Here is a 144179-nt window from a genome sequence, read left to right as displayed (position 1 = left end):
CTTCTGGTTTCCTCAGTGTGTATGCCCAGCAGTGGGATTGCTGGATCATAAGGCAGTTCTATTTCCAGTTTTTTAAGGAATCTCCACACTGTTCTCCATAGTGGCTGTACTAGTTTGCATTCCCACCAACAGTGTAAGAGGGTTCCCTTTTCTCCACACCCTCTCCAGCATTTATTATTTGTAGACTTTTGGGTGCAGCCATTCTGACTGGTGTGAAATGATATCTCATAGTGGTTTTGATTTGCATTTCTCTGATAATGAGTGATGTTGAGCATCTTTTCATGTGTTTGTTTTTATAACAGTATTTATAAATTATAAAAGTGTATATGAAATAAAGAAAAAAAAATGGGCAGAAGATCTAAATAGACACTTCTCCAAAGAAGACATACAGATGGGCAAGAGGCACAGGAAAAGATGTCCAACATGACTCTTTATTAGAGAAATGCAGATCAAGAAAAGATTTAAAATCAAGCATATGCGGGGAGTTGATTTAGAATGACAGCAAGGTATGGCACTACAGAATGGGAGTGAAAATGAAACAAATTAGTAAATAGAAGAAGAGGTGCACTTTGTGCAGACCAATTGGGATCTTTGTAAAACTAAAATTAAATTTAAAAAGAGAAGAAAATGATGATTGTTGACCTAGAAATGATATATTCTTGACACTGCTATAAGGGAAAATATATTGTGCAAAATGTAATTTGCATACTATTTCAGAACAAGCACAGTTGTAAAGTGAGACATACTCCTCATATTAAAAGTATTGTCTTCTTTTGTGCTGCAGAGAATATGCAATTATTAGTGACAGAAGAGACAACATTTTTCTTCCATATCTTGTGTTGTTTAGACTTGTACTTTAGTGTTAATTTCAACAAATGTATTAAATTTCTCATTTCGAAAAAAAAAAAAAAAGAAAATCCCATGGGCAGAGGAGCCTGGTGGGCTGCAGTCCATGGGGTTGCTAAGAGTTGGACATGACTGAGTGACTTCACTTTCACTTTTCACTTTCTTGCATTGGAGAAGGAAATGGCAACCCGCTCCAGTGTTCTTGCCTGGAGAATCCCAGGGACGGGGAGCCTGGTGGGCTGCCGTCTATGAGGTTGCACAGAGCGCACATGACTGTAGCGACTTAGCAGCAGCAGCAATACTTTATTTACTTATTGTTCCAGGATAGTTTTTTTTTTTTAATTTATGCTTATTTTGAATTTAAAAATTTTAATACAATTTTAAAGGTTACTTTCCATTTACCGTTGCTACAAATATTTGTAATATTTTCAGTCCTGTACCAGTCATCCTGGAGCCTATCTTATACCCAAGAGTTTGTACCTCTCATTCCCCATCCTCCACACTGCCTCTCTCTCCCCTTTCCACAGCTAACCACTAGCTTGTTCTCTGTGTCTGTGATTCGGCTTCCTTTTTGTTTCACACACTGGATTGTTGCACTTTTTAAGATTCTGCTTATAAGTGATATCATACAGTCTTTGTCTTTCTCTATCTGACATTCTCTTAGCATACTGCCCAAGAAATTACTGGGAACCAATCCCCTATGTATCACTTCCCAGATTCAGAAGTAGGACATTGCCAGCTTGTCTGAAATTCCTTTTGTGTTACTAGGTTCATCATCACTCTTCCCTCCTTCTTGAAGGAAAATGATTCCTGTTATCTTTCTAACACTTGATTTTAGTCTTGCCTCTTTTTGAACTTTATATAAATGCCCTCATGCACTGCTACTGCTAAGTCACTTCAGTCATGTCCGACTCTGTGCAACCCCATAGATGGCAGCCCACCAGGCTCCCCTGTCCCTGGGATTCTCCAGGCAAGAACACTGGAGTGGGCTGCCATTTCCTTCTCCAATGCATGAAAGTGAAAAGTGAAAGGGAAGTCACTCAGTCTGTCCGACCCTCAGCGACCCCATGGACTGCAGCCCACCAGGCTCCTCCACCTCATGCACTATGTATTCTCTTTTCTGGCTCTTTTGTTCAGTTGTTTCTCTGTGAGATCATCTAGGCAGCTCTAGGTGGTGGGTGTTTGTTCACTTCCATTGCAGGGAGTTGCTACATTGTATGATACCACACATTCAGTTCAGTTCAGTTCAGTTCAGTCGCTCAGTCGGGTCCGACTCTTTGTGACCCCATGAATCGCAGCACGCCAGGCCTCCCTGTCCATCACCATCTCCCGGAGTTCACTCAAACTAACGTCCATCAAGTCGGTGATGCCATCCAGCCATCACATCCTCTGTTGTCCCCTTCTCCTCCGGCCACCAATCCCTCCCAGCATCAGAGTTTTTTCCAATGAATCAACTCTTCACATGAGGTGGCCAAAGTACTGGAGTTTCAGCTTTAGCATCATTCCTTCCAAAGAAATCCCAGGACTGATCTCCTTCAGAATGGATTGCTTGGATCTCCTTGCAGTCCAAGGGACTCTCAAGAGTCTTCTCCAGCACCACAGTTCAAAAGCATCAATTCTTCTGTGCTCAGCTTTCTTCACAGTCCAACTCTCACATCCATACATGACCACAGGAAAAACTATAGTCTTGACTAGACGGACCTTTGTTGGCAAAGTAATGTCTCTTCTTTTCAATATGCTATCTAGGTTGGTCATAACTTCTTCCACGGTGTAACCGTCTTTTAATTTCATGGCTGCAGTCACCATCTGCAGTGATTTTGGAGCCCTAAAAGATAAAGTCTGACACTGTTTCCACTGTTTCTCCATCTATTTCCCATGAAGTGATGGGACCAGATGTCATGATCTTCATTTTCTGAATGTTGAGCTTTAAGCCAACTTTTTCACTCTCCACTTTCACTTTCATCAAGAGGCTTTTTAGTTCGTCTTCACTTTCTGCCATAATGGTGGTGTCATCTGCATATCTGAGGTTATTGATATGTCTCCCAGCAATCTTGATTCCAGCTTGTGCTTCTTCCAGTCCAGTGTTTCTCATGATGTATTCTGCATATAGGTTAAGTACATTAGTCATGCAAAATATTTTTGAAAGAATAGTTTTCTTTGGTTATTTGGAACAGTACTGTTTTCATCATTCCTGTATATGTTTCTTCGTATACACATGCATTTCTTTCTCTTTCATACATACCCAGGAGAGGAATTTCATGGTTTTAGGAAATCTCCATTTCAATTTTACTATGAAATATAAAATTCTCTTCTGAATAGATTGTACCAATTTACACTTCCATCAGCAATAAGCGAGGTTGTGGTGGCAGCTCATTCTTGTTAACACTTGGTGGTGTTGGTTTTTTTTCATTGTAGTCACTTGGTGTGTGTGTGTGTGTGTGTGTGTGTGTGTGTGTGTGTTGGGGGGTATCTCCCAGTGGCTTGACTTTATATTTTGGTAATTAATAATGAGTTGGGTACCTGAAATATTTATTAGTGTTTGTATTGCTTAATTTTGAAACTGTTTATCTAAATTTTTGTTCATTTTTCTTTTTAGTTATCTTTTAAAATTCTAATTTATTTATTCAGTTCAGTCAGTTCAGTTGCTCAGTCGTGTCCGACTCTTTGCTACCCCATGAATCGCAGCATGCCAGGCCTCCCTGTCCATCACCAACTCCCAGAGTTCACTCAGACTCAAGGTCCATCGAATCAGTGATGCCATCCAGCCATCTCATCCTCTGTTGTCCCCTTCTCCTCCTGCCCCCAATCCCTCCCAGCATCAGTCTTTTCCAATGAGGCAACTCTTCACATGAAATGGCCAAATTACTGGAGTTTCAGCTTCAGCATCTGTCCTTCCAATGAACACCCAAGACTGATCTCCTTTAGGATGGACTGGTTGGATCTCCTTGCAGTCCAAGGGACTCTCAAGAGTCTTCTCCAACACCACAGTTCAAAAGCATCAATTCTTTGGAGCTAGCTTTCTTCACAGTCCAACTCTCACATCCATACATGACCACTGGAAAAACCATAGCCTTTACTGGACGGACCTTTGTTGGCCAAGTAATGTCTCTGCTCTTTAATATGCTGTCTAGGTTGGTCATAACTTTCCTTCCAAGGAGTAAGCGTGTTTTAACTTCATGGCTGCAATCACCATCTGCAGTGATTTTGGATCCCCCTCAAAATAAAGTCTGACACTGTTCCCACTGTTTCTCCATCTATTTCCCATGAAGTGATGGGACCGGATGCCATGATCTTCGTTTTCTGAATGTTGAGCTTTAAGCCAACTTTTTCACTCTCCTCTTTCACTTCCATCAAGAGGCTTTTTAGTTCGTCTTCACTTTCTGCCATAAATGTGGTGTCATCTGCATATCTGAGGTTATTGATATTTCTCCCGGCAGTCTTGATTCCAGCTTATTCTTCTTCCAGCCCAGCATTTCTCATGATGTACTCTGCATATAAATTAAATAAGCAGAGTGACAACATACAGCCTTGACGTACTCCTCTTCCTATTTGGAACCAGTCTGTTGTCCCATGTCCAGTTCTAACTGTTCCTTCCTGACCTGCATATAGGTTTTTCAAGAGGCAGGTCAGGTGGTCTGGTATTTCCATCTCTTTCTGAATTTTCCACAGTTTATTGTGATCCACACAGTCTAGAACTATTTAAATATTCTAGATACCATTCCTTTGTGCATTATATGTATTACAAATATTTTCTCTGTCTTTGTGGTTTGTCTTTTCACTCTTGTTACAGTCTGTTTGCCAAGTAAATATTTTAAATTTTAATGTATGGAATTCATCAGTTTTTTCCTTTTTTCTTAATGCTTTAGTAGTATCTGGTTTGTGCTTTCCATTGTTCCCTTAGTTCAGGAAAGTATATTTCAGCATTTTCTTCTAAAATCCTTAGAATTGCTCTTTTCGTGCCTAGCGCAGCCATGGCTCGGGGTCCCAAGAAGCACCTGAAATGTGTAGCAGCTCCAAAACATTGGATGCTGGATAAACTGACTGGTGTGTTTGCCCCTCGTCCATCTAGCAGCCCCCACAAGCTAAGGGAATATCTCCCCCTAATCATTTTCCTAAGGAATAGACTTAAGTATGCCCTAACTGGAGATGAAGTAAAGAAGATTTGCATGCAGCGTTTCATTAACATCGATGGCAAAGTCAGCACAGATATAACCTACCCTGCTGGTTTTATGGATGTCATCAGCATTGATAAGACTGGAGAGAATTTTCGTTTGATCTATGACACCAAGGGTCGCTTTGCTGTTCATAGTATTACACCTGAGGAGGCCAAGTATAAATTGTGCAAAGTAAAAAAGATATTTGTGGGGACAAAAGGAATCCCTCATCTGGTAACCCATGATGCTCATACCATCCGTTACCCTGATCCCCTCATCAAGGTGAATGATACCATTCAGATTGACTTGGAGACTGGCAGGATTACTGATTTCATCAAATTCGACACTGGTAACCTGTGCATGGTGACTGGAGGTGCTAACCTGGGAAGAATTGGTGTGATTACAAACCAGGAGAGACATTCAGGTTCTTCTGATGTGGTTCATGTGAAAGATGTGAAGGGCAACAGCTTTGCCACACAGCTCTCAAACATTTTCATTATTGGCAAAGGCAACAAACCGTGGATCTCTCTTCCCCGTGGAAAGGGTATTCGCCTTACCATTGCTGAGGAGAGAGATAAGAGATTGGCAGCCAAACAGAACAGGGGATAAAATGATCTCTATGTGATGTGATTGGAAAAGTCTTTGTAATTAAAGATAATACCAAGTGATAAAATAAATAAATAAAATCCTTAGAATTTTGCTTTTAACAGTTACTGCTTTAGTCACTCTGAAATAGACTTTTGTGTATTTTGTGAACTGAGTACTAAAGTGTCTATGTTTTACTTGTTTTTGCTTCAAGACACCTAATTAATAATTTGAATGTTAGACTCCTTTGAATTTCAATATTATCAAACCTATCAGGTGTAAATAAAATTCAATTTTGTTTCTTTCATTAGAAAATATATATCTTTTCTTTGTTTTTCTTATTCCATTGCACTGGATGTTTCAAATACAATATGGGATAGTTGTAGTGAGAGTTGGTATTTTGTCCTGCTTCTCATGTGGACAGGAAGGATTTAATGTATGATTATGACACACTGTATGCTATATGTTTGAAAAAGAACTCTTTTCATATTAAGAACATTTGCTTCTATGTCCATTTGCTAACCTGCCTTTTTAATAAGTGTATGTTGGATTATATCCAAATTTTTCTTGCATCTCAAAAGTATTGCTTTCTTGAATCATATGATTTTTGTCCTTTGTTTTGTAAAATAGTGACTTACTTTGGTTGACTTTGGAATGTTAAACCAACTTTGCATTCTGGGAAAACTCAATTTGGTAATGATAACATATTTTCTTCAGCTTATTGTACTTCTGTTTTTTGCAATATTCTCATTAGCTTTAGGTATCAAAGTTGTGCTAATGTCTAAAAGGGAATAGGTGAATGTTCCTTTATTTTTATTCTCTGAAAGAGTTTTGCAAAGTAGAATTCTTGAAGTGTTTATAAAATTTTTGCACCCACCTGGGCTTGAAATTTTCTTTGAGGAAGTTTTTGGCTACTGATTCAATTTCCTCAATTGTTATAGGTCTATTGAGATTGTATATTTCTTACTAGATTTTTTTGATGAGTTGTTTATGATATTTTTCTTTAACATCAGCAGTATAATTGTGTGTTCAGTTCAGTTCAGTTGCTAAGTTATGTCCGACTCTCTATGACCCCATGGACCGCAGCACTCCAGGCCTCCTTGTCCATCACCAACTTCCACAGTTTACTCAAACTCAAACTCATTGTGTGTTATTCCCACGTTAACAATGTGATTTCATCCTAAACTAATGTATGTTTATACAAAAAATACTGTATTACACAAGAAAGTGAAAAAAGTTGAATATTTGCATGAATTCTGCAGAAGGTAGGATTTCAAATTTAACTGTAGTAATGGGAGTTACAAAGAATATTTCTTGATTTCATAATAAAATAAAAGCTTCCTTACATTTAAAGGAATCACCAAGTTAACGGACTTCCCTGGTGGTCCAGTGTTTAAGACTACGTGCTTCCAATGCAGGTGGCACAGGATTTATCCCTAGTCACAAGACTAAGATCCCACATGCTATGCAGAATGGCCAAAAAAAAAAAAAAAAAAAAATCACATAGTTAAGAGATAAAGAATGAACTAGGAACAAGGTGACGAAGACAGGGATGTAATATCTTTAATATAAAAAGGCCCATACAAGTCAATAAAAAAATCCCAGAAGGTAATAGGTAGATGACATGAATAAACAATTAATAAGAGAATTTTAAAAATTGGTTAATGGATGCTGGGAAATAGTCCCCTTATTAATAAACAAAGAAATTAAAACCAGGGCAAGAAGATACCATTTCACTACCATATTTGTTACATTTAGGGGAAAATTTGAACATCAACATATGGAGTGGACAGAGACAAAAGAACATTCTTATTTGACATTTTGGCAGCATGGATAAAAGAGCCCCCAAAATGTTAACCTTTGATGTTCTACTTTTGAAAATATTAAAATTACAGACTATGAACATAAGAATCATGTCTTTTCAGAGACTTTCATTGCACTGTTATTTGTAATAGTGAACACATAGAAATCTCCTAATCATCCAGAAATGGGGAAACATTATGCTTTCTTCTGTCATCTCAGAGAGCCAAATGTTCAGGAGGCATTAATGTGGAGACAACTTATGTTATGAAGTTAGGCAAAAAAGCTACATAATTGTATGTCCAGTACTTTCTCAAAACAGTAAAAAACAAAAAGCTATTTTAGGAGACAGGAGGGAAATGATGTGAAATATCATCAGTGGTTGTCTTTAAATGTATGAATAGTGAGTATTTCTTTTTCTTCTTTTTCCTATTTGTATGTTTTACAAATTTCCTCTGAGTGTTTTTTTTTTTTTTTACAGAAAAATGAATTAAGCCACAGCTTAAAAAGTAAAAAAGTCATGAATGTACTCCAATAATTCATAATCACTCATGGTCACAGGCCTAGTTCTAATCCCAGGTGTATGATTTTGGACCAGCCCCCACCTACCAGTGCCAGGTTTCTTCTAGAATTAATTTCGCTTGCTTATTCCCAGCAAATAGTATGTCTTTTGGTTCAGCTTTCTGCCTGTGTAGCTGAATCCCTATGAGTTGTTTCCAAAGATGGGTTTGGAAACGATCCCTGAAACTCAGACACTTGACCCTTCTAGATATTGTCAACATTTCTTGTAGTTGAACGGACAGGTTAGCTTCCTCTGAGAACCTGTATTCTGTCTGATGTCATCTTTTGATAATTTGAATCTGTGGTTTGAATCTGCTTGGTCACCTATATCCAGGAATCAAGTCACCTTGCAGGGATTGCTGGTTACTTCTCTTGCAGGCTTTAGCTCTCTCCTTGGTTAGTTGATGGTATTCCAGTCCCACCAAGTCAGGCATTCTCCATCTTTAAAATCTGCTTGTGATGCTGAGCACCATCCTGCCTTGAATCTGATTTTGTCAAACTTTTGCAAATGAAGACTCCAGGAATAAAACACATCACAGAGCCTGAGCTTCTAATCTGGGACAGGGCTTTTTACTGAGTAGAATATTTTCCCCAGCTGAAGAATCTCCACAAAGATGCCTTCATGTGTCTGTTCCTCAGGCTGTAGATAAAGGGGTTCAGCATGGGGGTGACCATCGTGTACACCACAGATGCTGCCATCCCAGTGTCTGCTGAGTAGGAGGCTGAGGGCTGGAAATACACCAGAAAGAGTGTCCCATAGAAGAGAGTGACCACTGTTAGATGAGAGCCACAGGTAGAGAAGACTTTGTGTTTCCCCCTAGGAGATGGGATCCTGAGGACAGTGTAAACGATGTGGCCATATGACACTAAGACACAGGTGAGATGAATCAGACCCGAAAGAACAGCTTCAGTTAACATGGTGACCTGAAAGATGTGAGTGTCTGAGCAGGCAAGTTTGAGGAGTGGGGGTACATCACAGAAGTGTGGAATGGCATGGGAGGCGCAGAAGGAGAACTGAGACATGAGGAGACAGAGGGAGAAGGCCAGGAGGTGGGAGCTGAGCCAGGATGCAGCGAGCAGCAGCAGGCAGCGCTGGGGCCCCATGATGGTGGTGTAGTGGAGAGGAAGGCAGATGGCCACGTAGCGGTCATAGGCCATCACAGCCAGCAGGAAGTCATCCAGCAGAGTCAATTCCATGAAGAAGAACATCTGCACGAGGCACCCAGTGTAGGAGATGGTGTAGTGCTGTGTGTGGATATTGAGCAGCACCTTGGGGACGATGGTGCAGGAGAAGCAGGTGTCGGTGAAGGACAGGTTGGCCAGGAAGAAGTACATGGGGGTGTGGAGGCGGGGGTCAGAGCTGATGGCCAGGATGATGAGCAGGTTCCCCAGCACGGTGACCAGGTACATGGCTAGGAAGAGCCCGAACAGGAGAGGCTGCTGCTCTGGGTGCTGAGAGAAGCCGAGGAGCAGGAAGTCAGAGATGCTGGTTTGGTTTGCAACTCCCATTTAATGTAGAAAAATGCAAGGAAACTATTGCTTAAATATTTGTAGACTCCAAAATCTTAGATCATTCAAAACCTTTTGTCTGTTTTCTGCTTTTTTTTTTCAAAGGTCACAGAGGTGTATAGGTGTCTCTTGCTGGTGGGCATGTAAACATGTACAGAGGTGAGAACTAAGACAGTGATTGGGAGACTTGTTAGGGGTGAACTCTGCATTTTAGCTATCTTCTAGAAAGTCAGAGGTGGTGATTTGGTTTCTAATTTCCTTCAAAAGCTGAGAAATTTTAGCAGACTCTTATTTAAATAAAGATAGGCTTTCGCTATTTCTTTTACTCAGTGTGACTTTACATAATCAACTCTAGTTAATTATGTAACACTGGATCTCCATTTCCTGTTTTGCACCATGTGTCAGTACCTCATAAGTTCATTGCATTGATTACTGAGATAACATGTGCAGAGCAGGCTGCTCCTAAGGGCGGTGATGTTACTGTCATCATTAGTAGCAGGTGATGAAATGTGAACTTGAGACACAGGATGTGGTTAAGAAGCACTAGGGAACATGCTCCACCTCTCTGTTCCTCACATGCCTTTAATTTTTGGGAAATTTTTATTACCATTGAGCTTTGCTGTTTTTATATATGTTATTGATAACAACCCTACGGATAGGATTGTTGAAGAAGCCAAATGATGGGATTAATTGCAGTTTCTTCAGGATTCAAGATGTGCAATCAAGATGTGAAATTCGTATGAGTTGTGCTGGCATGGAGGAAGCATGCCACGGTCAAGTGGCAGCAGGTGCTCTGTGACCCTAAATAAAACGTGGTGCTTATTTAGGGTCATGAATAAAAACATACCTCTGAGTCTGACAGAATTTTCCCTGTCTTTACTCTTGATGGGACTTGAGAAAGTCACAAACTTTTTCAGCTTCAGTTTCTTCACTGGCTTAAACAGAATAATGATAGGAGATAGTTATATATATTTAGATCAAGGCTGACACACGATAAATGCTCAATAAATATGATCTGTTACTGTTTTTGCTGTTTTTAATCAAATGAGGGTGCATGGTCATTGTTGAGTTCTGGTTGCTGCCTGCATCTTGGGCTTGTTGGTTGTGAGATGTCAATGTAAGAAGTCATCGTCATTATCACCAATATCATTAGCGTAGCAGCATCTTCCTGACTCTTCTCAGAACTGTCAATGCATCTGGAAAACAAGTGGAAACTGGTTTCCTTTTCTTTTGGCATCTGGAAACCAAGTAAAAACTGGGTCAAATAATCATAAGATTATGATCTAATTATTAATTATTCTAATTATTAATTTCATAATGAGAATAAACAGTTCTATCCTATTTAGTTTGCTCACCTTTAATAAAAGAAGCCTGAGACCGAGTTGGACATAGAGAGTGAGTTATTGGTACTGACTTGAGCAGTGGCTGAGAGTGACTCTGGGAACCAGGCTGTTCCACTGGACCAGGGTGAATTATGCTCTGTTCTTGCACAGGTGCTGTGTGCCTCTCACTGATGGGGGTGGGGGAAGGATGTTCTGAGACCCATTCTCCACAGTGCCTTTAGTCTGCACCTTCAGGGATGTGATGAACCCCAGAACTGGGTGCCCCTCATGGTCATCAAAGATGCAGAAAATGATTGGCAGATAGGGATGTAATAAAGAAAAAAAGGCAAAAATGAAAAGGGAGAGGCTCTCAGGGTCATGTGTGTGTGTGTATGTGTGCATGTACATGCCCTTTAGGTAGACTCTCTCTTCCCATCTCTAAGCCATAGTTCTCAGCTGCAGTGCTGACCAGCCTCTTCTGTGATGCTTCCATGAAGGAGGTTGTGTTCACTTCCCTGTTGTCTCCCCAAATGACAAGGCTGGAGGCACAGAGCCCTTCCCTGTGCACTGATTGAAAATTCAGGTCATTAGTGATTCTCTGGCACAGGAGCCAGGAGGAGCTGTTGCCTTTTCACGGGCAGTGTCTCCTGGGACTTGTTCCCAGACCTCCTAGTTAGAGACACGATGGGGCAACTGTCCAGCCAGCCAGCAGTCCCCTCTGGATGGTGGCCCCTGTGTTCCATCAGCCTCGTTATTAACTCCATTCAAATGGATGGGCTCCATGGCAGCACCTCTAGTTTCTCCCTGGGGTGAGATGCTGTGGATCCCTCCTCCCCACTTAACCCTGAAATGGTCCATCTCTGTTTTGGAGTCAGCGTTTTTCAGTTAGAGCCCTGTCCACATGGATGAAATACAGTATGTCCCAGAAAATTAGTAAAAAATAAAGATAGAATAGCCCAGAGGTCACAATATTTGCATTTAGAAGTCATGTAGAAGAGGACACATTCTTATTTAAAGATCTCAGAGAACAGAGATATGATTAATATCTAGATTCTCTATTGGGCACAGTGTGCCTAATAATTATTTCTAAACATAAATAAATTAACTTATAGATATGTTTACTTTTTGTTTAAATGTATCTTCCACATTAAAGAATATATGAAGCATGTATATTCTGTTAGGAATTTTAATCAAATCAATGCCTGTTCTCCCGTCACTCAGCTTAAATAAAATATGGATCAATCCTTTATTTCTTCAAGTTAGAGTTTTTAAAATATATTTTTAATTAAAAATTTTAATAAAATTTTCAAGTTTACATTCCATGTACAGTTTTTGCAATGTATTGGCTATATTCTCAGTGTCATACAAAGCAGGCTTCAGCCTCTCTTACACCCAATAACTTGTACCTCTCATTCTCCCTCCTCTATATGCTCCTCTCTCACTTCCCCAGTGGTACCTGCTAGTTTGTTCTATATGTGGTTCTGCTGCTTTTTTGGTTTTATCCACTAGTTCGTTGTATTTTTTAGATTCTGCCTATAAGTGATATCATACAGTATTGTCTCTCTCTGTCTGACTTATTTCTCTTAGCATTTTGTTGTTGTTGTTCAGTCGCTAAGTCATGTCTGACTCTTTGTGACCCATGGACTGCAGCACGCCAGGCCTCCCTGTCCATCTATCTCCCTGAGTTCGCCCAAGTCTGTGTCCATTTAGTTGGTAATGTTATCCAACCATCTCGTCTGCCATGGGGTCACAAAGAATTGGACACAACTGAGCGACTAAGCTGGAGAAGGCAATGGAACCCCACTCCAGTACTCTTGCCTGGAAAATCCCATGGACAGAGGAGCCTGGAAGGCTGCAGTCCATGATTTCGCTAAGAGGCGGACATGACTGAGCGACTTCACTTTCACTTTTCACTTTCCTGCATTGGAGAAGGAAATGGCAACCCACTCCAGTGTTCTTGCCTGGAGAATCCCAGGGATGGGGCAGCCTGGTGGGCTGCCGTCTGTGGGGTCGCACAGAGTCGGACACGGCTGAAGCGACTTAGCAGCAGCAGCAGAGCGACTAAGCACACACACATGCTTTGCCACCCTCTTCTCCTTTTTGCCTTCCGTCTTTCCCAGCATCCTCCCTGGTGGCTCAGATGGTAAAGCGTCTGCCTGCAATGCAGGAGACCCAGGTTTGATCCCTGGGTCAGGAAGATTCCCTGAAGAAGGAAATAGCAACCCCACTCCAGTATTCTTGCTTGGAAAATCCCATGGATGGAGAAGCCTGGTAGGCTATAGTCCATGGGGTCACAAAGAGTCAGACATGACTGAGTGACTTCATTTTTCCCAGTGTCAGGATCTTTTCCAATAAGTTGGCTATTTGTATCAGGTGACCAAAGTATTGGACAATCAGCTTCAGCATCAGTCCTTCCAATCAGTCCTTCTTTTAGCATCAGTTCAGTTCAGTTGCTCAGTCGTGTCCAACTCTTTGCGACCCCATGAATCGCAGCACGCCAGGCCTCCCTGTCCATCACCATCTCCCGGAGTTCACTCAGACTCACGTCCATCGAGTCAGTGATGCCATCCAGCCATCTCATCCTCTGTCATCCCCTTCTCCTCCTGCCCCCAATGCCTCCCAGCATCAGAGTCTTTTCCAATGAGTCAACTCTTCATATGAGGTGGTCAAAGTACTGGAGTTTCAGCTTTAGCATCATTTCTTCCAAAGAAATCCCAGGGCTGATCTCCTTCAGAATGGACTGGTTGGATCTCCTTGTAGTCCAAGGGACTCTCAAGAGTCTTCTCCAACACCACAGTTCAAAAGCATCAATTCTTCGGCATTCAGCCTTCTTCACAGTCCAACTCTCACATCCATACATGACCACAGGAAAAACCATAGCCTTGACTTGACTAGCATACTGCCCCCTAAATTATTAGAAACCAATTACCCACATATCACTTCCCAAATTAAGAAGTAGAATGTTGCCAGCATGTTGAAACTCCTTTTGTGTATCCTGTTCACCATTTCTCTTCCCTCCTTCTTGAAGTAAAATGATCCCTAGCAACTTTCCAACGTTTTATTCTAGTTTTGCCTGCTTTTGAACTTTATATAAATGTCCTCATGCATTATGTATTCTCTTTTCTGGCTCTTTTGTTCAGTTTGTGAGATCACCTAGACAGCCCTAGGTAATGATTCTTTGTTCATTTCCTTTGCTGTGAGTTGCTGCATTGTATGATTATACCACACACTCATTATGCAAGCTATTCATAAAGAATAATTGTTTTTTTGATTATTTTGAGTAATATTGAGGTGATCATTCCTGTATATGTTTCTTGGTATACACATGAATTTCTTGCTCTTTCATATACACCTACAAGTGGAATTTCTTGGTTTTAGGATATCTACATCTACTAGTATGCAATATCAAATTGATTTCCAAAGATGTATCATGTTGTACATTGACCAGCAATAGGTGAGGGTGTGACGGCAGCTCATTCTTGATAGCACTAGGTGGATGTCGTGCGTGCATGCTAAGTTGCTTCATGGACTGTAGCCCACCAGGCTCCTCTGTCCATGGGATTCTCCTGGCAAGAATACTGGCATGGGTAGCCATGCTCTCCTTGGGGGTCTTCCACATCCAGGGGTCGAACCCGAGTGTCCTGTGTCTCCTGCATTGGCAGGTGGGTTCTTTACTACTAGTGCTACATAGGAAGGATGTCAGCCTTTTTTTGTTATGTGTGTGTTGGGGGATATCTCCTGATGGTCTTTTATATTTTATACTTCAGTGATTAATAATAAGATTGATCACCTTTAAAATACTAGGATTTTTTATTTCCTAATTTTCAAATAGCTTGTCTAATTTTTGTTCATTTTTCCTTGTAGTTGTCTGTTTTATTCTAATTCATTTGCAGAACTATTTAAATATTCTACATAGTAGTTCTTTGTGCATTGTATATGTATTACAGATATTTTTTCTGTCTTTACAGTTCGTCTTTTCACTCTTATTTTTTTAAACATTATTTGTTTATTTGGTTTTGGCTGTGCACAGTCTTCTTGCTGTGCATGGGCTTTCTCTAGTTGCGGCAAGCAGGGTGGAGTGGGTGCTACTCTTCATTGCAGTGCGCAGGCTTCTCACTGCAGTGGCTTCTCCTGTTGCTGAGCATGGGCTCTAGGTGAGCAGCTTCAGTAGTTGCAGCACTTGAACTTTGTAGTTGTGAGGCACAGGCTTAGTTGCTCTAAGACATGTGGAATCTACCCAGACCAGAAATTGAACCCGTGTCCCCTACATTAACAGGTGGTTTTAACCACTGTACCACCAGGGAAGTCCTCATTACAGTCTTGTTTGCCAAGTAAATATTTCAAATTTTAATTGATTGAATTCATCAGTGTTTTCCTTTCTTCTTAATGGTTTATGTGTGTCTGGTTTATGAACTTCATTCCTCCCTTAGTTCAGGAAGGTGTGTTTCAGCCTAAAAAAACTTTATAATTTTTACACATTTTCTAAAAATTATTTAATTTTGCTTTTCACTGTTCTTTAGATGATCTGGAATTGATTTTTGTGTATGTTGTGATGTGAGAGCTGAGGGGTCTATTTTCCACTTGTTTTTGCATCAACACTTGGTTAACAATTTGAATGGTTGCTGTATAGACTCCCTTGAATTGCACTAGTGTGAAAGTGTCAGCTGTGAATAAAATGCAGTTTTGTTTCTTCCCTTAGAAAATTTATATCTTTTCTTCATTTTCTTATCCTACTGCACTGGGTGTGACCTCAAGTACATTGTGGGATAGTTGTGGTAAGAGCTGGTATTTTGTCTTGTTCGACATTTGGACAGGAAGGAATTAAATGTATAATCATTACATATTATGTATGAAGACCTACAAGACCTTTTAGAACTAACACCCCAAAAGGATGTCCTTTTCATTATAGGGGACTGGAATGCAAAAGTAGGAAGCCAAGAAACACCTGGAGTAACAGGCAAATTTGGCCTTGGAATACACAATGAAGCAGGGCAAAGACTAATAGAGTTTTGCCAAGAAAACACACTGGTCATAATAAACACCCTCTTCCAACAACACAAGAGAAGACTCTATACATGGACATCACCAGATGGTCAACACTGAAGTCAGATTGATTCTATTCTTTGCAGCCAAAGATGGAGAAGCTCTATACAGTCAGCAAAAACAAGACCAGGAGCTGACTGTGGCTCAGACCATGAACTCCTTATTGCCAAATTCAGACTGAAATTGAAGAAAGCAGGGAAAACCACTAGATCATTCAGGTATGACCTAAATCAAATCCCTTATGATTATACAGTGGAAGTGAGAAATAGATTTAAGGGCCTAGATCTGATAGACAGAGTGCCTGATGAACTATGGAATGAGGTTCGTGACATTGTACAGGAGACAGGGATCAAGACCATCCCCATGGAAAAGAAATGCAAAAAAGCAAAATGGCTGTCTGGGGAGGCCTTACAAATAGCTGTGAAAAGAAGAGAAGTGAAAAGCAAAGGAGAAAAGGAAAGATATAAGCATCTGAATGCAGAGTTCCAAAGAATAGCAAGAAGAGATAAGAAAGCCTTCTTCAGCAATCAATGCAAAGAAATAGAGGAAAACAACAGGTGGGAAAGACTAAAGATCTCTTCAAGAAAATCAGAGATACCAAAGGAACATTTCATGCAAAGATGGGCTCGATAAAGGACAGAAATGGTATGGACCTAACAGAAGCAGAAGATATCAAGAAGAGGTGGCAAGAATACACAGAAGAACTGTACAAAAAAGATCTTAACGACCCAGATAATCACGATGGTGTGATCACTCACCTAGAGCCAGACATCCTGGAATGTGAAGTCAGGTGGGCCTTAGAAAGCATCACTATGAACAAAGCTAGTGGAGGTGATGGAATTCCAGTTGAGCTATTTCAAATCCTCATTGTTTGAAAGATGATGCTGTGAAAGTGCTGCACTCAATATGCCAGCAAATTTGGACAACTCAGCAGTGGCCACAGGACTGGAAAAGGTCAGTTTCATCCCAATCCCAAAGAAAGGCAATGCCAAAGAATGCTCAAACTACTGCACAATTGCACTCATCTCACATGCTAGTAAAATAATGCTTAAAATTCTCCAAGCCAGGCTTCAGCAATATGTGAACAGTGAACTTCCTGATGTTCAGGCTGGTTTTAGAAAAGGCAGAGGAACCAGAGATCAAATTGCCAACGTACACTGAATCATGGGAAAAGCAAGAGAGTTTCAGAAAAACATCTGTTTCTGCTTTATTGGCTATGCCAAAGCCTTTGACTGTATGGATCACAATAAACTGTGGAAAATTCTGAAAGAGATGGGAATGCCAGACCACCTGATCTGCCTCTTGAGAAATTTGTATGCAGGTCAGGAAGCAACAGTTCGAACTGGACATGGAACAACAGACTGGTTCCAAATAGGAAAAGGAGTATGTCAAGGCTGTATATTGTCACCCTGTTTATTTAACTTATATGCAGAGTACATCATGAGAAACACTGGACTGGAAGAAACACAAGCTGGAATCAAGATTGCCAGGAGAAATATCGATGACCTCAGATATGCAGATGACACCACCCTTATGGCAGAAAGTGAAGAGGAACTAAAAAGCCTCTTGATGAAGGTGAAAGTGGAGAGTGAAAAAGTTGGCTTAAAGCTCAACATTCAGAAAACGAAGATCATGGCATCCGGTCCCATCACTTCATGGGAAATAGATGGGGAAACAGGGGAAACAGTGTCAGACTTTATTTTGGGGGGCTCCAAAATCACTGCAGATGGTGACTGCAGCCATGAAGTTAAAACACGCTTACTCCTTGGATTAAAGTTATGACCAACCTAGATAGTATATTCAAAAGCAGAGAGATATTACTTTGCCAACAAAGGTCCAGTCCATCTAGTCAAGGCTATGGTTTTTCCTGTGGTCATGTATGGATGTGAGAGTTGGACTGTGAAGAAGGCTGAGCGCCGAAGAATCGATGCTTTTGAACTGTGGTGTTGGAGAAGACTCTTGAGAGTCCATTGGACTACAAGGAGATCCAACCAGTCCATTCTGAAGGAGATCAGCCCTGGGATTTCTTTGGAAGGAATGATGCTAAAGCTGAAACTCCAGTACTTTGGCCACCTCATGTGAAGAGTTAACTCATTGGAAAAGACTCTGATGCTGGGAGGGTTTAGGGGCAAGAGGAGAAGAGGACGACAGAGGATGAGATGGCTGGATGGCATCACTGACTTGATGGACGTGAGTCTGAGTGAACTCCGGGAGTCGGTGATGGACAGGGAGGCCTGGCGTGCTGCGAGGCCTGGGGTTGCAAAGAGTCGGACACGACTGAGCGACTGATCTGATCTGATCTGATGATGGTACCACACATTCATCCTGCAAGCTATTATTTTTTTTTTTAACTAAATTTATTTATTTTAATTAGAGGCTAATTACTTCACAATATTGTATTGGTTTTGTCATACATCAACATGAATCCGCCAGGGGTGTACACGTGTTCCGCATCCTGAACCCCTCTCCCACCTCTTTCCCCGTACCATCCTTCTGGGTCATCCCAGTGCATCAGCCCCGAGCATCCTGTATCCTGCATTGAACTTGGACTGGCGATTCATTGAAACATGTATAATATCATATAAGAAATGAATTGCAAGCTATTCTTGAAAGGAAAGTTGTTTCCTGTTATTTGGAAAAATACTGCGATGACCATTCCTGTATATGTTTCTTGCTGCATGCATGCATTTCTTTCTCTTTCATACATACCCAGGAGTGGCATTTCATGATTTTAGGATATCTACATCTTCAATTTTAATATACACTAGCAAGCTGACTTCCAAAGAGATTGTACAGAGTTGCACTTCCATCAGGCAATAGGTGAGATTGTGGTGGCACCTCATTCTTGGTAACACTTGTTGGTGTTAGCCTTTTCCACTTTAGTCTTTTGGTGTTTATGTACTGTGGGACATCTCCCGACGGTTTGATTTTATATTTCAGTGATTAATAATGAGGTTAGGGGGCTTCCCTGGTAGCTCAGGGGTAAAGAATCCTCTTGCCAATGCCAGGGACATAGGTTTGATCCCTGGTCAAGGAGGATCCCACATGCTGTGGAGCAACTAAGCCCGTGTGCCACAACCACTGAGCCTGTGCTCTAGAGCCTGGGAACCACAACTGTTGAGCCCATTGCTGCACCTACTGAAGCCTGAGAACCTTAGAGCCTGTGCTCCACAAGAAGAGAAGCCCCCACGATGAGAAGCCTGTGTACCGCAGCTAGAGAATATCCCTGCTCGCCACAACTAAAGAAAAGCCCATGAAGCAACAAAGAACCAGCACAGGCATAAATTTAAAAAAATAATGAGGTTGGGTACCTTTAAAATACTTATTAGCATTTTTATTTCTAATTTTGAAAGTGCTTGCGTACACTTTTGTTCATTTTCCCACTTATTTGTCTGTTTTATTCTAATTTGTTTATAGAACTATTTAAATATTCTAGATACCAGTCCCTTGTGCATTACATGTGTACGAATATGTCCTCTGTTTTTATGGTGTGTCCTTTCCCTCTTCTTACAATCTTGTGTGCTAAGTAAATATTTTAAATTTTAATGAATTCATAAATACATTCCTTTCATCTTAACACTTCACTTGTATCTGGTGTATGAAGTCCATTCCCTTTGCTCAGGAAGGTATACTTCAGCATTTTCTTCTAAAACCTTTATAATTTTGCTTTTCACAATTAGTGCTTTAGGTACTGTATAATTGATTTTTGTGTATGTTGTGAAGTGAGAGTGGAGGTTCTATTTTTAGTTTGTTTTTGCTTCAAAACACCTAACTAATAATTTGAATGGTTCTTATATAGACACATTTGAATTGTAATAATATGAAACTGTCACATGTGAGTAAAATGCACTTTTGTTTCTTTCCTTAGAGAATTTATACCTTTTATTTACTTTTTATCCTACTGCACTGGATGGGGCATCATGTGCAACATGAGATAGTTGTGGTGAGAGCTGCTCTTTTGTCTTGTTGCTCATTTATGAGAAGGAATTAAATGTATAATTATTATTACATATTACATATTTTATAGTTATATAGTTTATAGAAATGTAACATATTACATATGTTGTCATTTGAAAAATAACTCATTTTTCAGATTAGGAAATTTTGTTTCTATGTCTATTTTAACAACACATTTTAATCAACATATGTTGAGTCATACAAAATTATTTTCCTTGCATCTATTGAGATGATATTCTTGCCTCATATGATTTTTGTTCTTTGTTTTATAAAAGAGTGACTTTGATTGATTTTTGAATGTTAAATCAACTATGTATTCCTGGGAAAACTCCTTGATAATGATAATCTCACAGTTTCTCTGCACTGTTTAATTATTTGCTTACTAATAATTTGCTTTGAATTGGTATATTTACTTCATGAATGAGATTAGCTTGTTATTGTACTTTTTTGCAGTGTTCTCATTAACTTTAGGTATCAGGGTATCTCCAAAAGGGAATTATTCCCTTATTTTCTGTTATCTGAAAGAATTTAGCAAATCAGGCATTATTTTTTCCTTGAATTGTTTATAAAACTATTACAAGTATCTGGGCCTGAATTTTTCTTTCAGGAAGTTTTTGGCTATTGATTCTATTTCCCTAATGCCTGCTGCTAAGTCGCTTCAGTTATGTCCGACTCTGTGAGACCCCATAGACGGCAGCCCGCCAGGCTCCGCCATCCCTGGGATTCTCTAGGCAAGAACACTGGAGTGGGTTGCCATTTCCTTCTCTAGTGCATGAAAGTGAAAAGTGAAAGTGAAGTCGCTCAGTCATGTCCGATTCTTAGAGACCCCATGGACTGCAGCCACCCAGGCTCCTCCATCCATGGGATTTTCCAAGCAAGAGTACTGGAGTGGGGTGCCATTGCCTTCTCCTCCCTAATGCCTATAGGTCTAAAATAATGCTATAGGTGTAACCTGTATTCAGGTTTTCTATTTCTTACTCGATTTGTTTCGATGAGTTATATATTTTACAGAAATTTGTCTATTTAATCTAAACTTAAAATGTGTTCTATAACACTGTTCATAATATCTTCTTTATTTTAACATCAGAGGTAATGCATTCTGTGTAACAGAGAACCACTTTAACAATATGATTTCATTCTAAACTACTACATGTCTGATATTAAAAATACTTTATTCTACAAGAAAATGAAAAAGTTGAACATTTGCATGTATTCTGTAGAGGAAAATATTTTAAATTAAAACTCTAGTAAAAGGAATTACAATTAAGATGTCTTGACGAGATTAAAAAAACTTGCTTGTAGTAAATAAGTCTCATAGTCAAGAGATAAAGAATTAACTAGGAACATTACCAAGACAAAGAAGTCAAAGATATAATATCTTTAATACAGACAGGTCCAGAAAAGCCAATAAAAAATTCTAAGAAAGTAATAGATTACACAAATAAATGATAAGAGAATTTTAAAAATTGGTTAAGGGACTCAAGAAAAAATAGTTCCCTCATCAATAATCAAATAAATTGAAACAAAATCAATGATAAACCACTTTGGCTATCATATTAGTTACATTTATGAGAAAATATGAACAATAAAATATGGAGAGGATAGAGACAAATGATGTATATTGTCACCTTGCTTATTTAACCTATATGCAGAGTATATCATGCGAAATGCTGGGCTGGATGAAGCAAAAGCTGGAATCAAGATTGCAGGGAGAAATATCAATAACCTCAGATATGCAGATGACACCACCCTTATGGCAGAAAGTGAAGAAGAACTAAAGAGCCTCTTTTTTTTTTTTTTAACTTTACAATATTGTATTGGTTTTGCCATACATCAACATGCATCCACCATGGGTGTACACGTGTTCCCCATCCTGAACCCTCCCTCCTACCTCACTCCCCATACCATCACTCTGGGTCATCCCAGTGCACCAGCCCCAAGCTTCCTGTATCCTGCATCAAACCTGGACTGGCGATTCGTTTCTTATATGATATTATACATATTTTAATGCCATTCTCCCAAATCATCCCCCCCTCCCTCTTCCACAGAGTCCAAAAGACTGTTCAATACATCTGTGTCTCTTTTGCTGTCTCACATACAGGGTTGTCATTACCATCTTTCTAAATTCCATATATATGCGTTAGTATACTATATTGGTGTTTTTCCTTCTGGCTTACTTCACTCTGTATAATAGGCTCCAGTTTCATCCACCTCATTAGAATTGATTCAAATGTATTCTTTTTAATGGCTGAGTAATACTCCATTGTGTATATGTACCACAGCTTTCTTATCCATTCATCTGCTGATGGACATCTAGGTTGCTTCCATGTCCTGGCTATTATAAACAGTGCTGCGATGAACATTGGGGTACACGTGTCTCTTTCAATTCTGGTTTCCTCAGAAGGGCCTCTCGATGAAAGTGAAAGAGGAGAGTGAAAAAGTTGGCTTAAAACTCAACATTCAGAAAACAAAGATCATGGCATCTGGTTCCATCACTTCATGGTGAATAGATGGGGAAACAATGGAAACAGTGAGAGACTTTGTTTTCTTGGTCTCCAAAATCACTGCAGATGGTGACTGCAACCATGAAATTAAAAGATGCTTGCTCCTTGGAAGAAAAGCTATGACCAACCTGGACAGCATATTAAAAGCAGAGACAATACTTTATCAACAAAGGTCCGTCCAGTCAAAGCTATGGTTTTTCCAGTAGTCATGTATGGATGTGAGAGTTGGACTATAAAGAAAGCTGAGCACTGAAGAATTGATGCTTTTGAACTGTGGTGTTGAAGACTCTTGAAAGTCACTTGGACTACAAGGAGATCCAACCAGTCCATCCTAAAGGAAATCAGCCCTGAATATTCACTGGAAGAATTGATGTTGAAGCTGAAACTCCAATACTTTGGCTACCTGATGTGAAAAAACTGACTCATTAGAAAAGACCCTAATGCTGGGAAAGATTGAAGGCAGGAAAAGAAGGGGACAACAGAGGATGAGATGGTTGGATGGCATCACTGACTCAATGAACATGAGTTTCAGCAAACTCAGAGAGATAAGTGATGGACAGAGAAGCCTGGTGTGCTGCAGTCCATGCGGTCACAAAGAGTAGGACATGACTTAGTGACTGAACAACAGCAACAATAATGTGGAAACAACTTGTGTTGTAAAGTTAAGCAAAAAGTTATATAATTGTATGTCCAATATTTTCTCATCAAAGTAAAAGACAAAAGGATAGTGAATGTTTCTTCTTTTTTCTATTTGTGTATCTTACAAATTTACTATAATATTTTTTTCTGAAGTACAGAAAAGCAAAATAAATCAGAATTTCAGAGGTAAATCATGAATCTGTCCAATAACTCATAGTCACTCTCTGTCACAGACTTAGTTCCAAACCCAAGTATATGATTTTGGACCAGCCACCATCTACATGTTCCAGGTTTCCTCTCCTAGAATTAGTCTTCCTCACTTATTCCCAGCAAAGAGTATGTCTTCTGGTTCAGTTTTGTCCCTGAATGGTTGAATCCCTTTGTTTCCAAATATGGGCTTGGTAGTGGTCTCTGAAGCTCAGGCACTTGGCCCTTCCAGATATTGTCAGCATTTCTTGTAGCTGAAAGCACAGGTTAGCTATAGACTGAATTGGTACTTGGGCTTCCTCCAAGAACCTGTATTTTATCTGATATCATCTTTTGATGATTCCCACTTTTTGGCTTGAATCTTCTTGGTCACATATATCCAATAATCAAGTCACCTTGCAGGGATTTCCGGTCACTCCTCTTCCAGGCTTTATCTCTGTCCTTGGCCAGTTGATCATATTCCAGTCCTGCAAGTCAGGCATTCTCCATATTTAAAATCTACTTGTGATGGTGATTGTCAGCCTAATTGAATCTGAGTTTTTCAAAATGACAACAAAGATATCCACAAAGAAGTCACGTCACAGAACCTGAGCTCCTAATCTGGTTCAGGACATTTTACAGAGTAGAACATTTTCCCCAGCTGAAGAATCTACACAAAGCTCCTTTTATGTCTCTGTTCCTCAGGCTGTAGATAAAGGAGTTCAGCATAGGGGTGACCATTGTGTACACCACAGATGCTGCCATCCCAGTGTCTGCTGAGTAGAATGATGTGGGCTGGAAATACACCAGAAAGAGTGTCCCATAGAAGAGAGTGACCACTGTCAGGTGAGAGCCACAGGTAGAGAAGACTTTGTGCTTCCCCCCAGCAGAGGGGATCCTGAGGATGGTGTGGATGATGTGGGCATAAGAGACCAGGACACAGGTGAGAGGGACCAGCCCCGAGAGGGCTGCTTCTGCAAACATCATGAGCTGAAAGATGTGAGTGTCTGAGCAGGCAAGTTTGAGGAGTGGGAGAAGGTCACAGAAGAAGTGTGGGATGGCATGGGAGGCGCAGAAGGAGAACTGAGACATGAGGAGACAGACGGAGAAGGCCAGGAGGTGGGAGCTGAGCCAGGATGCAGCGAGCAGCAGCAGGCAGCGCTGGGGCCCCATGATGGTGGTGTAGTGGAGAGGAAGGCAGATGGCCACGTAGCGGTCATAGGCCATCACAACCAGCAGGAAGTCATCCAGCAGAGTCAATTCCATGAAGAAGAACATCTGCACGAGGCACCCAGTGTGGGAGATGGTGTAGTGCTGTGTGTGGATGTTGAGCAGCACCTTGGGGACGATGGTGCAGGAGAAGCAGGTGTCGGTGAAGGACAGGTTGGCCAGGAAGAAGTACATGGGGATATGGAGGTGGGGGTCAGAGCTGATGGCCAGGATGATGAGCAGGTTCCCCAGCACGGTGACCAGGTACACAGCTAGGAAGAGCCCGAACAGGAGAGGCTGCTGCTCTGGGTGCTGAGAGAAGCCGAGGAGCAGGAAGTCAGAGGTGCTGGTTTAATTTGTAATGCTTATTTAAAGGAGAAAAATGCAAGGAAAATATTGCTTCAAAAACTTATATCATTCAAAGCCTTTGTCTGTTTTCTGTGTTTTTTCAAAGGTCACATAGATATATAGGTGTCTCTTGCTGGTGGGCATGTAAACATGTACAGATGTGAGAACTAAGCACAGTGACTGGGAGACTTCTTGGGAGATTCTGCATTTTAGTTGTATTCTAGGTTGTCCTGTAGACTTTCTGGTTGAGGGTTGAACTGGAGATTAGCTGGGAAGAAAATTCCCAAGTCTTAGTCCATGGCTGTTTTTTCAAATAGGAAAGCTATCCGTTTCACAGGCTTGTGAAATTTGAGTAAGATATCATGAAAGTGAAAGTGAAGTCGCTCAGTCGTGTCCGACTCTTTGCGACCCCATGGACTGTGGCCTACCAGGCTCCTCTGTCCATGGGATTCTCCAGGCAAGAATACTGGAGTGGGTTGCCATTTCCTTCTCTAAGGGATCTTCCCGACCCGGGAATTAAACCCAGGTCTCCGGCATTGTAGGCAGACGCTTTAACCTCTGAGCCACTAAAAAATTCTTAAGAATAGTCCTCTCTCTTTCTCTTTCTCTCTTTCTCTCTTTCTCTCTGTCTCTTGGATGTGTGTTTTGTTGAGGAGTAGAGAAGGGATACTAATTATATAGAAAGATCATAACTGTCACTTAGATATTCTTCATATGATGGGAATATCCTCTTTTCTTTTTGAAGATCCATCGAATAAGTGAATGTGGATGAAATTACTTTATAAGCTCAAAGGTATTTGACAAACAAGAGTTATCATCATCAACATTGTCAACATCTTCAGTCCTTAGGAATGTTGGCTTTGATGTCCTATAGTCTGGATGGACTTCTTTTCTAGCTGTGTAATCCTTTGAAAACTCCACATCCTGTTTTCTTTTTGCTTCAGTTTCCTCATCTGTAAATTGTGTGCATACTTTGTATACTTACTGTAGCTCATCAATGAGATGACATATTCAAAGCAGTAGCACAGAATAGGTGTTTAATAAACTATGATAATAGTTACTAATATTGCTAGAATCAGATAAAATGGAGCCTGGTGTCCTGATACACCAGAAAATATTAGAGGACATGCCTCCCCACTGTAAACCCTCACTGAATCTTATATTTTTGGGAATGATTTACTATCTGTCAGTCTCATTTTCTTCATCTATAAGATATGGACATAAACCGACCGTACAGGACTGTTGAGAATATCAAAACTCTAGGATCACTTAAAGGTTTTCTCAGGACCTGTGATATAAAATACACGATGAGAGTTTCTGCATTTGGATGGTGTGGGAAGATGAGCACACAAACAGGCAGTGGCAGCCAGGCCAATGTCATGCTCTTTGATGTGGTTATCCCTTCTGGGTCTGACACACCTTTATTTTCCACCAGCCCCCTTGTGAACTGTAATCTTGAACAAGTTTTCTCAGTCTTTCTGGCCTCAATTTCTGTATCTGCGCAAGGAGGATAATTAACAATACTGTGGTCGGGACTGAATTAGATAAGGATTGCACTGAGCTAGAACAATGGTTCATATCAAATGATCCTCAAATACAGCTTCCTCTGATATTGTTTTCTCTTGATGGAGTTGACAAAAGGAGGATGCTTTCTGGGGCAACCAACTAGTCCTCTATGTTTGTCCAGGACTTCCCTGCTTTCAAAATGAAACATCCCACTTCCAGGAAACTCCTTCAGTCCTGGGCAAGTTGAACTTGGTCATGGTCTGTGAGAAGTTGGGCTTTGAAACCTGTAAGGTTTCATATATGGAATTGTACATGCTACTGCCAACAGTGTCATCATCACCTCGGGTGGCAATGGTCTGACCTAGGAGTCATAACAAAGCATCCACTGTGACATGTGCAGACCCAGGTTTGAGTCCCAGCTGTACCATCTTGGTGGAAAACATGTAACTTATAAGAACCCCAGGTGTGAAATGAGCCTAAATAAGCCTACTTCACGTCATTCCAGGACTGAAGTTAAGAAGATGGACTAAGGCTTCCTGAACTATCAGTGGGTGTGGGGATTGTTACTGTCTTTGGGTGGTGGCAAAGAATGATTCTGAAAGTCACTCAGGGTAGAGTGAGCTGTGAGTGAATTGTCCAGCATCATGTAGGGATCCTGAGCACTGTTATTACAGCTACAATGTCTTAGCCTCTGCCAGGGGCTTGGGGACCACTAATCTACAGTGACTTCAGGCTAGACTCTGTAGAGGGTCATGAATATTGAATCAAGACCCTCCTCATGATGGATAAGAGAGCCAGATTGTATTTGAGTGAAAGTTGCTCTGACTCTATGCAACCCTATGGACTGTATCCTGCCAGCTCCTCTGTCCATGGAATTCTCCAGGCCAGAATACTGGAGTGGGTAGCTGTTCCCTTGTCCAGGGGATCTTCCCAACCCAGGGATCAAACCCAGGTCTCCCGCATTGCAGGCAGATTTTTTTATCGTCTGAATCACCAGGGAAGTATTTGGCTGAGAGTAAGGAAGGGGCTGGAGAAGGCAATTGCACCCCACTCCAGTACTCTTGCCTGGAAAATCCCATGGATGGAGGAGCCTGGTAGGCTACAGTCCATGGGGACACTAAGAATTGGACACGACTGAGTGACTTCACTTTCACTTTTCACTTTCATATATTGGAGAAGGAAATGGAAACCCACTCCAGTGTTTTTGCCTGGAGAATCCCAGGGATGGGGGAGCCTGGTGGGCTGCCGTCTATGGGGTCGCACAGAGTCGGACATGACTGAAGCGACTTAGCAGCAGCAGCAGCAGCAGCAGCAAGGAAGGGGCAATAAGGAATAGGGGAGGAGATGTGTGTGTGTGTGTGTGTGTGTGTGTGTGTGTGTGTTGACCAATGTCTCCCACCTCTACCACTCAGGTCTTACCTGGAAATTCTGACCATCCTCAGATCTCATCACCTTCACCAGGTGTTGGGTCTGCCTCACTTGTTTGGTTTGCCTACCTGTCTTCTCCTAAAGAGGACTGGCTAGAACCTCAGTTTTCTTCCTTCCCTGTAACAGCAGCACAGACTAAAGACCCAGGGCTGGAGCAGTCTGTCCTCAGGCACAGGGGCTAGGCGGAGCTGTGGGCTTTTCATATGGAGTATCTCCTGGGACTCACTCCCTGATCTCTTAGTTAGAGACAAGATGGGGCAAAAGTCCAGCCTCTCAGCTGTCCCCTTGGGGCCCTGGAGACCTGAGTCTTGGCAGTGTCAGACTGACCAGGCCTGGGAATCTGGATAGCACTCTACCTGATGCCCTTCCCCTGGCACAGGAGGGAGAGGACTGCATCACCCCGAACCCTAACCTACCGTGGAGTTCACATGCTGTAACCCAAATCCTTATAAAGAACACCTATCGTGTCCCAGAAAATAAACAATAACAAATGAAACTGAAGAGATTTGATGAAGTGTGGGCCACACAATCATAGTCTTCAAATTTCTACCATTCAATACATAGAACAGTTGTTCCCTGTGACTCAAAGGGTAGAGATGAAGCTCATTTGTAAAAATCTGCTAAATAATAGAGACACTTCTGTATACAGGATTTTCTTTATATTTTTTAAATTGTGAAATACATCATATATGAAAAAGAGTTTATAAACTATATAGGAATAGTTTTCTTATAGTTTTGCTATGCTACAGTAGAAAATGGCAACCTGCTCCAGTGTCCTTGACTGGAAAATTCCAGGGACAGAGGAGCTTGGTGGGCTACAGTCCATGGGATGGCAAAAAGTCAGACGGTACTGAGCGTACACACACAAACACACACACACACAGCTGCAACTCTGCACATATGCATGAATTGTGTATTGTTTCCCTATTTTTGTCTTTCGCATGACTGGAATCATTTTGCTTCTTTCACTTCTTTCTTTCTGAACTGTTTATATTAGTACTTTCTCATTTATATTAGTGCTTGTAGCAATAGGTCATTTTTTTTTAAATTGAAGTACAGGTGATTTATAATGTTGTGTTAAATTCTGCTGTACAGCAAAGTGATTCAGTTGAATTTTAGGACTGCAGCTAAGGGAATGTGGACTCTAATTATATTGTGTGATTGTACTGTATTATCCATTCTGATCTTTTTTCTTTTTCGGCCGCGCCACAAGACATGTGGAATCTTAGTTACCAGACCAGGGATCAAACATGTGCCTCCTGCAGTGGGAGAATGGAGTCTTAACCAGCGGACACCAGGGAATCCCTTCATTCTAATCTTAATGGACATTTGAGTTTGTTGCCAGGTTTTTGGCATTTCCCCCCAAAAGATTCTTCATCTCAAGTAGAACTCTTTTTCTCATTAAACAATGAGAAAACAATGTCATTTTCCATTGTTCACTTTTTCTTAAAAACATTTCTTCAGGGAAATTGGAGAAACTTTCAGACCACCATCCTCTAAAGAGAACAACTCCACAATAACAATCATCTATCATTCCTTTGTTCTACTACTGATATTTTAGTGACAGCCTAACCTTTATTATTTTAGCAGAAAAGACTAGAGAACTGGAATTTTCCTCCTTATTTCTTTTGTATTACGTTGTTAGATTGTTTCATAGGTGAGATAGGAAAAGCACAATAAATGAGGTCAGAACATCAATTTATTCCATTTGGAATGTCTGCACTCATGAATTCTTGTACAATCTCCTGGTGTGCCTGTTCAACTTTCCATACTAACAAGTAGAATTGTTTGCAAGGTATTGGTTAATGCCTTAGTTTGGGTCTTCTGAGAAGCAGATGCCAAGGTGCGATATGGTGTGTGAGATATTTGTTGAGGAGGTGGCAAGAGATATCAGAGAGAGCTTTCAAGCCTTGAGACCTGTGGAAGAAAAGAGAGAAGGAAAAAGGATGGGATAGAAAGAGTCTCAGACTGCAGCAAAGCGCCAAGAAAGTTTTGACTAGGCCAATGCAGGGTTGAGTGGTGGGGAAGGTGCCCCAGAATCAAAATTATACACCGGAAGAGTCCTGTAATTCTCTTCTGAAGGAGATAAACCTGCCGTGGTACCCCGGCATGCTGAATCATTGGCTAGGAGAAGCCTGTATAAACATGGCTTGTGCTGTTTACTGAAAAAAGGAAGAAGCACAACCCAAAAGTTGAGAATTATGTTTAATTGGGCAGAAATGTGTATGTGTGCATTCAGTTGCTCAGTTGTGTCTTATTCTTTGCGACCCTGCAGACTGTAACCCACCAGGCTCCTCTGTCTGTGGAATTATCCGGACAAAATCCTGGAGTGGGTTGCCATTTCCTTCTCCAGGAGATTTTCCTGACCTAGGGGTTGACCCACATCTCTTGCATCTCCTGTATTGGCAGGCGGATTCTTCACCACTAGCTAGGATATGGAGAACTTAAGCCTGGGAGGCATCTTCTTAGGTAGCTCTGAGGGACTGTTTCAAAGAGATAAGGGAAGATTTGTGAGTTGACCTGTGTAACTAATATTTAAAACACCTGACTCAGGAAGTTTCTCCTTGCTTTCCATCAGGACACGTATTGCCCAGTCCTGGTCATGTATGTGTCACACAAGAGCCCGAGACTGTGAAAGAAAAAGAAGGAAACTATGTGTAGTGCAGTAAGTCATCAATACTCATGTCTTACTTGTTTTTACCAAAGTATAATAACCTCGTATTGCGGGTGTCTCCTTTCCCTTACTGAGCTGTGATTAATTTTGAAGACAGGAGCTACCATTGATATATCCTCGCAATATTTTCATATTTTGCCATTTTGAAACTGAATAAAATTCCTAGCACAGAGCAGGTGTTTCATAAATTCTTTTTTAAAAAGATTTATTTATTTATATTTGGCTGCACCAGGTCTTAGTTGTGGCATGTGGGGTCTAGTTCTCTGACCAGGGATCGAACCTGGGTCCCCTGCTTTGGGAGTTCAGAGTCTTGGCCACTGGACCACCAGGGAAGTCCCTGTTTCATAAGTTCGCATTGAATGAATGAATGCTGAGGTGTACCTCTAGAAGTTATGCTAGTTGGTCTTCCTCATCAGTTTTTTCATAGCCTGTTTCATGTCTTTGTTCCTAAGGCTATAGATAAAAGGGTTCAGCATGGGGATAACTACTGTATAGATGACAGTGATCACACGGTCCTTCGTCACTGAGTAGGTGGATGAGGGGCGGATGTACACAGATATTACAGTTCCATAGAATAGTGCCACAACCGTGAGGTGGGACCCACAGGTGGAGAAGACCTTGTACCTGCCTCTCCCAGAAGGGACTCTCAGAACAGCATGGATGATATAAACATAAGAGACAGTAATGAAGATGAAGGGACTCATGATCACAAAGGAGCCCTCTGTGAAGGCCAAGAGCTCATTGAGAGAGGTGTCAGAGCAGGAGAGCGTCAGCAGAGGCTGGACATCACAGAAGAAGTGGTGGATGACGTTGGGCCCACAGAAGGAGAGGCGGGCCATAAGGATGGTGTGGGTGAAGGAGTGGAGGTGGGATACCAGCCAGGATGCTGTCACGAGCTGGAGGCAGCATCTGGGGTTCATAGTGGTGGTGTAACGTAGTGGGTGGCAGATGGCCACGTAGCGGTCCAAGGCCATGGCAGCCAGGAGGAAGCTGTCAGTGATCCCAAAGGCCACAAAAAAATACATCTGGGCCAGACACTGGGCGAAGAGGATGGCCTTTCTCTGAGTCAGCACGTTCAGTAACATTTGTGGCACGATGACAGTTGTAAAGCAGATGTCTACCAGGGACAAGTTGGAGAGGAAGAAGTACATGGCGGTGTGGAGGTGGGCATCCCCCCGGACGGCTGCAATGATGACCGAGTTGCCTCCCACATTGACCAGGTACATGGCCAGGAAGCTGGCAAAGAGCCACACCTGCTGTTTGGGGTCACTGGTCAGTCCCAGAAGGAGGAATTCAGTGATGTGGCTCTGGTTTCCCCTCATCACTGATCTCCTGCAAATAAAAAATATAAAGGACTATTAGGTGTGTGTTGTGTGGCTTGGGGTCTTCAGTCTGCTAGAGGAGATATTGCATAATTTATTCCAGCTTGTGCAACCCATGAAGGGAATTATTCATGTAGACCATCATATATTCTATGATATAACTTCATATGGTTGGTCTTCGCATACCTTGATTTCAATTCCAACTTTGTGTCGGACTCATCTTGAACAGGATGCTGCAATTCCTGTTCCTTGTCCAAAAGATAAAACTTGTAATATCCATCTCCTTTGGTTAAATGGTAAAGGTCTAAAAAAAGTGTTCAGAAAGGATAAGTTTGCTTGATTTCCCAAGCTGTATCTAAGATATCGTTTTGCTGTGTCTGGCCTCAGTTATTAATCAGTATGCTAATCTTCAGCTGCCTCCTGGCCAGATGATTCTGGTGATGGACACTCAGTTCCATCAGCGTGGGGATCTGTCAGGGTGAATGGCAAATTGGAGAAATATTTCTGGCAGAGGGAGCCTATTTAACCAACATTAAATTTGGTGATTTATGCAGGTGGATGGACATCAAAGAAGAAATAGAGGAACTAAGAGGCAAGTGCTCTTATAGGCAAGAAGCATCCATAGGGTGGTAGTGTGGGCCACGGAAATGTGAGAAGATGCAGCATTCTGGCAAAAAGCAGTGACCTTATTAGGAAGATGCTGAGCCTCAGGAATAGGTCATTTCTGTCCCCAAAGGCAAGAACAGGGGACACTGAGCCAAGGCTCCAGTCTGGCAGGAACTGATGCCCTAGTCGTCTATCTACCAAGTTGGAACTCAGTTAAAAGGGAGCAAGACCAGAACTGATTGGGACATAGAGTATGAAGCAGCCAGCAGCCATCTGGGTCGATACTGGGACCACTGAGTTACAGAACACACACTCCCTGTGTCCACCCTTTCTAGGGACAGGATTATTTTCAGAGAAAACAGCAGAAAGGAAAGCCTACAAGTGGTGGTCAAATACTCCCAGAAAAGAGAGGACAGAGTTAGAGATGCAGATTTTGAGTTAGAGGAAGTCCACATCCTGTGGGCTTCCCAGGCGGTGCTAGTGGTAAGAAACCCACCTGTCAAGGCAGGTAAAAGGCGTGGGTTTGATCCTTGGTTTGGGAAAATCCCCTGAAGTAGGGCATGGCAACCCACTCCAGTATTCTTGCCTGGAGAATCCCCATAGCCAGAGGAGCCTGACCGGCTACAGTCCATGGGGTCACAAAGAGTCGGACACGACTGAGGCGATTTAGTATGCATGCATGGCACATCCTGTATGCCTTGTGTCCTCAGAATCTTTCTGATCCTTTTGAAGGGTCAAAAGCAAACAGAAGTACTAATGATACATTTTTGACGCTTAGTGATCTTGAATAAAAGTCCCTGCCCTGCTTAGGAGAACTCAGACTTTTAGTTTCTCCTTTAGTACACTAACACGTAGGTGCATACAGTAGCATTGTTTTCTGAAGCATTTCCTTTCTCTCTGAGATACTTAGTGCTTGGTCCAAATTGAAAGGGACCACGAGGACAGGGACACCACCTGGAGAGTTTTATGATGAAAGCACTACCAAGGCAGGGTTCAAGTCTGTTGCACTCCCCATTGTTTTAAGTGACTTGCATAGGACTTGGCTAATGGTAGCTGCATAATGAATCCTGACAGGTTCAATCAGATACATCACCCCTGATCACCCCTTGCAAGATTGTGGGTTTTACACTAGCAACTTGGAGACTAGTCTCCAGGGATCAGGAGAGTCGATGGGAAAATTTGGTGATTTGGGAATTGGTTCTGGTTCAGATACTTGCTACTTCCCCTGGGAATATTTCTATGTTTCCATCTATTTTCTCACCTGAAAAATGGGAAAAATAAAATATCATTTCTATAAGTTTATTATTCAGTTCAAATAAGATGGCTTATTTGATAGTGGTGAGGTTGTACAACATTATGAATGTATTGAATACCACTAAACTGCACACTTAAAAAGGGTTAAAATGGCCATTTTATGCTACATATATCTTACCATAATAAAAAAGAATGTATTGTTACCAAAAAAAATGGCATATTTGAAAAGTGTTTGAGATCTACACTCAAGTCCCATGGGCAGAAGAGCCTGGTGAACTATAGTCCATGGGGTTGCAAAGAGTCAGACATTACTAAGTGAAATCTACAAGTTTCTATGCAAATATTATTTATACTACTATCAATATTTCTTTCTAGTATTCTGTACCAAAGTGGGTACAGCTAAAAAATAGTAGATGCAGTCTAGAGGGAGCCAGGCAGAAGGTAAGGGGGCTAGTGTGTTTAGGGGGAGGAGACTGAAGTGGTCATTGGAAGGCAGATAAGTACTAAGGAGGTGAGGAAAGAACAACAGAGTGCATACCTAGGACTAAATTGGTCTTTCCAGGGAAACAAGGTATTAATTAATTGAAAAAATAGAAATGGTAATCAAAACCATTTTCCTCTCAAAAAACCTCAGTCCCAAATGGTTTTAAGGTAAATTATACCAAAGTTTCAAGAACATTTCATGATAAGTAATCCTGCTCCTACATGGATATCCTGGAGAAATTTCCATCCAGGCAGATAAAAGCTTATGGATGAAGATATTCTTGTACACTCATTCATGGTCATGGGGAGCTTGTGGCAATCTGGGTGTCCATCACTGGGATGGCAAATGTGACAGAAGAGTACTGAGGGGTACAATGCACCTGTTTATTTATTTATTTAATTTTATTTATTGGCCAGGCCACGGGGTATGTGGGATCTTAGCTCCCCCATCAGGGATCAAACCTGTGTCCCCTGCATTGAAAGATGAAGTCTTAACCACTGTACCACTAAGGAAGTCCCCAATGCAGCTGTTTAGAAGCAACTGATGAGAAGTATTGATAGCAACACTGGTATATTTTGAAAACATAATCTGAGTGAAAAAGTAAGACAATAAATGAGATCTATAACACAAAATGGTTTATATACATTAAAAATGCAACACTGTGATACTCATTTCATAGTGTATATCAAAATATCACATGATATAGCTTAAAATATTTCAAAATGCAACAAATCAGAACGTCTGTCTATACACAGAGTTAAACATTAAGCATGTCACCATGGATGAGGGCAGGGGGAGTGGGGTGTTGGTATATAAATTCATGTGTGATTGAGGAAGCAAATAAAATAAGAAAGGGGCCCAGTGTTGGCAATATGAACTGAGGTGTGTGGTTAATTTACTCCTTTGCATCTGAACTCTATGAATACTGTATCATAGGAAAAGAATACTGTATCAAGTCTTAACTTGAACTCAGGGAACTTCTCTTCCTTCTACTTCTTGGAGCATGAACCCATCAGGAACACAGATGCCAGGTTATCCAACTGCAGCATTTCTGGTAAACAGTGCCCACCGCCTCCTAAACTGTGTCCCTTGATCCTTTGTAAACAAAACTGGATTACGTCTATGTCTTGGATTGAAATGCCAGAGCCAAAGATTCTACTAAGCCTGGCAGTACCAGCATCCTCTGTTAGCTGACTTTACTCTTTGCTAGTGATGTTAGTTATGCTTTTCCTTCATGGTTTGCTTCACCAATTCATAATTCACTCAGCACATTTTCACTGCATGCCAACCACGGAGCTCAGAAGAACCACTATGGCCATTCTGATGTTTGAAAATAGCAACATGTCCCCAGGCTTATTCTCTGGGTGAAATTTTCCCCAGTCTCTTCCAAACCTTACCCAGTAGGACTTGGCATCATTCCACTGTCTATAGTCACCTTTTTGAACTACTGGTTGGCATGGCTGAAGCTCCCTATGTGATGGCCAAGTATTTCCTTTTAGACTGTAAATTTCTGGGGGATATTTGTAAAATTTTAGGTTGCTGATGATGAAAATGATCTTAAGAAGTTATACAGTTCATAGGTTTCTGAACTGTGCTTTCATGGGGGACTCAGAGACCACACCAGGAGGGGCTGAGAAGCTGAATGTAATTCTGAATGGGAGAGACTCTAGGTCTCTTCCTCTTTCACTGGAGAAATTCTTCTATCTAGTGTTTTACACACTGCATTACTTCAAGAAATATTAGGAAGACGTATTTGAAAATAACATACTCGCTTTATGTAGGCAGAACTTGAGGCTCAGAAAGGAGTGATTCACCCAATACCTCAATCCTGGGTTCAAGCCTTGGGTCAGGAAGATCCTCTGGAGAAGGGCATGGAAACCCACTCCAGTATTCTTGCCTGGAGAATCCCATGGGCAGAGGAGCCTGGTGGGCTACAGTTCATGGGGTCACAAAGTCAGACATGACTGAAAGACTAACACTGCTCAATATCCCTTTACTAGTCTCATGGGTCAACTTATGGCCCATGCTATTCTGAAGATGCTCAGAGGCCATAGCATCTGGAGTCTTCCTCAGTAGCCCTCGTTTTGGGGACAACCAGGGGCTAGGTTGGGTCAACAGTAGCTGGGTTCTATGTGACAGCTTCAGGGCAGTTACATCTATCCCATCTTAAGTACAGAGCTTCTTTCCTTGGGGTCTTACCCACCAAGAACAAATCCTTCTTGTGTTTATATAAATGGGGAAGGAGAAACAGAGAAGTGTGGAGAACATTGGACCTGGTTTGTGGTCTCAGCCATGCTGAGCCTCATGTTATGTCCTTGTAAAAAGAGGGTGTTTTGCAAGATGATCTCTCAGTTTCTAATACATAAGAATTTGTAGGATTTAGGCATAATGATGAGGTTCAATATAATGGCTACTTACTCAGAAAAGGGATGATGATCTTGGGTGTGGCCATTAACGAGTCCAGGCATTTTCTCTTCAGTCTCATTGGCCTTGGTGATTAGGGGAGGAAGACGGAGGAATGGAGGTCAGTAGAGCTCCCATATCAAGTGAGGAAAGAAAATTTCCAGGCTTCAGGCGGGAGCTGATGGGACTCACTAGACCCTGAGAATTGTTGTGAGTGTAGTTGTCATCTCAGACACCTCTCTCTCTCCCTTTAGAGAAGTAATCTTTCAATGTAGCCCCAGGCATCTGGGACCCAAGGCTGTCTCCCCTCCTTAGCTACCACCACTGGCCTCTGAAGATTTACTCCAATGATGAGTAAGAGTGGGGACCCAAAAGGAGGTGATTGTCCTCTACATGACTTCACCCCAAGGAGACACACAGTCATTCCATCTAGCAATCTACCACCCCCAGGGAGCTCATTAAGAAGGAAGGCTTGGGAGAAGAGTAAAGACTATGGAAACTTAGGATTCTGGGGTGACAAGTTTCTTCAAATCTTTGATAATTAATGGCTTATTATTATTATGACTTTAAGGGTGTGGAGGTAGATAACTAGAGAAGGCTTGGACCTGGGGCCATCCCTGGGATGGAGGAATGATGTGTGGTACTGTGGAAAGGATCTTGAGAGTGCAGATTCCTGGGCTCTCGTCAGCCAATTAGTTGTGATTTGGGGCAAACTCTTAGCCTCTCTGAATTTTAGGTTCGTTATTTATGGGTTTTTTTAGTACTTGTGTACCAGAGAGTATTGACTGGAGAATTACATAAGCTCAAGAATGAGAATATGTTCACATAGTAATAACCACGTATTGAACAATTATGTGGCATTTTATATACAGCTCTTCAAGTGCAGTACCCTTGTTTTAACAAATGAGGGAAATGAGACTCAATCTCACCAGATAATTTGCCCAAAGTCACATAGGTTGGAAGTACTGCAGCTAAGTTCAAATTCAAGGGTGTTGCTCCTAAATTCCACACTTCCTCTACTTGGTCATGCAGAAACTACACCTGAGAATGTCTGTGATGACTCCCTCACTGTTGTGAAGTGGTATCCCATTATAGTTTTGATTTGCATTTCTCTAGTAATTAGTGACATTGAGCATCTTCATGTGTCTATATGTGTTGGCCATCTATATGTCTTCGTTGAAGAAAGGTCTATTTAGGAATTCTGCCCGTTTTTTTATTGAGTTGTTTTGTTGTTGTTGTTACTATTGTTGAGTTGTATGAAATGTTTGTATATTTTGGAAATTAAGCCCTTGTCAATCACATCATTGGCATTTTCTCCCAGTCCATAGGTTGTCTTTCATTTTGTTTATGGCAACTGGGAGAAAATACCAAAGTAACTGGGAGAAAATGCCAAAGATGTGACTGACAAGGGCTTAATTTTTGTGAGAGGGCCTCCTGGGTGGTGCTAGTGGTAAAGAATATGCCTGCCAAAGCAGGAGACATAAGAGATGCTGGTTTGATCCCTGGGTCAGGAAGATCCCCTGGAGAAGGAAATGGCAGCCCACTCCAGTATTCTTGCCTGGAGACTTCCATGGACAGAGGAGCCTGGTGGGCTACAGTCCATAGGGTCACATAGTCAGACACGACTGAAGCTGACTTAGCACACAGCATGTTCTGTGAGAAGGCTTTAAGTTTTATTAGGTCTCATTTGTTTATTCTTGCTTTTATTTCTATTGCCTTGGGAGACTGATCTAAGATGCATATTTTTTTAGCTTTGTTGAGTTATACTTGACAAATACAAACTGTATGTTTAAGTTGTACTATTTGATGTTGTGATATATGTGTAGGTTGTGAAATGATCACCACAATCAAGCTAATTAACATTCATCACCTCATATAGTTACTTTTAGTGTCTGTGTGTTTGTGTGTGGTGAGAACACTTAAGATTTACCTTCTTAGCAGATTTCAAGTATACAAGACAGTATCATTAACTTTAGTCACCATGTTCTACATTAGATGTCTGTAATTTATTTGCTGACATAACTGAAACTTGGGCTTCCCTGGTGACTCAGAGGGCAAAGCATCTGCCTGCAATGCAGGAGACCCAGGTTCGATCCCTGGGTCAGGAAGATCCCCTGGAGAAGGAAATGGCAACCCACTCCAGTATTCTTGCCTGGAGAATCCCATGGACGGAGGAGACTGGTAGGCTACAGTCCACAGGATCGCAAAGAGTCAGATACGACTGAGTGAGTTCACTTTGTTAACTGAAACTTAGTACTCTTTGGCAAACTTTGCATAATTCTTAACAATTAAGACATTACCAATTGAGGCACTTTTAATGCATATCAGATATTATTTTCTCATAATTTCATACACTATCTTTCACTACCACAAATAATATGCATTGAGTACATTCTGAGGTTTTGTGCTGATTGCTTTCTAGTCATCATTGCTTTCAGTCTCTACAATAGCACACTGAGGGATGTCCTATTATTTATTTATTTATTTTTGTGTTTAAGTCATGTATAGCCCTTTTGCAACCCCAGGAAATGTAGCCCACCAGTCTTCTCTGTCCATGGGATTTCCCAGGCAAGAATACTGCAGTGGGTTTCCATTTCCTTCTCCAGGGGATCTTCCTGACCCAAGTATCAAACCTGCATCTCCTGCATTGGCAGGCAAATTCTTTACCACAGAGCCATCAGGGAATTACACCTATTTATTTTTTATTTCTACAATAAAAGTTTACCTCTTGTTGACACAAAGTTCAATGTGAATGTGACTTCCATGCAGTCCTTCAGGGTCCCAGGATTCCTCCTTCTTGCAGCTCTACCCCATCTATTTCCTCAGGGGCATCTCTTCAGCTAGTATTTTTATTAAGAGAGAGGGTTGCAGGTGAGGAGACTTGAATGGATCAGGCTGAAAAGTGGTGTGTATCCTTTCCATCCACATTCTTTTGACTAGAGCTCAGTTACATGGCCACACTTAACTATAAGAAAAGCTGGGAAATATGGGCCATTTCTGTACTCAAGATGAAAAGGTCATGGGTTTTGAGTGTCATTTCATTAAAGCCTGAACATGGAGAGAAACAGAAGTGTAGCTATGCCCAAGAATCTGAGGGAAAGCATTTCAGACAGTGAAAATGGTCAATTCAAATGTCCTGAGGTGGGAGCAATCCATGTTTATTTAACGAATACCAGAGATCAATGTTTCTGTGCAGGAGTACATTAGAGAGCAAACAACAATATGTGAAGGCAGAAAGCTAGGGGCCAGATCATGTAGGATCTGGTGGCTATGACAAGGCTTTGGCTATTTCTCTGAGTGCAGTAGGAAGCCTTGGGTCATTGCACAGGTTTTAGCAGTGGAAGAGCATGATCTAACTTATATTTTTGCTTCCAAAGTTTTAGGTTGAAAAATTTCAAATTCACATAAAAATAGAGAGAAGATAACAACGAACTCTTATCTATCCTTCACATAGGTCCACAGATTGTTAACTTTTCCCCCACACTTGTTTTATCCCTTTCTATAAATTTCTACTATTTATTTTTTGGTGAACTAGCTGAAAGTAAGTTGAAGACAACATGCCCTTCTCCTTTAAATACTTCGGCAGGCATCTTCCACAAAACCCCAGAATAATAATTGTATAAGAGAAAATAAACACAGATCCTACATGATATCCAACCTGTGGTCCAATTTTTTCAATCTAGTCCCCAATCAAGGTAAATGTGTTGCATTTGATGGTTATATTTCTTTTGTCTCTTTTAATAATGGGAAAACATCTCCCCCCTTAATTTTCTTTTTTTGGTTTATTCATTTTTCCTGACATTGCAGAGTGCAGGTCAGTTGCTTTGCTGAATGTTTAACATTATCTATTTGTTTGCACATGATTAGATTTATATTTAATATTTGGTCAGAATATTACAAGGGAGATATTGTGTACCTCTGGTTCCATCGCATCAGTTGGGAAAGAGGGTCAGGTCCACTATTCAAGAAAGTTTGATTACTTTGTTAAGTTACTGACCAGCAGATGTTTCATTGTAAAGGCAAAGTTTCTCTTTTCTAATTAGTAAGAAGTCAATGGTGGGTATCATAGAAGGAAATGACAACCCACTCCAGTACTCTTGCCTGGAAAATCCCATGGACAGAGGAGCCTGGTAGGCTGCAGTCCATGGGGTCGCTAAGAGTAGGACATGACTGAGCGACTTCACTTTCACTTTTCACTTTTGTGCATTGGAGAAGGAAATGGCAACCCACTCCAGTGTTCTTGCCTGGAGAATCCCAGGGATCGGGGAGCCTGGTGGGCTGCCGTCTATGGGGTTGCACAGAGTTGGACACGACTGAAGCGACTAAGCAGCAGCAGCAGCAATGGTGGATATTTGAAACTGTGTGACTATCCATTTTTTTTCCCCTAACACCTTTCTACTTAATGGTTATATCTTAGTTTTAGGTGAAAGACTCTTGCCTGAATCAATCATTTCATTTGCATATTTTACCCATATTACTTGTGAAGAGACTGAAGTTCAGAGACATGAAGTGACATTCCTTAGATCAAAGTGCTGGTCAATGGTAGAGCTAAGATTCAAACATAGAGCTTTTTAGCCAGAGCTCAGGCTCTTGACTACTTTATTACTTTCTTGATGTTGTTCTAACAAATTAGTGGTTTAAAGTGATACAAATGTATTCTCTTATATACTTATGAAAGTTAGAAGTCTAAATTTAAAGTAAGAGTAAGGCTGCATTCCTTCTGGAATCTTCTGAGGAGAATTTGTTTCCTTGCCTTTTGCAGTTCCCAGAGACCACCTATATTTCTTAATTTCTGGCCCTTTCCTCTTCTCACACTAATGTCTTGCTTCTGAAGCAGAGGTTTCCCAGAAGAAGCAGTGGCTTCCCTGGTGGCTCAGAGGGTAAAGCGTCTGCCTACAATGTGGGAGACCCGGGTTTGATCCCTGGGTTGGGAAGATCCCCTGGAGAAGGAAATGGCAACCCACTCTAGTACTCTTGCCTGGAAAATCCCATGGACAGAGAAGCCTGGTAGGCTACACATGGGGTCACAAAGAGTCAGATGTGACTGAGCAACTTCACTTTTCTGAAGCAGAATCTGGTCTCTGTACTCGACACTGAACTATATCTCAGAGACAGAATTTTGAGTGAAGTTGGTAAGAATAGCTTTATTGCTTTGCCAGGCAAAAGGGGTCACAGTGGGATAAGGCCCTCAGGACTGTGTGTCAACCTGGAAGGGGTAGTGAGGAGTTTTATAGTAATGGTTCTGAGAAATAGAGTATTTCCTGTCACATCAATAAACTAGGCTGTCACAGATATCAGCACTTCCAGTCCTCCAAACTTGAATTTCTGAGCCCCATGAGCACCCAGGAAGGAGAATAATACCTGTTATCTGGGAGATATCAGGCTGCAGCCATTTCCTATGGTGAACACTGAGAAGCTTGTGGCGAGGGGAGTGTGAAAAACAGGATACTGGCCCCAGATATCTGAGAGGCATATGTAAGGAATGATTTCAGTGAGCCCAGACTCTTGCATCTTCCCATACATAGAAAGTGCTACATTCCTTAACTTGAGATATCTGGTTTTCCTGAATTAGCAATATTCTTTTGATCAGACTACCTTCCCTTTGATGCAAACTTCTATATAACCTGATTCCTCCAGTTGCCGTCTTGGAGCAGTGCTCTCAGGGTTACCTGAGATGCTGTCTTCCAGGCTTGGAGTCCTAAAAATGTCCACTGAATGAAACATAACTCTCAGCTTTTAGGTTGCAATTGTTTTTAAGCTGACAATTCAAAGAGGAGGTGATCAACTCGGAAATTCTTCTGATTGGTTGGTAGTGAGGTAAATGACAGTGTCATCAACCTTCTGGTTTCAACTGGCCTGGGGTCTAAGTGCTTGTGAGCAGCATACTGTTAACTTCTCTTACCTGGTGGAGGTTTCAGTATCTGCAAAAGAGCTCAGATATTGTTCTCAGTTCAGTTCAGTCGCTCAGTCATGTCCAACTCTTTGCGACCCCATGAATTGCAGCATGCCAGGCCTCCCTGTCCATCACCAACTCCTAGAATTCACTCAAACTCATGTCCATTGAGCCGGTGATGCCGTCCAGCCATCTCATCCTCTGTCATCCCCTTCTCCTCCTGCCCCCAATTCCTCCTAGCATCAGAGTCTTTTCCAATGAGTCAACTCTTCGCATGAGGTGGCCAAAATATTGGAGTTTCAGCTTCAGCATCAGTCCTTCCAACGAACAACCAGGACTGGTCTCCTTTAGGATGGACTGGTTATGTCTCCTTACACTCCAGGGGACTCTCAAGAGTCTTCTCCAACACCACAGTTCAAAAGCATAAATTCTTCGGCACTCAGCTTTCTTCACAGTCCAACTCTCACATCCATACATGACCACTGGAAAAACAATAGCCTTGACTAGATGGACCTTTGTTGGCAAAGTAATGTCTCTGCTTTTGAATATGCTATCTAGGTTAGTCATAACTTTCTTTCCAAGGAGTAAGTGTCTTTTAATTTCATGGCTGCAGTCACCATCTGCAGTGATTTTGGAGCCCCCCAAAATAAAGTCTGCCACCGTTTCCACTGTTTCACCATCTATTTCCCATGAACCAATGGGATCAGATGCCATGATCTTAGTTTTCTGAATGTTGAGCTTTAAGTCAACTTTTTCACTCTCCTCTTTCACTTTCATCAAGAGGCTTTTTAGTTCCTCTTCACTTTCTGCCATAATGGTGGTGTCATCTGCATATCTGAGGTTATTGATATTTCTCCCAGCAATCTTGATTCCAGCTTGTGCTTCTTCCAGCCCAGCATTTCTCATGATGTACTCTGCATAGAAGTTAAATAAGCAGGGTGACAATATACAGCATTGACGTATTCCTTTTCCTATTTGGAACCAGTCTGTTGTTCCACGTCCAGTTCTAACTGTTGCTTCCTGATCTGCATATAGGTTTCTCAAGAGGCAGGTCAGGTGGTCTGGTATTCCCACCTCTTTCAGAATTTTCCGCAGTTTATTGTGATCCACACAGTCAAAGGTTTTGGCATAGTCAATAAAACAGAAATAGATGTTTTTCTGGAACTCTCTTGCTTTTTCGATGTTCCAGCTGATGTTGGCAATTTGGTCTCTGGTTCCTCTACCTTTTCTAAAACCAGCTTGAACAGCTGAAGTTCACAGTTCATGTACTGCTGAAGCCTGGCTTGGAGAATTTTGAGCATCACTTTACTAGTGTGTGAGATGAGTGCAATTGTCCGGTAGTTTGAGCATTCTTTGGCATCACCTTTCTTCGGGATTGGAATGAAAACTGACCTTTTCCAGTCCTGTGGCCACTGGTGAGTTTTCCAAATTTGCTGGCATATTGAGTGCAGCACTTTCACAGCATCATCTTTCAGGATTTGGAATAGCTCAACTGGAATTCCGTTACCTCCACTAGCTTTGTTCATGGTGATGCTTTCTAAGGCCCACTTGACTTCACATTCCAGGATGTCTGGCTCTAGGTCAGTGATCACACCCTCGTGATTCTCTGGGTCGTGAAGATCTTTTTTGTACAGTTTTTCTGTGTATTCCTGCCACCTCTTCTTAATATCTTCTGCTTCTGTTAGGTCCACACCATTTCTGTCTTTTACTGAGCCCATCTTTGCATGAAATATTCCCTTGGTATCTCTAATTTTCTTGAAGAGATCTCTAATCTTTCCCATTCTGTTATTTTACTCTATTTCTTTGCATTGATCGCCAAGGCAGGCTTTCTTTTCTCTCCTTGCTATTCTTTGGAACTCTGCATTCAGATGCTTATATCTTTCCTTTTCTCCTTTGCTTTTCACTTCTCTTCTTTTCACAGCTATTTGTAAGGCCTCCCAAGAGAGCCATTTTGCTTTTTATGCATTTCTTTTCCATGGGGATGGTCTTGATTCCTGTCTCCTGTACAGTGTCACGAACCTCATTCCATAGTTCATCAGGCACTCTATCTATCAGATCTAGGCCCTTAAATCTATTTCTTACTTCCACTGTATAATCATAAGGGATTTGATTTAGGTCATGCCTGAATGGTCTAGTGGTTTTCCCTACTTTCTTCAATTTCAGTCTGAATTTGGCAATAATTGTTATGGATACCCCTTTATGGGAAACCAGGACTTTGCCCCAAGGCTGCACTATCATTTCTCTTGACTATTCCTCCCTTGTCTCTGCATCCCCTCCTTTCCTCTCCTTAGAAATTGGGGAAGGTCAGGGAGGCTGAATGAAGCCTATTTCATATAATCAAGAAGTGGGAGAAGCAGAAAGGCCTTGATGGTGAATCTTAGTCACTATATCACCAGGGACCAGAATCAATAGATAGGACTAGGGCTCTGGCTCTTTGTCTGCATTGAGGAAGGAATTCAGCAAAGAGATGGAAAGTAGTGAAACAAGTAAAGTGTTTATTAGGAGGAAAAAGTGGCTGTGGAGAGACACACAGATTGGATCGGAGAGTTTTGTGCCTTTGGGGTGGTTTAAATCACTTACATGGGGGCAGTTCTTCACATTTCCTCTGGCCATTCATCTTGCTTTATCTGGCTCTGAGTCCATATTTGGTCTGACTCAAGGCCCTCTTCTGTGTGCACATGCGTCTTTTAGCCAAGATGGTTCCAGCACAAGGGTTTCTGGGACATTAACAAAACGTTATTATCTGGTGTCCCCTCCCTTCTCTGACCCCTGAGGAACCTTTCTGCACATGTGTAATTTGGAAGGTCTCCTTGACCTCAAGAATGAGAAATGTGTGGTCTCTTTATTTCTTATCAAAGCAGGATTCAGCTTCTCCTTCCTCTTGAGACTCCTGAGAGTCCCTTGGACTGCAAGGAGATCCAACCAGTCGATCCTAAAGGAGATCAGTCCTGAATATTCATTGGAAGGACTGATGCTGAAGCTCCAATACTTTGGCCACCTGATGTGAGGAACTGAGTCCTTGGAAAAGACCCTGATGCTGGGAAAGATTGAAGGCAGGAGAAAGGGACGACAGAAGATGAGATGGTTGTATAGATGTCATCACTGACTTGATGGACATGAGTTTGAGTAAGCTCTGGGAGTTGGTGATGGACAAGGAAGCCTGGTGTGCTTCAGTCCATGGGGTCACAAAGAGCCGGACACAACTGAGCAACTGAATGGAACTGAACTGCTCCCGCCATTATCTTTATCTTTGAGTATTTGTCCACAAGGGATAGATTTCAGCGGCTCAGCCTGGGGTCCATATATCCCCTGCTTCACTATGAGAGTCTTCCCAGAGTGAAGCTGACATCCATGTTGGGAAACCTGGCTTTTAGAGAAATGGATGATTTCAGGACTGGAGCAGAGAAAGTGCAAGATGAGTCTGGAATATCTTGATGTGATAGAAGGCAAGAAAGTGTTCAGAGAATGGTGGAAACATCAACAGGCACAGAAGTAATAGCTTATAACTCACTGGACAAAGCCGGAAACCGTAACTCTATACCAATATAAGTAAATGAATAGATGGGAAGAAGTTTGATGAGGGATGAGATATTTATGCAATTTCAGCTATCTTCCCATTCTGTCTTCAGTGCTTATTCTGTTCTTTTCTCCTAGCCAGCTTTCTCAAGGCTTGCTTCATGTCCCTGTTCCTAAGGCTATAGATAAAAGGGTTCAGCATGGGGATTACCACAGTGTAAATGACAGTGACCACCCGGTCCTTTGTCACTGAGTAGGTGGATGAGGGGCGGATGTACACTGAGATGGCAGTCCCATAGTATAATGCCACAACTGTGAGGTGGGACCCACAGGTGGAGAAGACCTTGTACCTGCCTCTCCCAGAAGGGACTCTCAGAACAGCACGGGTGATATAGACGTAAGAGACAGTAATGAAGATGAAGGGACTCATGATCACAAAGGAGCCCTCTGTGAAAGCCAAGAGCTCATTGAGAGAGGTGTCAGAGCAGGAGAGCATCAGCAGAGGCTGGACATCACAGAAGAAGTGGTGGATGACGTTGGGTCCACAGAAGGAGAGGCGGGCCATAAGGATGGTGTGGGTGAGGGAGTGGAGGTGGGACACCAGCCAGGATACTGTCACGAGCTGGAGGCAGCGTCTGGGGTTCATGGTGGTGGTGTAACGTAGTGGGTGGCAGATGGCCACGTAGCGGTCCAAGGCCATGGCAGCCAGGAGGAAGCTGTCAGTGATTGCACAGGCCACAAAGAAATACATCTGCGTCAGGCACTGGGTGAAGGGGACCTTCTTGCTCTTGCTCTGCATGTTTGCCAGCATCCTTGGCACAATGACGTTTGTAAAGCAGATGTCCACAAAAGATAGGTTGGAGAGGAAGAAGTACATGGGGGTGTGGAGGCGGACATCCCCTTGGATGGCTGCAATGATGACTGAGTTGCCTCCCACATTGACCAGGTACATTACCAGAAAGCTGGCAAAGAGCCACACCTGCTGTTTGGGGTCACTGCTCAGTCCCAGAAGGAGGAATTCAGTGATGTGGCTCTGGTTTCCTCTTGTCATTGCTGTCCCCCAAGTGGAAAATCTAAAGGAATGCTAGGCATGAGTCCTGGCTTGGAATCTCCAGTTCTGAATTCTGATGAGTGGCTGGTATAGTTGACAGGCACATGGATTTTAGCGTCACACATGTCTGGCTTTCCATCTTGTCTCTGCCACTGACTGACACACAACACAAAGTCACCTCCTGAACTTTCATTACCTTAATCCATAAAGACAGAAAGTATGAAATTTACCTCCTCAGGCTATTCTGTTTTGGACAGGAATTCTTTTTCGTTTCCTCAAAACAAATATCAGAATACCTTAACTTCTCCATAAGAAAACATATACATCCTACAGATGGTTTTCCTAGCTCCACTCTCTTTGGAAAAAGTTTGTGAAATGCATTTGGGGGTTTGAATAACAATCACTTTATGAGTACCATGAAATTGGAAAGTCTACAACCCTCCAGGAGATGAAACTTTATGGTACAGGGACAGAACCAGTTTCTGGAGTTGTGTGGCATGAGGGAAGACCACTTTCTGGCATCAGGAGAGAGCACCTGTTTGGTTGGGTTAATTTATTTCATTCAGGTGGGTGGTAATTAGGAAGTCATCATGGAAGTAACAGGTGAGTGTATTGACAGTAGATCAGAGCTGAGTCATAAATTGTAACCTGAGCATAAGAACTATATAAATGGAGTAAGTAGGCTGGCAGATAACAGTGAGAGGACTGGATAGCAAGGTTCTGGGCTTCAGAAGCTGGATTCTAATCTGAAAACTGGCACAGAGGATCCAGAGAACAAAGCAGGACCCCTGTCGGAAAGGAATTGTCCCTCTGCTCAGCAATTATAAAGGTGGAGACTGAGCTGCAGTGGAATAAGATCAGAAATCAACTATCAGCCCTCACACCCAGGATCAGATCCTGGTTATCAGCCAGAACTACCTGAGGCTGAGTCAGTCATTCTGTGCCTGGACTTGGGTTCCTACTGTCCACCTTTCCTACAATCAGAATTATTTCCAGAAGTGAACACAGGAAGTAATCTGTAGCTGTCTCTCAGTGATTGCTGATAAAGAGTGAAAAAGATATATAAAAGATGAGTGAGAAGAAGTCTACACTCAAGGACACTGAGAACTAATTTTTTAAAAATGTTTCAAGCCCTTAAATGAAATTCTCTGCATCATTGGAAAGGATCGCCACAGTCTGCATCTTGGCACTTTCCTAAGATACAATGGCATAGGTTCCTATAGCATCTTTTTCTCCCCAATGTGCTTTGGATCAAGATGATTTCTCCTATTAGGAGACCTGATTGACATAGGAGAAGGCCAGGGTATTACTTCTCCAAGGACATCTTCCAGGGATCTTATTGGCTATTCAACACTGTATTCCCCAGTTCACCATTGTATCCTTGTGGTTAAAAAGTACTGATTAAACTTAAAAGCTTTTGCACAGCAAAGGAAACTATAAGCAAGGTGAAAAGACAATCCTCAGAATGGGAGAAAATAATAGCAAATGAAACAACTAACAAAGGACTAATTTCCAAAATATACAATCAGCTCATATAACTCAATGCCAGAAAAACAAACAACCCAATGAAAAAGTGGGAAAAACATTTCTCCAGACATTTCTCCAAAGAAGACATACAGATGGCTAACAAACACATGAAAAGATGCTCAACATAGCTCATTATTGGAGAAATGCAAATCAAAACCACAATGAGATATCACCTCACACCAGTCAGAATGGCCATCATCAAAAAGTCTACAAACAATAAATGCTGGAGAGGGTGTGGAGAAAAGGGAACACTCTTACACTGTTGGTGGGAATGTAAATTGATACAGCCATTATGGAAGATGGTATGGAGATTACTTTAAAAACTAGAAATAAAGCCACAGTATGACCCAGCAATCCCACTTCTAGGCTTATACCCTGAGGAAATCAAAATTGAAAAAAGATACATATATCCCATTGTTCATTGCAGTACTACTTACAATAGCTAGAACATGGAAGCAACCTGGATGTGCATCAACAGATGAATGGATAAAGAAGCTGTGGTACATATACACAATGGAATATTACTCAGCCATAAAAAGGAGTGCCTTTGAGTCAGTTCTCATGAGGTGGATGAACCTAGAACCTATTATACAGAGTGAAGTGAGTCAGAAAGAGAAAGATAAGTATATTCTAACACACATATATGGAACTAGAAGAATGGTACCGAAGGACTTATTTACAGGGCAGCAGTGGAGAAACAGACCTAGAGAATAGACCTATGGACATGAGGAGAGGGGAGGAGAGGATGAGATGTATGGAAAGAGTAACATGGAAACTTACATTACCATATGTAAAATAGATAGTCAATGGGAATTTGCTATATGGCTCAGGAAACTCAAACAGGGCTCTGTATCAAGCTAGAGGGGTGGGATGGGGAGGGAGATGGGAGGGAGGTTCAAAAAGGAGGGGATATATGTATACCTATGGCTGATTCATGTTGAGGTTTGACAGAAAATGACAAAATATTATAAAGCAATTATCCTTCAAAAAAAAAATAAACAGATTTTAAAAGAAAAAAAATACTGAACACAATGAAAGTAGTTACCATGTGCTAGGCACTGTATGATGATTTAATCCACCTAAGAACTCCCACACTATACAGATGAAGAAGCAATTACACAACAATTAAGAGATGTTCAATAACTTGCCCAAGATTATACACTGAGTAAGTGGTTATAATTCCAACCCAGAGCAGTTTTGTTTCAGGGTCCTGTTCTTAGCTATTAAACTATACTAATTCTCTCCCTATGAAGTACTTGCAGACTTCATTTGCAGAGTAAACTCAGAATGGGTTTCCCAGGTGGCTCAGTGATAAAGACTCTGCATGCCAATGCAGGAGACGTAAGAGACACGGGTTTGATCCCAGGGTTGGGAAGATACCACAGAGAAGGAAATGGCAACTCAATCCAGTATTCTTGCCTAGGAAATCCCATGGACATTGGAGCCTGGTGGGCTACAGTCCATGGGGTCCCAAAAGACTCCGACACAACTTAGTGACTGAGTGCACACAAAATTAGAATAAGCGACTTTGACAGCTACTTGAATGACTGGGACGTGTTGCATAGGGACCTGAATCAGATTCTTTGGATCAGGAGAATTAGTGGAAATAGTATAGGATTTGGGTTCTACCCCTGGTTTAGTTACTTACCAGTTGCTTCCCCTGAAAAGTCTTTGTGCCTAGTTTATTTTTCTCATGAAAATATGGAAGTGCAATGCCTATTTCCATCAGAATGTCGTGGGCATCAAATGGGTGAACATATCTTTGAAAAGGAGTGAAAAGTGCTTTGTTAAAGACTGTGTGCTATAAAATTTGTACTAATTATATCAATAATATATAATGATAGAAGTAATATAAGAAACAATGAAAAATCACAATTCTCAAGTTGTTCAGTCACTAAGTCATGTCCGACTGTTTTTGTGACCCCATGGACTGTAGCCCACCAGGTTCCTCTGTCCATGGGATTTTCCAGGCAAGAATATTGGAGTGGGCTTCCATTTCCTTCTCCAGGGGATCTTTCTGACTCACGGATTGAACCTGCTTCTCCTGCATTGGCAGGTGAATTCTTCACCACTGAAGCACCAGGGAAGCCCAATAATTCTTGTAAATATATAATAACTGGTTAAGCTGGCTAAGGTAAAAGAAAGTGAGGAAGAGTGTGATTGTGTGTAAAATAGTGAGATGACCACTGAAAGGGGAACAAGATCAAAGCACGGAGAGCTGCAGAATGGGGATGTATGAGAATTTCCTGGTCAGAGAAGGGGAAGGAACAGAGATTCTAGTGGGCTTCCTGCTTTGTAGGGTCTTTCCTGCGGCAGTGACAGGTAAATTAAGGGGCCTGGTACTGACAGTCAGCCCAGGATCAGATGGTCACTGAGTGTGGTTTCAGATAGCTCAGCAAAGCCAGATGACCTTTCTTCATGCAATATCTTTCGCTTATTCAAAAGCCATCTGATGTGGTATAATAGACTATCAGTTCCCCAGCTCTTCTCATTATTTCTATGCATCTGCCTTGATACCAAGGCAGGCTGTTTCTGAGCTGAGATAGTGGGAGGGATGGGAAAGAGGACAGCTTCCCTTTTCCATGTCATCTTTCTCTTGCCTCCTCTGGCCTTCCCCAGGACACAGCTTCAAATCCTCCCTCCACTTCTCATCCTGTTCTTCCTTTACCCCATTGTTGACACTCCCATGTGAACAGATAGGTCACTGGTGAGGCATAGTATGAACAGACCCAGGGGTCCGAGGATTCTTCCTCTTTAGTTAGAAAAATTCTTCCTTCATGTGTTTTACAGATTCTTTTACAAAGGATAGATAGTTTTGAAGATAAGCTTTCAGTGCTAAAGAAAAGTTTCAAAATCAAATTCTACTCTACATGATCAATTTGCAGAGAGCCAACTGAAGCCTCTGCAAATTGATGCTAGGATTGATGCTGAAGTTGAAGCTCCAATGCTTTGGCCACCTGATGTGAAGAGCCCACTCACTGGAAAAGACCCTGATGCTGGGAAAGGCTGAGGTCAGGAGGAGAAGGGGACGACAGAGGATGAGATGGTTTGATGGCATCATCGAATCAATGGATGTGAGCTTGAGCAAACTCTGGGAGATGGTGAAGGACAGGGAAGCCTGGCCTGCTATAGTCTATGGGATTGCAAAGAGTCAGACATTACTTAGTGACTGAACAAAAACAGTTGAAGCCTCAAGAACAAAGTTGGTCATTTAGTGCTGTACCATCAGTGAGCTGCAGGACTAGTGTAACAGTCCAGGAGTTGGAAAAGGTCATTGGGAGGATATGACTGCTTGGCTCTTGGAGCTGAACCTGGGCAGTCAAAGGCTCTTTCCCCAACCTTTCCTTGGCAATTACACTCTGCCTATTGTTCCCACAATAGAAGCTGTTCCAAGGAGACAGCCTTAGAGAATAAGATGTGTTGGGATCATCTGTTGATACACGGACTGAACCAGTTAAGGTCTCTGTATAAACTGTTAAGATTCTGGCAGGCAGGTGTGGAGATCTCCTCCTCTTAAGGCCATGCAAGAAAACCTTGTAAGTTCCCTGGCTTACTAAAACTGCCACCTACCCATCCCTCCTACCCATCTGCCTCTTTCTTCTCTCCCTGCCCTCTGTGTATGGGTGGGGGTGGGGGCAGGGCTGGTTTCAGATTTCATCCAGGAAGCTCTTGAGGTGGTGTCCCCGTGCTGCTCTGAGGCTGTGGTAAAGCCATTGAGGTAGACTTTTCTTTGATACAAGACTGGCTTTGGGGACATTCTGAAGGCAGGCTGGAATGATGGAAGCTGAACTTTGGCCCATCAGCTTCAGCACAGCTACTCTTTCTCTGAGTTGATCCCTTTGCTTGGAGTTTCACTCACTCATAGCCAGTCCTCCTCCTTTTTGTGAATGGAGAAGGGAGACAGAGGTGTGTGGAGGAGTTTGAGGTTCTCAGATAAAGAAATAAGGGATGCAGGTTGATGCGGAGCAGATGACCTGTCTTGTAGCCCAACTATGGCATTATCTTGCTGCATGTAATTGGGCAACTTGTTTTCCTTCTCTGTAAAAATGAGTGTATCAGATAGGAGGGCTTTAATGTTTCTGACCCTCTAAGGTAGACATATTCTAGGTTGAATATGGTTGAAGATTACAAGTTACTTACTCAGGTAAGGGATGGTGACCTCCAGGGTGGTCTTTGTGTGTGTGTGTGAGGTCTCAGTAGCTTCTCCTTAGTCCTCTTGACCATGATGTCTAGAGGTGGATTGGAGGGCTTGAGGCATAGAAGGAATGTTCATATCAGGTTAATAAAAGGAAGAAGCCCCATATTCTGGACAGAGGTGTCAAGACCGGCAATACTGAGTGCCTGTGATAGTTGCCTCAGCCTAGAGATGAAGTTATGAATTCCTGAAGTGGCTATACTTCTCCTTCCTAAGAGGTGACTCCTCTGTGTAGCCCCTGGCACTGGAATCATGAACCTTTCTCCAATCCCCAACTATCCACCACCTGACTCCTTCAGGTTCCTCAGATGTTAAGGGATAGGATGGGGACCTGGGAGTACCTGACTGTCCTGCACGTGACTTCATCCCAAGAGGCCAGGCAGCCTCCCCAGTTATCAACCCCAGGGAGCTCATTAAACACTATGTTTGGAGAGAAGTAGGACCTCTCAGTGGAAACCAAGGAAACTCAGGCTACCATGGCAGTGTTTTTCTTAGTGTTCCAGATAATTAGTTGCTTATTGTTCTAGTGATTTTTAAGGAGACAGGCAAATGCATAGAGAAAGCCTGGGGCTTCTCCCAAGATGTGGAGGAGAATGTATCAAGAGAAGAGTTCAGATCTTCATATAAAAGTTCTTTGCAGATTAGTTGGTGCTAATATAACCACACTTATCAATCCATCCATTAAAACAAACACTTAAAAAACTATATATTACTTAAAGTTTACCATTGTAACCATTTTAAAATGTATTAAGTGGCAGTAAGTACATTCACACTGTGATGCAACCATCATCACCATCATCTCCAGAGCTTTTTTATTCTGTATGGAAACTCTGTACCCATTGAGCAAGAACTCTCCATTGCTCCCTGTCTCCAGCCCCTGGAAACTATTGTTCTACCATTTGTCTATGAATTTGATGATTCTAAGTATCTCTTAGAAGTGGAATCATAGAGTATTTGCCCTTTTGCATCTGACCCTTTTGCATCTTCAAGGTTCATCCATCTTGTAGCATATTTGTTTCATCCATTTTTGAGGCTAAAGTGCAATTCTGCAGTCCAGATAGAACCTCAGTCTTAATGTTTGCAGCAAAATCTTTAATTTGATGAGTTACTGTATCAGAGAATGACAGAGCTGCGGTTCTTTTTACTGGCTTTTCATCCAGCAGGCATTCAGCCATGTCAACTGGAACAGGATTTGTTTCTCAACTGCTGTGTGTACTTACCCAGGAAGAAGCTTAGTTAGCCTGTAAGATGCCTTGATGGCTTCCTCATTTCCAATTTTAAGGACTAGAAAAAGCAATTTTTATTTTTTTATTGTAGTGAATTATACATAATACAATTTTTAACCCAGAGTGCTCCTAATATTCATGTTTAAAATATTCACTTCCTTTTTCTTTAAATGCCAAACAATTGGACTTAAAACAATGTTACAACTTAACTGACATCAAAATACTATTTGCTTTATATGGCACAATAATGTAAGTCATTCATATTTATAAAGTCAAAGAACAGATAGCTTTGTCATTTTAAAATTTCTTATTTACAGGGTTACCCAATTTCTCTGGGGTAGACTTCTCCCTTTCATGATTCAGAAAACTTCTAATATGCCAGTTTCATTTGTTTTAGTAGTTTTAAATGTAGATAGTGCAGTGTGGGTTGAGAAAGTGGATTTTCTTGTATCTCCTTTTGAGCCAATGGTCCAATTTCAGCCAACTGTTAAGTATAAGAAAATATAAGAAAAATGCAAATAGAATATTAAAATCTAACAAATATTTTTAAAAACTTAAATTATAAAATACTTAGAGATTTCAATAAGATTTTGAAACAGAGAAATTTTGAAAAATTAAAAAATACTAACATTATTATCAAACAAGGTAAAGTGTACTTCCTTCTTACTGGGTTTCCATATATGGGCAACAAAAAATACCAGATTTCGAAACAACAATTTATTAGATGATAATGAGGTTAGAGAGATTATATGGTATATAAAGAAAATTAATAAAACCATAAAAGTACTAAAACCAAACTGAGTTTATTTTAAATACAAAATCAATATGCAGAAATCAGTATCTTCTCTATACATTAACAACAAACTGTTAGAGATATTAAGAAAATAATCCTGATTTAGCAAGCGGGGGCTGGGCAGGGAGGCGCAGCGTGGGCTGCATCGCTTAGAGTAAGGATCTGGCCTGAATACCCCGAGCGCTACCTGAGTGAAATAATTTGGGCTAGCAAACCAGACTGTGGGATATCTACCACGCGAAAAGCCAGCCCTAACCTAAGACACCACCAGGCCCGTGCATGGAACAAAGGACTGGACAGAGATAGCCGGTTGCAGACCGTCCCCCTCCGGTGACAGGGAGCCAGACCTGGAAAGGGGCAATCACAGCCCCAGAGAGACATTATCTACAAAACTGTAAGCAGGCTTCTTTGCTAACTAAAACTTCTTGGGGTTCTGGACAGTCAACATCTGCCTGAGAAGGTGCGCCGGTTGTACACCCAGATAACCGAGCGGTGGGGAGGCGATGTCACAGCAACCGCGCTTGCCAAACACCTCATCATTGAAAGACAACTATATGTCTTGTGTTTCTTGTCTGAGCTGCTCGGACTTGGGAAGGGTACAAAACGCAGGCCCAACCGAGTCTGTGCCTCTGAGGACCACCTGAGTGCCTGAACCTGAGCGGCTAAGACCTGGGAGGTGCAAGCAGCCCAGGGCCGGCCGCGGATGGTTCCGGCAGAGCAATCTAGAGCTTGAGCACTGTGGGCAGGGAGGCTACACGCACTGTGAGCGGGGGCAGGCCCAGTGTGAGTGAGGCACTGCGAGCACACGCCAGTCTTATTTATTTGCAGCGTCCCCCCCTCCCCACAGCATGACTGAACAAGTGAGCCTTAAAAAAATTTTAAAAAAGGTGTCCACCACCACCCCCTTTGTATCAGGGCGGAAATCAGACACTGAAGAGATCAGCAAACAGAAGAAGCTATAACAGAGGGAACCGCCTTGGAAGCGACAGGCAATAGATTAAAACCCTGTGATGTTTTATCAATGGTGCTGCATAGAAGGAGAAGTTTTGAGACTACTGTAAAAATAAGACCAATAACTGGAAGCAGGAGGCTTAAGTCCAAACAATGACTCCAGGGAACATTAATTGACAGGAGCTCATCAAATGCCTCCATACCTACACTGAAACCAAGCACCACACAAGGGCCAACAAATTCCAGGGCAAGACATACCAAGCAAATTCTCCAGCAACACAGGGACACAGCCCTGAGCTCCAATATACAGGCTGCCCAAAGTCACCCCAAAACCATAAACATCTCATAACTCATTACTGGACACTTCATTGCACTCCAGAGAGAAGAAATCCAGCTCCACCCACCAGAACACTGACACAAGCTTCCCTAACCAAGAAACCTTGACAAGCCACCTGTACAAACCCACCCACAGCGAGGAAATGCCACAATAAAGAGAACTCCACAAACTGCCAGAATACAGAAAGGACACCCCAAACTCAGCAATTTAAACAAGATAAAGAGACAGAGGAATTCCCAGCAGGCCAAGGGACAGGATAAATGCCCACCAAACCAAACAAAAAAGGAAGAGATAGGGAATCTACCTGATAAAGAATTCCAAATAATGATAGTGAAATTGATCCAAAATCTTGAAATCAAAATGGAATCACAGATAAATAGATAAATAGCCTGGAGACAAGGATTGAGAAGATGCAAGAAAGGTTTAACAAGGACCTAGAAGAAATAAAAGAGAGTCAATTATAATGAATAATGCAATAAATGAGATCAAAAACACTCTGGAGGCAACAAATAGTAGAATAACAGAGGCAGAAGATAGGATTAGTGAATTAGAAGATAGAATGGTAGAAATAAATGAATCAGAGAGGAAAAAAGGAAAACGAATTAAAAGAAATGAGGACAATCTCAGAGACCTCCAAGACAATATTAAATGCTACAACATTCAAATCATAGGGGTCCCAGAAGAAGAAGATAAAAAGAAAGACCATGAGAAAATACTTGAGGAGATAATAGTTGAAAACTTCCCTAAAATGGGGAAAAAAATAATCACCCAAGTCCAAGAAACCCAGAGAGTCCCAAACAGGATAAACCCAAGGTGAAACACCCCAAGACACATATTAATCAAATTAACAAAGATCAAACACAAAGAACAAATATTAAAAGCAGCAAGGGAAAAACAACAAACACACAAGGGAATTCCCATAAGGATAACAGCTGATCTTTCAATAGAAACTCTTCAAGCCAGGAGGGAATGGCAAGACATACTTAAAGTGATGAAAGAAAATAACCTACAACCCAGATTATTGTACCCAGCAAGGATCTCATTCAAATATGAAGGAGAAATCAAAAGCTTTACAGACAAGCAAAAGCTGAGAGAATTCAGCACCACCAAACCAGCTCTCCAACAAATACTAAAGGATATTCTCTAGACAGGAAACACAAAAAGGGTGTATAAATACGAACCCAAAACAATAAAGTAGATGGCAACAGGATCATGCTTATCAATAATTACCTTAAACGTAAATGGGTTGAATGCCCCAACCAAAAGACAAAGACTGGCTGAATGGATACAAAAACAAGACCCCTACATATGTTGTCTGCAAGAGACCCACCTCAAAACAGGGGACACATACAGATTGAAAGTGAAGGGCTGGAAAAAGATTTTCCATGCAAATAGGGACCAAAAGAAAGCAGGAGTAGCAATACTCATATCAGGTAAAATAGACTTTAAAACAAAGGTTGTGAAAAGAGACAAAGACGGTCACTACATAATGATCAAAGGATCAATCCAAGAAGAAGATATAACAATTATAAATATATATGCACCCAAGATAGGAGCACCGCAATATGTAAGACAAATGCTAACAAGTATAAAAGGAGAAATTAACAATAACATAATAATAGTGGGAAACTTTAATACCCCACTCACACCTATGGATAGATCAGCTAAACAGAAAATTAACAAGGAAACACAAACTTTAAATGATACAATAGACCATTTAGACCTAATTGATATCTATAGGACATTTCATCCCAAAACAATGAATTTCACCTTTTTCTCAAGCGCACATGGAACCTTCTCCAGGATAGATCACATCCTGGGCCATAAATCTAGCCTTGGTAAATTCTGAAAAATTGAAATCATTCCAAGCATCTTTTCTGACCACAATGCAGTAAGATTAGATCTCAATTACAGGAGAAAAACTATTAAAAATGCCATCATATGGAGGCTGAACAACACGGTACTGAATAACCAACAAATCACAGGAGAAATCAAAAAAGAAATCACAATATTCATAGAAAGGAATGAAAATGAAAACACGACAACCCAAAACCCGTGGGACACTGTAAAAGCAGTCCTAAGGGGAAAGTTCATAGCAATACAGGCATACCTCAAGAAACAAGAAAAAAGTCAAATAAATAATCTAACTCTACACCTAAAGCAACTAGAAAAGGAAGAAATGAAGAACCTCAGAGTTAGTAGAAGGAAAGAAATCTTAAAAATTAGGGCAGAAAAAAATGCAAAAGAAACAAAAGAGACCATAGCAAAAATCAACAAAGCCAAAAGCTGGTTCTTTGAAAGGATAAATAAAATTGACAAACCATTAGCCAGACTCATCAAGAAACAAAGGAAGAAAAATCAAATCAATAAAATTAGAAATGAAAATGGAGAGATCACAACAGACAACACAGAAACACAAAGGATCATAAGAGACTACTATCAGCAATTATATGCCAATAAAATGGACAACGTGGAAGAAATGGACAAATTCGTAGAAAAGTACAACATTCCAAAACTCGACCAGGAAGAAATAGAAAATCTTAACAGACCCATCACAAGCACGGAAATTGAAACTGTAATCAGAAATCTTCTAGCAAACAAAAGCCCAGGTCCAGATGGCTTCACAGCTGAATTCTACCAAAAATTTAGAGAAGCGCTAACACCTATCCTACTCAAACTCCTCTAGAAAATTGCAGAGGAAGGTGAACTTCCAAACTCATTCTATGAGGCCACCATCATCCTAATACCAAAACCTGATAAAGATGCCACAAAAAAAGAAAACTACAGGCCAATATCACTGATGAACATAGATGCAAAAATCCTTAACAAAATTCTAGCAATCAGAATCCAACAACACATTAAAAAGATCATACGCCATGACCAAGTGGGCTTTATCCCAGGGATGCAAATTTCTTCAATATCTGCAAATCAATCAATGTAATATACCACATTAACAAATTGAAAAATAAAAACCATATGATTATCTCAATAGATGCAGAGAAAGCCTTTGACAAAATTCAACATCCATTTATGATAAAAACTCTCCAGAAAGCAGAAATAGAAGGAACATACCTCAACATAATAAAAGCTATATATGACAAACCCACAGCAAACGTTATCCTCAATGGTGAAAAATTGAAAGCATTTCCTCTAAAGTCAGGAACAAGACAAGGGTGCCCACTTTCACAACTACTGTTCAACATAGTTTTGGAAGTTTTGGCCACAGCAATCAGAGCAGAAAAAGAAATAAAAGGAATCCAAATTGGAAAAGAAGATGTAAAACTCTCACTGTTTGCAGATGACATGATCTTTTACATAGAAAACCCTAAAGACTCCACCAGAAAATTACTAGAGCTAATCAATGAATATAGTAAAGTTGCAGAATATAAAATCAACACACAGAAATCCCTTGCATTCCTATACACTAATAATGAGAAAACAGAAAGAGAAATTAAGGAAACAATTCCATTCACCATTGCAACGGAAAGAATAAAATACTTAGGAATATGTCTACCTAAAGAAACTAAAGACCTATATATAGAAAACTATAAAACTCTGATGAAAGAAATCAAAGAGTACACTAATAGATGGAGAAATATACCATGTTCATGGATTGGAAGAATCAATATAGTGAAAATGAGTATACTACCCAAAGCAATTTATAAATTCAATGCAATCCCTATCAAGCTACCAATGGTATTCTTCACAGAGCTAAAACAAATAATTTCACAATTTGTATGGAAATACAAAAAACCTCGAATAGCCAAAGCTATCTTGAGAAAGAAGAATGGAACTGAAGGAATCAACCTACCTGACTTCAGGCTCTACTACAAAGCCACAGTTATCAAGACAGTATGGTACTGGCACAAAGACAGAAATATAGATCAATGGAACAAAATAGAAAGCCCAGAGATAAATCCACGCACATATGGACACCTTATCTTTGACAAAGGAGGCAAGAATATACAATGGATTAAAGACAATCTCTTTAACAAGTGGTACTGGGAAAACTGGTCAACCACTTGTAAAAGAATGAAACTAGAGCACTTTCTAACACCATACACAAAAATAAACTCAAAATGGATTAAAGATCTGAACATAAGACCAGAAACTATAAAACTCCTAGAGGAGAACATAGGCAAAACACTCTCTGACATACATCACAGCAGGATCCTCTATGACCCACCTCCCAGAATATTGGAAATAAAGGCAAAAATAAACAAATTGGACCTAATTAAACTTAGACGCTTTTGCACAACAAAGGAAACTATAAGCAAGGTGAAAAGACAGCCTTCAGAATGGGAGAAAATAATAGCAAATGAAGCAACAGACAAAAAACTAATCTCAAAAATATACAAGCAACTCCTACAGCTCAATTCCAGAAAAATAAATGACCCAATCAAAAAATGGGCCAAAGAACTAAATAGACATTTCTCCAAAGAAGACATACAAATGGCTAACAAACACATGAAAAGATGCTCAACATCACTCATTATCAGAGAAATGCAAATCAAAACCACTATGAGGTACCATTTCACGCCAGTCAGAATGGCTGCGATCCAAAAGTCTACAAGCAATAAATGCTGGAGAGGGTGTGGAGAAAAGGGAACCCTCTTACACTGTTGGTGGGAATGCAAACTAGTACAGCCACTATGCAGAACAGTGTGGAGATTCCTTAGAAAACTGGAAATAGAACTGCCTTATGATCCAGCAATCCCACTGCTGGGCATACACACTGAGGAAACCAGAAGGGAAAGAGACACGTGTACCCCAATGTTCATCGCAGCACTGTTTATAATAGCCAGGACATGGAAGCAACCTAGATGTCCATCAGCAGATGAATGGATAAGAAAGCTGTGGTACATATACACAATGGAGTATTACTCAGCCATTAAAAAGAATACATTTGAATCAGTTCTAATGAGGTGGATGAAACTGGAGCCTATTATACAGAGTGAAGTAAGCCAGAAAGAACACCAATACAGTATACTAACGCATATATATGGAATTTAGAGGGATGGTAACAATAACCCTGTATACGAGACAGCAAAAGAGACACTGATGTATAGAACAGTCTTTTGGACACTGTGGGAGATGGAGAGGGTGGGATGATTTGGGAGCATGGCATTGAAATATGTATAATATCATATATGAAACGAGTTGCCAGTCCAGGTTCGATGCATGATACTGGATGCTTGGGGCTGGTGCACTGGGACTGCCAGGAGCAGGAGCTCTGCCTGTGGCAAAGGTCATGAGGAAGGAGGCTTGGCATACGCAAAGGCGGGATTGAGCCTCAGGAGTACCCCTGGAAATTCTCGAGCATCTACCCCCAAAACCAGAATCTGCCTACTTTCTGCTTTGTGCTCTCACCTACACCTCTGACTTTACAGGGGGCTGTCCCCCATTACCTCTCTCTGAAAAAACAGTTAACTTACAGCTCCAGTTAATGAAGTTCCTGGGTGTGATAGTGTTTCAACCTACAAACTCCTTTGGAAGTCCTCTAGCCTGCCTGAATAGGTTTTTCTGGCCACATGTGATTGCTCAGAGCCTCCCAACTGTGAGAGGCATGAGATGTTCTAAACTGTCTAAATACAGATTCCTTTGAGCAGTTAAAAGATTGATTAGAAATTGTATTGGTGAAGGGTTTTTCACTTTTTGGGCCAATGTTTGCTGCTAAGTCTCCATATTCCTCACCTGCTGTGTCCCTGGCAGTGAATTGATTAATATAATTGGTGTAAGTAGTAGCTTTAATGTTTGTAACCTGGGACCCTTGAATTAATTCTTTTTCTTGTTATAGCCCACCACACCTTTGCCCTATAGGAATGCAACTTTATCTAATGCTTTTGGAGGGTACACTTGACTAATCACCTTTAGAGAAAAATAAGTTTTCTGAAGAAAGGGTCTTAAAATGTTAACAGGCCTCCGGGCCAGAAGATGATGCAAATCTCCTAAACTTTTGCATATGATAAGTTTGCAGGAAGAAAGCTTGGCTTACTTCATGACTCTACCCCTTCCCCCAGTGTCCTCTATGCATAACTTAAGGTATAAAAACTACTTTGGATAATAAAGTGCGGGCCTTGTTCACCAAAACTTGGTCTCCCCATGTCGTTCTTTCTCTCACCTTCTGGCTGAATTATTCAGCCTCTTTTCTCCACTGAATTTCCACACCGAGCTATCCTTATTTAACCACTCTTTATATCCTTAATTAACATTTAATTAAGCAATTGTTTCCTGATTCTCACCGATGCCGTCCCTGCTTCGAACCCAGAGGGATGGTATGGGGAGGGAGGAGGGAGGAGGGTTCAGGATGGGGAACACATGTATACCTGTGGCAGATTCATTTTGATATATGGCAAAACCAATACAATATTGTAAAGTTAAAGAAAATAAAATTTAAAAAAAAAGAAAATAATCCTACTTTAATTGCATCAAAAAGAATAAAATACCTAGGAATAAATTTAACCAAGAAGATGAAAGACCTGTACTTGAAAAGCATTCATGAAAGGAATTAAAGATGACACAAACAAATGTGAAGATATATGGTACTCAGGGACTCATATTGTTAAAATTCCCATACTACCCAAAGCAATATGTAGATACCAATGGCATTTTCAACAAGACTAGAACAACTCTGTTTATTGAAGAGACTCCCCTCTTTTTATTCTATATTCTTGATGACTCTGTTGAAAATTAGTTGATGGTATATACTTCGTTGTATTTCTGGGTTCTCTCTTCTGTTCCATTGGTCTTTATGCCAATACTATACTGTTTTGATTTCTGTGGCTTTGTAATATATTTTGAAATCATGAAGCGAGGCCTCTAGCTTTGTTTTTTTTTTTTCTCAAGATTGTTTTTGACATTTTGAGTCCTTTATAAAAGTTACATATGAATTTTAGGATTTTGTTGTCTATTTCTTTAAGAGAGTAATTGGGATATTAGGATTTAATAGAAATTTCAGTGAATCTGTAGATCACTTCATATATTATGGACATTTTAACAATGTTTCTTGCCTCTACCTGCTTGAATGGTTTCCACTGTTTGAAATACTCTGTCCATTTCTTCTTTCTATTAAATTTCTTCTGTCCAAATTTATGAAGTCTGTGTAATGTCTTATAAATAGTAATAGAGTTTTGCAGTTCCTTAAGTACTGACTATTGTCAAGCTTATGAGAGAATTACTTGCCAATAACTTTCCCCCACTATAAGGGATTCCCTAGTGGCTCAGATAGTAAAGTGTCTGCCTGCAATGCAGGAGACCCAGGTTCAATCCCTGGGTCAGGAAGATCCCCTGTAGAAAGAAATGACAACTCATTCCAGTACTCTTGCCTAGAAAATTCCATGGATGGAGGAGCCTGGTGGGCTACAGTCCATGGGGTTGTAAAGAGTTGGACATGACTGAGCAACTTCACTCACTCACTCATTGTCAAGCTTAAGAGGGAATTACTTGCCAATAACTTTCCCCCACTATATGGGTAGCAGAAACTGTTTTCCTGAAATCAAAATTCTTAGCAGTACTAGCTTGGTATTGAACTATATCTGGTCAAGGTCATTTATAGAGACTGAGTGATCTGGTTTCCAGTTCAATACTCTTACTGTGATTCAACACCACTTCCTATCACCTCTTTGGGTACCAAGTGAAAAATGGGTACAAAGCAAAGATAACCTGATCATCTCTTAGGTCATCACCCAGTTATGACTTGTAATCTTTTTGTTTTTTCTATGAGTAAACTTGGTCCTTTAATTTCCTCAGACCCCTCTTCATATCTTTGTTCCTCAGGCTGTAGATGAAAGGGTTCAACATGGGTGTCACTATTGTGTACATAACTGTGGCTACCCGGTCCTTCACCACTGAGTACATGGACAGTGGCCTAAAATACACATAGATGATACTTCCATAGAAGAAGACCACCACAGTGAGGTGGGAGCCACAGGTGGAGAAGGCCTTCCACTTCCCAGCCGCAGAGGGGATTTTGAGCACCGTGATGATGATTCTCAGGTAGGAGAAGAGAATGCACAGGAAAGGGGTGGCGATGACAGCCAGGGTCTCGGTCATCACCACAATCTGGTTGGTAGTCGTGTCAGAGCAGGAGAGCTTGAGCACAGGTTGAGTATCACAAAAAAAGTGCTTGATGACATGGGAGGCACAGAAAGACAGGCGGGACATGAGTAGCACACGCAGCACGGAGTGCAGGTGAGAGATGGTGCATGAACCCAGCAACAGGAGGAGACAACGCCGTGGGCTCATGACCACATCATAATGGAAGGGGTTGCAGATGGCTACCAGCCTGTCTATGGCCATTGAGGCCAGCAGGTAGCTGTCAGTGTTTCCCAAGGCCATGAAGAAGTACATCTGGACCAGGCAGCCCACATAGGAGATGAATTTTGTCTCTGAGAGTAAGTTCACCAGCATGTTGGGCACAATGACTGTTGTGAAGCAGATATCCATGAAGGACAGGTTGCTGAGGAAAAAGTACATAGGGGTGTGGAGCCAGGAGTCAGAGTGGATGGCCAGGATGATGAGTCCATTCCCCACCAGGGTGATCAGGTACATGACAAGGAATACAGCAAAGAGGGGTTTCTGCATCTGGGCATTGGAAGAGATGCCCAGGAGGATAAAGTCCGCAGTGCTGCTGCTGTAGTTCTTTATCTCCATGTCCTTGACCTCTTTGTCAAGGTTTGGAGGCCCCGTGGGAGAGATGCGAAGGGCAATTTGATGAAGATGGCTCTTTCCTAACCTCCAGCCTATTAAAAAAAAGGAAGCCCACTGCTTTTTGTTAGGATTTTAAAGAATAGTTATTTCAAAAAACTACAGAGATCAGGGGATAAAACCCAACAAGGGGAAAGGTAAACAATTCCAGGCTACTCCCTAAATGAGAAGCTAAGATTTTCCCAGGTGTTCTTAGAAACATCTATGGAGCATAATTTTTTTGAGTTCTCTTTTGAAAGATTCTTTGGTTGTTTTACGTTTTTGCTCAACCAACATCCCTAATCAACTCTCTCACCCCTCCCTGCCTTTTTTCCTTCTTCTTGTAGGGGAAAAGTCTTCTGGGTCCCACCTTGAATCAGGATGCTTTCATTCAAGAGGTACCAATGAATGAGGTCCTCTCATTTGGATCCTCTCCTGTTCATATGTCCAGAGGTGGTGGTGGTAGTGGGGGTGGAGCAAAAGTGAGCATTGAATTTCATCCATGCTTCTCAGTATCCACAGAATTCAGATGAGAATTTTTTATGGCTTTGGAGCAAAACCTGCTTAATGTTTATTTAAGCATTTCCATTTGTCTAACATGTTCTTGATGCTCAGATTCTAGGTTTCTGGTTCAGGGATGCCACTCCAAATAGTTATATTATCAGGAATGGCCTATATTACCAAGATTAATCTTTTCAATATATTGAATTTTCTGATTAAGAAAGTATGAAGTTCTTGTTCTAAACAGTCTAATATTATAGGAAATTCAAATGCTGTATGTAAGGGCCCCATTCTCACTAGTGTCATGGAAAAGACTGGCAAGAATGATCTGTGTTACCACTATTAAGCTACACTGTTATAAAATAAATAAAGCAAAATGGAAGAAACAGAAGGCATAAACATTAGAAAAATTAAACTTGTCATTATTTTTAAGTAGTTTTATTGTGTATCTAAAGAAATCCAAGACAGTCATCTGAAAAATCCTGTGTAGATTTCAGCAAAGTTGCCAAGTACCAAATAAATATACAAATATTAATACTCTTCCTGGGATTTCCCTGGTGGTCAGTGGTTAAAAATCTGCATGCCAATACAGGGGACATAGGTTCCATCCCTGGTCGAAGACGATCCCACATACTGTGGAGCAACTAAGCCCATGCACCACAGCTACTGAGCCCGCCTGCTGCAGTTACTGAAACCTGTGCGCCTTAGCGGCCCTGCTCAGCAGTAAGAGAAGCCACCGCGATGAGAAACCTGTGCACGGCGACTGGAGAGTCGCCCCTGCTTGCCACCACTAGAGAAAGCCCGTGTACAGCAGCGAAGCCCCAAGTAGCCAAAAATAAATAAATAAACCAAATGTAGCTCTTATTATTTCTTTATTCAGCAGTAAATGGTTATTAGATAAATTTCTATTTCTATGGTAGAAATATGTAATGGAAAAAAATGTTACAACTGACAATGGTAAGAAAACCTGAAAAATGTTTAGGGTAAACCTGAGTAGGGGAAAAAGAGATGATGGAGAGCTATATGAAGAAACTATACAGAACACAAGACGAGGGGCTGAATAAATAGAATAAATTTTAGGAATATTGCTAAAAATGGAAGATTGACTATTTAAAAATGCTAATTCTTAGATTCCACATATAAGTTTTATCATACAATTATTTATCTTTCTCTGACTCTTTCATTTAGCAAAATGCCCTCAAGTTCCATTCATGCTGTGAATGGCAGGGTTTCCTTTTTTCTAACGGCTGACTCTAAAAAGCACAAGCTTCGGAGAAGGCAATGGCAACCCACTCCAGTACTCTTGCCTGGAAAATCCCATGGATGGAGGAGCCTGGTGGGCTGTGGTCCATGGGGTCACTACGAGTCGGGCATGACTGAGCGACTTCACTTTCACTTTTCACTTTTCTGCATTGGGGAAGGAAATGGCAACCCACTCCAGTGTTCTTGCCTGGAGAATCCCAGGGACGGGGAGCCTGGTGGGCTGCCGTCTATGGGGTCGCACGGAGTCGGATACGACTGAAGCGACTTAGCAGCACCAGTGTGTAATATTTACTCTTATATACTATCTTTTTAAATCACATAGTCATTGCAAAAATAAAATTATGATTTTTTTAATGCCAAAAAAAAAATAAAAAGCACAAGCTTATAGAAACAGTATTGTGGTGGTTGCCAGGTGCTGGGAGCTGAGAGAAATGGCAGATGTCAATCAACAGGTACAAACTTCCAATTACAAGATGAAATAGCTGTGGATCTAATGTACAGCCTGGTGACTAAAGTTAACACTATAGTATTATATACTTGAAAGGTGCTAATGCCCAATTCCCCAACCCTTCAGCCCCTGGTAATTACCATTCTGCTTAAGGGAGTGGATCTTAGATGTTCTGATCCCCCAAATAAAAATGGTAATTATGTGAGGTGATGGGTATGTTAACTAACCCTACTGTGTTAATCATTTTGAGACATGTAAGTGGATCAAATCACCATGTTGTACACCTTAAATGTACATTGTTATATGTGAAATCTCAATGAAGCTGAAAAAAGTAAATTTTTCTCAAGCCAAGGAAATTCAATTCACTAATAACACCCCAGGGAAATATTTAATGGAATTTGAAAAGGCCATTCGGGGGTGGGAGGGGGGTTCAGGATGGGGAACACATGTACACCCGTGGTGGATTCATTTTGCTGTATGGCAGAACCAATGCAATATTGTAAAGTAATTAGACTCCAATTAAAATAAATAAATTTAAATTTAAAAAAAAGAGGGAAAAAATAAAATTAATCTAGGGGTATAATGGACAAAGAAAAACAACTTAAAAATGGAATAATGATGGAGAACTTTTCTAACCAAAAATCATAGCATGGCATAATGAAAAATGGAAAGATAATTATACACACAGAAAAACAAATCAATAGTTCAACATAAAGAATTTTGTGTACCTGTATTTATGCATATATATACAGCTAGCTCTATGTGGAAATGAATACATAATAAAGATTTATTTCATAGCAATGGAGAAAGAAAGGACCAATTAAAAAAGTGATGCTTATCACTTTTGGCTCAATGTTTTGAAAAAATAAGGCTAGATTTCTACATTATCTCACTTATACATAAATAAAGCTCATATGAATGAACAATTTAAGAGTAAAAAGAATTAAACCATAAAATAATTAGCTAAAAATAAAGGAGAATATTTTATAGTCTCAGAATGGGGTTGCTATCCCAAGAAAGAAATAAAATATAGAGGCATGAATGACAAAATACCGTACTCAGAAATGTGAACATTACTCCAAAAGAGACCATGCTGCTCCTGCTGTTGCTAAGTCGCTTCAGTTGTGTCCGACTCTGTGCGACCCCACAGACGGCAGCCCACCAGGCTCCCCAATCCCTGGGATTCTCCAGGCAAGAACACTGGAGTGGGTTGCCATTTCCTTCTCCAATGCATGAAAGTGAAAAGTGAAAGTAAAGTCGCTCAGTAGTGTCCCACCCTCAGCAACCCCATGGACTGCAGCCTACCAGGCTCCTCCATCCATGGGATTTTCCAGGTAAGAGTACTGGAGTGGGGTGCCATTGCCTTCTCTGAAAAGAGACCATGAGGAAAGCTAAAATATAAACTATTGACTCAGAGAAAATATCAGCAACACATTTACCAAAGAAAACTTGTAAGGAGATGTCAACCTCATTGGTAATCAGAAAATAGAAATTAGACTTAATTGCAATTTATACCTGTGAGATTGTGTAGAGGTTCAGAACAGCCTTTCCCGGATCATTTTGGCCTGTAGATTAATTTGAACTCAAGTCGACTGAGACCCACTGGACTCAAGAAAAACTGCTGTTCCTTGCTTTACTATTTAGGATTGAAATGGAAGATTTATTGCCAGAGAGAAATTTTATTTAAGTGGTCCCATCTGTATGGCAGGACAAACATCCAGCCACCCAACATCTGCTCTTCATAATGTCTTGTGGATGACTCTGTTGTTCTTGAGAGCCCCAGGCTTCTATAGCAATTCTTAGCTCAGGATGGCACATAGACCTCACTGGACCTTTCTATCTTTTAACCTCCCATGTGTGTGAGGTCTCTGACCCTGTCTTGGATGTGAAGTTCTCATACAAATGAAATTAAATTTGATTTTCCCATTAATTTATCTCACGCTGATTTGATGATTAGAGCAGCTGAAGGAAACTTTGAAGAGTACAGGAAAATTCTACAATATTAAAAAGAAAAAAAAATATATATATATATAAACAAGACACATACTCTGAGAATGAGAGGGTAATCAGTATAGATCTTTTGGTAAACTCTATAAGAACTGAAAATCTTCATGTCTTTATTCAGTAAATCCACTTATACAAGTCTGTCCATTAAAGATAGTCATCTATACAAAGATACGTACACACGTTTTGATTGTAGCATTGCTTCTAATACCAAATACGACAATACAAATAAACCACAGAGGAATCAACCTAAATATTCACAATAGGTGAGTTAATGAAACAAGTGTTAGTGAATTTGCATTACTTAATATCTCACAGTCTTTAAAGAAACTAGATGGTTAATGTTGGTCAGGGCTTCCTAGGTGTTACTGTTGCTGTTTCTAGGAGACACAGTGGTAAAGAATCCTCCTGCCAATGCAGGAGATTCAGGAGATGCAGGTTGGAGCCATTTGTCAGGGAGATCCCCTGGAGAAGGAAATGGCAACCCACTCCAGTATTCTTGCCATGGTAATCCCATGAACAGAGGAGTCCAGTGAGCTACAGTCCATGGAGTCAGAGGCGACTGAGCAGACATGCAATGTTAGTCACATAGATGATTAATAGCACTCAGTGTATGCATACCATACACAGTTAGTTAAGGACATTGTGTATCTTTTGACTCTTATCGTCTCCAAATCCTAAGAGATAAGCATTATTGTTTGGATTGGCCAAAAGATTGGTTATGTAAGGTGTTACAAACACACTCGAACTTACCTTTTGGCCAACGCAATATATCCCTATTTTACAGATAAAAAAATAGACTAGCAAAGTTAAGTAACTTTTCCGATCTCATAGTAAGTAAATGGTAGAGCTGAGGTTTGAATTCAGGCAGTCTGATGGCAGAGTGGAAGCTATTCATTGGTAAGCTGTGTTATCAGTGTTACTCCACTGCCTATGATATTGTTAAGTGACGAAAGCAAGTTGCAGAACAATGGCTATAGAATAACCCCATTTTTGTAAAGAAAACTACCTCCGTTATATGTTGTGCTTGTTGGGGTGTGTGTTTACATAGTGTAGTTGCCTTCGGGAGTGAGAATGGATGGATGTAGTGGGTACTTCTTTCCATATTTAATTTTGTGTGTTTGCATTTAAAAATAAGGGGTGCATGTTTCTTTTATTAATTGTATAATTAAAAGGTGACAGTTCCCTAAAATTACACTTCCTAGAGACCTAGACTTGTGTGCGTATTTTAGTTTTTTCATTACATGGATCCATATGCATGTTATATTCAGAAATGCGGTCATACTATCCATAATGATTTTTCTCTTATCACAGTGTTACAATGGATATTTTTGTATATAAATATTTTGTACTTATGAGAGAGTTTCTACAGTGTATAATACATTCTGAGAGATGAAATGCTGAGTTCATGAACACAGAAATTTGTAATAGATACTCCCAGTCTGAGACAATTGTCCTTTCATCCCATTTTGGGGAAATGTATTCATTTCACTCTGTTCTCTTTCCCCATTTTGTTCACCGTATCTTTCAGCCTCATTCCTGGGGCACTGTTTTTCCTGGTGATGAAGGACTAATGCATCCTTGTTGGTCTTGAACCTGGAATTCTCCATATCTAGGTGACTTTCTTCTGGGCGGTAGGGAACCTCCTTCCCATCTTATTGAAACTGGTAACAGTGTATTTTCCTCACGCCTTGAGCAAGACCTTTCACCTCAGTGTACCCATCAATAAGATGGGTGTGGTTTAACTTTTTGCCTGCCTGATCCTGTCATTTGGAGACATAGGTAGATTACCACACACCATTCCCACATCAAATTGTTTGCATTAAATATGTGCAGATTTGTATATCAATTATACTTCAATAAAGCTGTAAAAAAAGCAAGCTGTATTGCAGAGCCTTGATTTCAGTGATTTTGACTGCAGCTGGTTGAGCAGTCTCATGGGTAAAAGTCAATTCCACTTACTTGCAATACCTGTTTTTTGCCCCCAGAGCACACTTAGAGGAGAGACACTTGTGTTATTTGATGCCAGATCATTACATATGTTACATATCTGGAGACTCTGATGGGAAAATGCTGTCAATGAATGAGATGTTGGAATTCAGACATGAACTGCCTATGTCCCTTCTTAGATATTTAGCCTCTTTCCCACGCTGATTATTTTGCATAACCCACATAAGGTGGAAGTAGGATGCTTCTTGGAGAAGGAAATGGCAACCCACTCCAGTATTCTTGCCTGGAGAATCCCAGGAACAGGGGAGCCTGGTGGGCTGACATCTATGGGGTCGCACAGAGTCGGATATGACTGAAGTGACTTAGCAGCAGCAGGATGCTTCTTTATCAAGGCGTTATGATGATTAAGAAGCATGGGGTTTTGATTCATAGTCAGTTTTAAAATAAAAATGGAAGCACTTTTCATTATTTTCAAAAGCACAACTATAATAAATTGATTAGGTTATGCACACTCAATTTTATTATTAATTAAATACCTTATTTCACTACTGCTGCTGCTGCTGCTAAGTCACTTCAGTCATGTCCGACTCTGTGTGACCCCATAGATGGCAGCCCACCAGGCTCCCCTGTCCCTGGGATTCTCCAGGGAAGAGCACTGGAGTGGGTTGCCATATCCCTCTCCAATGCATGAAAGTGAAAATTGAAAGTGAAGTCACTCAGTCGTGTCCGACCCTCAGCGACCCCACTACTTGCTTATTATTTAAACAAAATAATATGTGCTTACACACTTTTACATGGTATAGGACTTTGTAAATAAAAGTGACTATGGTTAGTAACAAAACATTTTATGTCACTGGCAAAATAAATATAGTTGAGTAGAAGAGTTTGGTGACTCTTTCCACAGGTGTTTAATGTTACTGCTGTGACCAGAAGCTAGAATAATGATATTTTAATGATTGGTAGGGCTTGTCATCAGGTAGTAGTTGGGAAGGACCAGGAGGGACTGGAAACTTTGCAAGCCTTTGAAATCACACTATCCACCCGTAAAAGGTATTTACTATCTTCCTTGATAGCACAAAGAGACTATTTCTATACATTTCAATTTTTCTTCCTTAGCATTTTCTACTTAGTGGACATTTGGCATTACTGGTTGATTTCTCTTCCTTGCTAAAACAGTACCCGTCTCCAAGCTATCAGCCACATGAAACCAGGGAGTCCAAAGTTGGAGCAGAGAATGCCCTTTATGAACAGAATATACATATGTTTAGTGAGTAATATTTGGGTGCCAAGCTATACCTCATCCATGCTGCTCCCCAGAAGGAGCAAGGACAGCTGAAGAGTGACTAAACTGGGGAAAATGCAGTTAGCATTTATTGGACAGGTTCTGCACCTAGCTCTTGTCTCATGTAATCCTCACAATAGAACTAGGATGTTAGTAGTATTATTTCCCCATTTTATAAAGAACTTAATTTCAGAGAACCACTCAACTGGTATAAAACAGATTCAAACTCAGGTATGCTTGATTTCAAATTGTGTGTTTCAAAGTACTTTATCAGACTTCTTCCCCAAATCATCCTTATTGGTCTTGAACCTGGAATTCTCCATATCTATGGTGGGGAGCTAAGCCAGCCTGTCCTTTGTCAGCAGCCCTCCTCTGCCTGCCAACTGCCTTCAGCCTCCTTGCTGACCTGCTCCTCCTCCTCCTCCATCCTTTGCTCCCACACATCAGGACCTTTTCATTTTCCTTCCTTCCTGCTGTTCCAGTTCCAAAGCCTTAGGCTTGTGTGTTCCTCACCTTTATGGGGAAATGGTTGTGGAGACTCTGGACCTCAGCTCTGGCAGATTCTAAGCCAACAGCAGCTCTGTTGTCTTGGAGCACCAGGACCTGATTTTAGAATCTTTCCTGAACCCACTTTTTTTTTTTTTTTTTGAATTCAGCTTCTCCTTATCTTGCACCTTCCCACTGACAGCATGAAGATCTTATGTGTATAGTCTCCTTAACAGGGAAGTCCTGATGAGGGTCTGCAGGGCCCTTTTCAGGATGATCTTTCTTTCCTCATCTTTGTGAAATCTCTCCTTTCTGCATAGTTTTCACTCTTAGTTAAAGCTTTATGTAGTCCTTCTCAGCTGTTCAATTCTAGATGTCAAGACAAGTGGACTTTTCAAATATGCCTATGGAAATCCTTTTTGTGTGTAACTGTCTTCCCTCTGTCCCAACATACTGATCCATCAGAGGTACTTAAAGTGGCTCTCTTGAAAACAAATCTCTTGTGTTTCCCTGCTGAGCTGGCCATGTCTCCCACAGATTTCTCCACCTTGAGGCCCCCAAGTCATTGCAGCCTCTTCCCATGTATATTCTCATCATGGTCATATAATAGCTAACAATTCCACAGTGCTTACATGTGCCAGACACTGCTCTGAGAACTTCACGTGCATTAAGACATTTAGTCTTTACAGCACCCCATTTTACAGGTAATGAAAGTGAGGCAGAGGGCACTGAAGTGACCTGCTAAAGGCCACACAGGTAGGTGATGGTGGAGCCAGATTCAGGGTGTATCCTCTTAACACTTGTGTTGTCCTAACTTTTTGTTCACTTGTTCCTCTGCTGACTCCTTTCCGGAAAAAGATAACTCTGTGGTTCTGGATTGTAGTATATGGGCTATGCCCCTTAAGGCAGGGGCCAGAGTAGATTCTACTCTGTGTGATACGCAATTATAAGGAGAGAGAGGAAAAAATAGAGAAGAGGAAGTGTTTCCTGGCTTTTGAGATGAAGAAGAGAAGAAAGGATTAGGAAAAGATCACATGAACATGTTAACCCATGGTCTCTGTTCCCAGAGACCCCTTAGCCTGCCTACCTGTGGGCTTGACAGGGGAGATTCAGGGTCCTGATCAGGCCTGGGATCCTGCCAGCGGGTTATGATCAGGCTCTGAATCTGAGGAAGGAGGCAGGTTTCAGTGAGATCTAACGTCAGAAGTGCACTGGATTCTTCTCTCTACCTACAGTGAGAACTGTTGATAAGAGGGAGACCCAGAGGGAGTATCCTCCCCCTCAAGCCAGACCTCTGTGGGCATTGGTGCTGCAGCTCTCCCAGGAGAGAACAGTCCTGATGCCCTCACTGAGTTCTGTGCCCAGGAGACTAGGGAGCCTGGCTGTAGAGATGTAGCCTCTACACCTGGAAGGGAAGTAGGACCATGGAGCCATAGGGGTGGGGGCGTGTTCATGCACGTGCATGTGTGTTATGTACATGTGTGTGCTAGTACACTCTATGTGCTCTCTGTACCTGCCTGTGCTCCTGTGCATGTCAGCATGTAGCTGGAAGGAGAGGTGATGGCCTCTGACATCTCTGAGTTTTTTCGTCTGCATGGATGACTGTGTCTAGGTGCAGGTGTCATGTTATAAGGAAGAGATTAAGCTACAAGCTCTGGAACCAGACTTGTACTTGTGCTTAGTTGCTCAGTCATGTCCGACTCTTTGTAACCTTATGGATTGTTAGCCCTCCAGGCTCCTCTGTCCATGGGATTCTCCAGGCAAGGAGACTGGAGTGGTTTGCCATGCCTTCCTCCAGGGGATCTTCCCAACCCAGGGATCGAACCCAGGTCTCCTGCACTGCAGGCAGGTTCTTTACCGTCTGAGCTACCAGGGAAGCTGGAACCAGACTTAATAGATTCAAATACCGGCTCTGCCTCTAACAAGTTATGTGAACTCTGCAAGAGTTAATCTCCTTTGAGTCTAATTTTGATTTTGTTCGCCTTTCTTAAACATTTTATTGCTTCATTATCTTAAGCCAGACTATCATTTTTGAATTCCAGTTCCATCAGTTATTATATGGGCACATTGGAGCAAGTTATTTAACTTCTCTAATCCACACTGTTCTCAAGTATAAGTGGCATAGCAAACACAATTTTTAGATACATTTTTTCCAATTTTCCCCTTTAAATTGACTTTATAGGTTAGGTTATAAGTTCACAGAAAAATTCATCAGAAAGTATGGAGAGTCCCCTGTATCCCCTGGCCTTATATACATATAGCCCCCATTATCACCCTTCCTCACCACAGGGTGTATTTGGTATCACTGATTAACTTACATTGACACATCTTACCCAAAGCCCATAGTTTTACATTGGGCTTTGTTCTAGGTGGTGTACCTTCTGCGGGTTTTAACAAAAATATAATGACATGTATCCTTCATTATAGTATCATAGAGAATAATTTCACTGCCTAAAATTCCTGTGCTCCATCTATTCATTCTTTCCTTCCCCAACCCCTGGCACCTACTGATCCTTTTTACTGTCTCTGTAGTTTTGCCTTTTCTGGAATACACTGTTGGAATCATCTAGAATGTAGCCTTTTCACATTGGCTTCTTTCAGTTAGTATTTGCACTGAAGGTTCTTCCATGTGTTTTCATGGGTGGGTAGCTCATTTCTTCTTGTAAAAAGTGAAAGTGTGAAGTATTAGTTGCTCAGTAGTGTCCGACTTTTTGGGACCCAATGGACTGTAGCCTGCCAGGCTCCTCTGTGCATGGAATTCAGGCAAGAATGATGGCGTGGGTAGCCATTCCTTTCTCCAGGGCATCTTCCTGACTCAGGGATCTAACCCTGGTCTCCTGCATTTAAGTTAGATTCTTTACTGTCTGAGCCACCATAGCTGAATACTATTCCACTGCCTATATTTATCATGGTTTATTTCACCTATCAATATATATCTTTTTGTAAGTAGCTAGAGATGACTTATTGTACACAGGAAATGCAAAAATTTATTTTGCTGCCTGATGTCAACTGAGACAAATGCACCACCTGAAAGTTGAGAATTATATTTTACTCAGCACACAAAACTGAAGACTTAAGTCCAGGACTCAGCCTCTCAGATCATTCAGAGAGACTGCTCCAAAACTGCAACTGAGAGCTCAGGATATATAGTAGCTTTTGTAACACAGATCAGGTTTTCAGAATATCAAAAGATTACTGTTAATTACAGAAAATAAGGCATCTTGAGTTAATGGATTTACCATTTTCTATGTATCTTGCTCGGTTGCTCAGTAGTGTCCCACTGTTTGTAACCGCTTGGACTCTGTCCATGGGATTCTCCAGGCAAGAATACTGGAGTGGGTTACCATTTCCTCCTCCAGGGGATCTTCCTGATCCAGGGATCAAACCCGCGTCTCTTGAGGCTCCTTCATTGGCAGGTGAATTCCTTACCACTGAGCCACCTGGGAATCCCATTTTCTATGTATGGGAAAATGCAAAAGTCTGGGCTCTTGGAAATCATTCCTTTGCTATGAACCTCAGCTATCTGGGACCAGTATCCTGTGCTTTCTCATCCGAGTCTGCTCAGGGTTCATCCTTGGGGGTGACTGTAGTGGCTGTCTGCTGATGGTAGCCTCTATTTTCCAATCCTAGCCTCCCTATTCTCAAGTTTAAAAAGCCCCAATAAGAGGTTTTCTCTGTCTCTCAAAGAAATTCCAATGTTTATTGCTTTTACCAGCTTGGATGATTTCCACTATTTGTTTTATTAAAGTTTAGCTGATTTATTATATTAGTTTTAGGTGTACAACATTCAGTATTTTTTATAGATTATGCTCAGTTTAAAGTTACTACAAAATAATGGCTATAGTTTCCTGTGCTGTACAATATATCCTTGTTACTTATTTATTTTATACATTGTAGTTTGTATCTTTTAATCCTCTACCCCTATCTTGCCCCTTACCCCTTGCCTTACTCCACTGGTAACCACTAGTTTGTTCTCTGTGAGTCTGTTTCTCTTTTGTTATATTCATTCATTTGTTTTATTTTTTAGATTCCACATAAAGGTGATAACTTAAAGTAGTTGTCTTTGTCTGCCTGGCTTATTTCACTAAGCATAATACCATATAGGTCCATCCACACTGTGGCAAATGGCAGCATTTCTTCTTTTTTATGGACGAGTAGTATTTCATTGTATATATATGCCATATCTTCTTTACTCATTCATTGGTTTAGGGATACTTGGTGCTTCCATATCATGGCTATTGTAAATAGTGCTCTTGTGAATACTGAGATGGATGTTTCTTTTTGAATTAGTGTTTTTATTTTTCTGATATAGTTCAAGGAATAGAAATATTGGATTATATGAGAGTTCTATTTTTAGGTTTTTGAGTAGATGCTGTACTATTTTCTAGAGTGGCTGCACCAATTTATGTTCCCAGCAACAGTGTACTAGGGATCCTTTTTTTACATCCTTGCCAACATGTGCTATTTGTAGACCTTTTGATAATTGACATTCTGAAAAGTATGAGGTGATATCTCATTGTGTTTTTGATTGGCATACCCTGATGATTAGAGCTGTTGAACATCTTTTCATGTGCATGTTGGCCATCTGTGTATCTTGTTTGGAAACATGTCTATTCAGGTTTTATGCCCATTTTAATGGTATTATTTGTTTTTTGATATTGAATTGCATGAGCCATTTATGTATTTTGGATGTTAATCAAATATTTTCACCCATTTAGTAAGTTGTCTTTTCATTTTGTAGATGGTTTCTTTGGCTGTGCAAAAGTTTTTGAGTTTACTTAGGTCTCATTTAAAAATTTTGCTTTCATTTCTTTTGCTTTAGGAGACACATCTCAAAAAATATTGCTACAATTTGTGTTAAAGAGTGGTCTGCCTATGTTTTCCTCTAGAAGTTTTACTGTTTCAGGCCTTACATTTAGGTCTTTAATTCAAATATGTTTTTTCTATGGTTTAAGAAAACTGGTTTTTAATGTTTGAAATATTCTGCCTAATTCCTCTTTTATTGAATCTTCAATTCTCAAAATTGAAACACTCCTGAAGAACAATCTTACGTCATCCCTCCAAGAAGTCTTTGATAATTTTCTATCAAATCTATGTTATTTCTTATTTAAAAATAGCAAAATTTTATAGTTTCTGGAACACTAGCCAGTGTGAAGCATATAGAAGAGTTATTTGGGGATAGTTTTATCCAATATATGAATGGAAGGAAATGTTTTCCTGCATCTAGATTCCTAGCAGTATTTGGCCTGGGATTGAACATACGTTTGTGCAAAGTGATTGATAGAGACCAAGTGATCTGGCTTCCATGTCAATGCTCTTACTGTGATTCAAGACCAGCTCTCATTACCTCTTTGAGTACCATGTGAAAAATGGTACTCATCTCTTAGTACCATCTAAGTACCTGATCATCTCTTAGGTCATCTCCCAGTTATGACATTCCCTCTTGTTATTCTCTCTATGACTAAATTCTGCTCCTTAATTTCCTCAGACCCCTCTTTATATCTTTGTTTCTTAGGCTGTAGATGAAAGGGTTCAACATGGGTGTCACTATTGTGTACATAACTGTGGCTACCCGGTCCTTCACCACTGAGTACATGGACAGTGGCCTAAAATACACATAGATGACACTCCCATAGAAGAAGACCACCACAGTGAGGTGGGAGCCACAGGTGGAGAAGGCCTTCCACTTCCCAGCTGCAGAGGGGATTTTGAGCACAGTGATGATGATTCTCAGGTAGGAGAAGAGAATGCACAGGAAAGGGGTGGCAATGACAGCTAGGCTCTCGGTCATCACCACCATCTGGTTGGTAGTCGTGTCAGAGCAGGAGAGCTTGAGCACAGGCTGCGTATCACAGAAGAAGTGCTTGATGACATGGGAGGCACAGAAAGACAGGCGGGACATAAGTAGCACATACATCATAGAGTGCAGGTGAGAGATGGTGCATGAACCCAGCAACAGGAGGAGGCAACGCTGTGGGCTCATGATCACATCATAATGGAAGGGGTTGCAGATGGCTACCAGCCGGTCTATGGCCATCGAGGCCAGCAGGTAGCTGTCAGTGTTTCCCAAGGCCATGAACAAGTACATCTGGACCAGGCAGCCCACATAGGAGATGAATTTTGTCTCTGAGAGTAAGTTCACCAGCATGTTGGGCACAATGACTGTTGTGAAGCAGATATCTGTGAAGGACAGGTTGCTGAGGAAAAAGTACATAGGGGTGTGGAGCCAGGAGTCAGAGTGGATGGCCAGGATGATGAGTCCATTCCCCACCAGGGTGACCAGGTACATAACGAGGAATACAGTAAAGAGGGGTTTCTGCATCTGGGGGTTGGAAGAGATGCCCAGGAGGATAAAGCCTGAGATGCTGCTGCTATAGTTCTTCATGTCCTTGACGTCTGGTCAGGGTTTGGAGGAGTCGTGGGAGAAGATGTGAAGGGCAATTTGACCAAGATGCCGCCTTCCTTAATCTCTAGCCTATAACAAAAAGAAGCCCATTGCCATTATTAGGATTTTAAAGAATATCTACTTCAAGAAACTACAGAGATCAGGGGATAAAATCCAAGAAGGAGAAAGGTAAACAAAGTCCAAGCCTCTCCCTACAGGAGAAACTAAACTTTTCCCTTGTGTTCTTAGGAACTTATGATTTGTCTGAGCTCTTCTCAATTCTCTGTGGGAAGATATCTCTTAAGTTCTTTCTTGATCAAATTTGTTAATTCCCCTTCTGCCTGCTTTTTTTCTTATTTTGAAAGGGAAGAGGCTGTTGGGTTCCCTCATGGATCAAGATGCTTCCATACAAGGGGTCGCTATGAATGAGGTTCTCTCATCAGGGTCCTCTCCTGCTCACTTGTCCAGAGGTGGTGGTGGTGGTGGTGGGACAAAAGTGAGCATTGGATTTCATCAGTGCTCATCAGTAGCCACAAAGTTCAGTTGAGACTTCCTAAGTCTCAGAGTAGTTTGTTCTTAAAGATTTATTTAAGCAATTCCATTTGGGCCATATGTTCTAGATGCTCAGATTCTAGGTTTTTGGTTCAGGAAAATGAAAGTGAAAGTCACTCAGTCGTGTCCGACTCTTTGCGACCCCATGGACTGTATAGTCCATGGAATTCTCCAGGTTAGAATTCTGGAGTGGGTAGCCGTTCCCTTCTCCAGGGGATCTTCCCAACCCAGGGATTGAACTGAGGTCTCCCACATTGCAGGCAGATTCTTTACCAGCTGAGCCACAAGGGAAGCCCAAAAATACTGGAGTGGGGAGCCCATCCCTTCTCCAGCAGATCTTCCCAACCCAGGAATTGAACCAGGGTCTCCTGCATTGCAGGCAGATTCTTTACCAACTGAGCTATGAATGCTTCTCCAAATAGTCACATTATCAGAAATGTTACTAAGATTTATTCTCTTGATATATTGATTTTTCTGATTAAGAAACTATGAAGATCTTTGGCTTTGCTGGTGGTGTAGTGGTTAAGAATCCACCTGCCAGTGCAGGAGACCCAGGTTTAACTTCTGGTCTGGGAAGATCCCACCTCCCAGGGAGCAAATAAGCCCATGTGCCACAACTACTGAGCCTGTTCTTTAGAGCCTGGAAATTGCAACTGCTGAAGCCCATGCACCTTAGAGCCCACGCTCTGCAACAAGAGAAGGCACCACAATGAGAAGCCCTCACACCATAGCCCTGCTAGCCACAACTAGAGGAAAGCCCATGCAGCAACGGGACCCAGCACAGACATAAATAAATAAATAAATAAAATGAAAAAGAAAGTAGTAAGTTTTTGTTCTAAATATTCAAATATTCAGTTCAGTTCAGTCACTCAGTCATGTCCAACTCTTTGCGATCCCATGAATCACAGCACATCAGGTCTCCCTGTCCATCACCAACTTCTGGAGTTCACCCAGACTCATGTGTATCGAGTCAGTGATGCCATCTAGCCATCTCATCCTCTGTTGTCCCCTTCTCCTCCTGCCCCCAATGAGTCAACTCTTCACATGAGGTGGCCAAAGTATTGGAGTTTCAGCTTCAGCATCAGTCGTGACAATGAACACCCAGGACTGGTCTCCTTTAGGATGGACTGGTTGGATTTCCTTGCAGTCCAAGGGACTCTCAAGAGTCTTCTCCAACACCACAGTTCAAAAGCATCAATTCTTTGGCACTCAGCTTTCTTCACAGTCCAACTCTCACATCCATATATGACCACTGGTAAAACCATAGCCTTGACTAGACAGACCTTTGTTGGCAAAGTAATATCTCTGCTTTTTAATATGCTGTCTAGGTTGGTCATAACTTTCCTTCCAAGGAGTAAGCGTCTTTTAATTTCAAGTATTACAGGAAATTAAAACACTGTGTGTAAGGACTCCATCTCACCAATGGCACTGGAAAGACAAGGCAAGGACGATCTCTGTTACCACTGTTAAGCTACACTGTTCAGTTGACAGTCTTACTCAGTGAAAAAGCAAAGTGAAAGAAACAAAAAGCATAAACATTAGAAAAGTTGACACTGTCATTATTAAGTGACTTAATTTAATCCTGTGAAAATTGCAGCAAAGTGGTCAAATATAAGATAAATATACAAATACCAGTCTATCCTAAAGGAAATCAGTCCTGAATATTCATTGGATAGACTGATGCTGAAGCTGAAGCTCCAATACTTTGGGCCACCTGATGTGAAGACCTGACTCACTGGAAAAGACCCTGATGCTGGGAAAGATTGAAAGTAGGAGGACAAGGGGACAATAGAGGATGAGATGGTTGGATGGCTTCACCAGTCGATGGACATGAGTTTGAGAAAGCTCCGGGAGTTAGTGATAGACAGGGAAGCCTGGCGTGTTGCAGCCCATGAGATCACAAAGAGTCGGACACGACTGAGAGACTGAACTGGAACTGACATACAAATATTGACATTCTTCCTATAGAAAAAATATGTTGGAGCAAAACATTACAACTGTCAATGGTAAGAAAGTCTGAAACATACTTAGGATATACCTGAGGAAGGAAAAAAGAAATGGTAAAGGGCTATATGAAGAAACTATAACAGACCACAAATGAGCAATCTGAATAAATAGAGTAAATTTTAGAAATATTTCTAAAAATGGAAGAGTCAATATTTTAAAATGTCGATTCTTAGATTCCACCTATAAGTTTTATCATACAGTATTTGTATTTCTCTGTCTCTTTCATTTAGCAAAATGCCCTCAAGTTCCATTCAGGTTGTAAATGGCAGAGTTTCCTTTTTTCTAATGGTTGAATCTAAAAAGGACTAACTTATGGAAACAGAGAGTTGTGGTGGTTTCCAGATGCTGGGAGGTGAGGGAAATGAGATGTTGATCAAAAGATATAAATTTCCACTATAAGATGAATAAATTCAAGGATCTAAAGTACAACTGGTGACTAATATTAACAATATAGTATTATTGTTATGACCAATCTAGATAGCATATTGAAAAGCAGAGACATTACTTTGCCAACAAAGGTCTGTCTAGTCAAGGCTATGGTTTTTCCTGTGGTCATGTATGGATGTGAGAGTTGGACTGTGAAGAAGGCTGAGCGCCAAAGAATTGATGCTTTTGAACTGTGGTGTTGGAGAAGACTCTTGAGAGTCCCTTGGACTGCAAGGAGATCCAACCAGTCCATTCTGAAGGAGATCAGCCCTGGGATTTCTTTGGAGGGAATGATGCTGAAACTGAAACTCCAGTACTTTGGCCACCTCATGCGAAGAGTTGACTCCTTGGAAAAGACTCTGATGCTGGGAGGGATTGGGGGCAGGAGGAGAAGGGGACGACAGAGGATGAGATGGCTTGATGGCATCACTGACTCAGTGGACGTGAGTCTGAGTGAACTCCGGGAGTTGGTGATGGACAGGGAGGCCTGGCGTGCTGAGATTCATGGGGTCGTGAAGAGTCGGACAAGACTGAGCGACTGAACTGACTGAACTGAACTGATACAGCTAGATCTGAATGGAACTTAATATATAGTAAAAATTTATTTCATACCAATGGAGAAAGGATGGACTCTTTAAAAAATTATATTTATGACAACTGGCTCAATGATTTGAAAAAATAAGGCTAGATTTCTATCTAATCCATCATAGAAGTAAAGCCCATATGAATGAGCAACTTAAAAGTAAAGACTCTAAACAATGAAATAATTAGGAAAAAATAAAGAAGCATATGTTTATGGTCTCGTAATGAAGATGCCATCACAAGGAAGAAGTAAAATATAGATGCATGAATGACAAAATACTATACTCAGAAATGTGAACATTACTCTGAAAGAGATCATACGGAAAGCTAAAATATAAACTATTGACTCAGAGAAAATATCTGCAACACATTTACCAAAGTAAACATATGAGAAGATGTTCAACCACACTGGCAATCAGAAAGTAGAAATTAGGCTGCATTGCAATTTATACCTGTGAGATTGTGTAAAGGTTCAGAACAGGCTTCCCTGGGATGTGTCATTATGGCCTGTAGATTAGTTTGATTTCAAAGCAATTGAGACCCATCAGGCTCAACAAAAACTGCTGCTTCTCCCTTTATGCACAGAGTTGAAATGGAAAGGTAATTATTACCAGAGAGAAATTTTATCTAAGTGGCCCCATCTGTATGGCAGGACAAACATCCCACCACCCAGCATCTGCTCTTCTCATTGTTTGTGGATAAACCTTCTGTCCTCGAGAGCCTCAGGCTCTTAGCTTAACCCTTAGCTTGAGATGGCAATAGATTTCATTGGACCTTTCTGTCTTTTAACCTCCCATGTCTGTAAGGTCTCTGGCCCTGTCATGTGTGTGGAGTTCCCAAAGAAAGTGAAATTTGATTTTCTCCCATTAATTTGTCTCATGTCAATTTGATTATTAGACTATTGGAAAGAGTCTTCAAAGAGGATAGAAAATTTCCCCATTATTGTAAATATATATTTTTTAGCAATATAGAAAAGGAAGAAGACCTATCCTTGAAAAATAGTCAAGGATATTATACAAACCTATCTATGAAAAATAGTCATCTAAGTGTGGCACAAAGATATGTACATACATTTTGATTTTAGCATTGCTTACAATACTGATTAAACTGAAAAGTTAAAGTCACTCAGTTGTGTCCGACTCTTGGCGACCCCGTGGACTATACAGTCATGGAATTCTCCAGGCCAGAATACTGGAGTAAGTAGCCTTTCCCTTCTCCAGGGGATTTTCCCAACCCAGGGATTGAACCCAGGTCTCCTGCATAGCAGGCAGATTCTTTATCAGCTGAGCCACAAGGGAAGCCCAAGTATACTGGAGTGGGGAGCCTATCTCTTCCCCAGGGTATTATCCCCACCCAGGAGTTGAAGTGCGGTCTCCTGAATTGCAGGCGGATTCTTCACTACCTGATCTAGCAGGGAAAATTTGGTATTATAAATAACATTTTGATTTTAGTAGCTTACAATACCAAATAAAACAATAGGAATAAACAACCTACAAAGGAAACAACCTAAATATCTACACACAGTCTTTAAAGAAATTCAATGACTAATATTAGTCAACATTTATTATCACTCAATATATATATATACCACACACTGATGTAAGAAGTACTTTGCCTATTGTTAGCATTTTATTGTCTCCAAATCATAAGATATAGGCCTTATTAGTTTTCATTCCAATCCCAAAGAATGGCAGTTCCAAAGAATGCTCAAACTACTGCACAGTTGCACTCATCTCACACGCTAGTAAAGTAAAGCTCAAAATTCTCCAAGCCAGGCTTCAGCAATAGGTGAACTGTGAACTTCCAGATGTTCAAGCTGGTTTTAGAAAAGGCAGAGGAACCAGAGATCAAATTGGCAACATCTGCTGGATCATCGAAAAAGCAAGAGTTCCAGAAAAACATCTATTTCTGCTTTATTGACTATGCCAAAACCTTTGACTGTGTGGATCACAATAAACTGTGGACAATTCTGAAAGAGCTGGGAATACCAGATCACCTGACCTGCCTCTTGAGATACCTATATGCAGGTCAGGAAGCAACAGTTAAAACTGGACATGGAACAACAGATTGGTTCCAAATAGGAAAAGGAGTACGTCAAGGGTGTATATTGTCACCCTGCTTACTTAACTTCTATGCAGAGTACATCACGAGAAATGCTGGACTGGAAGAAGCACAAGCTGGAATCAAGATTGCCGGGAGAAATATCAATAACCTCAGATATGCAGATAATACCACCCTTATGGCAGAAAGTGAAGAGGAACTAAAAAGCCTCTTGATGAAAGTGAAAGAGGAGAGTGAAAAAGTTGGCTTAAAGCTCAACATTCAGAAAACTAAGATCATGGCATCTGGTCCCATCACTTCATGGGCAATAGATGGGAAAACAGTGGGAACAGTGTCAGACTATTTTTCCGGGCTCCAAAATCAGTGCAGATGGTGATTGCAGCCATGAAATTAAAAGACACTTACTCCTTGGAAGGAAAGTTATGACCAACCTAGATAGCATATTGAAAAGCAGAGATATTACCTTGCCAACAAAGCTCTGTCTAGTCAAGGCTATGGTTTTTCCAGTGGTCATGTATGGTTGTGAGAGTTGGACTGTGAAGAAAGCTGAGTGCCGAAGAATTGATGCTTTTGAACTGTGGTGTTGGAGAAGACTCTTGAGAGTCCCTTGGACTGCAAAGAGATCCAACCAGTCCATCCTAAAAAGGAGATCAGTCCTAGGTGTTCACTGGAAGGACTGATGCTGAAGCTGGAACTCCAATACTTTGGCCCCCTCATGCAAGGAGTTGACTCATTGGAAAAGACCCTGATGCTGGGATGGATTGGGGGCAGGAGGAGAAGGGGACGACAGAGGATGAGATGGCTGGATGGCATCACCGACTCGATGGACATGAGTTTGAGTGAACTCTGGGAGTTGGTGATGGACAGGGAGGCCTGGCATGCTGTGACTCATGGGGTCGCAAAGAGTCGGACACGACTGAGTAACTGAACTGAACTGAACTGATATACATATTTTACAGGATAAAAAATTACAGTTTAGCAAAGTTTACCAACTTACCAGATCCCATAATTAGTAAGTGATTGAGCTGAGATGTGAATTCAGGCAGTTTGATCACAAAGCGGAAGGTATTTATTCGTCGCTAAACTGTGTTGTCACTGTTACACTACTGCCTATGATATTTTAAGTGATAAAAGCAATTTGCAGAATAGCGGATACAGAGTAATCCTGTTTTTGTAGAGATATACTTCCTTTATATGTTTTCTTTGTTGTGGCGTCTGTGTTTACCTAGTGTAGTTGCCTCCAGGAGTGAGAATGATGGTATGGAGTGTGGAGTTCCTTCCATATTTCACTTTATGTGTTTGCATTTAAATATAAGGGACACATGTCTCTTTAATTAATTTTATAATTAAAAAGTGGAAGTTCCCTAAAATTCAACTTCCCAGAGAACTAGCGATGTGTGCATATATTTAAGTTGCTTTCTCTGCATGGATCCACACACACATATTATATCCAGAAATGGGGTCATATTATTCAGAATACTTTCCCTCCTCCATAGACAGTGTTGCAGTAGATATTTTTGTATATAAATATTTTGCTCTCATGAGAGAGGTTGTATGGTACAGAATATATTCTAAGAGATGGAAAGCTGAGTTGGAGCTTGTGAACACAGAAAGTTTTAGTAGGTACTCCCAATCTGAGACAATTAGTCTTCAACCTACTCCTGGGCAAAGTATTCATTTGACTCTGGACTCTTTTCTGCTTTCCTTCACTGTGTCTCTCTCTTTTTTTTAGCCTCAGTTTTCCTTGGTGGTGAAGGACCATCTGGCTTGCCTTGGTCCTGAACCCAGATTCCTCAGATCTACGTGACATTTCTCAGTAGTGCGTCCCCTTCCCATTTAGCTGAAACTGGTAAGACTGTCTGTTTCCTCATGCCTTGGGCAGGTCCTTTCACTTCAGTGTACCCAATCAAAAAGATGAGGGTGGGGCGTGGTTAAACTTTCTGCCTGCCTGCTCTTGTCATGTGGAGACTCAAGTGACATTTGACATTTGTATATTACCGTGTGCCATCATCACATCAAATTGTTTCATTAAATACGTCAGATTTGTATATCAATTAGACTTCATTAAAGCTAAAAAAAAAAAAAAAAAAGAGGCAAGCAGCATTGCAGAGCCTTGAAGATTTGCAGACTCAGTCTACACTCTTAAGAGAATCCTGCCTATTTGTCCTTGAAAACTTTTCAGAGTTAGCCTTAAAATGAATTCAGTGATTTTGACTGCAGTTGGGTGAGCAGTCTCATGGGTAAAAGTCAATTCCACATACATGCAATACCTGTGTGTTGCCCCCAGAGCACACTTAGAGGAGAGAAGCTTGTGTTATCTGATGCCAGATCATTACATGTGTTACCTATCCTGAGACTCTTGATGGGAAAATGCAGTATCAATGAATGAGATGTTAGAGATCAGACGTGGACTGCCTGTGCCCACTTCCAGATATTTAGCCTCTCTTTCTCATGCTGTTGGTTTAACATGACCCACAGAAGGTGGAGCTGGGATGCTGCCTTACAAGTCTTTGTGATAATTAAGAAGTGTGGGTTTTTGATTCACAGCCAATTTAAGAGTGAAAATTGAAGCACTTTTCATTTTTTTTCAAAAGCAACATTATAGCAATTTGATTAGATTATCTTCACTTTTAAGTTTATGATTAATTACACAAATTATTTGACTACCTTCCAATTACTTAAATAATATATGCTAAGACATTTTTTATGTGGTATAGGACTTTGTAAATGAAAGTGATTTTGATTAGCAATAAAACGTTTTGTGTTACTTGCAAAATTAAAGATATATTTTGGTAAAAGTTTGGTAATTCTTTCTATAGGTGTTTAATTTTACAGTTCCTACAATAACCTACAAAAATGAAATTTTTAATGATGGGGCTTTCATCCGGTAGTAACTGGGAAGGACCAGGAAGCCCTGGGAACGTTTCCAAGCCTTTTAAATCACACTATCTCTCCTTATCCCCTTGTGCTTCCCTGGTGGCTCAGACGGTAAAGCGTCTGCCCGCAATGCGGGAGACCCCGGTTCGATTCCTGGGTCGGGAAGATCCCCTGGAGAAGGAAATGGCAAGCCACTCCAGCACTCTTGCCTGGAAAAATCCCATGGACGGAGGAGCTTGATAGGCTACAATCCATGTGGTCACAAAGAGTCAGACACGACTGAGCGACTTCACTTTCACTTTCTATCCCTCCTTAAAAGGTGTTTACTCCCCTTCTTTCTGCCTAGTTTTCACTCCCATAGAAGATTAAAACTTTACCTAGTCCTTCCCAGCTGTTCAATTCTAGATGCCAAGACAAGTGAACTTTTCAAATATTCCCGCTGGAATCCTTTTTGTGTACAATTGTCTTCCCTCTCACTCAACATACTGATCCATCAAAGGTGCTTCAAGTGGGACTTCTGAAAACAGATCTCTGGTGTTCCTCCAGTGAGCTGGCCATGCCTCACCGGGATGTCTCCACTTTAACACCGCCATTGCAGCCCTTCTCACGTACATTCTCTGTGAGGGTCATAAAATAGCTAACAATTCCATCGTGTTTAAAAAATATGCCAGACACTGCTCTAAGAACTTCACATATATTAAGAAATTTAGTCTTTATAGCACCTCATTTTACAGATAATGAAAGTGAGGCAGAGGGACCTGTTGGAGGCCACATAGCTAGGTGATAGTGGAAGCCAAATTCAGAGTGTGTGCTCCTAAACTCTGCGTTATCCTAAGATTTTTGTTCACTTGTTCCCCCCAACATCATTTTGAGCCCTTTAAGGCAGGGGCCAGTGCTTCACACAGAGTAGATTCTTCACCGATGTGTAATACATAATGAAAAGTGGAGAGATGAAAAAGTAGAGCAGAGGCCTTGGTTCCTGGCTTTTGAAATGAAGGAGAGAAGAGAGAATTAGGAAAAGGTCACATGAAGGTGTTAAACCTCAGGCTCTGTTCCCAGAGACCCCTCAGCTTGCCTACCTGTGGACTCGACAGAGGAGCTTTAGGGTCCTAATCAGGCCTGGGGTCCTGCCGGGGGGTTATGATCGGGCTCTGAATCTCTGAGAAGGGAGGCAGGTTGCAGTGAGATCTAACTTCAGAAGTGTGCTTATTCTTCTCTACCTGCAATGAGAACTGTTGATAGAAAGGAACCCAGGGGTGTTCCCCCCGACCTACCTCTGCAAGCCAGAGCCCTGGGAATCATTTCTGCAGCCTTCCCAGGAGAGAACAGTCCTGATGCCCTCACTGAGCTCTGTGCCCAGAAGACTGGGGAATCTGGGCTCCAGAGGTGTAGCCTCTACACCTGGGAAGGGAAGTAGGGCCATGGAGCCGTAGGGGTGGAGGTGTGTTCATGTATGTGTATATGTGCTATGTTTACAGGTGTGTGCTGGTACACTCTATGTGCTTTCTGTACACACCTGTGCTCTTGTGCACGTCAGCATGTTGGGTGGAAGGAGAAGTGATGGCCTCTGACATCTCTGAACTTCTATGTCTGCAGGGATGACTGTATCTAGGTGTAGGTTAGTGTTACAGGAAAGAGTTTAAGGTACACGCTCTGGAGTCAGACTGAATGGATTTGAATACTGGCTCTGTCTCTTACAAGGTGTGGGAACTTTTGTAGGAGTTAATCTTTTTTTTTTTTTTTTTTTCTGACTGTGCTCTGTGGCATGAGGGATCTTAGTTTACCTGACCAGGTATTGAACTCACGCCCCCTGAGTGGAAGTGCCGAGTCTTAACCACTGGACCACCAGAGTTAACCTTTTTGAGACTCATTTTTGATTGATTTTTGTTTGTATTTCTTAAACACTTTATTACTTAAAGATCTTAAGCCAGACTACTTATTTTGGAATTTCACTTCCAGCAATCACTACATGAGTGAACTGGGGAAAGTTATTTAACTTCTTTAATCCACACTCTTCTCAAGTATAAGTGATATAGCAATCACAACTTTTAGATATGCATTTTGTTTTCTCTTCTTTCAATTTTTTTCCTTTAAATAGACTTTATCCTTCAGAGCATTTATAGAATCATGGAAAAGTTGATCAGAAAGTATAGAGAGGTCCCCGTCACACCTGTCCTTATGTATATTTGTTGTTGACTAGTCACTCTGTCATGACCGACTCTTTTCGACCTCATGGACTGTAGCCTTCCAGGCTCCTCTATCCGTTGGATTTCCCAGGCAAGAATACTGGAGTAGGTTGCCATTTCCTTCTCCTTATATAGACAAAGCTTCTGCCACAATTACCCTTCCCCACCAGAGTACGTTTGGTATAACTGATTAACCTACATAGACACATCATCACCCAAAGTCCATAGTTTACATTAGGCTTCTTTCTTGATGTTGTACCTTTGATGAGTGTTAAAAATATAACAACATGTATCCATCATCATAGTATCATCCAGAGTAGTTTTATCGCCTTAAAATTCCTGTGTTCCATTTAATCCTTTTCTTCCCTCAGCTCTTGGCAACTACTGATCTTTTTACTGTCTCTGTAGATTTGATTTTTCTGGAATACAGTGTTGGAATCATATAGAATGTAGCCTTTTCAGATTGGCTTCTTTCAGTTAGTACATACTTGCAAGCTCCCCCATATGTGTTTTCATGGCTTAGCAGCTCATTTCCTTCTAATGCTGAATAATATTCCATTGCCTGGATGTTTATTTCACCTATCTAAATATATCTTTTTGTGGGTATCTAGACGTGACTGAACTGAACTGAGACGTGACTTACTGTACACAGGAAATGCCAAAAATTAATTTTGCTACCTGATGTTGACAGGAAAAAAAGCACAACCTAAAAGTTGAGAATTATATTTTATTTGGCAGAACAAAATGAGGACTTCAGCCTGGAACACAGCCTCTCAGACCCTCACTTTTCTGTGTATCAGTTCAGTTCAGTAGCTCAGTCGCATCCAACTCTTTGCGACCCCATGGACTGCAGCACACCAGGCTTCCTTGTCCATCACCAACCCCCAGAGCTTACTCAAACTCATGTCCTTTGACTCGGTGGTACCATCCAACCATCTCATCCTCTGTTGTCCCTTTCTCCTCCTATCTTAATCTTTCCCAGCATCGGGGTCTTTTCCAATGAGTCAGTTCTTCCCATCAGGTGGCCAAAGTACTGGAGTTTCAGCTTCAGCATCAGTCCTTCCAATGAATATTCAGGACTGATTTCCTTTAGGATGGACTGGTTGGATCTCCTTGTAGTCCAAGGGACTCTCAAGAGTCTTCTTCAACACCACAGTTCAAAAACATCAATTCTTTGGCGCTCAGCTTTCTTTATAGTCCAACTCTCACATCCACACATGACTACTGGAAAAATGATAGCTTTGACTAGATGGACCTTTGTTGGCAAAGTAATGTCTCTGGTTTTTAATATGCTGTCTAGTTTGATTATAGCTTTTCTTCCAAGGAGTGAGCGTCTTTTAATTTCATGGCTGCAGTCACCATCTGCAGTGATTTCGGAGCCCAAGAAAATAAAGTCTGTCATGGTTTCCATTGTTTCCCCATCTATTTGCCATGAAGTGGGACCAGATGGAAGATGCAAAGTCTGGACTCTAGGAAGTCATTCCTTTGCTGTGCACTCAGCTATCTGGGGCCAGTATCCTGTATTTTTTCATACTGAGTCTCCTCGGGGTGCATGGCTGGGGGCAGCTGGAGTGACTGACTGCTTAGTGGCAACCTCTGTGTTCTCATCCTAGTCTCCCTGCTCTCAAATTGAACAAGCTATACAGTGTTTTTCTCGGCCTCTCAAGTACATCCCAGGGTTTATTGCTTTTACCTGCTTGGCTAGTTTCCACTATTTTTTTTTTTTAATTAAAGTATAGTTGATTTATTCTATTATTTTAGTCTCAGGTGTTCAACATAGTGATTCATAATTTGCAATATTTTTGCAAATTATACTCAGTTTACTGTATAAAAATAATGGCTATAGTTCCCTGTGATGTACAATATATTCTTTTTTTTTTGTACATTGTAGTTTATATCTCTTGAGTCTCTTCCGCTATATTGCCCCTCCCCACTTGGCTTGGTTCACTGGTAACCACTAGTTTGTTTTCTATATCTTTGAGTCTGTTTCTGTTCTTATTAAAATATTCATTTATTTTATGTTTAGATTCCACACAGAAGTGATAACAGAATATTTGTTTCTTTGCTCGGCTTATTTAAGGTCCATCGTATAGGTCCATCCACAGTGTTGCAAATGGCAGTGTTTTTATTCTTTCGTATGGCTGAGTAGTATTCCATTGTGTATGCAGGTATGTTTGTGTGTGTGTTCAGTCACTCAGTCATGTTGAACTCTTGAGTCCCCATGGACTGTAGACCACCAGGCTCCTCTGTCCATGGAATTTTTCAGGCAAGAATATTGGAGTGGGTTTCCATTTCCTATTCCAGGGAACCCCAGGGAATCTTCCTGACCCAGGAATTGAACCTGTGTTTCTTACATCTCCTGCATGGGAAGGCAGATTCTTTACCATCGAGCCACCTGGGAAGTGTGTGTGTGTGTGTGTGTGTGTGTGTGTATCACATCTTCTTTATCCATTCATCTTTTTAGGAATGCTTAGCTTTTTCTTCTATCATGGCTATTATGAATAGTGTGCTGTGAACATTGGGGGTGCATGCATCTTTTCAAATTAGTGTTCTTACTTTTTTGATCTATTCCTAAGAGTAGAATTACTGCATTATATGTTATTTCTGGGCTTTCCTGGTGGCTCAGTGGTAAAGAATCTGCCTGCAGTGCAGGAGACGCAGGAGACATGGGTCTGATCCCTGGGTCTGGAAGATCCCCTGGAGGAGGGCATGGCAACCCACTCCAGTATTCTTGTCTGGAGAATCCCATGGACAGAGCATCCTGGCAGGCTACAGTTCATAGGGTCACACAGAGTCTGAAACAACTGAAGTGACTTAGTACACATGCATGGGATTTCTATTTTTATTTTTTTGAGGAAATTCCATGCTGTTTTCCACAGTGGCTGCACAAATTTACATTCCCACCGAGAGTGTACTTGGGATCCCTTTTCTCTACAGCCTTGATAACATTCCTTAGTTGTAGACTTTGATGATCACCCTGTTGACAGGTATGAGGGGATATCTCATTGTGGTTTTGATTTGTAATCTCTGATGATTAGAAATGTTGAGTATCTTTTCAAATTCCTGTTGGCCATCTGTATATCTTTGGAAAAATGTCAGTTCAGGTTTTATGCCCATTTTTTAATTGTACTGTTGTTTTTTGATGTTGAGTTGTATGAGGTGTTTATATATTTTGGATAACAACTAAGCATTTCCTCCTATTTAGTAGGTTATCTTTTCATTTTGTCAATGGTTTCTTTTGCTGTGCAAAAGTTTTTAAGTTTACTTCAGTTCAGTTCAGTCGCTCAGTCATGTCCAACTCTTTGCAACACCATGAATCACAGCACACCAGGCCTCCCTGTCCATCACCAACTCCCGGAGTTCACTCAAACTCCTGTCCATCAAGTCGGTGATGCCATCCAGCCAGCTCATCCTCTGTCGTCCCCTTCTCCTCCTGCCCCCAATCCCTCCCAGCATCAGAGTCTTTTCCAATGAGTCAACTCTTCGCATGAGTTGGCCAAAGTACTGGAGTTTCAGCTTTAGCATCAGTCCTTCCAAAGAACATCCAGGACTGATCTCCTTTAGAATGGACTGGTTGGATATCCTTGCAGTCCAAAGGACTATCAAGAGTCTTCTCCAACACTACAGTTCAAAAGCATCAGTTCTTTGGCGCTCAGCTTTCTTCACAGTCCAACTCTCACATCCATACATGACCACTGGAAAAACCATAGCCTTGACTAGATGGACCTTTGTTGGCGAAGTAATGTCTCTGCTTTTCAATATGCTATCTAGGTTGGTCATAACTTTTCCATTAAAACATTTTTGCCTTTATTTATTTTGTCTTAGGAGAAAGATCTGAAAAAATATATCACTACAATTTATGTCAAAGGCTGTTCTATGTTTTGCTTTAGAAGTTTTATGGATCAGGTCTTACATTTAGATCTTTAATCCTTAGGGTCTATTTTTATATACTGAGAAAAATTGTTCCCATTCTTTGAAATACTCTGCTCATCTCCTTGTCTATTGAATCTTCTTTTCAAAATTCAAATTATTTTTAAGGACAATCTTAGGTCATTATTCCAAGAAATCTTTCTCTATTTTCTATCAAACCCATGTTATTTCATATTTTTAAAATAACAGGACTTCATGATTTCTTGAGCACTGGAGAAGGCAATGGCAACCCACTCCAGTACTCTTGTTTGGAAAATCCCATGGACGGAGGAGCCTGGTAGGCTGCAGTCCATGAGGTCGCTAAGAGTCAGACATGACTGAGAGACTTCACTTTCACTTTTCACTTTCATGCATTGGAAAAGGAAATGGAAACCCACTCCCATACTCTTGCCTGGGGAATCCCAGGGACTGGGGAGCCTGGTGGGCTGCCGTCTATGGGGGTGCACAGAGCTGGACACGACTGAAGCGACTTAGCAGCAGCAGCAGCAGCCAGTGTGAAGCACATGAAAGAGTTCTTTTGGGGGTAGTTTTATTATTCCACCATATGGGTGGCAGAAACTGTTTCCCTATATCTGGATTTCTTGCAATACTTGGTCAGGGATTGAACGTATACTTGTTCAAGGTCATTGATAGAGGCTGAATGATCTGACTTTCAGATCAGTGATCTTACTGTGATTCAACAGCACCTCTTTGAGTACCATGCGAAAAATGGATACACAGGAAGGATAACCTGATCATTTCTTAGGTCATCTCCCAATGATGACAATCACTCTTGATGTTTTTCTATGAGTGAATTCTGTCTCTTAATTTCCTCAGACCCCTCTTCATATCTTTGTTCCTCAAGCTGTAGATGAAAGGATTCAACATGGGTGTCACTATTGTGTACATAACTGTGGCTACCCGGTCCTTCACCACTGAGTACATGGACAGTGGCCTAAAATACACATAGATGACACTCCCATAGAAGAAGACCACCACAGTGAGGTGGGAGCCACAGGTGGAGAAGGCCTTCCACTTCCCAGAAGCAGAGGGGATTTTGAGCACCGTGATGATGATTCTCAGGTAGGAGAAGAGAATGCACAGGAAAGGGGTGGCGATGACAGCCAGGGTCTCGGTCATCACCACAATCTGGCTGGATGAAGTGTCAGAGCAGGAGAGCTTGAGCACAGGCTGGGTATCACAAAAGAAGTGCTTGATGACATGGGAGGCACAGAAAGACAGGCGGGACATGAGTAGCACACGCAGCATGGAGTGCAGGTGAGAGATGGTGCATGAACCCAGCAACAGGAGGAGGCAACGCCGTGGGCTCATGACCACATCATAATGGAAGGGGTTGCAGATGGCTACCAGCCGGTCAATGGCCATCGAGGCCAGCAGGTAGCTGTCAGTATTTGCAAAAGCCATGAAGAAGTACATCTGGACCAGGCACCCCACATAGGAGATAGACTTTGTCTCTGAGAGTAAGTTCACCAGCATTTTGGGGACAATGACTGTTGTGAAGCAGATATCCATGAAGGACAGGTTGCTGAGGAAAAAGTACATAGGGGTGTGGAGCCGGGAGTCAGAGTGGATGGCCAGGATGATGAGTCCATTCCCCACCAGGGTGACCAGGTACAGGACGAAGAAGACAGCAAAGAGGGGTTTCTGCATCTGGGGGTTGGAAGAGATGCCCAGGAGGATAAAGTCCTCAGTGCTGCTGCTGTCGTTCTTCAGCTCCATGTCCTTGACCCCTGGTCAGAGTTTGAAGGTGGTGTGGGAGAGATGCGAAGGGCAATCTGAGGATGGCTTCTTTCCTAATCTCCAGCCTATTGAAAAAAAAATAAAAGAAGTCTACCACATTTTGTTAGATTATTTTCTTCAAGAAACTATGGAAACAAGGAGTTATAACTCAATGCGGGGGAAGTTAAATAATTTTAAGCTGCTTCATAAACGAGAACTAAAAATTTCCCATGTGTTTCTAGGGAGTTCTATATAGCCTAATCTGTCTGAGTTCTCAGTTCCCTTTTTAAAGATTCTTCCTAGGTTCTTTCCTGACCAACTCCCTAATGCCCCTCCCTTTCTTCTTATAAAATAGGGGAAGAAACTGCTGGGTCCTAATCTGAATCAGGATGCTTTCATACAAGAGGCTCCCATCCTGGATGTCCTCTCGTTCAGATCCTTTCCTACTCATATATGCAGAGGTGGGGGTGGTGGTAGTGGGGGTAGGACAGAAGTGTGAATCAGATTTAATCAGTGCTCCCCATTTTCCACAGAGCTCAGTTGAGAATGTTGTGTCCTCAGAGAAAAGCCTGCTTAATATCTATTTAAGCACTTCTGTTTGGTTACAATGATCTGGACACTTAAAATCTAAGTTTTTCTTTCAGATGTGTTAGTTACTCAGTCGTGTTCGACTGTTTGAGACCCCATGGACTGTAGCCCACCAGGATCCTCTGTCCATGGAATTCTCCAGGCAAGTATACTGGAGTGGGTTGCCATTTCCTCCTCTGGGAGATCTTCTCAATCCAGGGATCGAACCTGGGTCTCCTGCACTAAGGGTCAGGGATGCCATTCAAAATAGGAGTATAGTTGACCACTGAACAACATGGGCTTGAATTGTGCAGATCCACTTATACGTAGATTTTTCAATAAATATGTAGTACAGTACCACATGATCTATTGGTTGGTTGAATCCTTGAAAGTAGAACCCATGGATATGGGATGCTGTGTAGTTATATGTGCATTTTTGACTGCAGGAAGGGTCAATGTCCTTTATTTTTGTATTATTCAAGAGTCAACTGTTCTACCCCAGGATTAGCCTATGTCACTGAGTTTATTCCTTTAAATAAATATTTGTTTCCAATTGAAAATTTTGAAGTTCTCATACTAAACATTCAATTACTGCAGGAATATAAAACTTTGAATATGAATCCCATCCCCACCAATATCATGGAAGAGAAGGCACAGATGGCCTCTGGCTAATACTATTCAGCTACATTGCTCAAACTGAGATAAAATTGACATATAACATGTAAATTAAGGTGTACAATTTGTTGATTTGATACATTTTTTTCAGATGATAATCTAGCTCCTTTAATCTTTTTTTAAAAATTGTTTACCAGCATATCATTAGCTAACACCTCTATCACCACACACAATTATCATTTCTTTTTGTGTGGTGGATATAATTAAGATCTAGTCTCTTAACTACTTTTGAGGTACATGCATAGCTTAGTATTGTTGTCTGTAATTGTTAGGCTGTGTTTTAGATCTCCTGCACTTATTGTTCTAGCAATGATTGCAAATTTTGTACTCTTTAACAATATTTTCCCCATTCTTCCAACTCCCATCCCTGGTGACCATTATTCTTCTTAAGAGAGTAGATCTTAGATCTTCCCACCACACACACATACAAAAAGGTAATTGTGTGAGTTGATCAAGGTGTTAATTAACCCCAGTGTGGCAATCATTTTGCCCTATATCAGTGTATTAAACATCACATTGTACACCTTAAATTTATGCAATATTACATGCTAATTATATCTCAATAAATCTGAAAAAATTTCAAATTAATGATTCAATGCACCTATAACAACACCCCAAGAGGATTTATATTTTTTATCTTTTAAAATTAATTTTTATTGGAGTATAGTTGCTGTACAATGTTGTGTTAACTTCTGCTGTACAGCAAAGTGAATCAGCTGTCTATATACATTTATTTCCTTTTTTTTGGATTTCCTTCCCATTTAGGTCACCATAAGCATTGAGTAGACTTCCCTGTGCTATCCAGTATGCTCTCATTAGTTATCTATTTTATACACAGTATCAATAGTGTATATATACCAATCCCAATATGAAAGGGAGTTTTTCATGGAATTGAGAAGGCCATTCTAAAAGTCATCTAGATGTGTAAATGGCTAAGAAAAGATGAGATAATTTTGAAAATATTAGGATAATGACAGTGAATTTTCTTACCTGAAAATCAAAGGACATAGAAATGAAAAACAAAAAGGTAATGGTATATATAGCGGTAAAAAGTCAATGGACCAATAAAGAAGCTTGTATGCCTGTATTTATACGTATACATAGATCTAGATCTATATGGAACTTAGTATATAATAAGGATTCATTTCGTAGTAATGGAGAAAGGACAGACTATCAAGTGACATTTATGATAATTGGCTAAACATTTGGTAAAAATGATGCTGGATTTCTCTCTCACCTGCACAAACCCATATGAATTAATTATCTAAACATTAAAAATCAAAAACATAAAATATATAAATTAGGAAAAAATAAAGGAGCACATTTTTATGGTCTCAGGATGGGGATGCCATTCCAGGCAATAAAAAAGAATGACAAAATACCATACTCAAAAATATGAACATTACCCCCAAAGAGACCACAAGAATGGCTAAAATATAAACTATTGATTCAAAGGAAATATCTACAACACATTTACCAAAGAAAACATGTAAGGTGTTCAATCTTATTGGTAATCATAAATAGAAATTAGACTTAAGTACAATTATCATTTATCAGAATATCCATAAAATTGTTTGAACAATATCCAAAGGGAAAAAGACCTCCACATACCTGATGGTGAGACAATTATCAGTATAAACCTTTTGGTAGTCTCCATCAGATTTGAAAACCTGCATCTCATTATCCAATGATTACACTTGTAGGAAGCTATCCTTTTAAAATAGTCATATGTGTAGCACAAGGATATGTACACATATTTTTTATTGTAATATTGCTTATAATACCAGATAAAACAGTATGATAAAACAAACAAAAGACAATGATAACCCAACCTAAATATTCATAGATAGTTGAATTATTGTAATAATTATAATGAATTTGCATTACTTACTATCACACAGTCTCTAAAGAATGTAGATAACTGATGTTAGTCAATACTCAATATATGCTACATGCTAGGTACTTTGACTCTTATCATTTTAATGTCTCCAAATCTTGAGAGATATGTACCATTATTCCTACTTTACAGATTAAAATATAGTTTAGCAAAGTCAATTAACTTACCAGGTCCCACAGTTAGTAAGTGGTAGAGCTGAGATGTGAATTCAGGCAGTCCAATGGCAGTTGGCAGGAGCTATTCATTGCTAAGCTGTGTTATCACTGTTACACTGCTGTCTGTGATAATTTGTTAAGTGACAAAAGCAAGTTGCAGAACACTGGAGACAGAGTAATCTTATTTTTGTAAAGAAAGGTATCTCCTTTATGTGTTGTGTTTGTTGTGGTGTGTGTGGGTATGTATTGTAGTTGCCTCCTGAAGTGAGAATGAAGGGATGAAATGTGGAGTTCCTTCCATGTTTCACCTTACATTATGTGCTCACATTAAAAAATAAGGGACACATGTTTCTTTTATTAATTTTATAATTAAAGATGAATGTTCCCTAAAATTCCACTTCCCAGAGAGCTAGAGATATGTGCATATTTTCCAGTTACTTTATACACACAGTTATCTATACACACATACTCAGAAATGGGGTCATATTATTCATAATACTTTTTCTCCTCCATAGACAGTGTTACAATGGATGTTTTTTATATAAATATTTTGCACTCATGAGAGAGTTTGTATGATACAGAATACATTCTAAGAGATGGAATGCAAAGTTGGAGAATATGAGCACAGAAAATTTTAGTAGATACTCCTAATCTGAGACTCACTCTTGGGCAATGTATTCATTTGACTCTGGATTCTTCCCCTGTGTTTTTCACTGGGTCTTTTTTTTTTTTTTTTGAAAACCCCAACTTTTATTCTTGAAAGACAGCTGGATAAACTGGCAAAAGCCAGTTTGTTGAAATTTCAAGATGGTATAAAAATGCTTCCAGGATATAGTCAGCATATTCACGTTCATTTCAGCTCCATTCAAATGGATTTCACCTTCAAAGGGCATGCTGCTTGAATCACTCATCCATCATTTGCCAACTTTGATTGTGAGGTACTGATACAATGGACCAAGTTCTTAAAAATTTATTTTAAAAGAATAAATGATGCTGGAGTTCTGGACCTGAGGATCTTTAGTATTTGAACAAATTCACAGATTAAACTGAAGGTTGATGACTTCAGTTTTGGTTACTTTCAACTTTTCTGTGTGGACTTATATTCCATTAAAACTCAGGCTTGTAGCCACAATGTTCCTTTTGTAAAGATGTCCAAGTTTTATGGTTTAAAATCCAGCCAACCAGTGGCCGAAACAGCCGAATTAGCCATAATTCACTGGCTCACACGGTGGAGCCACAGGTATCTGGCTCTCATTCATATCTAAGCCATGACCTCCATATTTGGAGATCGGGGAAGAACTTGAGTGAGTAGCAACCAATCCACTCAAACAGATTTCCTTGTGCTTTATGCCTGATTTCTTATTGTGCCTACCTCAGCAACCCCCAATGTAAAACTGCTTTTATCTTTGAAAAAAATCTGCCAACTTCCAAAACATTATAGTAAGGGATTCTAGTTCAAGGATTGACATCTGAATCCATTTGCATCCTGGAAAATAATTCTGCAAAGACAAGACATGGGCCTTGGTCCAGGTTCTATGTAAAACCATTTAAAAATGGATCCAATTTGTTTCTGTCCCTGGTGGCTTCTTTAATGCTTATTTTGCCCTGTCTATGATTATGTAAAGTTGCATTCCTTTTCATGAAACTTGTACCCTCAGGACTGAGTAACTGCAAAGGCCTCTCTCTTCACAGGAATTCCATGAAGATCTAGATCCAAAATGCTGATTTCAATGGAGGTGAAGGGATAGACACTGCAACAATGAGGTCTAGAAAGATCTTTAGATCAAGTTACCAAAATATAACACAAATTGAGTTGTCATCAACGGGTCTGGGTAACTGATGAGGTGTTCCTTGGCCAGCGTACAAGGATCTATCCCATCTAGGGTTATCCTGATGGATTTAGGAACCTTAGCTGGGAAGGAAGAGAAGCTGAGACTTCTGCTCAGGTGAGGAGACGCTGTTGTCCTCTCTTTGCAGATTACTGTCAATTCCTTGGAACTTTACTGCTTTTCTCTAATTGTCCTGACTGTTTTCTTATGGTTATTTCTCTTAATTAACTATATTATTTAAAATTTTGTTTTCCCCCTCTGGGGCCTCCCTTGCTTCCCCTCCACTAGCTCACTGGGGATGAACAGGAAGGGGAGTTCTCTAGCCAAGGAGACGGTGGTGGGGTGGGGAGGCCCGTAAGGGAGGAAGCCGCGAGTTTCAATCCTCATCCACCTCCTCTCCCTCTGACTCATCCTTCTCAGTCTAAGACTTTGTTTTCCCAGTGGTAAAGGGTTGACCTGCCTTGGTCCTGCACCTGGATTCCTCAGATGTATGTGACGTTTTTCAGGGTGGTAGTTAGTCCCCTTCCCGTTTAGTTTAAATTGATAACTTTGTTTATTTCCTCATGTTTTGGGTAGGTCCTTTCCCCTCAGTGCACCCACCAATAAAATGGGGTTTTTCAACATTCTACCCACTTACTTCTGTCATTTGGAGACTCAAATAACATTAGACATATGCATATACTGAGAATTATCAAATTGTATACATTAAATATGTGTAGATTTTATATATCAATTATACAATCATTAAAGCTGTAAAACGAAACCAAAACCCAGCATTACAGAGCCTGGAAGGTTTGTCGACTTAATACACATAGGACCCTGCCCTATTGACTGTCCCTAAATACTTTTCTAAGGTAGACCTGAAATGAATTCAGTGATTTTGACTGTAGTTGGTTGAATGTCATGGGTAAAAGACAATTGCACTTCTTTGCAATACCTGCTTGCTGCCACCACAGCACAGATAAAGGAGGTAAACTTGTGTTACCAATGGTATTCTGAGGCTCTGTTATGAACCTATTTACAGAGAAGAAATGGAAACGCAGAAGTAGAGAACGGACTTATAAGCACAGTGGGGGAAGGAGAGGCTAGGACAAGTTGAGAAAGTAACATTGACATATATACACTATAATGTGTAAAATAAATAACTATCAGGAAGCTGCTATATAACATAGGGAGCCCAGTGCTCTGTGATGACCTAGAGGGATGGAATGGTGGAGGGGTGGGGTGAGGAAGGAGGCTTAAGAGGAAGGGATGGATATATATATATAATTATGACTGATTTAAGTTAGTGCTCAGCAGAGACCAGCACAACATTGTAAAGCAATTATCCTCCAATAGAAAATAATAATAAAAAAAAAAAAAAAAAGACAGGGAAAAAAGAGACTGAGCATGTTAGAATTCAGAAATGAACTGCCTGTGCCCCTTCCCAAATATTTAGCCTCTTTCCCATGGTGTTGGTATCGCATGACCCACATGAGGCAGAGGTAGGATGCTGCCTTATCAAGGCTTTCTGATGATTATGAAGAAACATGGGGTTTTGATTCACAGTCAATTTAAGAGTAAAAATGGAAGCACTTCATTTCTTTCAAAAGCATAGTTCTGTGATTTGATTGGATTATGTATAAGTTCATTATTAATTCCCTACATTCATTCACCATCTTCCTGTTATTTAAGATAATTTATGCTAACAGATTTCATATGGTAAAGTACTATATAAATGGAATTGATTGTGGTTAGTAATAAAACATTTTGTATTACTGGTAAAAAAAGAAAAAAGATAGTTGAGTGAGTGTTTGGTAAAGCTTTCTGTAGAGGCTGTGTGTGCCCAGTCGTTAAGTCGTGTCTGACTCTTGGTGACCCCATGGGCTGGAGCCTGCCAGGCTCCTCTGTTCAAGGGATTTCCTAGGCAATAATACTGGGGTGGGTTGCCATGCCCTCCTCCAGGAGATCTTCCTGACCCAGGGATCGAACATAGATCTCTTGTATGTCCTGCATTGGCAGCTGGATTCTTTACCACTGAGCCACCCACAGGTGTTTACTTTCATTGCTCATACAATAAGCTAGAAAAATGACATTTAAATAACAGGGTTTGTCATCAGTTTGTGACTGGGAAGGACCAGGAGGGACAGAACTTTTGCAAGCCTTTAATATCACACTATCCATACTTGAAAGGTTTGCTCCCTTCCTTGATAATTAGGAAATAAAGACTATTTCTTTAGTGCTCTACTTTCTCCACTGGAATTTTCTACTTTGTTGACAGTTGCCATCTCAGATTGATTTTCCTTTCTTTGATTCCTAACCACTTATGCTAGGTCAGTTTCTTCAGCACCAGCCCACCTGACCAGAGAATAGGAACTGGGAACACAAAATGCACTTCCCAAATAGGAAATAAACATGTTTGGTAGGTAATAAGCATTAGTCACAGTCGTGTCCCATTCTTTGCGACCCCATGGATTGTAGCCTGCCAGGCTCCTCTGCCCATGGAATTCTCCAAGCGAGAATACTGGAGTGAACAGCCATTCCCTTGTCCAGGGGATTTCCCAACCCAGGGTTCGAACCTGAATCTCCCACATTGCAGGCAAATTCTTTACGGTCTGAGCCACCAGGCAATGGTGGCGATAGTTTAGTCGCTAAGTTGTGTCTGAGTCACCAGGCAATACATTGGTGCAAAATTACCCAATATCCATGTACCTGCTCCCATGAGTAGGCAAGAACAGCTGAAAAGTGCAGAAAATTACTGGACGTTTACTGAACAGATTCTGTGCTTAGCACTTGTCTCATGTAATCCACACAATAGCACTGTGATGTTAGTAGCATTATCAACGCTTTTTTATAGATTGAGAGACTGAAGTTCAGAGGGTCACAAAGCTAGTATATCTGACACTTAAATCTAGGTATGTCTGATTTCAAATCACATGTTTTAAACTACTTTATCAGACTTCTTCCCCAAACCATCATCCTATGGTAGAGAGCGACAGTGGCCAGTCCTTTGTAGGCAGCAGTCCTTCTTCCTGAAAACTGCCTTCAGCATCCTTGCTCACCTGCTCCTCCTCCTCCATCCTTGTCTCCCACACATTGGGATCCTGTCATTTCCCCTGCTTCCTGCACCCATTTCTACCTCTCATTCCATAAATCTTTATGCTCAGCTTTCTCCCTTCTCTTTGGAGAGGAATGGTTGGACTGCAGCTCTGGCAGATTCTGAGTGAAAATTGATTTTCTGCTTTCCCACCATCAGAACCTGATCTTAAAATTTCTCCTGGACACCCCCACCCCCGCCCCTGGGCTGTTCCCACTACCAGCAGTAAGACACATGAGTGTATAGTCTCCTGCAGTGATATAACCTACATAAGGGTCTGCAGGGTGCTTTTCAGGATGGACTTTCCCTCCCCAACTTTCTGAAATCTCTCTTTTCTGCCTAGTTTTCACTCCTATAGCAGATTAAAGCTTTACCTAGCCCTTCCCAGCTGTTCCATTCTAGACGCCAAGGCAGGTGGACTTTTCAAATATGCCTATTGGATTCCTTTCTGTATTGTCTTCCCTCTGTCTCAACATACTGATCCACCAGAGGTGCTTAAAGTGGGACTTCTGAAAACAGATCTCTTGTTCCTCCACTGAGCTGGCCATGCCTTCCCCAGATGCCTCCACCTTGAGACCCCCACGTCACTGCGGCCCCTTTCCATGTACATTCTCCATCACGGTCATATAATAGCTAACAATTCCATAGTGCTTATACATGCCAGACACTGCTCTAAGCACTTCACACATATTAAGACATTTAGTCATTATAGTGTCTCATTTTATAGGTAATGAAAGTGAGGCAGAGGGAACTGAAGTGACCTGGTTAAGGCCACACAGCTAGGTGGTGGTGGAAGCTGGATTCAGGATGTATCCCCTTAGCACCTGCATTATCTTAACTGTCTCATTCACTTGTTCTCCTGCTGGCTCCGTTTTGTGCCCTTTAAGACAGGGGCCAACACTTTACACAGAGAAGCTTCTCCAAAAATGTGTGATATGTGATGAAAAGCAGAGAGAGGGGAAAAAAAAGAAGAGGCAGTGTTTACTGGCCTTTGAGATGAAGGAGAGAAGAAAGGATTAGGAAAATGTCATGTGAAGATGTTAACCCCTCGTCTCTGTTCTTAAAGGTCCATCATGCTGCCTACCTGTGGACCTGACAGAGGAGACTCAGGGTCCTGGTCAGGCCTGGGGTCCTGCCAGCAGGTTATGCTCAGGCTCTGAACCTCTGAGGAAGGAGGCAGGTGAGATCTACATTCAGAACTGCACTGGTTCTTCTCTCTGCCTACAGTGGGAACTGTTGATAGAAGGGAGACCCAGAGGTGTGTCCTCCCCCACAACCCCCACAAGCCAGAGCCCTCAGGGGATCATCCCTGAAGCCTTCCCAGGAGAGAACAGTCCTGATGCCCTCACTGAGCTCTGTGCCCAAGAGACTGGGGAATCTGAGCTCTGGAGGTATAGTCTCTACACCTGGGAAGGGAAGTAGGACTGTGGTGCTGGAGGGGTGGAAGTGTTTTTGTGCACGTGTATGTGTGCTATGTACATGTGTGTGCTGACACCCTCTATGTGCTCTCTGTTCATACCTGTTCTCCTGTGCATGTCAGCATTTTGGCTGGAAGGAAAGGGGATGGCCTCTGACATCTCTGAGGTTCTGTGTCTGCATGGATGATTGTATCTAGGTGCAGGTTATTGTTACAGGGAAGGGAATAAGGTACAAGATCTGGAGTCAGACTGAATGGATTTGAACACTAGCTCTGCTTCTTAAAAGCTGTATGAGGTTTTTGCAAGGGTTAACTTTTTTGAGCCTCATTTTTCAATTGCTTTTTGTTTGCCTTCCTTAAACATTTTATTGCTTCAGCTTCTTAATCCAGATGAAAAAGATACAAAAGTCAGGGCTCATTGAAATTTATAGGGAAAAAGTAGGTGAATTGGGGCAACTTATTTAGCTTCTCTAATCCACACTATCCTCAAGTATATTTGGCATAACAATGAGGACTTTCAGTTAGATATTTTGTAGTTTTTTCTTTCATATTTTCCATTTAAATGCACTTTATTTTTTATAGCAGTTATAGGTTCATAGGAAAATTCATCAGAAAGTACAGAGAGTTTTCTTCTCTCCCCTGCCCTTACATATACATAGCTCCCCCAGGATTACCCTTCCCCATATTGATACATTATCACCCAAAGTCTATAGTTAACATTAAGCCTCATTCTGGTGGTGTACCTTCTAGGTGTTTCAACAAAAATAAAATGACGTGTATCCATCTTTATAGTATCACATAGGAAATTTTTACTGCTTTAAAATTCCTGTGCTCCATTTCTTCATTCTTTCCTTCCCCAACTTCTGGTAATTACTGATCTTTTTAGTGTCTCCATAGTTTTACTTTTTCTGGAATACACTGTTAAAATACACTGTAGTCTTTTCAGATTGGCTTCTTTCAGTTAGTATTTGCATTGAAATTTCTTCCATGTGTTTTCATGGCTTGGCAGCTCTTTTTTTTTTTTTAATTGCTGAATAATATCCCATTGCCTGGATGCACCATAGGTTATTTCACCTAACGAAATCTATCTTTTTGTAAGTAGCTAGAGATTATTTATTGTACTCAGAGAATACAAACAAATTTGTTTTGCTGCCTGATGTTGATTGAAAAGAATGTACAACCTTCTTGTTGAGAATTTTATTTTATTCAGCAGACAAAACTGAGGACTTAAGCCTGGAACTCAGTCTCTCCAATAGCTCAGAGAGTGATCAGAAGAAGTAAGGTGGAGCCAAGATACACAGGAGATTTTACAACAAAAATCAGGTACTCAAAACATAAAAGATTGTGGTTAATTGAAGAAAACCAGACATCTTTAATGAATGAATTTAGCACTTTTCCATATATCAGTTCAGTTTAGTTGTTCAGTCGTGTCCGACTCTTTGCGACCCCATGAATCCCAGCACGCCTGGCCTCCCTGTCCATCACCAACTCCCGGAATTCACTGAGACTCACATCCATCGAGTCAGTGATGCCATCCAGCCATCTCATCCCCTGTCGTCCCCTTCTCCTCCTGCCCCCAATCCCTCCCAGCATCAGAGTCTTTTCCAATGAGTCAACTCTTTGCATGAGGTGGCCAAAGTACTGGAGTTTCAGCTTTAGCATCATTCCTTCCAAAGAAATCCCAGGGCTGATCTCCTTCAGAATGGACTGGTTGGATGTCCTTGCAGTCCAAGGGACTCTCAAGAGTCTTCTCCAACACCACAGTTCAAAAGCATCAATTCTTTGGTGCTCAGCCTTCTTCACAGTCCAACTTTCACATCCATACATGACCACAGGAAAAACCATAGCCTTGACTAGACGAACCTTTGTTGGCAAAGTAATGTCTCTGCTTTTGAATATGCTATCTAGGTTGGTCATAACTTTCCTTCCAAGGAGTAAGTGTCTTTTGATTTCATGGCTGCAGTCACCACCTGCAGTGATTTTGGAGCCCCCAAAAATAAAGTCTGACACTGTTTCCACTATTTTCCCATCTATTTCCCATGAAGTGATGGGACCGGATGCCATGATCTTTGTTTTCTGAATGCTGAGCTTTAAGCCAACTTTTTCACTCTCCACTTTCACTTTCATCAAGAGGTTTTTTAGTTCCTCTTCACTTTTTGCCATAAGGGAAGTGTCATCTGCATATCTGAGGTTACTGATATTTCTCCCAGCAATCTTGATTCCAGCTTGTGCTTCTTCCAGTCCAGCATTTCTCATGATGTACTCTGCATATAAGTTAAATAAACAGGGTGACAATATACAACCTTGACGTACTCCTTTTCCTATTTGGAACCAGTCTGTTGTTCCATGTCCAGTTCTAACTGTTGCTTCCTGACCTGCATACAAATTTCTCAAGAGGCAGATCAGGTGGTCTGGTATTCCCATCTCTTTCAGAATTTTCCACAGTTGATTGTGATCCACACAAAGGCTTTGGCATAGTCAATAAGGCAGAAATAGATGTTTTTCTGGAACTCTCTTGCTTTGTCCATAATCCAGCGGATGTTGGCAATTTGATCTCTGGTTCCTCTGCCTTTTCTAAAACCAGCTTGAACATCAGGAAGTTCACGGTTCACATATTGCTGAAGCCTGGCTTGGAAAATTTTGAGCATTACTTTACTAGCGTGTGAGATGAGTGCAATTGTGCGGTAGTTTGAGCATTCTTTGGCATTGCCTTTCTTTGGGATTGGAATGAAAACTGACCTTTTCCAGTCCTGTGGCCACTGCTGAGTTTTCGAAATTTGCTGGCATATTGAGTGCAGCACTTCCACAACATCATCTTTCAGGATTTGGAATAGCTCAACTGGAATTCCATCACCTCCACTAGTTTTGTTCATAGTGATGCTTTCTAAGGCCCACTTGACTTCACATTCCAGGATGTCTGGCTCTAGGTCAGTGATCACACCATCCTGATTATCTGCGTCATGAAGATCTTTTTTGTACAGTTCTTCTGTGTATTCTTGCCATCTCTTCTTAGTATCTTCTGCTTCTGTTAGGTCCATACCATTTCTGTCCTTTATCAAGCCCATCTTTGCATGAAATGTTCCTTTCGTATCTCTGATTTTCTTGAAGAGATCTCTAGTCTTTCGCATTCTGTTGTTTGCCTCTATTTCTTTGCATTGATTGCTGAAGAAGGCTTTCTTATCTCTTCTTGCTATTCTTTGGAACTCTGTATTCACATGTTTATATCTTTCCTTTTCTCCTTTGCTTTTTGCTTCTCTTCTTTTCACAGCATAAAAATATATAAATAATCTAAGTTTAGGTTTCTACTTTATACCACATATAAAAATAAATTCCAGATGGATTTGAGGTCTAAAAGGCAAAAATCTATAAAATAATGAGAAAATATAGGAGAATATTTTTATATTCTCAGGGATGGACTAAACCTTCCACAAAATGTAAATATAAAATAAATCTTAAAGGTCTAAAGGGAAAGATTGACTGACTTTACTACATAAAAGTGAAAACATGTGTGATAAATGATGTATGGTAAATGATGCCATGAATGATGCTAAAACAGAAGCAAAGGATTTGTAGGAAATATTATCTGTATGGTAGACATACAATATAATATATCCATACAATATTATACATGTAGTATCCATAAAATACAAAGGATTCCAGTAAATCAATCAGAAAATGACAATTATTCCAATTATGGCAGGGACAATGATGTTTACGAAACATTCCATATGAAACTTAAATTTCCCAGACCCTGAAGTTGGTATGAACACTTTATGTATATATGGCATAGTATACATTTGAAAAATATATATGTAGACGTGTTCATAGAAGTATTGTTTGTAATAGAGACAACAGAGAATAGAAAGTCTAAATGTCCAGCAATAAAGAAATGAGTAAATAAATTATGGTGGTTTTATATTATAAAATGTTATTAAAATACTATAGAACAGTTAAAAACAATAGTGTAGATTGCAGATATTGGTTACTTGGAACTATCTTTAAGATATTTTGTTAGACAAAAATTCAAGTTGCAAGATAATATATTTATGTAGTGTGATTTCAATGTTGTTAATCTTTATATTCATTTACCTATGTGGAGATATATTTCTACATATAGCATTTGTGAGTAGGACTCAAAAGAGAATTTCAGTTTCAGACTGTATTCATGTATTATCAGTGTTGTTGTTTAGTCACTAAGTCGTGTCAGACTTTTTGACCCCATGGACCATAGTCCACCAGGCTCCTGAGTCCATGGAATTCTCCTGTCAAGAATACTGGAGTGGGTTTCCATTTCCTTCTCCAGGGGATCTTCCCAACCCAGGGATTAAACCTACATCTCCTGCTTTGGCAGGCAGGTTCTTTACCACTGACCCACCAGGAAAACTTATTTATCAGTGTACCTAGGAGATTAAAATGGCAATTAGAAATATGAAAGATCAGAAACATAGAATTAATATTTTAAATATAGAGCCTTCTTTCTGTCGTCTCTCAGCATCAAATATTGACATATAAAAAACTTTTGAAAACTCTTAGGATATAAAAAACATACCTTGGAGACTGGGAAAGAAGGTTATTAATTTACTGAAACCTAAACTCACAATGAGGGCTCTAACAAATTTCATAAGACAATTGGAGCCCTTTAAAGAGATCAATCAGAGAAGGCAATGGCAACCCACTCCAGTACTCTTGCCTAGAAAACCCCATGGATGGAGGAGCCTGGTGGGCTGCAGTCCATGGGGTCACTGAGAGTCAGACATGACTGAGCAACTTCACTTTCACTTTTCACTTTCATGCATTGGAGAAGGAAATGGCAACCCACTCCAGTGTTCTTGCCTGGAGAATCCCAAGGACGGCGGATCCTGGTGGGCTGCCGTCTACGGGGTCGGACAGAGTTGGACACGACTGAAGCAACTTAGCAGCAGCAGCAAAGAGATCAGTGATTCTCAGCCTTGGCAGTTTATTGGAATCACCTGGAAGCTTTAAAACTGATATCTAGGTGGCACTCAGAGATTCTGATTTAATTGGTCTGGGGTATGGTGTTGGGCTTCAGGATTGTTTTAAAAACTCCCCTAGATGATGCTAATGATGCAGGGGAGGTAGAGAATCACTGCTTTAGATAAAAGTAGACACTCTAACAAAGGTTTTTAATAAGGAGACCAAAAAATGGGGGAATTGAATTGGATGTCTCAAGGATAATGTTATTCAAATAATATAAGAGCAAGGGCCATGCCAAGACTACCCTTTAAAAACTACCCTTCCTCTAAAAACGATTATCTAGTAGCTCCCTCCAATGTTGCCCTGGGGGATTGGTGTCAGATGGGAGGAGGCAAATCTTCTGAGTTAAGGCATCCCGTTTCCTGTTTCTAGAATTAAAGCAGAATATGGCCCCTTGAGAGCAGCCCAGGAGGAAAACCAGAAAAACCAGGTCTTTTCTGACAACGTGTCAGAAAAGTTTCTGAGCCACTATCACTGCAGAAGCTCCCTCAGAGGGACAGGCACACTCTCAGCTTTCTTAACAAGACTCACGGGAGATTTGGCTAGTGAACCTCTAGGCATCTTGACTCTGATGCTAATTAACCACTCAGGGCAGCTCCTTGCAGCCTAATTAAATAAAGTCTGGAGGTAGAAGTTTGGCTTCTCCTTGTGAATTGTTGATTGGGAATTAAGGCTGGAGCCTCTTAGCACAGCAAGTCAGTCTCACTGTAACATTGGTCACAACTGATTCCAACACAGTTGTCAGTCAGAGAAACAGACTACCCAGGTTCATCCATCCCCCTGCCTAGTTAGAAAAATATACCTTTCCTCAAGGGCAGAAATGTCGATCTGATCAGAACATTGGCTCATCTGGTTCAGAACTCTTCCAGAAAGAAACTCAGGAGGGACTCTGGGGAATGGCCTTGACTACATCCTCATGCAGGTTAAGACATTTACCTTAGACATTTACCATTTCTCCCCATAACGTTTGGGGAGGCAGTTGGGATTTAGAGTTAATCAATTCTGAGATTGAGTTGTGGTGACCACTTACCTGTTCATGACTTTGTCGCTTCACCTCTGAACTTTGGCCTCATCTTTGAAATGAGGTGATTAATTCCTATCAGTCAGAGTTGTAGGTGATTGATTTGTGCTGGTTACTCTTCATTACTATGATGATCTAACTAGCACCTATAAATTTATTAAAATAAACGATTAAAAGTATATGCTAGCTCACCAGATGGTGGAAATTATTAAGAGGACCTTATGGGCAAGGGACTCGGGAAAATGTGAATCTCACTCTAAGGTCCAGCTGCCTCTTTCCATGAGGTTGCTAAGGAAAATGCTGCCCAAAGAAAAATGGCAAAGTGGAAGCAAAGTAACACGTTATTGTTATTTGTATCTTGAGCATAGAATCCTAATGCAGAGGACTCTGGACAGCTAACTGAATATTCTGTTGAGGTAGGAGATAGATAGGCTCCAGGTTGGACATTTACAACCAGCCAGCCTCCTATTTGCACTTCCTGAGGCAAGAGATAGGTGGGCTCCAGTTGAGGAACTTACAACCTGTCTCCTGTTTGCCCTCCAAAATGGAAGTAACAACAGATACAGGGTAAATAGCCAGTCTTGGTCTCTTGTAAACATCTCAAGGCAATAATCATGGCAGGGACAAAGAGAGGCAAAAACCCTGAGTAAAGGATAAGGGAGACTCTATACCTGTGCATAAAGACTTCCTGGAATCAAAAGTCAGGATAATTCCAGGCCATAGTGAGTCTTGTTCCTCCCAGAGCCTTCACTTTGAGATCCATCTCGGCTAAGGTGTGAGTGCGCACCCCAGGGGAAAGTCCTGAAGCAAATTAACCAGGCGCGGGAGGGAGGTGGGGGTGGGGGACAAAGCACGATGATTAGCGTGAGGGAAGACAAAGATCCGGAAAAATGCCCCATTGTAAAGGACTTAAGCTTCCCAAAGGTGTGACTCTCTCTCTGAGCTGGCCCATGTGCCTTTCCACATGTATTCTTCTTTTCAATAAAGGTTTTACTTTACTCTTTACCATCTGCCTCCTTGCCTGCATTTGTTCTTGACGAGGAAGCCAAGGACTGGGGACCCTACTCCTAACTGCTGGCGCCTGTAATCCAGCGGTTAGGACTCTTGGTCTGGGAAACTAAGATCTTGCTTCCAGCTACTGCTCACTGCTCTTTGCTGCAAGCTGTCATTTACTGCTGCACCACTGTTTCTAAACTAGTTTTGTTTACATAGCTTTAAAAAAAAGCAAGTTCTTGTCTTCTTGTGATCAAATCTGAGTGTTCCATCTGATTTGGCATTATGAAAAGAACAGATAAGTGACAGTAATGACAAAATTAACATTTATTGAATGCTTATTAACAGCCAGCTACTGGTCTAAGCACTTTACATACAGTCCACTTAATCCTGTGATTTGTTTGTGATCCCACACATGAGAAGGATTGGTTAAGAGAAAAAACGTAGAATTTATCACTTTTAGAAAGTTCACATAAAGAAATAAATGTGTGAGAATTGTCAAAAATAATTTTGAAATATCATATTCAAAGAAGGAATTACTTTAGTATGAATTAAACATAGCTATGGTCATTAACATTCTGGCTTGACACAAGAAGAGATAATTAAATTAGTGGAACAGAATAGAGAGTCCAGAAATAGACAGTTCAGCTCAGTTCAGTTCAATCACTCAGTCGTGTCCAACCCTTTGTGACCCCATGGACTGCAGCACACCAGGCTTCCCTGTCCATCACCAAATCCCGGAGCCTGCTCAAACTCATGTCCATTGAGTCGGTGGTGCCATCCAACCATCTCATCCTCTGTTGTCCCCTTCTTCTCCAGCCCTCAATCTTTCCCAGCATCAGGGTCTTTTCCAATGAGTCAGTTCTTCGCATCAGGAGGCCAAAGTGTTGGAGCCTCAGCTTCAGCATCAGTCCTTCCAATGAATATTCAGAATTGATTTCCTTTAGGATGGATTGGTTTGATCTCCTTGCTGTTCAAGGGACTCTCAAGAGTCTTCTCCAACACCACAGTTCAAAAGCATCAATTCTTCGGTGCTCAGCTTTCTTTATAGTCCAACTCTCACATCCTTACGTAACTATTGGAAGAACCATAGCTTTGACTAGATGGACCTCTGTTGGCAAAGTAATGTCTCCGCTTTTTCACATGCTGTCTCGGTTGGTCATAACTTTTCTTCCAAGGAGCAAGCGTCTTTTAATTTCATGGCTGCAGTCACCATCTACAGTGATTTTGGAGCCCCCCACCGCCCGCCCCCCCCCACCCCAAATAAAATCTCTCACGGTTTTCAATTGTTTCCATCTATTTGCCATGACGTGATGGGACCAGATGCCACGATCTTAGTTTTCTGAATGTTGAGTTTTAACCCAACTTTTTCACTCTCCTCTTTCACTTTCATCAAGAGGCCCTTTAGTTCTTCTTTGCTTTCTGCCATAAGGGTAGTGTCATCTCCATATCTGAGGTTATTGATATTTCTCCTGGCAATCTTGATTCCAGCTTGCACTTCATCCAGCCCAGCGTTTCTCAGGATGTACCCTGCTTGGTACATATACACAATGGAGTATTACTCAGCCATTAAAAAGAATACATTTGAATCAGTTCTAATGAGATGGATGAAACTGGAACCTATTATACAGAGTGAAGTAAGCCAGAAAGAAAAACACCAATACAGTATACTAATGCATATATATGGAATTTAGAAAGATGGTAACAATAACCCTGTGTATGAGACAGCAAAAGAGACACTGGTGTATAAATCAGTCTTATGGACTCTGTGGGAGAGGGAGAGGGTGGGGAGATTTGGGAGAATAGCATTGAAACATGTATAATATCATGTATGAAACGAGTCTCCAGTCCAGGTTCAATGCACGATACTGGATGCTTGGGGCTGGTGCACTGGGATGACCCAGAGGGAGGGAAGGGGAGGGAGGAGGGAGGAGGGTTCAGGATGGGGAACGCGGGTATACCTGTGGCGGATTCATTTCGATATTTGGCAAAACTAATACAATTATGTAAAGTTCAAAAATAAAATAAAATTTAAAAAAATAAGTTAAATAAGAACAGTGACAAAATACAGCCTTGACGTACTCCTTTCCCAATTTCAAACCATTCTGTTGTTCCATGTCCAGTTCTAACTGTTGCTTCTTGAGCTGCATACAGATTTCTCAGGAGGCAGGTGAGGTGGTCTGTTATTCCCATCTCTTTCAGAATTTTCCACAGTTTGTTGTGATCCACACAGTCAAAGGCTTTGGTATAGTCAATAAAGCAGAAGTAGATGCTTTTCAGAAACTCTTTTTCTTTTTTGATGATCCAATGAATGTTGGTAATTTGATCTCTGGTTCCTCTGCCTTTTCTAAATCCAGCTTGAACACCTGGAAGTTCACAGTTCATGAACTGTTGAAGCGTGGCTTGGAGAATTTTGAGCATTACTTTACTAGTGTGTGAAATGAGTGCAATTGTGCAGTAGTTTGAGCACTCTTTGGCATTGCCTTTCTTTGGGACTGGAATGAAAACTGACCTTTTCCAGTCCTGTGGCCACTGTTGAGTTTTCAAGATTTTCTGGCATATTGAGTGCGGCACTTTCACAGCATCATCTTTCAGGATTTGAAATAGCTCAATTTGAATTCTATCACCTCTACTAGCTTTGTTCGTAGTGATGCTTCTTAAGACCTGCTTAACTTACATTCCAGGATGTCTGGCTCTAGATGAGTGATCACACCATCGTGTTTATCTAAGTCATGAAGATCTTTTTGGATAGTCTTTTTGTGTATTCTTGCCACCTATTCTTAATATCTTCTGCTTCTGTTAGGTCCATACCATTTCTGTCCTTTATCGAGCCCATCTCTGCATGAAATGTTCTCTTGGTATCTCTAATTTTTTTGAAGAGATCTCTAGTCTTTCCCATTCTACTGTTTTCCTCTATCTCTTTGCATTGATCATTGAAGAAGGCTTTCTTATCTCTTCTTGCTATTCTTTGGAACTCTGCATTCAAATGGCTGTATCTTTCCTTTTCTCATTTGCCTTTTTCTTCTCTTCACAGCTATTTGTAAGGCCTCCTCAGACAACCATTTTGCCTTTTTGCATTTTTTTTTTCCCTTGGGGATGGTCTTGATCACTGTCACCTGTACAATGTCATGAACCTCCATCCATAGTTCATCAGGCACTCTGTCTATCAGATCTAATCCCTTGAATCTGTTTGTCACTTCTACTGTATAATCATAAGAATTTGATTTAGGTCATACCTGAATGGTTTAGTAGTTTTCCCTACTTTCTTCAATTTAATCTGAATTTGGCAATAAGGAGTTCATGATCTGAGCCACAGTCAGCACCCAGTCTTGTTTTTGCTGACTGTATAGAGCTTCTCCATCTTTAGCTGCAAAGAATATAATCAGTCTGATTTTGGTGTTGACCGTCTGGTGATGTCCACATGTAGAGTCTTCCCTTGTGTTGTTGGAAGAGTGTGTTTGCTATGACCAGTGGGTTCCTTTGGCAAAACTCTATTAGCCTCTGCCCTGCTTCATTCTGTACTCCGAGGCTGAATTTGCCTGTTACTCCAGGTGTTTCTTGACTTCCTACTTTTGCATTCCAGTCCCCTATAATGAAAAGGACATCTTTTTTGGGTGTTAGTTCTAGAAGGTCTTGTAGGTCTTCATAGAACTGTTCAACTTCAGCTTCTTCAGCATTATTGTTTGGGGCATAGACTTAGATTACTGTGATATTGAGTGCTTTGCCTTGGAAAGGAACCAAGATCATTCTGTCATTTTGGGGATTGCATCCAAGTACTGCAATTCAGACTCTTTTGTTGACTATGATGGCTATTCCCATTTCTTCTAAGGGATTCTTTTTTTCTTTAATTGGAGGCTAATTACTTTACAATATTGTAGTGGTTTTTGCCATATGTTGACATGAATCAGCCATGGGTGTACATGTGTTCCCCATCCTGAACCCCCCTCCCACCTCCCTCCCCATCCCATCCCTCAGGGTCATCCCAGTGTACCAGCCCTGAGCACTCTGTCTCATGTATCCAACCTGGACTGGCGATCTATTTCACATATGATAATATACATGTTTCAATGCTATTGCCCACAGTAGTAGATGTAATGGTCATCTGAGTGAAATTCACCCATTCTAGCCCATTTTAGTTCACTGATCTTATTAGGCATATGATATTGGTGACTTTTTAATTTAGTGAGAAAGGGTGTTTTAAAATAATCCTGGAATCAGAAAGATAGATTTATAAGGGTCATATAAAATTGCACTCTTCAGTTCAGTCACTCAGTCATGTCTGACTCTTTGTGACCCCATGGACTGCAGCATGCCAGGCTTCCCTGTCCATCACCAACTCCTGGAACTTGCTCAAACGCATGTCCATTGAGTCGGTGATGACATCCAACCATCCCATCCTCTGTTGTCCCCTTCTCCTCCTGCCTTCAATCTTTCCCAGCATCAGGGTCTTTTCCAATGAGTTAATTCTTTGCATCAGGTAGCCAAAGTATTGGAGCTTCAGATTCAGCATCAATCCTTCCAACTGATGTCCTTTAGGATTGACTGGTTTGATCTCTTGTGGGGACACTGCTCCTTTTTCCTGGCTCCTGATGCACACAAAGTTTTGTTTGTGCCCTCCAAAAGTCTGTACTCCAGCTTGATTAAAAATATAAGGCCAAATCAAGAATACTTACAAAATACTAGAACAAATTTTATTATTATTTACATAGCCTACCTTCTCACTCAGAATGTAAAAGAAAGGATGAATAAACTAGTCTATGTTGAAAATAAAAAAAATATTGATTTTTAAAAGTGAAACTACAGGACAAAAAAATTTATTTGAAGAAAATACTTGTAAACACATAAGTAAACAAACTTTTAACATTCTCAATTTACAGAGGTCCTACCAGTTGATAAGAAAATTACAACAATCTCCCCAAAGGGCAAAATACTTAGGCAATTTAAGGAAGTGTGCTGTGTTCAGCCACTAAGTTGTGTCCGACTCTTTGCAACCCCATGGGCTATAGCCCACCAGGCTCCTCTGTCCATGGAATTTTCCAGGCAAGAATACTAGAGTGTGTTGCCATTTTCTCCTCCAGGGGTTCTTTCCAATCCAGGGTTCAAACCTGTGTCTCCTGCATTGGCAGGCAGATTCTTTATCACTTGAGCCACTTGGGATGTCCAGTTTAAAGAGATGGTGCAAAAGCTCAATAATGATAGGAAATTTGCTCTCCTGCTTCAGTAGGGAAAAATGCCTAAGATGCCACTGTCCATCATCAGATTGAGATTTTAAATCTTTATAAATTAGTAGCATACAGTATTGGTGGAGATATGGAGAAATGCAGCCTTTATGTTTTTCTGGAGACTGTGAATTGCTAAGAATCTAATCTGGCAGAATTTATTAAAATTTTTTTATGTATCTACAAGTGAATCTCAACTATACAGTTTGATTTCATCCTCCAGAGACTCTTCTGGTTTGAGTACTAGAGGCCTCTCTTTGTCCTTTTTCGCTTTGTATACCTCATTGCTTTAGTGGGGAACCTATTAATCATTCTGATCATTTGCTCTGACTTTTGCACCCCATCTCTTACTAGTTAAGTTTAGGTCTTATTCCCAAGCAAGCTAGAGGTTATGGAAATTTCCTAGTTTTATATTCCACTGGATTTACCCACAAATCAGAGACTTTCAGGTTTTTTTTTCTTCTTTTTTAAATTTTATTTTATTTTTAAACTTTACAATATTGTATTGGTTCTGCCATACATCAATATGAATCCGCCACAGGCATACATGTGTTCTCCATCCTGAACCCTCCTCCCTCCTCCCTCCCCATACCATCCCTCTGGGTCGTCCCAGTGCACCAGCCCCAAGCATCCAGTATCGTGCATCGAACCTGGACTGGCAACTCGTTTCATATATGATATTATACGTATTTCAATGCCATTCTCCCAAATCATCCCACCCTTTCCCTCTCCCACAGAGTCCAAAAGACTGTTCCATACATCAATGTCTCTTTTGCTGTCTTGTATACAGGGTTATTGTTGCCATCTTTCTAAATTCCATATATATGCATTAGTATACTGTATTGGTGTTTTTCTTTCTGGCTTACTTCACTCTGTATAATAGGCTCCAGTTTCATCCACCTCATTGGAACTGATTCAAATGTATTCTTTTTAATGGCTGAGTAATACTCCATGTGTATATGTACCACAGCTTTCTTATCCATTCATCTGCTGATGGACATCTAGGTTGCTTCCATGTCCTGGCTATTATAAACAGTGCTGTGATGAACATTGGGGTACACGTGTCTCTTTCAATTCTGGTTTCCTCGGTGTGTATGCCCAGCAGTGGGATTGCTGGATCATACAAGTAATAAATACTGGAGAGGATGTGGAAAAGGGAACCCTCTTACACTGTTGGTGGGAATGCAAACTAGTACAGCCACTATGGAGAACAGTGTGGAGATTCCTTAAAAAACTGGAAATAGACTTTCAGGTTTTGAAAACTAATGTAATAGCCAGAATGGAAGACATGTGGAGTACTTGTGAATTAAATATTTGAGACAATGAGTGCCATGTGCTTTTCAGTTATCACCAGCAAGATCATCAAAGATGTTTTATTTGTTTGCTGTGCGTGCTAAGTTGCTTCAGTTGTGTCCAACTCTTTGCGACCCCATGAACTATAGCTTGCCAGGCTCCTCTGTCCATCAGATTCTCCAGGCAAGAATACTGGAGTGGGTAGCCATGCCTTCCTCCAAGGGATCTTCCCAACCCAGGGTCAAACCCACATCTCTTATGTCTCCTGCATTGGCAGGTAGGTCCTTTACCACTAGGGCTGCCATAACAAAGTATCACAGGTTGGCTGGCTTAAACAACAGAAATCTATCTTCTCCCAGTTCTGGGAATTCCTAGGTGGTGTTAGTGGTAAAGAACCTGCTTGCCCATACAGGTAGACGTAAGAGATGTGGGCTCAATCCCTGGGTCGGGAAGATCCCCTGGTGAAGGGCATGGCAACCCACTCCAGTATTCTTGCCTGAAGAATCCCTGGACAGAGAAGCCTGGCGGGCTACAGTGTGTAGGGTTGCAAAGAGTCGGACATCACTGAAATGACTTAGCATGCACCCACAGACATCTGAGACCAGGGTATTGGGAGGGTTGGTTTCTTCTGAGGCCTCTTTCTTTGACTTGCCGTCTTGTCCCTGTGTCTTCACATGGTCCTCCCTCTGTGTGTATCTGTGTTCTAATCTCTTTTTATAGACACCATATAGTAGTAGAGGCCATCCTAATGACATCCTTATAACTTCAGTTCAGTTCAGTCACTCAGTTGTGTCCGACTCTGTGACCCCATGGAATGCAGCATGCCAGGCTTCCCTGTCCATCACCAACTCCTGTAGCTGGCTGAAACTCATGTCCATTGAGTCGATGATGCCATCCAACTATCTCATCCTCTGTCATCCCCTTCTCCTCCTGCCTTCAATCTTTCCCAGCATCAGGGTCTTTTCCAATGAGCAAATACATCAGTTCTTTGTATTTTAACTTAATTGCCTCTTTAAAGAACTTATCCCCAAATAAGTCACATTCTGAGATCCTGGGGATTATTATAATTTCAACTTAAGAATTTCATAAATTTTACCTGCATAAGGGATGATTGAAGCAAAATCAAAGGGATTTAAACACTATTTTATCATTTAAAACTTTGAGGTCATCCATTAATTCCTTGTGTAACATACCATGAGAGATTAATTTGTTTGACTTAAACAATTCCATTTGTTAAAGTACAAACACCAGGAGAGAAAGTCACCCTAAACTGTCCTTACCCATAACAACATAATGCATAGTAATTCATCTGACTGCTTTCTTTTGCTTTTTTTAAATTGAAGTATAGTTGACTTATAATATTATATTAGTGTCAGGTGAACAACAGTGATTTGATATTTTTATAGATTATACACTATAGTCTATAACACTTTGGCCACCAGATGCAAAGAACTGACTCATTGGAAAAGACACTGATGCTGGGAAAGATTGAAGGCAGGAGGAGAAGGGGACAGCATAAGATGAGATGGTTGGATGGCATCACCGACTCAATGCGCATGAGTTTGAGCTAGCTCCGGGAGCTGGTGATGGACAGGGAAGCCTGGCATGCTGCAGTCCATGGGGTGGCAAAGAGTTGGACATGACTGAGTGACTGAATTGATAGACTGTACACCATACAAAGTTATTATAATGTTATTGACTATATTCCCATTTTGTACATTACATCCCTTGCCTGTGACTTTATTTTATAGCTGACACTTATTAATAAGAGATCTTATTCCCTTTCACCTATTTTTCCCATTCCTACCTGCCCCAAACTGCCCTTCCCCTCTGGCAACCACTGGTTTGTTCTCTGTATTTGTGGTCTGTTTCTGTTTTATGTATTCATTAGCTTTGATTTTTAGATTCGACATATAAATGAAGGCTAGAGTGTTTGTCTTCCTCTCTCTGATTCTGCTTTTCTATATAATTCATTCCCCACCTAAATTGAAAGGCTCTTTCATATCAGGCATTCTAAACCAAATGCTTGTAACTATTAGTTTACATCCATTTATCTTTTTTTTTTTAATTGAAATGCATCCATTGATTTTTTATTCTGCCTCCAGGGGCTATAGGAAACATTTCTGATTACATAGAATAAATAAATCTTCCTTCATTCTGAAAAAATAAACAGATAAAAAAAGACATGGAAATATAGGCATTTTCAGAGAGAAAAACACACAGGTAAGGAGACCCCGAGTCTGGTCTGATAAGGAGGTCACCGCCCCCTACTCCAAATACACACACACAGACACACCTGCAAAAAATGTCTGAAAGTTTATATAGAACAGAGTGGTTATGTATGCATAAATATCTTTGTGCACGAATAGATTTCTCGATAGATGTGTACAAAAATTCAAATGCCTAAACTTGGCTGAAGTTATAAATAGATGGAAAAATGGACAGTTCCAAGTAAATATAGAAGGAATAAAGGGGACGTGATTTTCCTAGAATGGAGAGGTATCATGGAGTGAGTCTACAGTTCTAGCATAGGTACCAGGACATGGGTAGAACTATCCAACCATGGCATGATAGAGACCACAGGGTGGAAAACTGTCCACCCAGTTGATGAAAGAGTATTTCTCCATAAAAGACTTCCCTCAGATGCTGATGTGTGTGTGCATGAGTGTGCACATGTGCACACACATCCACACAGACACCTTTCAATCAGGCTCCACAAATTTTGTTGGAATTTGTAGTGGAAAGCCTATTCATTTGAAACTTAATCCTGCTTATCAATTTCTCTAAGCCCTGTTTCATGCCTTTGTTTCTTAAACTGTAGATAAATGGGTTCAACATTGGTGTCAGCACAGTGTAGTTGACCGTTACTATTCCATCTTTGACAGTGTAGCTGGACAATGGCTGGAAATAGACACAGCAAATACTCCCATAAAAGAGAGTCACCACAGTGACATGGGAGCTGCAGGTGGAGAAGGCTTTGCATTTTCCAGCAGCTGAGGGAATTTTGAGGACCATAATGAGGATTCTCAGGTAAGAGATGACGATGCAGACAAATGGGGCCATCACAGAAACCAGCCCTTCTGTCATGGCGACAACTTCATTGACAGAGGTAGAAGAGCAGGCCAGCTTCAGAACAGGGTTGACATCACAGAAAAAGTGATGGATAACATTTGATGCACAAAAAGTGAGCCGATTCACCAGGAGGACATGCAGGAGGGAGTGAAGGCAGGAGAAAGCTGTGGAGAAGGCCAGTAGCAACATGCAGTGTCCATGGTTCATAACAGTGACATAGTGCAAGGGGTTGCAGATAGCTACATAGCGGTCAATGGCCATGGCTGCCAGGAGGTAACTGTCCATGTTTCCAAAGACTAGGAAGAAATACATCTGAACCAGACATTCAGCATAGGAAATGGTCTTTTTCTCTGATAAAAAGTTCACTAACATCTTGGGGATTATAACTGTTGTGTAGCAAATATCAGCAAAGGACAAGATGCTCAGGAAGAAATACATTGGGTTTTGGAGCTGAGGATCAGAGCGGATAGCCAAGATGATGAGCAGATTTCCCATCAAAGTGACCAGGTACATGATGAGAAAGAGGGCAAAGAGTGGTTTCTGGTCCTCAGGGTGAGAAGAGAGTCCCAAGAGGATGAATTCAGGGAGTCTTGTTAGGTTGGACATCCCCATGGACTTGAATGCACCTGCAGATAAACAATAAAGTCAATGGATGGTTCTTGTCATCTGGGACATGCATCTTTCCATCTTGTTCTTACACTGAGTGGTTATTAATAAATAGAGTTTTTAATGTAATGTTTTTTCCCCTGAATATGGAGAAATCGAGGTCAAAGTATGTTTTCACTTGTTTTTTAAAAAATCTTTGCGATGGAGAGCTATAGAAAACAGATGCCGGGTGGCATTGGTGAGAGAGAGACAGAGAGAGAGAGAGAGAAAGGGCTTTGAGAGCTTGGTTTCCTTTCCCTCTTCCCTACTCTGTGGCTCATAATCACAGGAACCACAGATGCAGTCTGTGAATCAGGTTCAGGTCAGCTTCTGATTAAGGATTATCAGTGACTAACCCACATCTTGATAATCATGAGATAGTCATCTCATCTAGTTTGCAGTTGGTGAATCTTTTTGAATCAAGATGCTTCTTTCCACATCATATATAATGGAGCAAGGAAGTCATCTAAAGCACACTGAGTTGAATGTAAACAGTTTTAGTGAAAAGAGAGATGGGGAAGGGGAAGTGAGAAAGAGGGAGTGAACTAGCATGAGAAAATGAACTCCCCAATCTCCCTGTTCATCGACTGATAATTCATGTCCTGAGGCCAGAGGAATGTGACTCACAGACAGATGGGTAAAGGAAGATTCAACTTTGGAGTATAGACATAAAAACTGAACATTTGCATGAACATATTTAGTCTCTAGTGATGACTAATTACTTATTTAGTACCCAGTGATGACTAATTATCTCTCTGAGATCAGAGATTCACACCTTCTTGCCAGGCATTCTCAAAGTTGATTTCTTACCTGGGAAGAACTTTGAAGTCTTGCCTCATCTATTTATTCCACTCTTCCCTTACTTATGCTCCATGGAATGACTTGTCAAAAAGAAGACAAAACTGTGCCAAGAGATAGCATACAGAAAAGGTACCTAATTGACTGCAGACCATTTCCTAATGTTTCTTCAATCTGATGCTCCCTTCCCTGGATTCTTATCATCCTTCACAACCTGCAGATACTTACAGCTCCTGCTTCCCTCCTGGGAGCATCCTCTAATACTGTGTCACTAAGTCCCTGGTGTTCGGTGGAGGAGAGAGTAAGGAAACAAACATCCATTAATTTTGTGCAGGATCATCTCCATGGATCCAGGAGAATTACATGTTCTGCCTCCCAGTATGGCCCCAAGTCCCTTTCTTCAAATCTGTGGGTCTAGTGTAACCTCTGTTTAGCTTGACATAGGTATCCAAGAGGGACAATAATTTTCCATCCCTGGCTCTTCAACCCCTCTGAGGGCTTACCTGGGCGGTGTCCCATGTAGCACCAAGGATGGAGTACCAGGCAGGGATATCTGGGCTCAGGATCCCACTTGAGCCTATAAAGTGTCCATTTGGCCTCTCTGAATGCTTCCATTTTAACAAAGGACAACTACTGTCTCTCCATCTCTCCCAAATTTAGATACAGCTGTTAGTTCTGTTAGGTAGAATAGGGAAAACATATAAAAGGAGGAGCCAAAGCACTTTCCCACGGACTCTCTCTCTCCTGCGTGCATGCACGCCTGCTCTCTCTCTCTCTCTCTCTCCCCCTCCCCACGCACTCCTCCACTCTCTTCTCTTTGAGTCTTTGGCTTGGCATGCCCTCACACTTCGAGGATAGATTCTCCTGCTATCTTCTAAATAAAATAGAGCTGTAACACTGATTTGCTTAAGAGCTATAACATGGTTTGTCCAAGACCCAAGAGCTGTGACGCGCCGAGGGCTTTAACGTCCGTCACTCCAAATCTTTGTTGTGATGAGACAAAGAACCGAGGAACATACACTCGCGTGACAGTTCAGTAGCTGTGGCTTTATGTCACTATCCTCTAACAAAAGGGAGGATCATAGCCTTTGAACCTAACCTTAGATCACCCTTCCCTGGTGACCCCAAGTCTGCTCAGATATTTGATTACCATTCCTTGCTGCCACCACTATGGAAAACCACCAGCTTCAGACTGTCGACTCTTCTCAACTCATGAAAGCACACAGAATCCCTACATCAGGGTCTCGACATGCCCCACCAAATACATGTTGCTCATTTCCTGTCACTTAGTGATTCTGGATCACATCTTACAATTCAACCACCTCACTGTCTTGCATTTCTCCCTTCACCTGCATCTCCAGGTTCAAATGCAGCCTCCTATAGGGAGCATTCCTTGGTGACCTGATTAGAATGATATATCTGTCTTCTCTGCTCCCTCAGTACATGAATTTCCATTAAACACAAATCATGTTTATTGTTACATAATCTTTCACTTAAAGTAAGGCAACTAACATTTATTTACTCAGGAATTTATAAGTCTCTCTGACACAAACCACACAACAGCCTCATAACATATACATTTATTTTCTTCATTGTACAGTGACTGAAAAAAATAAGGTATCTGACAAAATATAACTCGAATCAGGGACTCTTTGAAGCCAAACTGTATAGTTGAACTACTCCCCTGAAAGGCCTCTCTCTTTTCTTTGACAAAATTAAAACTTTTATGTTAAGAAACAGCCTTCTATTTACTAAGGGACCTAAAATATTGCCTTATTTTTTTTCTTTGTCAGATTAAACATGAAAGCTTTTGGAGCCCTGAATCAAACCCAGGCCTTATTCCAGATGAGCATGCGTGTTCAGTTGCTCAGTCATGTCTGACTCTTTGCAACCCCGACTGTAGCCTGCCAGGTTCCTCTGTCCATAGGATTTGCCAGCAGAAATACTGAAGTGGGTTGCCACTCCTAGGGATCTTCCCAAATCAGGGATCGAACCTATGTCTCCTACATTGCAGGAGGATTCTTTTACTACTGAGACACCTGGGAAGTCTCTTATTCCAGACACTATGTGCTATATATTGTTCAGGATCCAGATATCTTATCAGTAAAGCCATATTTTATTAATTTTAACACACTTTTTTATTCTTTAATATCTCATATTGAGGTTCATTTAAGTTTATGGCATGTCACAAATAATTGGGAGCATTTTTGTCAATGGTATATTAAAATAATGTATTTTATAATAGATGGTATTTTAGGTTTAATTAAATACAATAATCTGGAGTTAAGGAGGTAAAAATGATGTTCAGTTCACCTATGAGCGCATCAGTCCATAAGTATTTGTTTTATGTTTACCATGAGCTATACACTCTGTTATCCACTGAGGATATACAGCTCCAAGTAAAAGAGACATAATTTTCCCTTGGCTCTAACACATTAGAATCCCATAGCACCTAGCACCCATCCTTTACTGCAGAGGTTCAAGTTCAAGTGAAAGTTACTCAGTCATGTCCAACTCTTTGCGACCCCATGGACTATACAGTCCATGGAATTCTCCAGGCCGGAATTCTGGAGTGGGTAGCCATTCCCTTCTCCAGGGAATCTTCCCAACCCAAGGACTGAACCCAGCTCTCCCGCATTGCAGGCAGATTCTTTACCAGCTGAACCATAAGGGAAGCCCTTACTGCAGGGAGTGCTCAGTAAATATTTATGATATTGACCTAAGCATGGACTAAGCTAGCTGCTTAAGCAATATTTTCCAATGTTAGAAGATGGTAACAAAAATTCCCTTAGTTCTTTGGTTCTACAGTTATTTAACATTTTTCTTATTCATTTCATTCCAATTCTAAAATGTCAATATTTATTTCTGTAAAACAGGATTATATTTTTTAAAGTAAAATTTTCATTTTTCTTATCCTATTTGTGTCAAAGTAGAGACCTAAATAAATAAAAACCACTAGGTCATTGTAATTAGCACTCATTCTGCTAGTCACTGCTTCTCCTGAGAACTCTACTGTAATTAGATGGTGTAATTAGTAGGTTTCATTTTTAAAGAAAATATTTTACTGTTCTAGAGAAGAAGAAACAGACTGCTATGGAGTCTGTTAAACCTATGAATTAGGTTTAGCTATCAAAATGATATGTCTTTATCTAATTACTACTGTTATTGAGTAGTTTTAAATACCAGAACATTGATATTAATTCAAACTAGAGTGTAATAAATATAAGATGCAATATCCAGGGTAGCATGAAGAAAATAGTTAAATATATATACATATATATATGTATATATATGGAAATAAGAGTAAACTAAAAGAATAAATTAGATACAAAAGAAGAAAGTAATGGGGAACTGGAGAACAAAAAAGACATAAGACATGTAGAAAACAATAAATTGGCAGAAGTTAAGTCCTTCTTTAGCTACAATTACTTTAAATGTAAATGAATTAAATTGTTTAGTTAAAAAGACAGTGATTGGCTGACTGGATTAAATCAAACAAATGTGATCTAAACATTAACTGTCTACAAGAGATTCACTTTAGATCCAGGGACACAAATGAAAGTGAAAGGGTAGAAAAAGATACTCAGTGAAAATATTAACCAAAATAGAGCTGAGATGGCTTTGATAATTATCAGACAAAATAGACTTTAAATCAAAAAAATGTTACAAGGGGTAAAGAAGGACATTATTTATTGGTAAAAAAGTCAATACCTCAAGAAGATATAAATACTGGGACAATATTCATATATCAGAGTTCTAAAGGAAGAGTGGAAAAAAGCTGCACAAAAATTCTTAATAATTGCAATTTGACAAGTCATAATAAGACAGAGTAAATTATCAAAGGGAAAATGTGGAAACAACGCTAATCTAAGGCTCCTCTTTGAGAATAAAAAATAATATCAGAAAAATTTTTCTGTAAGGAGATAATTAGCTCTAATCAGAAGGATATTATGAAATTTATCCTTTGAACTTAAAAGAGCATTTTTCAGATGTTGGTCTATAAAATGATAAAAATTAGAAAGAACTAAAGGAAGGTCTTTTGCTAACCAATTAATCATATTGAAATGAAGGTCTCAATGTCAGTTAGACTTAACTATGCTTATCATAAATGCAGGTTTACTCTGTTGCCTTTTCTTTCCAGTTAATATTAGAGGTAAGACTTTTCTGCTCTTAAACTGCTTTTTATTCAGTCATCAAAAGTGAAAATTTGTTTGAGATAACTGTAAAAAGTCATCAAACACGTCTAGGAGAAGAGATAATGACTGTTTATAAAGTACATTTTTGAAATTGAAGTGTAGTTGATTTACAATGCTGTATGAGTTTCAGGAGTACATCAAAGTGATATATATATGTGTATCTGAATATATGCTTAATTATATATTCCTTTTCAGAATCTTTTCCATTATAGGTTATTGCAAAATATTGAGTACAATTCCCTGTCCTATACAGTAGGTCCTTGTTGATTATCTATTTTATACATAGTAGTGTGTATATGTTAATCTCAAATTCCTAACTTATTCCTCCCACACTTCCCCTTTGGAACCACATTTATTTTCTATGTATGTGAGTCTATTTCTGTTTTGCTTATAAGTTCATTTGTATTTTTTTTAAGATTCTGCATTTAAGCAATAGCATATGATATTTGTTTTTGTCTGGCTTACTTCACCTGGTATGATAATCTCTAGGTCTGTCCATGTTGCTGCAAATGGCATTATTTTTTATGGCTGAGTAGTGTTCCACTGAATATACATGTGTATACCCCACATCTTCTTTATCCATTCTTCTGTTGGTGGACATTTAGGTTGCTTCCATATCTTGGCTACTGTAAATAGTGCTTCAGTGAACACTGGGGTGCATGTATCTTTTTGAATTATGATTTTCTCCGGATATACGCCCAGGAGTAGGATTGCTAGATCATATGGTAGCTCTATTTTTAGTTTCTTAAGGAACCTCCATATTGCTCTCCTTAGTGGCTGTGCCACATTACATTCTCTTAACAGTGTAGACGGGTTTGTTATACAGTGCATTTTCATTCATTGTTGCCAGTATAACTAAACTGTAGATGAAGTCTCTGGTTTAAAAAATATTTTTCTACTCTCCTGGGTCATCCTTTCTCCCCAAATTATAAATGAGTGGAGCAACTTTTAGTTTAGAGATAGAATCACAAGTCAGTTGTACCCCTTCTGATGAAGTTAAGAAAGACATTTTGAATTAAATGACTCTGTTTCTAAACCTAAATATACCTTGGTGCTTTAATTAGGGTTCAGCAACTTGCATTTCCCCTCCTGTCATGGGAACAAACCCAGGCACCTGAGAGAGCATGATCTTATTGGCAGGGTATCTGTCTTTGAATTCCTGCTCCCTGTCCTACGAGCTAAGTGATTTGAGGCAAGGCACTTCTCTTCGAGCCCCAATATATTTAATCCATAGAACAGAATTAATAAGGTTGACCTCATTGGATTGTGAATATTAAATGAGATCACATGGTAAAAGTAAAGACTTGCTTATATAGATCCCCTTAATTTCTTCTTACAGTGTTCATCCTACTTGTAATGACTTCTTCCATATCAGCTGGTCTGAAAGACCCATGAGGGAGGGGACATATTTCATTTCATTTATTACTGGATCACCAGCATCTAAGACAGAGACTGGTGAATAGTAGATGCCCAGTGGTTTTTCTCAACGTGTACCTATTATGGCCTAACAATGATTGACATACATGTAGCACCAGTGGGATAGGGCTAAGATTGAAGAGAGGGATCACAGTATATATGATTTTTTCAACTAAGCAGAGGAAAGTGATCCTCAGTGTCTGGAGGAAAAACAAGAACCTATGGATGATATTGATGTTGCTGCTGCTGCTAATAAAAATGACAGTAAACAACGCTGATGAGCAATTGCTGTGTTAAGTACCTGTGATGGATATTGTCATTCCCAGATCCTCCCTTAGGAATGAAGGACTTATTTGCCCCAGTAATTGCAGGGCGGGGAGCTGCTGACAGACAGCCCTCTGCTATCAGCTCCCTTTGGAGTACTGACAAATACTCATGCTCAAGCTCAGTCACTCAGTCATATCTGACTCTTTGTGACCCCATGGACTGTAGCCCACCAGGCCCCTCTGTTCATGGGATTCAGGCAAGAATAACTGGAGTGGGTTGCTATTTCCTCCTCCAGGAGATCTTCCAGACTCAGAGACTGAATCCAAGTCTCCTGTGGCTCCTGCATTGGCACGCAGATTCTTTACCATGGAGCCATCTGGGAAGCCCATAATTGACAACATTGTGTAAATTTAAGACATATAGTGTGATGATTTGAGATATTTAGATATTGTGAAATGATTATCACAATAAGGTTAGTCAACACATCTGTCGCCTCACCTAATTATTGTGTGTGTATGATGAAAACACTTAAGATTTATTGTCTTAGATCTGTGTTTGTGCACCTGAGACTTATATCTCACTTTTTTGCCTTGTGAATCCTTACAATAACCCTTTACAAAAATCCCCTTGGCAACGTTGAATTTTACTCAAGTCCTGTGCTCCTGGAAGACAAAGTTAGAAGAACCCATCCATCCTTTTGTGTCATGGAAAATGGCTGAACTTTGACCCACCCTCAGCCAGAGTCAGAATACAACCCCTCCTTAGTGACTCCTCTGTAGCATCCATTGACCTCAGGGAAAAACTTACCCTGATCAACTATCCAATCTCACCGCTGCCACCAGTTCATCACACTTTGCTATGCATGGTTCTTTCTAGCCTCATTCTCTTCTCCCTTTTGAAAAAGTCATTTTCTTTCTGACCTTTGAGACCCTGCAGATCTCATGGTGCGGGTTCCTCCCAGTTGAAATAGCAGCCTCCCTTCTATTGTCCTAGGTCTTTCCTCCCTCTTGCAATAATCCTTTCAAATAAAGTCTCTTCTTCCTTAAGTCTGAAGATATTAGTTAATTTGACTCCTGTTCCTTAAAAGTATTTGTGGTCCACAAAAAACAAAGATTTACTGTGTAACACAGGGAACTATATTCAATATCTTAAAATAACCTATAATGGAAAAGAATCTGATATATATATATGAACTGAATCACTTTGCTGTATACTTGAAACTAATACACTATAATAAAACTTCAATTAAAATTATACTTCGATTAAAAAAAGTGTGTGTTCCTCTATACCTTGTAAATCAAACAACCCAAATAGTACAACATTTTGCTCCAAATGCTTGCATTGTCTGTTATTTTGTTTCGTCAGGATCCCACAGATTTTTGGCCATCAGATTGTTGACTTATGAACTAGCACATAATCTTTGTTTCCAAGTCTGGTAGACTGGCATATGGTGGACAAGAAACAGAAATTAGTTGAACAGACAAGTGAATTCACAAACCTCTAAATTTCCAAATTCAAAAATGTATGGACTAGCAGTGACTTTAATATTTTTCAGAACTTACAAATGAACAAGAGCATTTTCTCCTACCCAATTTGATAATTTCTGTAGCTTGGCTTAAATTTGTTGAGAAAGAAGAATCCCCAGTAGTTGAAAACACCTACTACTAGAGTAACTGGTACCTGATATTTACTGCCTGGGAAAGTGGTGCAGTTGAATTCAGGTCAAATGAAATGGATAAGGAAGGGCATAATGTTTCTTTAGTTGTGCCCGGTGGAGAGCAGGAAGAAGAACACTGAAATGATGGGTACTTGAGGATGTGACCTGGAACTGGTTCATCAAGAGTCATCTGGTAGGCTGTTTTTTTTTTTTTTTTTTTTTTTTTTAATATGATAATTTTAGAAATCAGGTCCTGAGTCTTTGAGGTGGTGCAGAGGAAGGAGTCATTCTGATCTTTATAATCAGAGACAGAGATCTTGTTATTGAGGAGCCTTTGGACTAATGTGCTGAAGTCTCTCTCATGCACACACAAACACACTCAGATTTAAAGGACTACATAAGAAAACTCAGCCTTATGAATAAGGATGTGTGTGTGTGCTAAGTTGCTTCAGTCATGTCTGATTCTGTGACCCTATGGATTTCAGCCTGCCAGGCTCCTCTGTCCATGGGATTCTCTTGGCAAGAATACTGGAATGGGTTGCTGTACCTTCCTCCAGGGGATCTTCCTGACCCAGGGATCAAACATACGTCTCTTATGTCTCCTGAATTGGCAGGCGGTTTCTTACCACTAACATGACCTGGGAAGCCCCATGAATAACAATACTCAGGAGTTTGAAGTGATGAAACTCAAGTCCAGGAGGGATTTTGGCAGGGTTAGAGTTCAGAGAGGGGCTTCCCAGGTGGTGGTGCAGTGGTAAAGAATCTGCCAGTCAGTGCAGGAGATGGGGGTTCAACTTCTGGGTTTAGAAGATCCCCTGGAGCAGGAAATGACAATCTGCTCCAGTATTCTTGGCTGGAAAATTCCATGGACAGAGGAGCATGGCAGGCTACAGTCCATGGAATCTCAAAGAGTTGGACATGACAGAGTGACTGAGCACAGGGTTAAGTGAAAGAGATTCTCCTTCTGAAAGGAGAATCAAAGTTTGAGATTTAGATCCAGGCACAGAGAACAAGATTCAGGTAGTCTTTGTCCCAGCCAGATAATATTAGAGACCACTGGGAAGGAGGCATCATATTCAGGAGTAGCTTCAACATACTAGCTTCAACACATGCAATAAGCATTCTTTTTATCAGGAATGAACCGCCATTGAAAATACCATCCTTCAGAATCTCATCACAGACATTAAAAACCTGCAGTCAGGAGCAAGAGATTTGTAGGATTCTACTAAGACCTCAGCTCCTCTTATTGACCTTTCACTCTGTGCATGAGTTTCATCAAGCCCTGCTTCATGTCTTTGTTTCTTAGGCTATAGATAAATGGGTTTAGCATTGGAGTCAATATGGTGTAGACAACTGTTGCTATTCTATCTTTGACTGTATAGTTGGACTGGGGCTTGAAATAGACATAGCTGATGCTTCCATAAAACAGGGTCACCACTGTGAGATGAGAGCCACAGGTGGAAAATGCTTTGTACTTCCCAGCAGCTGACGGGATCTTCAGAACAGTAATGAAAATTCTCAAATAAGAGATGATGATGCATGAAAAGGGGGTCATTATGATGGCTAATCCTTCTGTCATGACTGTGATTTCCTTGACAAAATGGGAGGAACAGGACAATTTTAGCACTGGCTGGTCATCACAGAAAAAGTGATGAATGACATTGGAAGCACAGAAGACGAGTTGGTTGGTCAAGAGAATATGCAAGAGAGAGTGGAGGTGTGGAATGCAGAAGGAGAGGACCAGGAGCAAGACACAGCGTCTGTGGTTCATGATGGTGAAGTAGTGGAGGGGGTTGCAGATGGCCACATAGCGGTCAATGGCCATGGCTGCCAGGAGGTAACTGTCTGTATTTCCAAAAGCAATAAAGAAGTACATCTGAGTCAAACACTCACCATAAGAGATTGTCTTTGTCTTTGATAAGAAGTTTGCTAGCATCTTGGGGATGATGACAGTCACATAGCAGATGTCAACAAAGGAGAGGACACTCAGGAAAAAGTACATGGGTGTCTGGAGGCGAGTGTCTGAGCGGATGGTCAGGATGATGAGCAGGTTTCCTATCATTGTGATGAGGTAGATGGGGAGAAACATTACAAAGAGTGGCTTCTGATCTTCAGGTCGAGAGGAGAGTCCCAGGAGGATGAATTCGGTGGGCCGTGTTATGTTAGTTCTTCCCATAGTCTTGGGTTCACCTAAAGACAAGTCATCATTATGAAAGATTCTTCCAACATATGATAAATTCTAAGAATTTTTCTATTTGTTCTTCTTATCAGCAATTAGAACAACTAAGAATATTACTATTACCTGGACTGTAGCTTCTTTCTATTAATGTTGAAAATTCAGAAATCAATACATACTTTAACCTCCTTTCAGTTTTCTACTGTAAAGCAAAAGTATTACAGAAAAGGGAAAGAGAAGAGAGACAGGGAGAGGGAATGAGAGTGGAAAAATTGTTTTCCGTTTGAGGATTTTCAGGAGCTAATTCATGGAAGTGTGGTCAGTAGTTTGCTCTCCTGTTTAATTGCCAGCCGACAGAATGATGATTTTCTTTAATTCAGATGTTTCTCTCTGTGTCAATGATTCTGGATGTTGAAAATCATCTGAAAAGGACGTCAGAATAGGAGATCACCCAATAATTATTCCACGCTCTTCACTCTTTGGTGAAACCTTATTGGAGTGAAACAATAAGCAGGAAGACATAAAAGATAGGCAGACAGAGATCATAGGATAATAAAAAACATTTCTTTTTAACGATAAAATCAATCCCATTCTTGGTGCCCAACCCCTGATCTAAAATGGCATGTGCTTGTTTGTGTTGGTGCAATTCTTTTCCAGTTTCCTGTCTTAGTTACAGGCCTCCCAGAAAAACTACAGGAAAGGCACCTGATCTTAGACAGGATTTCAACCCTCATGAATCTGAAAGGTGTCTTTCTTGCCTCCTCTGGGCCCTCCACATGCTAAGGGCACTGTAGACACTCATAGACTTCACCCTCTCTCAAGGGAGCATCCTTTGAGTCTTTCAGGAAGTCCCTGAAGTTCAGATGGAGGAGACACTAGAAAACAAGGCAACAGCTACTGAACTTTTGGAGTTTCTTCCCCAAGGAGGCTGGGGAGTGTCAGTGCTTTCATTCTCTCCTGGAAATCATCTTCTTGACTCAACTCCTTCAGGCCCAAAAGAGACCACAGTGACTGGCTCTCCCAAACTTCCTGAGAATCATCCTTAGTATCATTCTGTACTGTTCACACCAAAAGACAATATATAAGGTGGGAGGGCATTTTTTCAGGGTCCACATGGCTTTAGATTATAAAGACTTGAACGTCTGATGCCATCAGTAATTTTCCCATCTCTCAGGCTTAGAAGAAGCCCCTGGTTGGGTAATGTTCTCAGAACTTCAGAACATAAAAATTCATAAGGTGAAGACTTTAGATGCCAGAATTTACTCTTTACTCTTCCGTTCCCAGGTCTACTTGTAAAATACTGATGTATGACCCTTGGTTTTCGAGTCAGGAAAACCACCAGGTGAATATATTTTATGCTTTATGGAATCTTGAGTTCCATGTTCCATTTGGGCCATCTCATTTTGTGTGCACTGCAGAATTCCCAAGGTAGGACCCAAATTACACCTTCTCCCAGTACAACCATCACCCAAGAATATCCTGTTCTTCATGACTCATCACCCCCTTACCCATTTATACTATCATGCCTTTGTTTATTGACTTACATCTACTACGCCTAACCTGGGAGGCTTAAAATTGGCCTCTTCCAGGACACTTTGCTTGGTGGTCTACCATTGGACTGAGCTTGTCTTCTGTCCTCTTTTAACACTTGGGCCCTCCATTCTAAGTAAGAACTCAGTCTCTTTGTCTGACAGCTTATTGTTTAGTTGATAAGTTGTATCCGAATCTTTTCCAACCCCATGGCCTGTAGTCTGCCAGACTCCTCTGCCCATGGGATTTCCCAGGCAGGGATACTGGTATGGGTTGCCATTTCCTTTTCCAGGGGATCTTCCTGACCCAGGGATCAAACCTGTGTCTCCTGCATTGACAGGAAGATTCCTTACCAGTGAGCCACCTGGAAAGTCCCTGACTGCTTATACATTAATTTAAAAAGTTACAAATTAGGGAATCCCCTGGTGGCCCGGTGGATATGACTTGGTGCTTTCAATGCTGTGGCTCAGGTTCAATCACGGGTCAGGGGAACTAAGATCCCACAAGTCTCATGGCACAGTCAAAAAAGAGAGAAATGTCACAAATTAATAACTTAGTGAGTACTTTCTCTGTGCTATCTACTCCCCTAACTGAAGCAAATGTAGTATCTCATTTAATTACTACATCATTTTTATAAGGTAGGTGGCCTTATTTTCTTTACTTTGAAGATGAGGAGTCTGAACTCAGAGAGGTGAAATATATTGCCCAATGTAACACAACTAGGAAGTGACTGAATAAATTTTTAAAATTTCTCATGAGTTTATTTGACTCATACTTGACACTATGCTCTTAACCAGCCACTCTACTGCTTATTCATGATGCTAGCAAAAATAGTTTGCTGAATAACAATTCTCAAATAAATCATATTGCAAAAAATATGAACTATTTCTTATTAAGGTTTAAAAAGCACATTATAAGTTTAAGCTATATCCCACTAGACTGAATATTCCTTGAGATCAGTAATTATGTCTGTCAACATCTGATTGCTCCAATCAATTAATTCATAAATATTTCTTGAAGGTTTACCATATGTCAGGAATTGTACTAGATGCTAGAGATACATTGGAATATAAAACAGAGGCAGTTTCTACCAACTTTTGTGTCACCCAATACCTTTCTTTGTCCAAGATAGCAGTTCCTCAATAAACAATCACGGTATTTCCTCATTATTTTGTTTGTGGTAATTTGAAATAAAATATATAAAAGTACAAATGGGAAAATAATCTATGTTCCCATCACCCAAAAGGATTGACTACAGTAACATTTTGTCCTATTTTCTTTCAGTCTTTAAAAAAATTCATTTATTCACAAATTTTTATAGATAAAGTGCTTATTATGGGACCTGTTTCATTTGCTTTCTAAGAACTGACTCATTTTTATCCTACTAATAAGGTAGGTATTATCTTTCAATTAAAAAAATTAAAGCAATTTATTGAGGTATGAATATTTATTTATTTATTGGCTGCAATGAGTCTTCACTGCTGCATACGGGCTTTCTGTAGTTGTGGTGAATGGGGGCTTCTCTTTGCTGGGACCAGCCCAACAACGAACCGACCTGAAATGAACCGACCTGAGGGAGCGGCGCCGCCGAAGAGAAAAGAAAAAGAAGACTCAGAAATAAAGTTGCCATTCGCAGGCAAAAGCCCAGATCCTAATCCTTGCATGCCTTTTATTGTTAACATCTACTTCCTTATCAGTGCTCTAGAGATATCTGTTCTTTACAATCTCAGATCAGGATTAAATATATACAATGCACAGTCCTCAATGTCAAACCTTCAAGCCTTTCATGACTCTTCGGCTAGTGATGCCCTTTTTCAGCAACTCCCTCGAGTCTCTGGTTATGGGAAGAGTCACTAATGGTTTTCCATTGGTCACATCAATACTTCAACATCTTGTTTTCAAGATGTCTTTCCATGATGTACTTTTTACTGCTTCCAGCCCTTCGCCTGGGGGTGATGAGAAAGTCATTCTTATTTTTCAAAGAAGCCCTGTTTTTATAGTACAGGCTTGTGCATAGCATATTCCCTACACTCTTCTGCACGGGCTTCTCATTGTGGTGGCTTCCCTTCTTGACAGAGCACAAGCTCTAGGTGTGTGGGCTTTAGAAGTTGCAGCACATGGGCTTAGCTCCTCAGCGTGTAGAATCTTTCTGGATCAAGGATCAAACCTGTTTCCCCTGCATTGTTAGGCAGATTCTTATCACAGTACTGCCAGGGACGAGGTACGATTAACATGTACAAGCTTTAGACATTTAGTGTATGCAGTTCTATGACTTTGGGGTTAAGGGGCTTCCCTGGTGGCTCAGTGGTTAAAGCGTCTGCCTGGAATGTGGGAGACCTGGGTTCGATCCCTGGGTCAGGAAGATCCCCTGGAGAAGGAAATGGCACCCTACTCCAGTACTCTTGCCTGGAGAATCCCATGGAGAGAGGAGCCTGGTGGGCTACAGTCCATGGGGTCACTAGGAGTCGGACACGACTGAGCGACTTCACTTTCACTTTCACTTTCACACACCTGTGAAACCATCAACACCAAGGCCATAAACATGTTCTATACTTCCCGAAGTTTCCTCCCACACCATCTAGGATGATGGTGTTGATGAACACTTAACATAAGATCCACCTACCCCCTTAGAAAATTTTAAGCATACAGTAGAGTACTGTTAGCTATAGGTACTATGCTCTATAGTGGATATCCAAAACATTTATCCTTTGACCTTTACCTATCAGCATCTCCCGTTTATTAACCCCTGAAACCACCACTCTACTCTCTGCTTCTCTGAGTTTGGCTGTTTTAGAGTCTACCTACATTAAGTGAGATCATGCAAATATTTTTTTTCTGTGTCTGGATAGTTTCGTTTAACATAATGTCCTCTTGCATTCATGCGGTCACAAATGACAAGATGTTAAGGCTGAATAATATCCCACTGTATGTATATACTGCATTTTATTTATCCATTCATCTGTCAATGGACATTTCGGTTGTTTCCATATCTTGGCTATTATAAATAATGCTGCATGGAACCTGGGAGTGCAGCAGGTATCTTTTTGAGATCTTGATTTCAATTCCTTTAGATAAACCAAGAAGGGGATTGCTATATCACATGGTGGTTCTAATTTTTTGAGGAATTTCCATATAGGTTTTCATAGTGGTGCTTGTACCGAGTTGCTTAGCAATGTCCTACTCATTTTTTTTTAACATTAAAAATTTTTTTATTTTTTAAAAAATTATTTATTGTTTATTTCTTTAGTTTATGATCTGTGGTTTATTTTATTTTTTAATATAAATTTATTTTAATTGGAGGCTAATTACTTTACAGTATTGTATTGGTTTTGCCATACATCGACATGGGTGTATACGTGTTCCCCATCCTGAACCCCCTTCCCACCTCCCTCCACATACCATCCCTCTGGGTCATGGCAGGGTACCAGCCCCTAGCATCCTGTATCATGCATCGAACCTGGACTGGCGACTTGTTTCATATATGATATTATACATATTTCAATGCCATTCTCCCAAATCATCCCACCCTCTCCCTCCCCCACAGAGTCCAAAAGACTGTTCTATACATCTGTGTCTCTTTTGCTGTCTCACATATAGGGTTATCGTTACCATCTTTCTAAATTCCATATATGTGCATTAGTATACTGTATTGGTGTTTTTCTTTCTGGCTTACTTCACTCTGTATAATAGGCTCCAGTTTCATCCACCTCATTAGAACTGATTCAAATGTATTCTTTTTAATGGCTGAGTAATACTCCATTGTGTATATGTACCACTGCTTTCTTATCCATTCATCTGCTGATGGACATCTAGGTTGCTTCCATGTCCTGGCTATTATAAACAGCGCTGCGATGAACACTGGGGTACACGTATCTCTTTCAATTCTGGTGTTTTCTGTGTGTATGCCCAGCAGTGGGATTGCTGGGTCATATGGCAGTTCTATTTCCAGTTTTTTAAGGAATCTCCACACTATTCTCCATAGTGGCTGTACTAGTTTGCATTCCCACCAACAGTGTAAGAGGGTTCCCTTTTCTCCACACCCTCTCCAGCATTTATTTCTTGTAGACTTTTGGATCGCAGCCATTCTGACTGGTGTGAAATGGTACCTCACTGTGGTTTTGATTTGCGTTTCTCTGATAATGAGTGATGTTGAGTATCTCTTCATGTGTTTGTTAGCCATCTGTATGTTTCTTTGGAGAAATGGCTGTTTAGTTCTTTGGCCCATTTTTTGCTTGGGTCACTTATTTTTCTGGAATTGAGCTGCAGGAGTTGATTGTATATTTTTGAGATTAATTCTTTGTCAGTTGCTTCATTTGCTATTATTTTTCTCATTCTGAAAGCTGTCTTTTCACCTTGCTTATAGTTTATTATTTATTTTTTAATTGAAGGATAATTGCTTTACAGAATTCTGTTGTTTTCTGTCAAACATTATGACCCTTTGGACTGTAATCTGCCAGACTCCTCAATCCATGGGATTCTTCAAGTAAGAATACTAGAGTGGGTTACCATGCCCACTCTTCCCGACCCAGGAGTTGAACCTGAGACTCCTATGTCTCTTGCGTCGCAGGCAGATTCTTTGCTGCTAAGTTGCTTCAGTTGTGTCCAACTCTGTGCGACCCCATAGACGGCAGCCCACCAGGCTCCGCCGTCCCTGGGATTCTCCAGCCAAGAACACTGGAGTGGGTTGCCATTTCCTTCTCCAATGCATGAAAGTGAAAAGTGAAAGTGAAGTTGCTCAGTCATGTCTGACTCTTAGTGACCCCATGGACTGCAGCCCACCAGGCTCCTCCATCCATGGGGTTTTCCAGGCAAGAGTACTGGAGTGGGTTGCCATTGCCTTCTCCGGGCAGATTCTTTACCCACTTACATTTCTTCCAACAGTGTACAAGGGTTTCCTTTTTTTTTTTTTAATCTTAAAAAAACGTTTTTCTTTTTTTTTAAAGTAATAACCATTCTAACAGGTATGTGATGATAACTTATTATGGTTTTGATTTTCACTTCCCTAATAGTGATGCTGGTCATCTTTTCACGTACCTCTTGGATATTTGTATGTCTTCTTTGGATAAAAAGTCTATTCAGTTGTGCTTTGCCCAATTTTTAATTGAGTTACTTGTTTTTCCGCAAAGTTGTATGAGCTCCTTATATATTTTGGATATTAATCCCTCATCAGATGTATGGTTTGCAAATATTTTTCATGTTATGTAGCTTGCCTTTTCATTTTGTTGATGGTTTCCTTTTCTGTGTAGAAACCTTTTAGTTTAAACAGTCCTGCTTAATTATTTTTGCTTCTGTTTTCTACACATTTAATGTCATACTAAAGAAAAATTATTGCTAAGACCAATGTCAAGGAATTTTCTCTGTGTTTTCTTCTAGAAGTTTTACAGTTCCAGGATTTACAGTTAAGTTTTTATGCCAGTCTGAGTTGATTTTTGTATATGGTATAAGATTAGGGTAAAAATTCATTCTTTTGCATGTGGCTATTCGTGAGGAGTCCAAAATGAAGTATTCATTGAATTCCAGCTCCACCCAGAACTGTAAGGAACGTTTCCATTCATTCATGCAGTAAATATTTCCTGAAGGTCTGCTGTGTACCAGGGACTTTATTAAGTTCTAGAAATACGTCAGTAAATAAAATAAAGCACATGTACTCACAGAGTTTGAATTTTAGTGAGGAAAGACAGATATTAAACAAATAAAAATATAATACACCCCAAAGCCACATGGGGCATTGTAAAAAAACGTACAAGTGAACACAGTGTGACAGGGGAAGTGGTATTTCAGAAAGCACAGTCAGGGAAGAGCTCTCTGAAAGAGGAACATTTGAGCGGAGATCCGAACGAAGTGAAAGAACAGTCTCTCAAGCTCACACAATTAGAATGTCTGTTTTAAAGGGAGAGCACAAATAACTACAACAAATATATGTACATTTTTATTTTTATGTAGGTATATTTTTGTGATGTTACCTAATATGTATAAATTTAAAACAAGCTTTACTCTTAATTCTTATATTGCTTATAAACTCCAGCTCTCCAAACAACAGAAAATAAGGTTTTTTACAAATTAAATGTTGTGTAAACTATACTAACAATTTAAACTAAAAAATTAAATAAAAATAAAGTAAAGAAAATAAAGTAATTGATGAATAATGTTACATTGATGAGATGAATTACCTTTATTGGCGTTATACAATTCTAATCCAGTTCCTTATTTAATCTTTTTTCATATTGGAATTTCAACCATGCTAATGAAGATCATGTCCATTTACATAAGGAGATAGTAAAGTGAAGTCGCTCAGTCGTGTCCGACTCTTTGCGACCCCATAAACTTTAGCCTACCAGGGTCTTCTGTCCATGGGATTTTCCAGGCAATAATACTGGAGTGGGTTGCCATTTCCTTCTCCAGGGGATCTTCCCTACCCAGGGATTGAACCCAGGTCTCCCGCATTGCGGGCAGATGCTTTAACCTCTGAGCCACTAAAAGCAACCATTAATAAAATGAAGAATTTAGTTTTTGGTGCAGAAAAATTAAAACATTATACTAAATCAAAACTCTGCTAGCTAACAATTCATAAATGCCAATTTTAATGAGTTGTTTCTAGATAGCTTCATATATCTATTTTGTTTCTTTGAAGGTTTTATTAGCATGGGCTTCCCAGGTGGTAAAGAATTTGCCTGCCAATGCAGGAGAGATGAAAGAGATGGGGATTCAATCCCTGGGTTGGGAAGATCCCTTGGAGTAGGAAATGGCAACCCACTCCAGTGTTCTTGCCTGGAAGATTCCATGAACAGAGAAGCTTGGTGGTCTATAGTCTATGGGGCCAAAAAGACTCAGATTGATCACACTTGGATTAGCACTGGGATCTGGAAAAGACCCTGATGCTGGGCAAGATTGTAGGCAGGAGGAGAAGGGGTGACAGAGGATGAGATGGTTGGATGGCATCATTGACTCAATGGGCATGAGTTTGAGCAAACTCAGGGAAATAGTGAAGGACAGGGAAGCCTGGTGTGCTGCAATTCCATGAGGTCATGAAGAGTCAGACACAACTTCAGGACTGAAAAACAGCATGTTGAAATATGCAGTAGAGTGTACCCAGATAGGTAAATAAATCTAGCCACTAATACAACAATAATAGCTATTAAAATTTTTGAGTGCTCTATATCCGACAGAATCTTGAAAATATGACAAATATCTATTATTCATATCTCAACATCCTACAACTTCTGTATGACCTTTGCCAATGGTTATGATGATGTCTTGGAGGAAGACGTGATGTCATTTACAACATAAAAAAGCATGCAATGTGACCACCTGACCATCACCATGAACTTTTAGGAAGGAAGTCTGTGTCAGTCCAAATCTGCATGAAAGATATCTTCATGGAAGAGAAATCTGGGCATGATGATCTGGTCTGAAATCAGTCACACATAAAAAGCCTAGGTAGCTAAGTAGCTATTTAAAACTTTTTAAAATATATGTATTAAAAATATATATGAATAAAAATTCAAATAGCGCTGAGGACTAAAGAGTGATAAACAAGTTTTTCTCTTGTCCTGGAACTATCCAGAGGCAGGTGACCAAATAGCAATTTTTAGGGTAAGCATCCAGAAAATAGACAGTCTGTGCACTACAATCATTCACATCCACTCACCCACATATCTAAAAATGCATACGGTTCTGTTCCTTAAGTTTTTTCAATTCACAGTATATATTGAATATATTGTGAGTATATTGTGTATATTCTATGTCAGTAAACGGAAAACTTAAACTTCACACTGGAGCATCACTCCATGATGGGATTCTGTGTTCACTGTTGTATCCTAGCACCTAGAATACTGCTTGAACATAATAAGCACATACAGTTATTTCTTGGATGAATGAATATAGGTTCACTCATTTTAACAGCTTCTTTTTTTTATAGCATTCAACTGTATGTGTTTATAATAAGAAAAAAGTAGATAGATATTTAGCTACTATTGTTTGGCTTCCACAAGTACAATTGCAGACTAAAATTTTAGATGGCATTTCTGGTCAAAGGGTGTACTTTATATATATTGACAAATTTCATTTCAAAGACCTTGTATCAATTTTCCATCATAAACAATGTATGTATTCATTAATTTCCCTACCTCAGTATAGTTCAAAATACTGTTAAACTATCACATACTTTGATGTTTTCCTATATAATAATCTAAAGAGTCAGACATGACTTAGCCACTAAACAGCAACAATGATGGATATCATTGGGTTCAATGTAGGAAATGTCAGGGGAAACATTATATCCAGTTAATATTTTCCCATCATTCACAAAGCACCTTTACTAATATTTCTCAGTTGATCACAAACACCAAGAACTTGCAATCAGGCAATATGAATCTGCAGAATTGCCCAAGACTTAGCATAAAACCCATGTCACTGTGACTTTATCCTACCTATCAGTTTCCCCAAACCCTGTTTCAAATCTTTGTTTCTCAGACTGTAGATGAAAGGGTTCAGCATGGAAGTTAACATAGTGTAGATGACTGTTGCTATCCGATCCTTGACGGTGTAGCTGTTCAGAGGTTGGAGATAGACATAGCTGATGCTCCCATAAAACAGGCTCACCATGGTGAGGTGGGAACCACAGGTAGAGAAGGCCTTGTACTTCCCGGCAGTTGAAGGGATCTTCAGAACAGTGGTGAGAATCCTCAGATAAGAGATAATGATGCACATAAAGGGGGCCATCACCACAGACAGTCCTTCTGTCTTTATCACTATCTCATTGACATATGTAGATGAGCAGGACAACTTCAGCATTGCCTTGAGTTCACAGAAGAAATGATGGATAATGTTGGAGGCACAGAAGGTGAGTTGATTCAGCAAGTGGACATGAAGGAGTGAATGAAGAAATGGGATGGTGAGGGAGATTATCAGTAGAAGGACACAACATTTATAGCTCATGATGGTGATGTAATGAAAGGGTTTGCATATGGCCACGTAGCGGTCAATGGCCATGGCCCCTAGGACATAACTATCTACATTTCCAAAGGAGAGGCAGAAGTATGCCTGGGTCATGCACTCACTATAGAGGATGGTCTTTGCCTCTGATAAGAAGTTTATCAGCATCTTTGGAATAATAACTGTTGTGTAGCAAATATCAACAAAGGACAGGCTTTTCAGAAAGAAGTACATGGGGGTCTGTAAATGAATATCTGAATAGATGGCCAGGATAATGATCAGGTTTCCCATCAGAGTGACCAGGTAGATAGTAACAAAGAGGACAAATAGAGGCTTCTGGTCCTCAGGCCTAGAGGAGAGCCCCAGTAGGATAAACTCAGAAGGACTTGATATGTTGTCCCATCTCATGGTTTTGATTTTGCTAAAGAGAAGTAAAATATGAATTAATAGATTCTCCTTTCATCTGAAGCATGCATTTTCCTAGTACATTTAAGCTTTATCCTCACTGAGATATTGTAAGTACAGTATTTACCTGTGATGTTTCTTTCCTCCAATAATGTGGAGAATTCAGAGTGAAATATATTTTTCCACCTCCTTTTTAGTTTCTGAGCTACTTAGAGACATTGGGAAAATAGGGTTATAAGAGGGGTAGTAAGACCAGAGAGAGAAATGGACAGAGATAGAGAATTCCTTTTTTAACATCTACATTCTTCAATAATCATATTTTTTAGAGCAGTTTTAGGTTTATAACAAAATTGAGAGGGAGATACAGAGATTTCCCATATATTCCCTACTCCCACACATGCATCGCCTTGTGCGTTATCAACATCACTCACTGGAGTGAAACATTTTTAACAAGGATGAATCTACATGGACATACCATAATCACCCAAAGCCCATAGTTTACCTTAGAGTTCACTCTTTAAAAAAAAATTATTTTTTAATGGAAGGATAATTGCTTTACAGAATTTTGTTGGTTTCTGCCAAACATGGTTCATTGTAGTAGGGCTTGGACAGAGTTTGGGGCACAGGAAAAAGTCTTTGTTTAGAAATTTTAGTGGATAAATTTGTCTGGGTAATTACTTGTTCATTTTTGAATCATCTGTACTTTGTGTGATTCCCCCATCACTCATCCTGGGCTTTGGACACTGAATTCTGATATTATCATACAAGCTTTT

General features: G+C 40.7%; 10 protein-coding genes and 1 pseudogene across 10 annotated transcripts; 1 reads left to right on the top strand and 10 right to left on the bottom strand.

Moving 5' to 3' along the window:
* The first annotated feature begins 4710 nt into the window (after positions 1-4710).
* On the top strand, positions 4711-5611 carry LOC133257511 (small ribosomal subunit protein eS4, X isoform-like). The gene has a single exon (XM_061433447.1). The coding sequence runs from the start codon at positions 4818-4820 to the stop codon at positions 5607-5609; it is 792 nt and encodes a 263-aa protein (XP_061289431.1). The 5' UTR covers positions 4711-4817; the 3' UTR covers positions 5610-5611.
* Positions 5612-8404: 2793 nt separating this feature from the next.
* Positions 8405-9455, bottom strand: LOC133256576 (olfactory receptor 1361-like). Its single transcript, XM_061431368.1, has one exon. It carries the CDS (start codon positions 9453-9455, stop codon positions 8517-8519), a length of 939 nt encoding a protein of 312 aa, XP_061287352.1. The 3' UTR covers positions 8405-8516.
* A 14287-nt stretch (positions 9456-23742) lies between these two features.
* LOC133256625 (olfactory receptor 1G1-like) lies at positions 23743-29708 on the bottom strand (annotated as a pseudogene).
* Positions 29709-30513: 805 nt separating this feature from the next.
* On the bottom strand, positions 30514-31687 carry LOC133256575 (olfactory receptor 1L6-like). The gene has a single exon (XM_061431367.1). It carries the CDS (start codon positions 31591-31593, stop codon positions 30667-30669), a length of 927 nt encoding a protein of 308 aa, XP_061287351.1. The 5' UTR covers positions 31594-31687; the 3' UTR covers positions 30514-30666.
* Positions 31688-45858: 14171 nt separating this feature from the next.
* Positions 45859-46806, bottom strand: LOC133256624 (olfactory receptor 1L4-like). The gene has a single exon (XM_061431399.1). It carries the CDS (start codon positions 46798-46800, stop codon positions 45859-45861), a length of 942 nt encoding a protein of 313 aa, XP_061287383.1. The 5' UTR covers positions 46801-46806.
* A 16675-nt stretch (positions 46807-63481) lies between these two features.
* LOC133256574 (olfactory receptor 1L6-like) lies at positions 63482-64496 on the bottom strand. The gene has a single exon (XM_061431366.1). The coding sequence runs from the start codon at positions 64479-64481 to the stop codon at positions 63546-63548; it is 936 nt and encodes a 311-aa protein (XP_061287350.1). The 5' UTR covers positions 64482-64496; the 3' UTR covers positions 63482-63545.
* A 13254-nt stretch (positions 64497-77750) lies between these two features.
* Positions 77751-79026, bottom strand: LOC133257510 (olfactory receptor 1L4-like). Its single transcript, XM_061433446.1, has one exon. It carries the CDS (start codon positions 78831-78833, stop codon positions 77910-77912), a length of 924 nt encoding a protein of 307 aa, XP_061289430.1. The 5' UTR covers positions 78834-79026; the 3' UTR covers positions 77751-77909.
* A 10975-nt stretch (positions 79027-90001) lies between these two features.
* On the bottom strand, positions 90002-98583 carry LOC133257508 (olfactory receptor 1L4). The gene is made up of 2 exons (XM_061433445.1): positions 98480-98583; positions 90002-95259 (listed from the first exon to the last, which is right to left on the bottom strand). Exon 2 carries the CDS (start codon positions 95171-95173, stop codon positions 94238-94240), a length of 936 nt encoding a protein of 311 aa, XP_061289429.1. The 5' UTR covers positions 95174-95259; positions 98480-98583; the 3' UTR covers positions 90002-94237.
* Positions 98584-120893: 22310 nt separating this feature from the next.
* LOC133256573 (olfactory receptor 1L3-like) lies at positions 120894-122036 on the bottom strand. The gene has a single exon (XM_061431365.1). It carries the CDS (start codon positions 121992-121994, stop codon positions 121017-121019), a length of 978 nt encoding a protein of 325 aa, XP_061287349.1. The 5' UTR covers positions 121995-122036; the 3' UTR covers positions 120894-121016.
* Positions 122037-131587: 9551 nt separating this feature from the next.
* LOC133256572 (olfactory receptor 1L1) lies at positions 131588-132552 on the bottom strand. The gene has a single exon (XM_061431364.1). The coding sequence runs from the start codon at positions 132535-132537 to the stop codon at positions 131605-131607; it is 933 nt and encodes a 310-aa protein (XP_061287348.1). The 5' UTR covers positions 132538-132552; the 3' UTR covers positions 131588-131604.
* A 9924-nt stretch (positions 132553-142476) lies between these two features.
* Positions 142477-143409, bottom strand: LOC133256571 (olfactory receptor 1L1-like). The gene has a single exon (XM_061431363.1). The coding sequence runs from the start codon at positions 143407-143409 to the stop codon at positions 142477-142479; it is 933 nt and encodes a 310-aa protein (XP_061287347.1).
* Between the last annotated feature and the right edge of the window lie 770 nt (positions 143410-144179).

Source organism: Bos javanicus, chromosome 11 (genome assembly GCF_032452875.1).
Source record: "Bos javanicus breed banteng chromosome 11, ARS-OSU_banteng_1.0, whole genome shotgun sequence".
NCBI classification, from domain to species: Eukaryota; Metazoa; Chordata; class Mammalia; order Artiodactyla; family Bovidae; genus Bos; species Bos javanicus.
The sequence above is the reverse complement of the archived record's forward strand: the minus strand, read 5'-3'. Positions and strand labels throughout refer to the sequence as shown.

Excerpts from the sequence above, each read along its gene's own strand:
- LOC133256573 (XM_061431365.1), bottom strand. The coding sequence starts at position 121,994 with ATGGGGATGTCCAACCTAACAAGACTCCCTGAATTCATCCTCTTGGGA.
- LOC133256572 (XM_061431364.1), bottom strand. The coding sequence starts at position 132,537 with ATGGGAAGAACTAACATAACACGGCCCACCGAATTCATCCTCCTGGGA.
- LOC133256571 (XM_061431363.1), bottom strand. The coding sequence starts at position 143,409 with ATGAGATGGGACAACATATCAAGTCCTTCTGAGTTTATCCTACTGGGG.
- LOC133257511 (XM_061433447.1), top strand. The coding sequence starts at position 4,818 with ATGGCTCGGGGTCCCAAGAAGCACCTGAAATGTGTAGCAGCTCCAAAA.
- LOC133257508 (XM_061433445.1), bottom strand. The coding sequence starts at position 95,173 with ATGGAGCTGAAGAACGACAGCAGCAGCACTGAGGACTTTATCCTCCTG.
- LOC133256575 (XM_061431367.1), bottom strand. The coding sequence starts at position 31,593 with ATGAGGGGAAACCAGAGCCACATCACTGAATTCCTCCTTCTGGGACTG.
- LOC133256574 (XM_061431366.1), bottom strand. The coding sequence starts at position 64,481 with ATGGAGATAAAGAACTACAGCAGCAGCACTGCGGACTTTATCCTCCTG.
- LOC133257510 (XM_061433446.1), bottom strand. The coding sequence starts at position 78,833 with ATGAAGAACTATAGCAGCAGCATCTCAGGCTTTATCCTCCTGGGCATC.
- LOC133256624 (XM_061431399.1), bottom strand. The coding sequence starts at position 46,800 with ATGACAAGAGGAAACCAGAGCCACATCACTGAATTCCTCCTTCTGGGA.
- LOC133256576 (XM_061431368.1), bottom strand. The coding sequence starts at position 9,455 with ATGGGAGTTGCAAACCAAACCAGCATCTCTGACTTCCTGCTCCTCGGC.